This window comes from Lissotriton vulgaris, chromosome 4_1 (assembly GCF_964263255.1).
Source record: "Lissotriton vulgaris chromosome 4_1, aLisVul1.2, whole genome shotgun sequence".
In the NCBI taxonomy this organism is placed as follows: domain Eukaryota; kingdom Metazoa; phylum Chordata; class Amphibia; order Caudata; family Salamandridae; genus Lissotriton; species Lissotriton vulgaris.
Genome location: NC_141691.1, coordinates 2137728602 through 2137870688, shown reverse-complemented (window position 1 = coordinate 2137870688; position 142087 = coordinate 2137728602). Strand labels below are relative to the sequence as shown.

The window sequence follows — 142087 nt, the reverse complement described above, 5'->3', positions numbered from 1 at the left end:
TTATGGGGTCTCTTGGATTTCCAGGGGGTCTCTTGCGTTTCCTGGGGGTCTCTTGTGTTTCCTGGGGGTCTCTTGGGTTTTATGGGGTCTCTTGGATTTCCTGGGGGTCTCTTGGGTTTCCTGGGGTCTCTTGTGTTCCCTGGGGGTCTCTAGGGTTTTATGGGGTCTCTTGGGTTTCCTGGGGGTCTCTTGGGTTTCCTGGGGGTCTCTTGGGTTTCCTGGGGGTCTCTTGGGTTTCCTGGGGTCTCTTGGGTTTCCTGGGGGTCTCTTGGGTTTCCTGGGGGTCTCTTGGGTTTCCTGGGGTCTCTTGGGTTTCCTGGGTTCTCTTGGGTTTCCTGGGGGTCTTTTGTGTTTCCTGGGGGTCTCTTGGGTTTTATGGGGTCTCTTGGGTTTCCTGGGGGTCTCTTGGGTTTCCTGGGGGTCTCTTGGGTTTCCTTGGGGTCTATTGGGTTTCCTGGGGTCTCTTGGGTTTCCTGGGGGTCTCTTGGGCTTCCTGGGGGTCTCTTGGGTTTCCTGGGGGTCTCTTAGGTTTCCTGGGGGTCTCTTGGGTTTCCTGGGGGTCACTTGGGTTTCCTGGGTTCTCTTGGGTTTCCTGGGGGTCTCTTGTGTTTCCTGAGGGTCTCTTGGGTTTTATGGGGTCTCTTGGATTTCCAGGGGGTCTCTTGGATTTCCTGGGGGTCTTTTGGGTTTCCTGGGGGTCTCTTGGGTTTCCTGGGGGTCTCTTGGGTTTCCTCGGGTCTCTTGGGTTTCCTGGGGTCTCTTGGGTTTTCTGGGGTCTCTTGGGTTTCCAGGGGGTCTCTTGGGTTTCCTGGGGGTCTCTTGGGTTTCCTGGGGGTCTCTTGGGTTTTCTGGGGTCTCTTGGGTTTTATGGGGTCTCTTGGGTTTCCCGGGGGTCTCTTGGGCTTCCTGGGGGTCTCTTGGGTTTTATGGGGTCTCTTGGGTTTCCCGGGGGTCTCTTGGGCTTCCTGGGGGTCTCTTGGGTTTCCTGGCGGTCTCTTGGGTTTCCTGGGGGTCTCTTGTGTTTCCTGGGAGTCTCTTGGGTTTTATGGGGTCTCTTAGATTTCCAGGGGGTCTCTTGGGTTTCCTGGGGGTCTCTTGTGTTTCCTGGGGGTCTCTTGTGTTTCCTGGGGGTCTCTTGGGTTTTATGGGGTCTCTTGGTTTTCCTGGGGGTCTCTTGGGTTTCCTGGGGTCTCTTGTGTTTCCTGGGGGTCTCTTGGGTTTTATGGGGTCTCTTGGGTTTCCTGGGGGTCTCTTGGGTTTCCCGGGGGTCTCTTGGGTTTCCTGGGCGTCTCTTGGGTTACCTGGGGGTCTCTTGGGTTTCCCGGGGGTCTCTTGGGTTTCCTGGGGGTCTCTTGGGTTTTCTGGGTTCTCTTGGGTTTCCTGGGGGTCTCTTGTGTTTCCTGGGGGTCTCTTGGGTTTCCTGGGGGTCTCTTGGGTTTCCTGGGGGTCTCTTGAGTTTCCTGGGGGTCTCTTGGGTTTCCTGGGGGTCTCTTGGGTTTCCTGGAGGTCTCTTGGGTTTCCTGGGGGTCCCTTGGGTTTTATGGGGTCTCTTGGGTTTCCCGGGGGTCTCTTGGGCTTCCTGGGGGTCTCTTGGGTTTCCTGGCGGTCTCTTGGGTTTCCTGGGGGTCTCTTGTGTTTCCTGGGGGTCTCTTGGGTTTTATGGGGTCTCTTGGATTTCCAGGGGGTCTCTTGGGTTTCCTGGGGGTCTCTTGTGTTTCCTGGGGGTCTCTTGGGTTTTATGGGGTCTCTTGGATTTCCTGGGGGTCTCTTGGGTTTCCTGGGGTCTCTTGTGTTTCCTGGGGGTCTCTTGGGTTTTATGGGGTCTCTTGGGTTTCCTGGGGGTCTCTTGGGTTTCCTGGGGGTCTCTTGGGTTTCCTGGGGGTGTCTTGGGTTTCCTGGGCGTCTCTTGGGTTTCCTGGGGTCTCTTGGGTTTCCTGGGGGTCTCTTGGGTTTCCTGGGGGTCTCTTGGGTTTCCTGGGGTCTCTTGGGTTTCCTGGGTTCTCTTGGGTTTCCTGGGGGTCTTTTGTGTTTCCTGGGGGTCTCTTGGGTTTTATGGGGTCTCTTGGATTTCCAGGGGGTCTCTTGGGTTTCCTGGGGGTCTCTTGGGTTTCCTGGGGGTCTCTTGGGTTTCCTGGGGGTCTCTTGGGTTTCCTGGGGTCTCTTGGGTTTCCTGGGGGTCTCTTGGGCTTCCTGGGGGTCTCTTGGGTTTCCTGGGGGTCTCTTAGGTTTCCTGGGGGTCTCTTGGGTTTCCTGGGGGTCACTTGGGTTTCCTGGGTTCTCTTGGGTTTCCTGGGGGTCTCTTGTGTTTCCTGAGGGTCTCTTGGGTTTTATGGGGTCTCTTGGATTTCCAGGGGGTCTCTTGGATTTCCTGGGGGTCTTTTGGGTTCCCTGGGGGTCTCTTGGGTTTCCTGGGGGTCTCTTGGGTTTCCTGGGGGTCTCTTGGGTTTTCTGGGGTCTCTTGGGTTTCCAAGGGGGTCTCTTGGGTTTCCTGGGGTCTCTTGGGTTTTCTGGGGTCTCTTGGGTTTCCAGGGGGTCTCTTGGGTTTCCTGGGGGTCTCTTGGGTTTCCTGGGGGTCTCTTGGGTTTTCTGGGGTCTCTTGGGTTTTATGGGGTCTCTTGGGTTTCCCGGGGGTCTCTTGGGCTTCCTGGGGGTCTCTTGGGTTTTATGGGGTCTCTTGGGTTTCCCGGGGGTCTCTTGGGCTTCCTGGGGGTCTCTTGGGTTTCCTGGTGGTCTCTTGGGTTTCCTGGGGGTCTCTTGTGTTTCCTGGGAGTCTCTTGGGTTTTATGGGGTCTCTTGGATTTCCAGGGGGTCTCTTGGGTTTCCTGGGGGTCTCTTGTGTTTCCTGGGGGTCTCTTGGGTTTTATGGGGTCTCTTGGATTTCCTGGGGGTCTCTTGGGTTTCCTGGGGTCTCTTGTGTTTCCTGGGGGTCTCTTGGGTTTTATGGGGTCTCTTGGGTTTCCTGGGGGTCTCTTGGGTTTCCTGGGGGTCTCTTGGGTTTCCTGGGGGTCTCTTGGGTTTCCCGGGGGTCTCTTGGGTTTCCTGGGCGTCTCTTGGGTTTCCTGGGGTCTCTTGGGTTTCCTGGGGGTCTCTTGGGTTTCCTGGGGGTCTCTTGGGTTTCCTGGGGGTCTATTGGGTTTCCTGGGGTCTCTTGGGTTTCCTGGGTTCTCTTGGGTTTCCTGGGGGTCTTTTGTGTTTCCTGGGGGTCTCTTGGGTTTTATGGGGTCTCTTGGATTTCCAGGGGGTCTCTTGGGTTTCCTGGGGGTCTCTTGGGTTTCCTGGGGGTCTCTTGGGTTTCCTGGGGGTCTCTTGGGTTTCCTGGGGTCTCTTGGGTTTCCTGGGGGTCTCTTGGGCTTCCTGGGGGTCTCTTGGGTTTCCTGGGGGTCTCTTGGGTTTCCTGGGGGTCTCTTGGGTTTCCTGGGGGTCACTTGGGTTTCCTGGGTTCTCTTGGGTTTCCTGGGGGTCTCTTGTGTTTCCTGAGGGTCTCTTGGGTTTTATGGGGTCTCTTGGATTTCCAGGGGGTCTCTTGGATTTCCTGGGGGTCTCTTGGGTTTCCTGGGGGTCTCTTGGGTTTTCTGGGGGTCTCCTGGGTTTCCTGGGGGTCTCTTGGGTTTTCTGGGGTCTCTTGGGTTTCCAAGGGGGTCTCTTGGGTTTCCTGGGGTCTCTTGGGTTTTCTGGGGTCTCTTGGGTTTCCAGGGGGTCTCTTGGGTTTCCTGGGGGTCTCTTGGGTTTCCTGGGGGTCTCTTGGGTTTTCTGGGGTCTCTTGGGTTTCCAGGGGGTCTCTTGGGTTTCCTTGGGGTCTCTTGGGTTTTCTGGGGTCTCTTGGGTTTCCTGGGGGTCTCTTGTGTTTCCTGGGGGTCTCTTGGGTTTTATGGGGTTTCTTGGATTTCCAGGGGGTCTCTTGGGTTTCCTGGGGGTCTCTTGGGTTTCCTGGGGGTCTCTTGGGTTTCCTGGGGGTCTTTTGGGTTTCCTGGGGGTCTCTTGGGTTTTCTGGGGTCTCTTGGGTTTCCAAGGGGGTCTCCTGGGTTTCCTGGGGTCTCTTGGGTTTTCTGGGGTCTCTTGGGTTTCCAGGGGGTCTCTTGGGTTTCCTGGGGGTCTCTTGGGTTTCCAGGGGTCTCTTGGGTATCCTGGGGTCTCTTGGGTTTCCTGGGGTCTCTTGGGTATCCTGGGGTCTCTTGTGTTTCCTGAGGGTCTCTTGGGTTTCTAGGGGGTCTCTTGGTTTTCCTGGGGGTCTCTTGGGTTTCCAGGGGTCTATTGGGTATCCTGGGGTCTCTTGGGTTTCCTGGGGTCTCTTGGGTATCCTGGGGTCTCTTGGGTTTCCTGGGGGTCTCTTGGGTTTCCAGGGGTCTCTTGGGTTTCCTGGGGTCTCTTGGGTTTCCTGGGGGTCTCTTGGGTTTCCTGGGGGTCTCCTGGGTTTCCTGGGGTCTCTTGGGTTTCCTGGGGGTCTCTTGTGTTTCCTGGGGGTCTCTTGGGTTTTATGTGGTCTCTTGGATTTCCTGGGGGTCTCTTGAGTTTCCTGGGGTCTCTTGTGTTTCCTGGGGGTCTCTTGGGTTTCCTGGGGGTCTCTTGGGTTTCCTGGGGTCTCTTGGGTTTCCTGGGGGTCTCTTGGGTTTAAGGGGGTCTCTTGGGTTTCCTGGGGGTCTCTTGGGTTTCCTGGGGGTCTCTTGGGTTTCCTGGGGGTCTCTTTGGTTTCCTGGGGGTCTCTTGGGTTTCCTGGGTTCTCTTGGGTTTCCTTGGGGTCTCTTGTGTTTTCTGGGGGGTCTCTTGGGTTTTATGGGGTCTCTTGGATTTCCAGGGGGTCTCTTCGGTTTCCTGGGGGTCTCTTGGGTTTCCTGGGGGTCTCTTGGGTTTCCTGGGGGTCTCTTGGGTTTTATGGGGTCTCTTGGGTTTCCCGGGGGTCTCTTGGGCTTCCTGGGGGTCTCTTGGGTTTCCTGGGGGTCTCTTGGGTTTCCCGGGGGTCTCTTGTGTTTCCTGGGGGTCTCTTGGGTTTTATAGGGTCTCTTGGATTTCCAGGGGGTCTCTTGGGTTTCCTGGGGGTATCTTGTGTTTCCTGGGGGTCTCTTGGGTTTTATGGGGTCTCTTGGATTTCCTGGGGGTCTCTTGGGTTTCCTGGGGTCTCTTGTGTTTCCTGGGGGTCTCTTGGGTTTTATGGGGTCTCTTGGGTTTCCTGGGGGTCTCTTGGGTTTCCTGGGGGTCTCTTGGGTTTCCTGGGGTCTCTTGGGTTTCCTGGGGGTCTCTTGGGTTTCCTGGGGGTTTCTTGGGTTTCCTGGGGGTCTCTTGGGTTTCCTGGGGGTCTCCTGGGTTTCCTGGGGTCTCTTGGGTTTCCTGGGTTCTCTTGGGTTTCCTGGGGGTCTCTTGTGTTTCCTGGGGGTCTCTTGGGTTTTATGGGGTCTCTTGGATTTCCAGGGGGTCTCTTGGGTTTCCTGGGGGTCTCTTGGGTTTCCTGGGGTCTCTTGGGTTTCCTGGGGGTCTCTTGGGTTTCCTGGGGGTCTCTTGGGTTTTATGGGGGCTCTTGGATTTCCAGGGGGTCTCTTGGATTTCCTGGGGGTCTTTTGGGTTTCCTGGGGGTCTCTTGGGTTTCCTGGGGGTCTCTTGGGTTTCCTGGGGGTCTCCTGGGTTTCCTGGGGTCTCTTGGGTTTCCTGGGGGTCTCTTGTGTTTCCTGGGGGTCTCTTGGGTTTTATGTGGTCGCTTGGATTTCCTGGGGGTCTCTTGGGTTTCCTGGGGTCTCTTGTGTTTCCTGGGGGTCTCTTGGGTTTCCTGGGGGTCTCTTGGGTTTCCTGGGGTCTCTTGGGTTTCCTGGGGGTCTCTTGGGTTTACTGGGGGTCTCTTGGGTTTCCTGGGGGTCTTTTGGGTTTCCTGGGGTCTCTTGGGTTTCCTGGGGGTCTCTTGGGTTTCCTGGGGGTCTCTTGGGTTTTATAGGGTCTCTTGGATTTCCAGGGGGTCTCTTCGGTTTCCTGGGGGTCTCTTGGGTTTCCTGGGGGTCTCTTGAGTTTCCTGGGGGTCTCTTGGGTTTCCTGGGGGTCTCTTGGATTTCCTGGGGGTCTCTTGGGTTTTATGGGGTCTCTTGGGTTTCCCGGGGGTCTCTTGGGCTTCCTGGGGGTCTCTTGGGTTTCCTGGGGGTCTCTTGTGTTTCCTGGGGGTCTCTTGGGTTTTATAGGGTCTCTTGGATTTCCAGGGGGTCTCTTGGGTTTCCTGGGGGTCTCTTGTGTTTCCTGGGGGTCTCTTGGGTTTTATGGGGTCTCTTGGATTTCCTGGGGGTCTCTTGGGTTTCCTGGGGTCTCTTGTGTTTCCTGGGGGTCTCTTGGGTTTTATGGGGTCTCTTGGGTTTCCTGGGGGTCTCTTGGGTTTCCTGGGGGTCTCTTGGGTTTCCTGGGGTCTCTTGGGTTTCCTGGGGGTCTCTTGGGTTTCCTGGGGGTCTCTTGGGTTTCCTGGGGGTCTCTTGGGTTTCCTGGGGTCTCTTGGGTTTCCTGGGTTCTCTTGGGGTTCCTGGGGGTCTCTTGTGTTTCCTGGGGGTCTCTTGGGTTTTATGGGGTCTCTTGGATTTCCAGGGGGTCTCTTGGGTTTCCTGGGGGTCTCTTGGGTTTCCTGGGGGTCTCTTGGGTTTCCTGGGGTCTCTTGGGTTTCCTGGGGGTCTCTTGGGCTTCCTGGGGGTCTCTTGGGTTTCCTGGGGGTCTCTTGGGTTTCCTGGGGGTCACTTGGCTTTCCTGGGTTCTCTTGGATTTCCTGGGGGTCTCTTGTGTTTCCTGAGGGTCTCTTGGGTTTTATGGGGTCTCTTGGATTTCCAGGGGGTTTCTTGGGTTTCCTGGGGGTCTTTTGGGTTTCCTGGGGGTCTCTTGGGTTTCCTGGGGGTCTCTTGGGTTTCCTGGGGGTCTCTTGGGGTTTCTGGGGTCTCTTGGGTATCCTGGGGTCTCTTGTGTTTCCTGAGGGTCTCTTGGGTTTCTAGGGGGTCTCTTGGTTTTCCTGGGGGTCTCTTGAGTTTCCAGGGGTCTCTTGGGTATCCTGGGGTCTCTTGGGTTTCCTGGGGTCTCTTGGGTATCCTGGGGTCTCTTAGGTATCCTGGGGTCTCTTGGGTTTCCTGGGGGTCTCTTGGGTTTCCAGGGGTCTCTTGGGTTTCCTGGGGTCTCTTGGGTTTCCTGGGGGTCTCTTGGGTTTCCTGGGGGTCTCCTGGGTTTCCTGGGGTCTCTGGGGTTTCCTGGGGGTCTCTTGTGTTTCCTGGGGGTCTCTTGGGTTTTATGTGGTCTCTTGGATTTCCTGGGGGTCTCTTGAGTTTCCTGGGGTCTCTTGTGTTTCCTGGGGGTCTCTTGGGTTTCCTGGGGGTCTCTTGGGTTTCCTGGGGTCTCTTGGGTTTCCTGGGGGTCTCTTGGGTTTACTGGGGGTCTCTTGGGTTTCCTGGGGGTCTCTTGGGTTTCCTGGGGGTCTCTTGGGTTTCCTGGGGGTCTCTTTGGTTTCCTGGGGGTCTCTTGGGTTTCCTGGGTTCTCTTGGGTTTCCTGGGGGTCTCTTGTGTTTCCTGGGGGGTCTCTTGGGTTTTATGGGGTCTCTTGGATTTCCAGGGGGTCTCTTCGGTTTCCTGGGGGTCTCTTGGGTTTCCTGGGGGTCTCTTGGGTTTCCTGGGGGTCTCTTGGGTTTCCTGGGGGTCTCTTGGGTTTTATGGGGTCTCTTGGGTTTCCCGGGGGTCTCTTGGGCTTCCTGGGGGTCTCTTGGGTTTCCTGGGGGTCTCTTGGGTTTCCCGGGGGTCTCTTGTGTTTCCTGGGGGTCTCTTGGGTTTTATAGGGTCTCTTGGATTTCCAGGGGGTCTCTTGGGTTTCCTGGGGGTATCTTGTGTTTCCTGGGGGTCTCTTGGGTTTTATGGGGTCTCTTGGATTTCCTGGGGGTCTCTTGGGTTTCCTGGGGTCTCTTGTGTTTCCTGGGGGTCTCTTGGGTTTTATGGGGTCTCTTGGGTTTCCTGGGGGTCTCTTGGGTTTCCTGGGGGTCTCTTGGGTTTCCTGGGGTCTCTTGGGTTTCCTGGGGGTCTCTTGGGTTTCCTGGGGGTTTCTTGGGTTTCCTGGGGGTCTCTTGGGTTTCCTGGGGGTCTCCTGGGTTTCCTGGGGTCTCTTGGGTTTCCTGGGTTCTCTTGGGTTTCCTGGGGGTCTCTTGTGTTTCCTGGGGGTCTCTTGGGTTTTATGGGGTCTCTTGGATTTCCAGGGGGTCTCTTGGGTTTCCTGGGGGTCTCTTGGGTTTCCTGGGGTCTCTTGGGTTTCCTGGGGGTCTCTTGGGTTTCCTGGGGGTCTCTTGGGTTTTATGGGGTCTCTTGGATTTCCAGGGGGTCTCTTGGATTTCCTGGGGGTCTTTTGGGTTTCCTGGGGGTCTCTTGGGTTTCCTGGGGGTCTCTTGGGTTTCCTGGGGGTCTCCTGGGTTTCCTGGGGTCTCTTGGGTTTCCTGGGGGTCTCTTGTGTTTCCTGGGGGTCTCTTGGGTTTTATGTGGTCTCTTGGATTTCCTGGGGGTCTCTTGGATTTCCTGGGGTCTCTTGTGTTTCCTGGGGGTCTCTTGGGTTTCCTAGGGGTCTCTTAGGATTCCTGGGGTCTCTTGGGTTTCCTGGGGGTCTCTTGGGTTTACTGGGGGTCTCTTGGGTTTCCTGGGGGTCTCTTGGGTTTCCTGGGGTCGCTTGGGTTTCCTGGGGGTCTCTTGGGTTTCCTGGGGGTCTCTTTGGTTTCCTGGGGGTCTCTTGGGTTTCCTGGGTTCTCTTGGGTTTCCTGGTGGTCTCTTGTGTTTCCTGGGGGGTCTCTTGGGTTTTATGGGGTCTCTTGGATTTCCAGGGGGTCTCTTCGGTTTCCTGGGGGTCTCTTGGGTTTCCTAGGGGTCTCTTGAGTTTCCTGGGGGTCTCTTGGGTTTCCTGGGGGTCTCTTGGGTTTCCTGGGGGTCTCTTGGATTTCCTGGGGGTCTCTTGGGTTTTATGGGGTCTCTTGGGTTTCCCGGGGGTCTCTTGGGCTTCCTGGGGGTCTCTTGGGTTTCCTGGGGTTCTCTTGGATTTCCTGGGGGTCTCTTGGGTTTCCTGGGGTCTCTTGTGTTTCCTGGGGGTCTCTTGGGTTTTATGGGGTCTCTTGGGTTTCCTGGGGGTCTCTTGGGTTTCCTGGGGGTCTCTTGGGTTTCCTGGGGGTCTCTTGGGTTTCCTGGGGTCTCTTGGGTTTCCTGGGGGTCTCTTGGGTTTCCTGGGGGTCTCTTGGGTTTCCTGGGGGTCTCTTGGGTTTCCTGGGGTCTCTTGGGTTTCCTGGGTTCTCTTGGGTTTCCTGGGGGTCTCTTGTGTTTCCTGGGGGTCTCTTGGGTTTTATGGGGTCTCTTGGATTTCCAGGGGGTCTCTTGGGTTTCCTGGGGGTCTCTCGGGTTTCCTGGGGGTCTATTGGGTTTCCTGGGGTCTCTTGGGTTTCCTGGGGGTCTCTTGGGCTTCCTGGGGGTCTCTTGGGTTTCCTGGGGGTCTCTTGGGTTTCCTGGGGGTCACTTGGGTTTCCTGGGTTCTCTTGGGTTTCCTGGGGGTCTCTTGTGTTTCCTGAGGGTCTCTTGGGTTTTATGGGGTCTCTTGGATTTCCAGGGGGTCTCTTGGATTTCCTGGGGGTCTTTTGGGTTTCCTGGGGGTCTCTTGGGTTTCCTGGGGGTCTCTTGGGTTTCCTGGGGGTCTCTTGGGTTTTCTGGGGTCTCTTGGGCTTCCAAGGGGGTCTCTTGGGTTTCCTGGGGTCTCTTGGGTTTTCTGGGGTCTCTTTGGTTTCCAGGGGGTCTCTTGGGTTTCCTGGGGGTCTCTTGGGTTTCCTGGGGGTCTCTTGGGTTTTCTGGGGTCTCTTGGGTTTTATGGGGTCTCTTGGGTTTCCCGGGGGTCTCTTGGGCTTCCTGGGGGTCTCTTGGGTTTTATGGGGGTCTCTTGGGTTTCCTGGGGTCTCTTGGGTTTCCTGGGGGTCTCTTGGGTTTCCCGGGGGTCTCTTGGGTTTCCTAGGGGTCTCTTGGGTTTTCTGGGTTCTCTTGTGTTTCCTGGGGGTCTCTTGTGTTTCCTGGGGGTCTCTTGGGTTTTATGGGGTCTCTTGGATTTCCAGGGGGTCTCTTCGGTTTCCTGGGGGTCTCTTGGGTTTCCTGGGGGTCTCTTGAGTTTCCTGGGGGTCTCTTGGGTTTCCTGGGGGTCTCTTGGGTTTCCTGGAGGTCTTTTGGGTTTCCTGGGGGTCTCTTGGGTTTTATGGGGTCTTTTGGGTTTCCCGGGGGTCTCTTGGGCTTCCTGGGGGTCTCTTGGGTTTCCTGGCGGTCTCTTGGGTTTCCTGGGGGTCTCTTGTGTTTCCTGGGGGTCTCTTGGGTTTTATGGGGTCTCTTGGATTTCCAGGGGGTCTCTTGCGTTTCCTGGGGGTCTCTTGTGTTTCCTGGGGGTCTCTTGGGTTTTATGGGGTCTCTTGGATTTCCTGGGGGTCTCTTGGGTTTCCTGGGGTCTCTTGTGTTCCCTGGGGGTCTCTAGGGTTTTATGGGGTCTCTTGGGTTTCCTGGGGGTCTCTTGGGTTTCCTGGGGGTCTCTTGGGTTTCCTGGGGGTCTCTTGGGTTTCCTGGGGTCTCTTGGGTTTCCTGGGGGTCTCTTGGGTTTCCTGGGGGTCTCTTGGGTTTCCTGGGGTCTCTTGGGTTTCCTGGGTTCTCTTGGGTTTCCTGGGGGTCTTTTGTGTTTCCTGGGGGTCTCTTGGGTTTTATGGGGTCTCTTGGGTTTCCTGGGGGTCTCTTGGGTTTCCTGGGGGTCTCTTGGGTTTCCTTGGGGTCTATTGGGTTTCCTGGGGTCTCTTGGGTTTCCTGGGGGTCTCTTGGGCTTCCTGGGGGTCTCTTGGGTTTCCTGGGGGTCTCTTAGGTTTCCTGGGGGTCTCTTGGGTTTCCTGGGGGTCACTTGGGTTTCCTGGGTTCTCTTGGGTTTCCTGGGGGTCTCTTGTGTTTCCTGAGGGTCTCTTGGGTTTTATGGGGTCTCTTGGATTTCCAGGGGGTCTCTTGGATTTCCTGGGGGTCTTTTGGGTTTCCTGGGGGTCTCTTGGGTTTCCTGGGGGTCTCTTGGGTTTCCTCGGGTCTCTTGGGTTTCCTGGGGTCTCTTGGGTTTTCTGGGGTCTCTTGGGTTTCCAGGGGGTCTCTTGGGTTTCCTGGGGGTCTCTTGGGTTTCCTGGGGGTCTCTTGGGTTTTCTGGGGTCTCTTGGGTTTTATGGGGTCTCTTGGGTTTCCCGGGGGTCTCTTGGGCTTCCTGGGGGTCTCTTGGGTTTTATGGGGTCTCTTGGGTTTCCCGGGGGTCTCTTGGGCTTCCTGGGGGTCTCTTGGGTTTCCTGGCGGTCTCTTGGGTTTCCTGGGGGTCTCTTGTGTTTCCTGGGAGTCTCTTGGGTTTTATGGGGTCTCTTAGATTTCCAGGGGGTCTCTTGGGTTTCCTGGGGGTCTCTTGTGTTTCCTGGGGGTCTCTTGTGTTTCCTGGGGGTCTCTTGGGTTTTATGGGGTCTCTTGGTTTTCCTGGGGGTCTCTTGGGTTTCCTGGGGTCTCTTGTGTTTCCTGGGGGTCTCTTGGGTTTTATGGGGTCTCTTGGGTTTCCTGGGGGTCTCTTGGGTTTCCCGGGGGTCTCTTGGGTTTCCTGGGCGTCTCTTGGGTTACCTGGGGGTCTCTTGGGTTTCCCGGGGGTCTCTTGGGTTTCCTGGGGGTCTCTTGGGTTTTCTGGGTTCTCTTGGGTTTCCTGGGGGTCTCTTGTGTTTCCTGGGGGTCTCTTGGGTTTCCTGGGGGTCTCTTGGGTTTCCTGGGGGTCTCTTGAGTTTCCTGGGGGTCTCTTGGGTTTCCTGGGGGTCTCTTGGGTTTCCTGGAGGTCTCTTGGGTTTCCTGGGGGTCCCTTGGGTTTTATGGGGTCTCTTGGGTTTCCCGGGGGTCTCTTGGGCTTCCTGGGGGTCTCTTGGGTTTCCTGGCGGTCTCTTGGGTTTCCTGGGGGTCTCTTGTGTTTCCTGGGGGTCTCTTGGGTTTTATGGGGTCTCTTGGATTTCCAGGGGGTCTCTTGGGTTTCCTGGGGGTCTCTTGTGTTTCCTGGGGGTCTCTTGGGTTTTATGGGGTCTCTTGGATTTCCTGGGGGTCTCTTGGGTTTCCTGGGGTCTCTTGTGTTTCCTGGGGGTCTCTTGGGTTTTATGGGGTCTCTTGGGTTTCCTGGGGGTCTCTTGGGTTTCCTGGGGGTCTCTTGGGTTTCCTGGGGGTGTCTTGGGTTTCCTGGGCGTCTCTTGGGTTTCCTGGGGTCTCTTGGGTTTCCTGGGGGTCTCTTGGGTTTCCTGGGGGTCTCTTGGGTTTCCTGGGGTCTCTTGGGTTTCCTGGGTTCTCTTGGGTTTCCTGGGGGTCTTTTGTGTTTCCTGGGGGTCTCTTGGGTTTTATGGGGTCTCTTGGATTTCCAGGGGGTCTCTTGGGTTTCCTGGGGGTCTCTTGGGTTTCCTGGGGGTCTCTTGGGTTTCCTGGGGTCTCTTGGGTTTCCTGGGGGTCTCTTGGGCTTCCTGGGGGTCTCTTGGGTTTCCTGGGGGTCTCTTAGGTTTCCTGGGGGTCTCTTGGGTTTCCTGGGGGTCACTTGGGTTTCCTGGGTTCTCTTGGGTTTCCTGGGGGTCTCTTGTGTTTCCTGAGGGTCTCTTGGGTTTTATGGGGTCTCTTGGATTTCCAGGGGGTCTCTTGGATTTCCTGGGGGTCTTTTGGGTTCCCTGGGGGTCTCTTGGGTTTCCTGGGGGTCTCTTGGGTTTCCTGGGGGTCTCTTGGGTTTTCTGGGGTCTCTTGGGTTTCCAAGGGGGTCTCTTGGGTTTCCTGGGGTCTCTTGGGTTTTCTGGGGTCTCTTGGGTTTCCAGGGGGTCTCTTGGGTTTCCTGGGGGTCTCTTGGGTTTCCTGGGGGTCTCTTGGGTTTTCTGGGGTCTCTTGGGTTTTATGGGGTCTCTTGGGTTTCCCGGGGGTCTCTTGGGCTTCCTGGGGGTCTCTTGGGTTTTATGGGGTCTCTTGGGTTTCCCGGGGGTCTCTTGGGCTTCCTGGGGGTCTCTTGGGTTTCCTGGTGGTCTCTTGGGTTTCCTGGGGGTCTCTTGTGTTTCCTGGGAGTCTCTTGGGTTTTATGGGGTCTCTTGGATTTCCAGGGGGTCTCTTGGGTTTCCTGGGGGTCTCTTGTGTTTCCTGGGGGTCTCTTGGGTTTTATGGGGTCTCTTGGATTTCCTGGGGGTCTCTTGGGTTTCCTGGGGTCTCTTGTGTTTCCTGGGGGTCTCTTGGGTTTTATGGGGTCTCTTGGGTTTCCTGGGGGTCTCTTGGGTTTCCTGGGGGTCTCTTGGGTTTCCTGGGGGTCTCTTGGGTTTCCCGGGGGTCTCTTGGGTTTCCTGGGCGTCTCTTGGGTTTCCTGGGGTCTCTTGGGTTTCCTGGGGGTCTCTTGGGTTTCCTGGGGGTCTCTTGGGTTTCCTGGGGGTCTATTGGGTTTCCTGGGGTCTCTTGGGTTTCCTGGGTTCTCTTGGGTTTCCTGGGGGTCTTTTGTGTTTCCTGGGGGTCTCTTGGGTTTTATGGGGTCTCTTGGATTTCCAGGGGGTCTCTTGGGTTTCCTGGGGGTCTCTTGGGTTTCCTGGGGGTCTCTTGGGTTTCCTGGGGGTCTCTTGGGTTTCCTGGGGTCTCTTGGGTTTCCTGGGGGTCTCTTGGGCTTCCTGGGGGTCTCTTGGGTTTCCTGGGGGTCTCTTGGGTTTCCTGGGGGTCTCTTGGGTTTCCTGGGGGTCACTTGGGTTTCCTGGGTTCTCTTGGGTTTCCTGGGGGTCTCTTGTGTTTCCTGAGGGTCTCTTGGGTTTTATGGGGTCTCTTGGATTTCCAGGGGGTCTCTTGGATTTCCTGGGGGTCTCTTGGGTTTCCTGGGGGTCTCTTGGGTTTTCTGGGGGTCTCCTGGGTTTCCTGGGGGTCTCTTGGGTTTTCTGGGGTCTCTTGGGTTTCCAAGGGGGTCTCTTGGGTTTCCTGGGGTCTCTTGGGTTTTCTGGGGTCTCTTGGGTTTCCAGGGGGTCTCTTGGGTTTCCTGGGGGTCTCTTGGGTTTCCTGGGGGTCTCTTGGGTTTTCTGGGGTCTCTTGGGTTTCCAGGGGGTCTCTTGGGTTTCCTTGGGGTCTCTTGGGTTTTCTGGGGTCTCTTGGGTTTCCTGGGGGTCTCTTGTGTTTCCTGGGGGTCTCTTGGGTTTTATGGGGTTTCTTGGATTTCCAGGGGGTCTCTTGGGTTTCCTGGGGGTCTCTTGGGTTTCCTGGGGGTCTCTTGGGTTTCCTGGGGGTCTTTTGGGTTTCCTGGGGGTCTCTTGGGTTTTCTGGGGTCTCTTGGGTTTCCAAGGGGGTCTCCTGGGTTTCCTGGGGTCTCTTGGGTTTTCTGGGGTCTCTTGGGTTTCCAGGGGGTCTCTTGGGTTTCCTGGGGGTCTCTTGGGTTTCCAGGGGTCTCTTGGGTATCCTGGGGTCTCTTGGGTTTCCTGGGGTCTCTTGGGTATCCTGGGGTCTCTTGTGTTTCCTGAGGGTCTCTTGGGTTTCTAGGGGGTCTCTTGGTTTTCCTGGGGGTCTCTTGGGTTTCCAGGGGTCTATTGGGTATCCTGGGGTCTCTTGGGTTTCCTGGGGTCTCTTGGGTATCCTGGGGTCTCTTGGGTTTCCTGGGGGTCTCTTGGGTTTCCAGGGGTCTCTTGGGTTTCCTGGGGTCTCTTGGGTTTCCTGGGGGTCTCTTGGGTTTCCTGGGGGTCTCCTGGGTTTCCTGGGGTCTCTTGGGTTTCCTGGGGGTCTCTTGTGTTTCCTGGGGGTCTCTTGGGTTTTATGTGGTCTCTTGGATTTCCTGGGGGTCTCTTGAGTTTCCTGGGGTCTCTTGTGTTTCCTGGGGGTCTCTTGGGTTTCCTGGGGGTCTCTTGGGTTTCCTGGGGTCTCTTGGGTTTCCTGGGGGTCTCTTGGGTTTAAGGGGGTCTCTTGGGTTTCCTGGGGGTCTCTTGGGTTTCCTGGGGGTCTCTTGGGTTTCCTGGGGGTCTCTTTGGTTTCCTGGGGGTCTCTTGGGTTTCCTGGGTTCTCTTGGGTTTCCTTGGGGTCTCTTGTGTTTTCTGGGGGGTCTCTTGGGTTTTATGGGGTCTCTTGGATTTCCAGGGGGTCTCTTCGGTTTCCTGGGGGTCTCTTGGGTTTCCTGGGGGTCTCTTGGGTTTCCTGGGGGTCTCTTGGGTTTTATGGGGTCTCTTGGGTTTCCCGGGGGTCTCTTGGGCTTCCTGGGGGTCTCTTGGGTTTCCTGGGGGTCTCTTGGGTTTCCCGGGGGTCTCTTGTGTTTCCTGGGGGTCTCTTGGGTTTTATAGGGTCTCTTGGATTTCCAGGGGGTCTCTTGGGTTTCCTGGGGGTATCTTGTGTTTCCTGGGGGTCTCTTGGGTTTTATGGGGTCTCTTGGATTTCCTGGGGGTCTCTTGGGTTTCCTGGGGTCTCTTGTGTTTCCTGGGGGTCTCTTGGGTTTTATGGGGTCTCTTGGGTTTCCTGGGGGTCTCTTGGGTTTCCTGGGGGTCTCTTGGGTTTCCTGGGGTCTCTTGGGTTTCCTGGGGGTCTCTTGGGTTTCCTGGGGGTTTCTTGGGTTTCCTGGGGGTCTCTTGGGTTTCCTGGGGGTCTCCTGGGTTTCCTGGGGTCTCTTGGGTTTCCTGGGTTCTCTTGGGTTTCCTGGGGGTCTCTTGTGTTTCCTGGGGGTCTCTTGGGTTTTATGGGGTCTCTTGGATTTCCAGGGGGTCTCTTGGGTTTCCTGGGGGTCTCTTGGGTTTCCTGGGGTCTCTTGGGTTTCCTGGGGGTCTCTTGGGTTTCCTGGGGGTCTCTTGGGTTTTATGGGGGCTCTTGGATTTCCAGGGGGTCTCTTGGATTTCCTGGGGGTCTTTTGGGTTTCCTGGGGGTCTCTTGGGTTTCCTGGGGGTCTCTTGGGTTTCCTGGGGGTCTCCTGGGTTTCCTGGGGTCTCTTGGGTTTCCTGGGGGTCTCTTGTGTTTCCTGGGGGTCTCTTGGGTTTTATGTGGTCGCTTGGATTTCCTGGGGGTCTCTTGGGTTTCCTGGGGTCTCTTGTGTTTCCTGGGGGTCTCTTGGGTTTCCTGGGGGTCTCTTGGGTTTCCTGGGGTCTCTTGGGTTTCCTGGGGGTCTCTTGGGTTTACTGGGGGTCTCTTGGGTTTCCTGGGGGTCTTTTGGGTTTCCTGGGGTCTCTTGGGTTTCCTGGGGGTCTCTTGGGTTTCCTGGGGGTCTCTTGGGTTTTATAGGGTCTCTTGGATTTCCAGGGGGTCTCTTCGGTTTCCTGGGGGTCTCTTGGGTTTCCTGGGGGTCTCTTGAGTTTCCTGGGGGTCTCTTGGGTTTCCTGGGGGTCTCTTGGATTTCCTGGGGGTCTCTTGGGTTTTATGGGGTCTCTTGGGTTTCCCGGGGGTCTCTTGGGCTTCCTGGGGGTCTCTTGGGTTTCCTGGGGGTCTCTTGTGTTTCCTGGGGGTCTCTTGGGTTTTATAGGGTCTCTTGGATTTCCAGGGGGTCTCTTGGGTTTCCTGGGGGTCTCTTGTGTTTCCTGGGGGTCTCTTGGGTTTTATGGGGTCTCTTGGATTTCCTGGGGGTCTCTTGGGTTTCCTGGGGTCTCTTGTGTTTCCTGGGGGTCTCTTGGGTTTTATGGGGTCTCTTGGGTTTCCTGGGGGTCTCTTGGGTTTCCTGGGGGTCTCTTGGGTTTCCTGGGGTCTCTTGGGTTTCCTGGGGGTCTCTTGGGTTTCCTGGGGGTCTCTTGGGTTTCCTGGGGGTCTCTTGGGTTTCCTGGGGTCTCTTGGGTTTCCTGGGTTCTCTTGGGGTTCCTGGGGGTCTCTTGTGTTTCCTGGGGGTCTCTTGGGTTTTATGGGGTCTCTTGGATTTCCAGGGGGTCTCTTGGGTTTCCTGGGGGTCTCTTGGGTTTCCTGGGGGTCTCTTGGGTTTCCTGGGGTCTCTTGGGTTTCCTGGGGGTCTCTTGGGCTTCCTGGGGGTCTCTTGGGTTTCCTGGGGGTCTCTTGGGTTTCCTGGGGGTCACTTGGCTTTCCTGGGTTCTCTTGGATTTCCTGGGGGTCTCTTGTGTTTCCTGAGGGTCTCTTGGGTTTTATGGGGTCTCTTGGATTTCCAGGGGGTTTCTTGGGTTTCCTGGGGGTCTTTTGGGTTTCCTGGGGGTCTCTTGGGTTTCCTGGGGGTCTCTTGGGTTTCCTGGGGGTCTCTTGGGGTTTCTGGGGTCTCTTGGGTATCCTGGGGTCTCTTGTGTTTCCTGAGGGTCTCTTGGGTTTCTAGGGGGTCTCTTGGTTTTCCTGGGGGTCTCTTGAGTTTCCAGGGGTCTCTTGGGTATCCTGGGGTCTCTTGGGTTTCCTGGGGTCTCTTGGGTATCCTGGGGTCTCTTAGGTATCCTGGGGTCTCTTGGGTTTCCTGGGGGTCTCTTGGGTTTCCAGGGGTCTCTTGGGTTTCCTGGGGTCTCTTGGGTTTCCTGGGGGTCTCTTGGGTTTCCTGGGGGTCTCCTGGGTTTCCTGGGGTCTCTGGGGTTTCCTGGGGGTCTCTTGTGTTTCCTGGGGGTCTCTTGGGTTTTATGTGGTCTCTTGGATTTCCTGGGGGTCTCTTGAGTTTCCTGGGGTCTCTTGTGTTTCCTGGGGGTCTCTTGGGTTTCCTGGGGGTCTCTTGGGTTTCCTGGGGTCTCTTGGGTTTCCTGGGGGTCTCTTGGGTTTACTGGGGGTCTCTTGGGTTTCCTGGGGGTCTCTTGGGTTTCCTGGGGGTCTCTTGGGTTTCCTGGGGGTCTCTTTGGTTTCCTGGGGGTCTCTTGGGTTTCCTGGGTTCTCTTGGGTTTCCTGGGGGTCTCTTGTGTTTCCTGGGGGGTCTCTTGGGTTTTATGGGGTCTCTTGGATTTCCAGGGGGTCTCTTCGGTTTCCTGGGGGTCTCTTGGGTTTCCTGGGGGTCTCTTGGGTTTCCTGGGGGTCTCTTGGGTTTCCTGGGGGTCTCTTGGGTTTTATGGGGTCTCTTGGGTTTCCCGGGGGTCTCTTGGGCTTCCTGGGGGTCTCTTGGGTTTCCTGGGGGTCTCTTGGGTTTCCCGGGGGTCTCTTGTGTTTCCTGGGGGTCTCTTGGGTTTTATAGGGTCTCTTGGATTTCCAGGGGGTCTCTTGGGTTTCCTGGGGGTATCTTGTGTTTCCTGGGGGTCTCTTGGGTTTTATGGGGTCTCTTGGATTTCCTGGGGGTCTCTTGGGTTTCCTGGGGTCTCTTGTGTTTCCTGGGGGTCTCTTGGGTTTTATGGGGTCTCTTGGGTTTCCTGGGGGTCTCTTGGGTTTCCTGGGGGTCTCTTGGGTTTCCTGGGGTCTCTTGGGTTTCCTGGGGGTCTCTTGGGTTTCCTGGGGGTTTCTTGGGTTTCCTGGGGGTCTCTTGGGTTTCCTGGGGGTCTCCTGGGTTTCCTGGGGTCTCTTGGGTTTCCTGGGTTCTCTTGGGTTTCCTGGGGGTCTCTTGTGTTTCCTGGGGGTCTCTTGGGTTTTATGGGGTCTCTTGGATTTCCAGGGGGTCTCTTGGGTTTCCTGGGGGTCTCTTGGGTTTCCTGGGGTCTCTTGGGTTTCCTGGGGGTCTCTTGGGTTTCCTGGGGGTCTCTTGGGTTTTATGGGGTCTCTTGGATTTCCAGGGGGTCTCTTGGATTTCCTGGGGGTCTTTTGGGTTTCCTGGGGGTCTCTTGGGTTTCCTGGGGGTCTCTTGGGTTTCCTGGGGGTCTCCTGGGTTTCCTGGGGTCTCTTGGGTTTCCTGGGGGTCTCTTGTGTTTCCTGGGGGTCTCTTGGGTTTTATGTGGTCTCTTGGATTTCCTGGGGGTCTCTTGGATTTCCTGGGGTCTCTTGTGTTTCCTGGGGGTCTCTTGGGTTTCCTAGGGGTCTCTTAGGATTCCTGGGGTCTCTTGGGTTTCCTGGGGGTCTCTTGGGTTTACTGGGGGTCTCTTGGGTTTCCTGGGGGTCTCTTGGGTTTCCTGGGGTCGCTTGGGTTTCCTGGGGGTCTCTTGGGTTTCCTGGGGGTCTCTTTGGTTTCCTGGGGGTCTCTTGGGTTTCCTGGGTTCTCTTGGGTTTCCTGGTGGTCTCTTGTGTTTCCTGGGGGGTCTCTTGGGTTTTATGGGGTCTCTTGGATTTCCAGGGGGTCTCTTCGGTTTCCTGGGGGTCTCTTGGGTTTCCTAGGGGTCTCTTGAGTTTCCTGGGGGTCTCTTGGGTTTCCTGGGGGTCTCTTGGGTTTCCTGGGGGTCTCTTGGATTTCCTGGGGGTCTCTTGGGTTTTATGGGGTCTCTTGGGTTTCCCGGGGGTCTCTTGGGCTTCCTGGGGGTCTCTTGGGTTTCCTGGGGTTCTCTTGGATTTCCTGGGGGTCTCTTGGGTTTCCTGGGGTCTCTTGTGTTTCCTGGGGGTCTCTTGGGTTTTATGGGGTCTCTTGGGTTTCCTGGGGGTCTCTTGGGTTTCCTGGGGGTCTCTTGGGTTTCCTGGGGGTCTCTTGGGTTTCCTGGGGTCTCTTGGGTTTCCTGGGGGTCTCTTGGGTTTCCTGGGGGTCTCTTGGGTTTCCTGGGGGTCTCTTGGGTTTCCTGGGGTCTCTTGGGTTTCCTGGGTTCTCTTGGGTTTCCTGGGGGTCTCTTGTGTTTCCTGGGGGTCTCTTGGGTTTTATGGGGTCTCTTGGATTTCCAGGGGGTCTCTTGGGTTTCCTGGGGGTCTCTCGGGTTTCCTGGGGGTCTATTGGGTTTCCTGGGGTCTCTTGGGTTTCCTGGGGGTCTCTTGGGCTTCCTGGGGGTCTCTTGGGTTTCCTGGGGGTCTCTTGGGTTTCCTGGGGGTCACTTGGGTTTCCTGGGTTCTCTTGGATTTCCTGGGGGTCTCTTGTGTTTCCTGAGGGTCTCTTGGGTTTTATGGGGTCTCTTGGATTTCCAGGGGGTTTCTTGGGTTTCCTGGGGGGTCTTTTGGGTTTCCTGGGGGTCTCTTGGGTTTCCTGGGGGTCTCTTGGGTTTCCTGGGGGTCTCTTGGGTTTTCTGGGGTCTCTTGGGTTTCCAGGGGGTCTCTTGGGTTTCCTTGGGGTCTCTTGGGTTTTCTGGGGTCTCTTGGGTTTCCAGGGGGTCTCTTGGGTTTCTTGGGGGGCTCTTGGGTTTCCTGGGGGTCTCCTAGGCTTCCTGGGGGGTCTCTTGGGGTCTCTCTAGGTCTTGTGAGTGCACTCGCTCACACCATGGCTGAATCAATAGGATGAATGGATCTCGGAGGAGGGCACCTTGAAGCAAAAGGTAGAGTTTACAAATGAGCAGAGCATTCCAATCCAATCACTGCCCTTACTAATTTTTGTTGAGGCACTGCCAGCGGTGTGTGATCCCTGCCAGAGCTCTTCTTCCTGACAGTGCACAGCTCTGAAAAGGTACCTGGACCGTCTGTGAGTGTCAGATGTCTGTCCTCACCGGAAATTCCTTTCAGGGTCCCAGAGCATGTCTGTTGCCAAGAAGTGACTCCTTGATGTAACAAGCATTTGCAATGCAATAGGTCTCGCAAGTGTGAGATTTGCTATTGGCATTGTACCTTATGTGTTTAAAAAACCTGCACTAATAAAAGGCATTGTCAATTACAATGGGTCAAAGTTTCTAAAACGCGAGACCTATTGCATGCTCCAGTGAAGCCGACTCTTGGCGCTGTAGCGCCCGCCGGCGATGGCCAGTGGCAAAAGATCTGCATTTTGCACTACAGCATCAACAGTCCGCGGTGACCGCCAATGGAAATCTCCAGCAACAGCTGCCTGCGACTCCGGACAGGATCTTTGTGCTACGTTGATGCCGGTCTGCGATGCCCGGCCTGCTCCGATGCCCGGCCTCCTTTGATGCCCGGCATGCTCCGATGCCCGGCCTGCTCCGATGCCCGGCCTCCTTTGATGCCCGGCCTGCTCCGATGCCCGGCCTCCTTTGATGCCCGGCCTGCTCCGATGCCCGGCCTGCTCCGATGCCCGGCCTCCTTTGATGCCCGGCCTGCTCCGATGCCCGGCCTGCTTCGATGCCCGGCCTGCTCCGATGCCCGGCCTCTTCCGATGCCCGGCCTGCTCCGATGCCTGGCCTGCTCACTGTGTTACAGCGATGACCATCCGCGACGCTCTCCCTGCTCCCGTCTCTTCGTGTTTTCAGTGGGGCTAGCCTGGTCTCTGTATTGTGGGCCTTCGTGCCTCGGAGGGTTGAGGTTGTTGTTGCCCATGCAGCACAGCCTCTTTGCCTCCGAGGCTCAGGCCTCCACCTCGCTGAGCAGCATCGACACCCCAGTTTGCAGCCTCAACTCTGGTCTCAGAGTTAGCGGCAGCAGAACTGACGGTGACTGAAGGTGAGGAACAAAACAGCAGAGACCACTTGAACTTCAAATTAAACGGGTCTGGGGCTCAGTGGACTAAGGCATCCCCTGCAGGGGCCTGTGTTCGACCTCATGGTGACAGGTTCAAAACCCGGCGGGTCCACTTAGCCTTTCATCCATCTGAGGACGATAAAATGAGTACCATTGAGTTGGGTAACAACACACATTTGTTATTCAGCGCCAAGAGACATCTGGGTGAACATGCGCTTTAGAAATACACGTTATGTAATAGTTCTGAGTGATCTCTGAGCTACATGCCAATTTATTAATACTCAACTGAATGTAATGTGCTGCTTTGCAGGTTGGTGCAGACACCTGCCCAAAATAACCCAGCGCACCGCGGATGCGCAAGGATTGATCCGCGACTGGAGCCCACTAGGGTTCAACCTCACTAGGCTCCCCCTGGTTAGACAAATTCAAGCCCCAGCTTGATACTTCAGTGGCACAGGAGCCTCTTTCCTCAGACCTGGTAAATCAATGTACATTAAATAAAACAACGGCTGGTTCTTGTGGGTGGCAGCCATTGCCGTCTCCGGGGGCAGCCTGGCACTGCCAGGCACCATGTATTGATGTATTTCACCTGCAGACACACGTGTACGCAAGGACCCCATTTATGGCAGAAGGCATGACTTACAGCAACTCAGGCTGCAAGATTGACAATGACCAGAGAAATAATATATCTGGGGGTTTCTGTCTGGCAATGATGTCAAAACTCTTGCTTTTCAGGAGGAATGAATCTGGGTTTTTATCAGGTGTGTGGCGGCCTCTGGAACCAGTATGAAAATGAGACATCCGAGGCACCCTCAAAGATGATGGGGGGGGGGGTGTCATCTTTAAAGAGATGCAGCTGTTTGTCTCAGTGGGATTGGGGGTTATGTATGAAGAGGAGCACAGGCCTGCACAGCAGCTGTGGCCCTTTGCTGCTGAAGACTGGGGCCCTCCTGCAGTGTGATTCTTCAGCGTAAAGGGCTCAGGAGGCATGATCTGAAGAGACACCAGCGCTTCCGATGCTGCCCTGCCCTGCAGTGGCACTGCCAGTGCCAGCACGCAGAGGGCACGCTGCCTCTCACCCTCAGAACCGGTCTGGCTCTTTCACTGACTCCTGCTGCTCTCTGCAGACACAGCCCCGGGCAGGAGTCTTGCTTAATTATGCAGCTACTCTCAGTTTTTAGGTTTCGCCTGCCGAAGGCTGCGCTCTGCGCAGCTTTTCGGCGCAGGCGAAATCTATTGTTTACAATATGGGCTTCAGGTACGTCCCCCGGCTCCCATTGGCTAGCTCCATAAATGGAGGCTAGCCATTGGCAGCCGGATCTGTCCGTCAAGGTCGGACCAGATTCGGGGGCGTTCCCGCGATTTTTTCGCTCTCCGCCTCTGCGATGTCGTCATCGTGGCAGTGGGCGGAGTTTCGTTGTTTTTTTTTAATTCGTTTGTATTCGTCATTCCATGCCGACCACGGCCGCCGGAGGAAGTCCAGGTCCAGGTGAGTGCTGGCCGTTCCCGCCGCCCCCCCCTCCCGATGTCCTGTGCCCGTTCCCACCCCCTCCCACTGTCCATGTCCCACTGGAAGTCCAGGTGAGTGCCTTGCCGTTCCCGCCCCCCTCCCGCTGTCCGTGTCTTTCCCGTCCCCCCTCCCGCTGTCCGTGTCTTTCACGCCCCCCTCCCGCTGTCCTTGTCTTTCCCGTCCCCCTCCCGCTGTCCGTGCTTTTCCTTGTTGTCTTTTGTAGCTGGTTTCATGCCAAATAGTGTAAGGTGTGTGTGCCGATCACCATATATTGTGGGAGGCGTGCATGTGTTGTGTTGAGTAATGCATTCTGATGAGTTTCTTTGTGTGTAGTTGTTGTTGCACTATCTTTACATTGACGCATTTATCATGAGTTTGTGATCTTTGCTTGTACTGCGCATAAACTGTCCCGTCTATCTGCTCGATTGATGAACTGTGTTATTTTTGGGTTTTTTTTCACCCCTGCGTCCCATAGACTCGTCCAAACAAACATTTTAACCCCTTCCATGCTCATGACAGAATGGTTCCGTCATGATCATAACTGCAAGTGTGCTCATGACAGAATCATCCAGGCATGAGTATACCTGGGGGGTAGCTGGGGGGGGGGATTTAAAGGGTATTTATTTATTTATATTTTTATTTTACTTTGGGAGTTGGGGAAGAGCTTCCCCAACCTCCCAAAGCATGGATTGGGGTTTTATTGTAATAACGATCGCACACATGGAGCGATGTCATTACAATGAAAACGAATCACAGTTTTGGTGCTTGTGGGTCTATATCCGCCCCTGAGCACCGAAAAACATGGGAGAGGTATTGTTAGAAAGGTGAGAATCTCCCCTTTCCAATGGTACCCTTACCTAGAGGATGACTGCTTGGGGATCGCCCTCCTCAGGGATCCACCCCCTAGCCACCAGGGAGGGGGGAGCGGCCCCTTGGGCAAGGGCCTTTGCTCCCCACATAAAATGTTGCCAGACAGTGGCCCCTGATCTGCCCCCCGGCATTTTTCATTTTTCCTATTTTTAGTATCTATAAGAAAACCCTAAAGGATCTACACAAAGGACCCCTTGCTGAATTCAGAATTTTGTCTTCTTTTTAGAAACATATAGCTTTCCAGGTTGAAAGCACAAACAATAGCAAAAATAGGCTATGTCCCAGTAAAATGGCAAAACTGTGTAAAACATTTTGGTTTTCTGACAAAAGTCTGTCAGTCCCTGAAAGCTGGTGATTTCAGCATCAGAAACCCTTTGTGGATACTATTTGCAGGGAAAAAAACATTAATCTGCAGCCATTTTTCCCCATTTTTCCAAAACAAAAAAACATTTAGCTGTATTTTGGCTAATTTCTGGGTCCTTTCCAGGGGAATCAAAAACCCCTGGGTACCTTTAAAATCCCCATTGTGTTGGAAGGAAAGGAAGCAAATATGCTGTGGATACCTTATGTGGTCAAAAATATACAGGGGCCTAAGCGCGAACTGCCCCAAATAGCCAAAAAAAGGATCAGCTCGGGGTGGAGGCCCAGCAGCGAAGGGGTTAACTTTGTAATGCTTGCAGAAGTTGCTCCGACTATTTAGCAATGGATTTCCCTTTCACCCTGGATGCTGTTAATAACAGTGCTGGCACTAAGCAGTGATCCTGTTATAAAGAACCCATGTGCAGTGTCTTTTAAGGGTGAATAGAATTCTTGTGGAGGGGGATTACGTTATGTGCCACTGTTGACTACATTATGCAAACCACAATTTGATCGCGGCGGTGGGCGGGGTTTATTTTTTCTGACGTCGAGGTTTCATTTGGTCATTTCGCCGCCGGAGGAAGTCCAGGTGAGTGCCTTTCTTGCCGTTCCCTCCCCCCTCCCGCTGTCCGTGTGCCTGCCCGACCCCCTCCCTCTGTCCGTGTGCCTGCCCACCCCCCTCCCGCTGTCCCTGTGCCTGCCCGCCCCCTCCCGCTGTCTGTGTGCCTGCCCGCCCCCCTCCCGCTGTCCGTGTGCCTGCCCACCCCCCTCCCGCTGTCCCTGTGCCTGCCCGCCCCCCTCCCGCTGTCCGTGTGCCGTTAACCCGCCCCCCTCCCGCTGTCCGTGTTTAATGCTTGTTTAGAGAGGTTTTCGGCTATAGAAGCACAAAGGGAGCTCTGAAAAGAACTGAATCTTTTTTTTTTGTGCCAAGTGAATTTGGAAAGCTCTTCGTGATGGACTGTGTCCATTTTTGGAGAGCTAAATTAGATGCTGCTGGGGCATTGTTTTGGTTGACGCAGTGTATAGGTTGTGAGGCCGGGCCGCAGTGGGCGAGCAGAGGAAGGAAGAGTTCTGGCCTCCGTTTCCTGGATATGGCATTCGTGCCCTGGGAGCCGTTCTCCTGATAGCGACCATCGGAAGCTGGAGACGGCAGAGTCCCCATGTCTGAAAGGCTCGGTGGTTTCTGAAGCTGTCCAGAAGGCTCTCTCTTCTCAAAGTTTACTGAAAGGTGTACTCACGGTAGGTGGGCAATGCTTCTTAAACTGCCACCGCAGAGGGCGAGCAGTGGAAGGAAGAGTTCTGGCCTCCATTTCCTGGCAGTGCCTTTCACACTCATGCTTCCTCGCAGCATCTCGACAGTACTTAGCAGGGCCGAAAAAATGTTAAAAGTGAATGGGAAAGGGAGAAGTGCTTATTTTGTGTGTGTGATTCCCTTCTTCCCCCCCACCTCCTAAAGTTCAAGGGCTCAAAGATTGTTTGTAATGGCACAACTTCCAAATGCTGTGATTTTCGAAAAACAAGGCTGTGCAAACTCCATTCGACCCCATTCTAACACCCTGCAATTCCTTCATCTCACTTTTGCAGGTTCTGCCTCTTCATCACTGCTGTCTCCTTTTTATCACCATTTTCAGTTTTTCTCTGACCCCCCCCCCCCCCACCCCCTTCTATGTTTCTTTGATGTCTGTTTCTTTCTGTCGTTCAAGGCCGTCAATGAAAAGTAAGTCACAGTCCCTAAAATGACTGCCACTTTGCACGACAGTTTAGGCAATTCTGAATTGGTTTTAAGTAAGGCGATGTCTTTATTTATTTGTATTTTTCTGGAGCTACACCTTTACCGTGGAGTACCCTGGCACTCACTGGTTTTATAGACAATACATCTGCTGAAATCTTTTTAAAAATGGATAGACGAAACATGCTGTTGTAAACAAAAAAGACACCTGTTTAGAGATTTAGTGCAATTTGGGTGAAATGACGTTTGAGTGTTTTGTGGCTAGATAAGAAAAGAAGATCTTTCCAGTCAAGTGACAGAAAGTCGCATTTGAAAAGGTTCTGTGTTAAGTGAGCAGGGAAAGGTGCTTTTGACACATTTTCAATAACTTCACACCCGAGGCCAGGCCTGATATTGGTATTCAGTTGGGCAGAGAGACTCTTTCTGATACGGACCTCTGCAGCTTGAAAATGTTTAGGGAACACATGGTCGCAATAGTGTTGATGGAGATGTGCATGAGGGCTTGCATATGTCAGTTTTAAACTGGTGAATTCAGTAGGGGAGGTATTTGTGCCAAGTGTTGATTATGCCACAAAACAAAATGAAGGTAGGCAGGTACAATGTAGTATAGTTTAAACCACACGAAGAATGGTGGAGGGAGAGGAAGAACTCTTTGTAGATTACTAAGAGTTCTTTGGTCTAGTTATTTATAAAGTTTTGTTGGCCTGTAAGATGTAGTATCTACAAGTTGAAGTCTGATTTGTTAATCAGTTGTGGACATGATTGTATATATGCACAGTAGTGGTTAAAGGTAGCAGTGGGCGTGTGTGTGACTGCTCCAGTGTGTGTGTATGTGACTGCTCCAGTATGTGTGTGTATGACTGCTCCAGTGTGTGTGTGTGTGTGTATTTGGCTGCTCCAGAGTGTGTGCGTGACTGCTCCAGTGTGTGTGACTGCTCCAGTGTGTGTATGTGTGTGTGTATGTGACTGATCCCGAGTGTGTGTGTGTGTGACTGCTTCAGTGTGTGTGTGTATGTGACTGCTCCAGAGTGTGTGCGTGCGTCACTGCTCCAGTGTGTGCGTCACTGCTCCAGTGTGTGTGTGTGCATGTGACTGCTCCAGAGTGTGTGTGTGTGTGTGTGTGTGTGTGTGTGTGTGCGACTGCTCCAGGGTGTGTGTGTATGTGACTGCTCCAGAGTGTGTGTGTATGTGACTTCTCCAGAGTGTGTGTGTATGTGACTGCTCCAGGGTGTGTGTGTATGTGACTGCTCCAGAGTGTGTGTGTATGTGACTGCTCCAGAGTGTGTGTGTGTGACTGCTCCAGTGTGTGTGTGGCTCTGGGTGTGGCTGGCTCTGGGTGTGTGTGGCTGGCTCTGGGTGTGTGTGTGTGGCTCTGGGTGTGTGTGTGTGTGTTTGTTGTTAATAATTGCTGTCTGCTGAGCTCGTCCGTAGGGTACAATAGGTCTCACATTTGCGAGAGATTAAGCTATTGGCAATGTAAATGACAATGCCATTTATTTATCTGTTTTCAAAACCAACACATAAATACAAATTTTGTCATTTACAATGCCTATAGCTCTAACTTTTCCAAAGGCGAAACTGTTGCATTGTAAATGCTTGTTGTGGTTTGGATTCTCTTCTGATAGAGCGGTTCCTGAGCTCTGACACATTCTGGGCTCATCGCCTCCAATACTGCACTTTGGTTTGTGATATTACAACTCTTTATGTGTGATGTAAAGAGTGTGCAGGGGTAAGTGTCATGTGAGGGTTGTGCAGAAGAAAATCTAATGTGAGGGGTGTGGAGTAGTGAGTGTCATGTGAGGGGTATACCTCTACAGTGATACCGTGATACCCCCACAGTGATACCGTGATACCCCCAACAGTGATACCGTGATACCTCCACAGTGATAGAGTGATACCTCCACAGTTATACTGTGATACCTCCACAGTGATAGAGTGATACCCCCACAGTGATACCGTGATACCTCCACAGTGATACCGTGATACCCCCACAGTGATACCGTGATACCTCCACAGTGATACCATGATACCCCCACAGTGATACCATGATACCCCCACAGTGATACCGTGATACCTCCACAGTGATACCGTGATACCTCCATATTGATACTGTGATACCTCCACAGTGATACCGTGATACCTCCACAGTGATACCGTGATACCTCCACAGTGATACCGTGATACCCCCACAGTGATACCGTGATACCTCCACAGTGATACCGTGATACCTCCACAGTTATACTGTGATACCTCCACAGTGATAGAGTGATACCCCCACAGTGATACCGTGATACCCCCACAGTGATACCGTGATACCTCCACAGTGATACCGTGATACCCCACAGTCATACCGTGATACCTCCACAGTGATACCGTGATACCCCCACAGTGATACCGTGATACCCCCACAGTGATACCGTGATACCGCCACAGTGATACTGTGATACCTCCATAGTGATACTGTGATACCTCCACAGTGATACCGTGATACCTCCACAGTGATACCGTGATACCCCCACAGTGATACCGTGATACCTCCACAGTGATACCGTGATACCTCCACAGTGATACCGTGATACCCCCACAGTGATACCGTGATACCGCCACAGTGATACCGTGATACCTCCATAGTGATACTGTGATACCTCCACAGTGATACCGTGATACCTCCACAGTGATACCATGATACCTCCACAGTGATACCGTGATACATCCACAGTGATACCGTGATACATCCACAGTGATACCGTGATACCTCCACAGTGATACCGTGATACCTCCACAGTGCTACTGTGATACCCCCACAGTCATACCGTGATACCTCCACAGTGATACCGTGATACCCCAACAGTGATACCGTGATACCCCCACAGTGATACCGTGATACATCCACAGTGATACCGTGATACCTCCACAGTGATACCGTGATACCTCCACAGTGATACCGTGATACACCCACAGTGATACCGTGATACCTCCATAGTGATACCGTGATACCCCAACAGTGATACCGTGATACCCCCACAGTGATACCGTGATACATCCACAGTGATACCATGATACCCCCACAGTGATACCATGATACCCCCACAGTGATACCGTGATACCTCCACAGTGATACCGTGATACCTCCATATTGATACTGTGATACCTCCACAGTGATACCGTGATACCTCCACAGTGATACCGTGATACCTCCACAGTGATACCGTGATACCCCCACAGTGATACCGTGATACCTCCACAGTGATACCGTGATACCTCCACAGTTATACTGTGATACCTCCACAGTGATAGAGTGATACCCCCACAGTGATACCGTGATACCCCCACAGTGATACCGTGATACCTCCACAGTGATACCGTGATACCCCACAGTCATACCGTGATACCTCCACAGTGATACCGTGATACCCCCACAGTGATACCGTGATACCCCCACAGTGATACCGTGATACCGCCACAGTGATACTGTGATACCTCCATAGTGATACTGTGATACCTCCACAGTGATACCGTGATACCTCCACAGTGATACCGTGATACCCCCACAGTGATACCGTGATACCTCCACAGTGATACCGTGATACCTCCACAGTGATACCGTGATACCCCCACAGTGATACCGTGATACCGCCACAGTGATACCGTGATACCTCCATAGTGATACTGTGATACCTCCACAGTGATACCGTGATACCTCCACAGTGATACCATGATACCTCCACAGTGATACCGTGATACCTCCACAGTGATACCGTGATACCCCCACAGTGATACCGTGATACCTCCACAGTGATACCGTGATACCTCCACAGTGATACCGTGATACCTCCACAGTGATACCGTGATACCTCCATAGTGATACCGTGATACATCCACAGTGATACCGTGATACATCCACAGTGATACCGTGATACCTCCACAGTGATACCATGATACCTCCACAGTGATACCGTGATACCCCCACAGTGATACCGTGATACCTCAACAGTGATACCGTGATACCCCCACAGTGATACCGTGATACCCCCACAGTGATACCGTGATACCTCCACAGTGATACAGTGATACCTCCACAGTGATACCGTGATACCTCCCTAGTGATACCGTGATACATCCACAGTGATACCGTGATACATCCACAGTGATACCGTGATACCTCCACAGTGATACCGTGATACCTCCACAGTGCTACCGTGATACCCCCACAGTCATACCGTGATACCTCCACAGTGATACCGTGATACCCCAACAGTGATACCGTGATACCCCCACAGTGATACCGTGATACATCCACAGTGATACCGTGATACCTCCACAGTGATACCGTGATACCTCCACAGTGATACCGTGATACACCCACAGTGATACCGTGATACCTCCATAGTGATAACGTGATACCTCCACAGTGATACCGTGATGCCTCCACAGTGATACAGTGATACCTCCACAGTGATACCGTGATACCTCCACAGTGATACCGTGATACCTCCACAGTGATACCGTGATACCTCCACAGTGATACCATGATACCTCCACAGTGATACCGTGATACCTCCACAGTGATACCGTGATGCCTCCACAGTGATACCGTGATACCTCCACAGTGATACCGTGATGCCTCCACAGTGATACCGTGATACCTCCACAGCGATACTGTGATACCTCCACAGTGATACCGTGATACCCCCACAGTGATACCGTGATGCCTCCACAGTGATACCGTGATACCTCCACAGTGATACCGTGATGCCTCCACAGTGATACCGTGATACCTCCACAGTGATACCATGATACCTCCACAGTGATACCGTGATACCTCCACAGTGATACCGTGATGCCTCCACAGTGATACCGTGATACCTCCACAGTGATACCGTGATACCTCCACAGTGATACCGTGATACCTCCACAGTGATACCGTGATACCTCCACAGTGATACCGTGATACCCCCACAGTGATACTGTGATGCCTCCACAGTGATACTACAATACCTCCACGGTGATAGAGTGATACCTCCACAGTGATACCGTGATACCTCCACAGTGATACTACAATACCTCCACGGTGATACTGTGATTCCTCCACAGTGATACCACAATACCTCCATGGTGATACCGTGATACCTCCCGAGTGATACCAAGGTACCGCCACAGTGATACTTTGAAACCGCACAGGGGATTACAGGTACAAACAGCTTGTAGAACTTTCGGGCATTATTGCTACTGATTGCAAGGTTTAGCTGTCAGAATGTGGGTTGACTTGCAAAATCGGTGTTACTACACTGTTTTTGGAGTAATTTACCTTTTTCCATCATCTTTTCCCTGATATAACAACCCAGCTAACAAGTAGAAGAATTCATCTGTGAAATTTGCCGGCCATGTGATAATTCTGCACTACCTCAGATGTGACATTCAGCATAAATCACTATGCGCATTCGATAACACAGGTTTCAATAGAGGCCAAAGTGTTTTTATTTGTATTTATCATTTCCTGATCCAGAGGGAAGCTGTGTCCATCTTCAGACATGGATTGCACCATCAGAAGACTTGGGTATCCATCCTTGTCAGCGTGACGTGTTCAGCGCTCCAGAGGGTCCTTTCCCTGGGGTAGGACGAGGCAGATCACACAAGGAGTGTCCTGGGGCTGGACCCTGTCCAGATAGGGACAAAAGAGAACTATATATGTATTAAACATGCTTTAAACTCAAAGAAAAGGCATAAAAACTATAAACAACCTCACAATGTAATAACAGGTCAACGTTGACTAATTTAATGATACTGTTAAGGACCGGAATGACGGTCCATTCATTAGGTTACAGAAAGGAGCAAACATTGACAAAGCCAATCAATCTAGCACTTAGCGTAGCTGCAGTCACCTTAAGTAATTACTAGATGCTGTGTTCAAGTCAGATATCACAGTGTCAAGTCTTGAACAGGTCTGCAGTCCTTCAGGACTTTACAAGTTGTTGCTTTTATGCCTGAAGCAACAGCTTAACAAGTCTATCACAAAGCTGTAATACCTCATGTTCTTACTTAGTTTCCCATGCTAAACATGTCCTCCACAAAGTTGAGTGTGTGGCTTCAACATAAAAATGTACATGTCCACTTTTTCTGCTCTGATAAATTGTTCTTGTTTTCTAAAAGATAAGTACAATATGCCACTGCTGGTGAATGCTTTGAGTCAATATCACAACTTTCAATAACCGTCTTCATTACTATGGAGCACTTTCAAAGACAACTTTGTATACATAGGTACCAGCAATCCCTGGCTAAGTCAAGTGCCTTTCACCGTATAGTAGGGCAGCTGTTTTTTGGAGTGACGCTATAGCTATGTCCCAGTAACGTGGCCGCTGCCGTTTGCTGTAGTCAGAAGCAGGAAATCTTAAAATCTTAAGCCAAATGGATAAAGATATTTGGTGAAGAAGAGTATAAATATATACGATTGTCCCTGGGTAATATTTATACATATTAATAATTCAGCATCTGTCACCACTGTGTAGTTATAGTTAAGTCTGCATATCTGTACGAAAGACCTTTTTTGTTTTACTAAGAACTTTGACTTTGTTTGACAAATAATGCTTGGCAGTTCGGGCTGGACTGTTCCCATGAGGCACAGGGTCAGACTGATTTGCATATGGCCATGTCTGAACTGGGGTGGCAGAGTTGGATAAAGAATGATGATGGATTAAACCCAGATCTGTTGACTGGGTGTGAGTGTTTGATTGGTTCAGATGCTCCGTCCATCACCACCCCCTTTTGTACCGCTTTGTTCGCCATAAGTCGGCAGGGTATGCTTAGATGTGAGTCCCTTGCTCACTTTGCCACTGGATTCAAGCAAGCCTGGCTGAAGACGGCGGAAATGCCAGAAACCGGTCCTCGGAAGCTTGTTTCCGGTCCAGGGAAGGCATGGCTTGGCAGTTCGGGCTGGACTGTTCCCATGATGCACAGGGTCAGACTGATTTGCATCTGGTCATGTCTGAACTGGGGTGGCAGAGTGGGCTAAAGAACGGTGATGGATTAAACCCAGATCTGTTGACTGGGTGTGAGTGTTTGATTGGTTCAGATGCTCCATCCATCACCACCCCCTTTTGCACCGCTTTGTTCGCCATAAGTTGGCAGGGTATGCTCAGATGTGAGTCCCTTGCTCACTTTGCCACTGGATTCAAGCAAGCCTGGCTGAAGACGTCTGTAATGCCAGAAACCGGTCCTAGGAAGCTTGATTCCGGTCCAGGGAAGGCATGGCTTGGCAGTTCGGGCTGGACTGTTCCCATGTTGCACAGGGTCAGACTGATTTGCATCTGGCCATGTCAGAACTGGGGTGGCAGAGTGGGCTAAAGAACGGTGATGGATTAAACCCAGATCTGTTGACTGGGTGTGAGTGTTTGATTGGTTCAGATGCTACGTCCATCACCACCCCCTTTTGTACCGCTTTGTTCGCCATAAGTTGGCAGGGTATGCTCAGACGTGAGTCCCTTGCTCACTTTGCCACTGGATTCAAGCAAGCCGGGCTGAAGACGGTTGAAATGCCAGAAACCGATCCAAGGAAGCTTGTTTCCGGCCCAGGGAAGGCATGGCTTGGCAGTTCGGGCTGGACTGTTCCCATGAGTCAAAGGATCAGACTGATTTGCATATAGCCATGTCTGAACTGGGGTGGCAGAGTGGGCTAAAGAACGGTGATGGATTAAACCCAGATCTGTTGACTGGGTGTGAGTGTTTGATTGGTTCAGATACTCCGTCCATCACCACCCCCTTTTGTACCGCTTTGTTCACCATAAGTTGGCAGGGTATGCTCAGACGTGTGTCCCTTGCTCACTTTGCCACTGGATTCAAGCAAGCCTGGCTGAAGACGGCTGTAATGCCAGAAACCGTCAGATGCTGGATGATTAATATGTATATATTACCCAGTGACAATCATATATATTTATACTCGTCTTCACCAAATATCTTTATCCAACAGTAGTTTCAGGAGCATTATTGCCTCAAGAGATACGCTCAGGTAGAAACGGCCCCATCGCGTTTCTGCTCTGACCAAGCCTTGATCATGGGTAAGTGTCTCTGTATTTAAATTACCACGTGTTTTTAAAGACGCTGGTCAATTTACGTCACAGAGTGCACAATTGAAAACAGGAAGGTAAAAATCTAAGTATATTTAACTTTAAAATCCGATGTCTAAGATGCTGCTCCCCTTTATTTCCCTTCATACTGTTCAATGAGCTGTCGTTAGTTAACAAATCTGTTCTATTATGCTTTTGCAGGCGCTATCAGTATTTCCAGCCAGCCAGTGGAAATCCTCAGTCTCGCTTCCCTTGCCAGCTTTCACATCGGTTTTCATTACGTGAAGTCCTGTCGTTTTTCGGTCAAAGCTGGCGGGTCAGGCTCCTTTAATTATTGCAAAGAACTTTCTCCATGAACCCGGTCTCATACCCTGAAAAGGCGGGTCAGTGTTACGGGAACAAAGCCTCCCGTAAATACATCCAAACACACTCCTTCTCTCTTGGAAAGAGATTCGCTGTCAATTGAAGGAGCCTGACCCGCCTGACAAAGAACATCATCTTACGGGTTCACTTCATGGGCAATATTTTCATGAATAGGAGAGGAAGACTGGCATTTGTCAAAATGTTTGCATCAGAGATCAATGTTAATAACTTCAATCAATCAATAAATCAATAAATCAATCAGTCATTTATATAGTGCAACACTATCAACCCTAAGGGTACCTAGGCACTGAGGTTGCTGTGTCAGCATAAAAAAAGCCAGGTCTGGAGTCACTTTTTGAAGTCTGCCAGGGAGTGTGCTGTTTGGAGGAGGAGGGGGTGGGTATTCTAGGCTTTGGTGGAAATGTAGGAGAAAGCACGGCCCCTGCTGTTGAGGTTCCGTGACGATTCGAACCCGTGTTTTCAATATTGTCGGAAACACAAAATATTGGTATCAGCGAACCGCAAATGATCCATTTAGCACATCCTGGTGTTTTCGCTATGCTACGAGCAAGAGCACTCCTGTTATGAACACATTTCTGATCTACTCATGGCGTCCATCTTAGATCATGGCAGCCATTTTGTGTTTCTTGCCCTCACATACGCAATAACCTCTGAATCATTTCATTTCGATTAAGGACACGTAGCCTTAGCCGGAGATTCACCTCTTTCATGACACGTGCACCTTAAACCAGATCACGCTGTAGCTACATGACTCGACAAAGGCTGCCTCCTCTGCCCGGGGCCAGTCCTGCTAAACTGGTCTTCGCGTCCATTGTCCCGATCATGATTAGGCGGCCGAAGCCGGTAGCCTTGCCCATTTACAACCCACAAACATCTCTTATCCCGCTTTTCTATCTTCCACACCTGGCTCCGTTCCTTTCTTTCTGAATCTTTATTAGGGGGAGGTAACGAAATTTACGATGAGGCGGTCCGGTTCTTGAATGCAATATTGACAAGGGATTGTGATGAACTAGTGGGAACCCCTCTTCGTAATGTTTGGCATCAGATATTATCAACGATTCCTGTGTAACGCCAAATATTTATTGTTTTAGACACAAAGGTTTTGAGAATGTATTACATGTAAAGAATTCGCCCCCAGCTTAAAAATTTGTATATAAGGAGCAACCCTCTTTGTACAAATTGAACAGGCTCCTAGACACTGCCCATGCGTAGTTTCTGTGACTTCTGTGTCCCTGCAGTAATAAACCTTTGGTCCTTGACGCCACCATCGAGAAGCCCGTGTTTCTGTTTATTTGTGCACCAAGACAGGTGGAACTCCGGGGTCTTTGGGTGTTGTTCCCTGACACCTCTGGACGGAACCAAAAAGTCCAGAACTCCAATTGTCGCCCAACGTGGGGCGACGTCATTTCGGTACCGGTCCAAAAGCCTGAAGAGTTCGAGAAGCTTCGTGTGAAGATTCCTGAGGGAGGCGCCCCACTTCATCGATCCCGGCATATCGCAAAAGTGGCCCGAAGTTCTCTTCCACGAGGGTTCCCGTTCAGGACGGCTGCAGTGGGCCGTTGCCTTGACCGTCGCCCTGTCTTGGACCTGAGGTGCAGTCCTTAGTACGGCGAAACGTGACGGGTTTCTCCTTGGTGACGTCTTCAGTGCCTCAGTTAAGTATTTAGTGGTTGCTAGTAGGTTACTTCGTGAGGGTTGTTAAAATCCTTTTTGGTTCTTGGTTTGGTTTGGTTTCGTAAGATTATCATTGGTTGTTCTGGTTACGATAATCTATTTGGTTTAGTTTGGGTATCGATACATCAGTTCGCTTTTGGTAGGCCTAACGTTCTTGGTTCAGGTGCACATATCTGTTTCGTGTTTTGTTTGTTTTGTGTTCCGGACTGAAAAATGGTAAGTCGGAGAAATTGTATGTTGTCGTGCTTTGGTTGCAACAGTGACTCACGATTGGAGGACTCATGTCTGGTTCCTCCGATTGGGACTCCCCTATATGACTTGTACTGTAAACATGGTGTGGGTCCTATATCTTATAATGAGGTGTGGATCCGCTACACTGAGAAAGATGGTGTCCTTAGTTGGCCACTGCATGGTAGTTTTGAACCCGAAATTCTTGACAATTTAGAAGCGAAATTGTTTAGGAAGAAAGCCCGGCCGGCAATGTTTGATTCTTTCCGTTACTGGCGAAAAGAATCCAAACAGAGAGAAATGAAAAGGTTAAAGAAGGAACAGAAAGAGCAAGAAGAGTTGACTCTGGAACAAGCGGCTAAGCAGCTGCAAGATAACGAGTGTGAGAAGGCCATAGAGGTAGCCATTAGAGAGCATAATTTGGCGATCGACAAGTGCTATCCTGCCTTGCCATCGAAAACAGCTAAGATACTAGAGGACCCCGAAAATGATCCTTTGTTGTCTTACTTGTTACGGTCACCTCCACCGTATGCACAGGGTGCTACGGCTCCACCTTTACCGAATGTTCAATTGCCGGTTGCTGGACAACCTGGTATTCCTGCTCCTGCCCCTCAGAATCAAGCTCCTGTACCTCCTGTGGTTAATGTGAATGTTCCTACGGCTCCTCCTCCTCTTGGGTTGCCGACTACTATACCCGTATCTGTCTCGCTTACACCTACTGCTCCACAAACTATTTTTTTCGATACTCCTACTGTTCCGCTATCTGTTCCTACCTCTACTGTGTTCTCTACGTCTGCGAGTGTGTTGACTCCACTTTCTGTTCGTCGAAGAATCACTGATTCTGTGTCTAATATGCTGTCTCCTTTCTATAAAACTTTAATCAAGACTCCTACTTCTGACTCTGTTCAAAGACGTAGTCAGCTTCCGAGTACTGAGGAACGGGGAATTTTAGATTCCACGGCTCTCAGATGGATTTCGAAGAGTAGGAGATATAGTACGAGAGATGTGCTAGATACAATTATGCAGTGGAAGGAACCAACACAACGGTATGTCTTTGATGAGATGTGCTCGCTGTTACGTGAGGAGATAGAAGAAGATGATGTTGAATCGAATCTAGAAGACTTAATTAAGGTTCAGAAAGAGTTTGCCGCAGGTATGATAGTAGGTGAAAATATAGAAGAAGCGATGGAACTGATTTTAAGTTATAGAAATGACCCATCACTTCGTTCACCAAGAGATTTAGAGAAAGGTAAGACGAAGCTAAGTCGCCAATATCCAATGAGGAAGGTTCCTCCGATTTGGCGCGATGCTGTACAAGCTGATAATGTCAATGGTATTGTAGCTGCTCCGGCCCAATTCCAAAGGGTATGGATACACATTCCGTGGAAGCGAGCCGAAGTGCTAGCAGTGAAACAGGCCTTGCCAGACCCGCGTAAGAACCCTGCTGGATACTATAAAGAACTGACGCAAACAGTTGAGGCTTGTATAATGAACTTAGCGGACATCGATATGTTATTTGGTAATGTAGTTCCGCAACCAATTTGGGCTAAAATTTGTAAAGAGAATCATCCAGTTGCCCTAGGTGGTGATTGGGCAGCTATTGTTGCAACGGATGGTCAGCAAACAGGTGGTGCAAAACCCGAACCCCTAATTGCTAATCTTCCAGGGAGGATAATAGACTTAATGAAGACTCTGATGCCCGCATTGCGTGTTAATTGGGACAAGTTGTCCGCATGCAGGCAGAAGAAAGACGAAAGTGTCTCTGACTTCTTCACGAGGTTCGAAGAGACTTTTGTAGATCATAGTGGTCAGGATATGAGTACAGAAGGAGGACAGAGACTGTTTGTCGATAAATTCGTGCATAATTTGTTACCTGAGTTATGCAATAAATTAAAGGATTCAGAGAGTGCGTGGGCTGTTTCTACAACTGCGCAAATACTTGCAACTGCACAGTATTATGAAAATAGGGATAAAGAAGAAAAAGAGAAATCAGACAAGAAAACGAAAGATTTAAAAACTAAAGTTCTTTTGCAACAGGCATATCCGCCTCGCACGAATCAGACTAATACGCAACAGAATTCGTATCAAAGAACAGACTATAGTTCACCGAGGCCTCAATATCAGTGGAACCAGTGTGCGTACTGTAAGAAAGAAGGTCACTACAAGAATGAGTGCCCGATCTTAGCGCAAAATAATGCAGCAGCAGCTCAGAGAGGTCGTGGTGGTTTTGTGCAGAATTCTAGAGGTCGAGGGCGAGGTGCTATGCCTCCACAGACGAATGATCGTCCTTCCAATCACTTTGATCAACGAAATGGCCAGTCTACTCAGCAAAATAGATCTCAACAGTATCTTGTTGAAGACTATTGTGAAGTAGATGAGGGATTTCAGCAAAATGGGTACTAGGACAGCCATGGACAGAGAGAGGGAGTAGTATCAGTTCCAGTGGATCAGAGTGGGCCTTATGTCGCAGTAGCAACATCAGGTGTAGTCGAACCGTTTCTGTTGGATACTGGTGCAGCAAAAAGTTCTATCATTCATGCGAAACTCCCTGGCGCACCTTTGTCCGGCTCAACAAATGTTTCTGTAGGTTTTTCAGGCGCCCCTGTTTACAATCCCATATCTGGTCCTTTGTCTATTTCTGTTGGACCGTGTCAATTGAAAGCACCCCTGATTTTGACAACGGATTGTAATGAAAATCTGCTTGGTTTAGACTTGTTAAAACGACTATATGCGACATTGTACTGTTCTCCGGAAGGAGTACAGCTTACATTGGGTAAAAGAATCACCTCTCCAATGTACTTGTCAATGGATGCACTCCCGCCAGAGCTGCGTTCACTCCCTGATTCTCTTTGGGCGACTGGTCCTAATGATGTAGGCCTCTTAGAAATACCACCCTATGTAGTAACTTTGAAATCAAATGTAAAATTTCCAAGAATTCCTCAATATAAAATATCTAGTGAAGGTGAGTGTGCACTTTTATTGATTGTGCAAGATTTGATTAAGAAAGGTGTGGTTGAGGAAACTAGAGGAAATGTTTGTAACAGTCCTGTATTACCGATTTTGAAACGAACTGATCCTACAAAGCCTCCAGTGTACAGGTTCGTCATCGACCTCAGAGAAGTTAATAAGATTGTGATCCCGCAGTTTCCTGTAGTTCCAGACATTACCGCTTTGTTAACATTGATTCCTGCTACAGCTACTTGGTTTTCAGTCATTGACCTGAAAAATGCCTTTTTCAGCATTCCGATAGCCAAGGAAAGCAGAGATATTTTCGGCTTCTGTCTAGGAGGTCGCAGTTTCAGATTTAAACGCGCTCCACAGGGCTACTGTGAAAGCCCATCTATTTACAGTCAAGCACTAAAAAGTCAGTTAGATTCCTTTGTCCTTCCTCCAGGCTCTGCTCTAGTGCAGTATGTAGACGATCTTTTAGTGGCTGCCGATGACAAGGAAACTTGCAAGGCAGCTACGATCTCGTTATTGCATCATTTGTCTAATTTGAATCACAAGGTATCACCTTCGAAAATGCAATACTGCTGCCAAGAAGTGACCTACCTAGGTCATCTCTTGTCAAAGGAGGGAAGGAAGTTGACCCCAAACTCCACTGTGGGTGCAATGGATGCGCAGGACTTGTTGATGGTTGATGGTTGATGTAGGATGGTCCTTGTTTGTGGAGAGTGTTGTAGTTGTGTGTGAGCATCTTGAACTAGTTTCTTTTCTGTTAAGGGATGTTTCTGAGGTGAGTAGAGAAGTGGGTATGCTTGGGGTGGTCCAGGATGAGTCTGTAAGCCACCTTCTGTATTGTCTTGAGTCTTCTGAGGAGCTGGATGGAGATAACGGTGTAGAGAGCATTGCCATAGTCAAGGTAGCTGGTGACAATGACCTGTGGGACAGTCTTTCTGCTGTTTACTGGAATCCATCTGAAGATTTGGCAGAGCAAGCAGAGGGTGTGTGGGCAGTAGTAGGCGACTATGTTGACTTGTCATTTTATGGTCAGTTGGCTGTACAAGATTATGCAGAGGTTGCGTGTGTGGACAGTCATGGTAGGTGTGGGTTTGAGTTCTTTTGGCCACCGGCTGTGGTCACATTTGGAGGTGTTAATTCCGAAGATCAGTACCTCAGTTTTCTCGGTGTTTAGTTTGAGGCAGCTGCCCCTAATCCAGTTGGCTATGTCAGTCACGGCGTTTCGGAAGTTGGCTCTGGTGTTAGAGGGGTCTTTGGTGAGTGAGAGGACAAGCTGAGTGTTATTGGCATAGAAAAAGATCTTTAGTCTGCGGGATCTGACAGTCAGAGTGGGGATCAGAGTGGATCTGAGGGAATATCCTTGGGCCACGTCACAGATGAGGTCTTTGGGAGCGGAGGTGAAAGGAGGTAGATGGGTGCTCTGGGCGTGTCCTGAGATGAATGAGATAATCCACTTGAGGGCGTGTTGTTGGAATCCCATGTTGTGGAGTCTGTCAATGAAGTTGGGGTAGGCGAGGGTGTGGAATGCTGAAGACAGGTCAACGAGGTTCAAGGCCACTATTTCGTCTTGGTCATGGATGTCGTCTGTTGCGGCGATGAGTGATGTCTCTGTGCCTTGCTTGGCCATGGAGCCTGTTCAGGATGCATCAAGTGGGTGGTATTGTTCCAGGCAGTTGGTGAGCTGTATGTTGATAGTCTTCTCAAGTACTTTGGCTGGGAATGGGAGTATGGATATCGTCAGGAAGTTCTTGAAGTCTCTGGGGTCAGCTGAGGGCTTCTTTAGGAGTTGTCAGATGTCTGCATGCTTCCATCCGTCTGGGAAGGCTGCTGTGAGGAGATTGGTCAGTTCAGGGCTGATTATGTTAGATCCAAGGCTGAAGAGATGATGAGGGCAGGGGTCGGTGGGCTCCCCAGAGTGGATGGAGGCAATAATGGTCCTATAGGTCTTGACGTTGAGTGGAGACCATGTTGTTATGGCTGGGCTGGGTTTCGCTGCTTACAAGAGGTTGTCAAGGGTGAGCAAGGTGGGATGGGGCTAAAGTTGTTGTAGATGTCGGCAAAGTTTCTGTGGAAATAGTCGGATAGGGAGTCACATAGTTGTTGGGAGGGATGTACCTAGTTTTCTGTGGCAGTCGGGTTAGATAATTCCTTGATGCTTTTGAAGAGTTCCTTGGTGCGGTTAACCGCGGCGTCAATGCGATCCATGATGGCTGCTATTTTGGCCTCCTTGATGTGATGGAGGTAGTCGCTGAGTACTGTTTTGTGTGTGACTCTGTCGGAGGGGTCCTTTGTGATGTGACATCGCTTCTCGAGTAGAATACAGTCATGTTTGGTGGTTTTGAGCTCTGGGGTATTCCAGCTGGCTTGTCTTGATGTTCTGTTGGTTTTTGCCATCTCCAGTTGGGCGACTTTGTCGGTGCACATGTTGATCCAAGTGGAGAAGTTGTGGATGGCCTGGTGGAGGTCGGCTGAAGTGTCGGGTGGTATGGTGCTGAGAGTCGGTGTCCATTGGCTCTGAGTTACTTTTCCCCAGCTGCTGTGGGAGGTGCTTTGGTGTTTAGTGATGGTGTGCTGGGCATTGGAGATGGTAAAAGGCAAGACTGTGTGTCTTCGGTTCAGGAGAGCTCAATGGTGTGGGTGAGTTTGATTATTTCACTGGAGGAGACAATGGTTTTGAGGGGGTTTCGGAAATGTGGGAGGGACAGGTGACTAGTTGGGTGAGTTCGATGTTGTTGAGGTTCTCCAGTAGGGATGGGGATTTGGTGTCCTTGGGGTCGTCGATGTGGGAGTTGAGGTCACCGAGCAGAGCGTAGTGGAGGAAGTCATAGGCAAGGGAGGCTATGAAGTTGGTGATGGTGTTGTAGATTACTGGTCGGGGTCCGGGTGTCTGTATGCAAGGGTGCCTCTTATGGTTGTCTTGGCGTAGGAAGTTAAAGTGCTCCAATGGCGTTGGATCATCATTTGTGGCAGAACATTGGATGAACTCCTTGCGTATTGTGGTGCTTCCTCCACCGTGGTTGTTGTGGCGGTCACAGTGTATCATCTTGTATCCATCGGGGGTGGCGATGGCAATGTCTGGATTAGAGGTTGCGTTGAGCCATGTCTCAGAGATGAAGGTGACGTCTGGGGTGAAGGTGGTAATGGCATTCCAAATTTCTGTGTCTTGTTTGCTAAGTGAGCGGGCATTGAGCAGGATGCAGTGCAGTGGTTCTGGGTTGTAGGTGGTCTTTGGGGAGGTAGTGTTGTTGAGTCCTGTGTGAGTAGGCGGTCTTGAGAGGAGGAAGAAGCAACAGTGTTGACAGATGAAGGGTCCTTCCGTGCAGAATAGGGAGGACGTGCAGCAGCTGTAGTCGTGGCATCCAGTTTTAAGGTCCGGAGCTTGTTGCTGGAGTAGCAGCAGATGGTGGGAGGACCAGGAATTCTGGCCCTGGGGATGGTCCAGGTGCAGAAGGGTGCAGATGGGCTTGCCTTTGGCACACCAGTGGCACACCTGTACTGCGACTTTCATTAAATTGGCCTCAGGGAGGACAGAAGGCCACTGAGGAGGCAGGAGTGGGGCAGAGCGGGAGTGTAAAAGCGGGTGCAGCGGAATGTGGGAAGAGGAGTGCAGAGCGAGATCGGCAAGGAGTCTGGGGGCTAGAAGCCTGGGGGAAGTCTGTTGGTTGCAGGCACTGGGCCCTGGAACCAGGGAAAGCGGTTTGCTGGCAGCGGGGCGGGATCCTGTGGCAGGAGCAGTCCAAGGACTGCAGCGGCAGTGGGGAGAGTTGGCAGACCGTCAAATAAACTTGAATTTACATTTCACTAAAAACATCATTAAAATGAAAGAAGAATTTCTAGATATAAAATTGACAGTTAAGGGAGACATACCGACCACCACACTGTATGGGAAACACAGTGCGGCTATTACCACATTAAATGCCATTAGTATTCACCCTACCGCGTTGAATATTTGAGGGCTCTGAGAATATGCAGCACAAAGGAAGATTATGAAAAAACAGAAACGGATATGATGACTAGATCTGAAACTAGAGGCAAGAAAACTTTAGAAGTAGCTAAAAATAAAGTGATGCAAAAGAGCGGAGAGGAAGTTCTTTTACAACTAGAAGGAAGAAAAGCTGTGAAGGAGGTAGTGGCAGATTTATTACCATGTTCAACACAGATCACATGAAAGTGAGAGCCGTTATGGGAAAACATTGGCTGTAAGCCAAGGAAACTTTAATCACATTTTGAAGAGCAAGATGGTTGGGGGACCTACTAGTTAGAAGAGATGTGAGAATGGAGATTCAATGCAGGTTGAAAGCGAAAGATGGATTTATGAACTGCAACAAATGCAAAGCTTGTGAAAATGGAGAAATAATTACAGATCTCAATATTCCAGGGAAAAGTAAACACAGAATTAGAGGACATTTTGAATGCTAGAGTGATTATGTTGTTTGTATATTGCAGTGCCCATATCCAAACACATACTTGGGAAGTAGTACTCTTCCACGGCACAAGTGTGTCTTGCAACATCTGTGAGCTATTAGAACTATGAAAAGAATCATTCATTAGCGAGGCACTTCCATTTCTTGCATGGTGGAGATAACAATGCATCGAGATATGGTGCGATTAATGATGTCTTGAAAAAGACATGAGGGGGAGACAGTGAAAGGTAGTTGAGCTGGCTGGAGTCCAAATACATATTTGCACTAGACAGTAAAGAATCTAGAGGCTTAAATTTAGACAAGGAATTGCATGAGCATGTGTAATTGCTATTCACTTAGTTGGTTATGGAAGAGCTATCATAAATGTAGTCTTCCATTCAGTCTTTTTAAAATAAATTCTGGAGCCAGATTCACAGAATTAATCTGAGACGAAAGTCTAATTTTACGACTTTTAGTATTTACAAAGGGCATTTACGAGTAGTAAAGTTAGACTTTTGGTCTAAGTTAGACTTTTGCCATCCAATGATCCACGGCTCTGAGACAACTGAAAATTGATGAGTTTCCAATGTCTTTGGGGCCTTACGGGGAAGGAGTATTTTCGTGTCATCTACATAGTTAAAGCAGTGAGGTAAAATTCATTGCTCAGTGCCTGTATTGACTTCATGCAGATTATGAAAAGTATGGACGAGATGATAGAGCCTTGAGCGACCCGTGCTTCTGTGAACTACGGTTTAGATGAGAAAGGGTGGTTAAGGATGACATTAGTTCTGTTGCGAAGGTAGGATGTGAACTAATCAAGAGAAGTTCCTTCTACACAAGGTTAATAGATCCTTTGTATCAGACTGTCATGGTCAACCATGTCAAAGAGAGTAGAAAGGTCCAAGAGAAGTAATGCAGCGACCCCATTCCGGTCAACTGTGTTCGTAACTGTTAGAAATGGGTGTTTCTGGTTGGCTAAGGCTTGTGCCAAAGTCAGGCAGAAACCACCATTCTAGTCAGGGCAAGGAATTCACCCGCCAAGATAACCCCGCAAATATTAAGACCATATCCTGGACTTAATATTTGCGGATCCACAATGGGTATCAATAGATGATATTAAGTGCCAGTTCTGGACAGACCACTTTCTGATTACGTTCTCTCTTTGCTCAGAGGATCACACCTCGCGGGAGGCTGGACTACCCCAAGCCAAGTTAAAGAGACCTTGGTCCCGAATTCTCAAAACCTCTCCACTGCCGAATATCTTAGGAAAGGACTTTAAGCTTGGCAACACAGCTGAAGAGAGCTACACTCTCTTCTGCCAGTCCATCTCGAGCTCGCTGGATAAGTTGGCACCCCTCCGGAAGTCACGAGGGAGGGTGAATCGAGCTAGCCCTTGGTATACGAGCGATTTACGCCAGCTTAAACTTGACTGTAAACGCGCAGAAAGGGCGTGGAGGAAACAGTACTTAGACTCGGAGAAAACTGTGTTCCGGACCGCTTTACAAAAATACAAGGCTCAGATCAAGATGGCTAAAGCGACCGATCTTGAATCCACCTTGAATCAGGCCCCAAACAAGGCACAGGCCCTCTTTAAGATCGTCAGGGACCTTGCCCACCCTACGTGTGTGGCCAACTCCGTCCCCACATCGCAAGCTCTTTGTGACTCACTTGCTGATGCCTTCGAGGAGAAAATCTGCAAAATCCTGGAGGGTTTGCAGGACCCAGTCAATTCCACCACTGGTTTGGGAGCTCCGGAGGCGATGGCCAGTCGACCCTTGCAGAGGGTTTCTCACCTCTGTTTGGAAGCTCCGGCCACGCCTTCCAGTCGACCCCGACCAGAGGACCAGGCCCTCAGCCTCGGAGCTCCGGCGATTTAGGCCAGTCGACCCCAGCTGAGTAGTTTTCCCCTTCCCTCTATGGAGAAGTTTGGCAGCCTGGCTCTTACGATCTCATCTGGCTCGCCTCTTGATCCTCTTCCTCCAAAACTTTGGAGGGTGTTTCAGGAGGAAGTCTTCCAGCCTTTGCATTCCATCTGCTGCCAGTCGTTTGAAACAGGGACTGTACCGGGCTGCTGGAAGAAGGCAGTGGTATCTCCGCTCTTAAAAAAACCTACGCTTGACCCCGCTTGCCTCTCCAACTACCGGCCAATTTCCCTGCTTCCTTTTCCAGTCAAAATCATGGAAAAATTGGTCACCCGCACTCTGTCCGGCTTCTTAGAAGGGAACACCTGGTTGGATGAGACACAATTCGGTTTTCGCCCAGCTCATGGGACGGAATCCGCGTTAGTGACCCTGTTAGACAATCTGCGGGCGCGAGTCGACAGTGGTCGGGCAGACTTTCTGGTGCTGCTCCACATGTCGGCCGCGTTCGACACGGTCAGCCATCCTACCTTGATATTGAGGCTGGAAGTGTGCGGGGTCAAAGATAAGGCCAGGGACTGGCTAATTTCCTATCTGGACAACCGTCAGCAACGGGTTTCGCTCCCTCCCTTCAGCTCAGAGGAGCGGAGAGTAGGACAAGGAGTACCTCAGGGCTCAGCCATCAGCCCTATACTCTTTAATATTTACCTCCGCCCTCTAGTCCAGCTCATTAAATCATTTGGGATCTCCGCATTTAATTATGCGGACGATACCCAGCTGGTGTTTTCACTGGAGGGACAGGATGCAGTCCCATTGGAGACCTTCCACCGGTGCATGCAGGCTACAGCGGAATGGCTCCGATTGAACTCGTTGCAGTTCAATGGAACTAAGACAGAGGTCCTGTATTGTTCCAACGACCGAGTTCCCCGAGATCTCCCAGACGACTTCTGGCCCCCGTCATTCCCAGAGACGGTGTCAGCTGCACAATCGGCGCGCAATTTGGGTGTCATTTTTGGGCCCAACTTGCAGCTGGATCTGCACGTAAATAAGACCACCTCAACGTGCATGATGCTGATTCGCATGCTGCGCAAGGTTCTGCCCCTCCTCCCTGAGCAAGCCAGACCCGAAGTATTGCGGAGCACCATCCTAAGTCGACTCGACTATTGTAACGCACTACTTCTGGAGGCCCCGGTAACACTTCTGGGCAAGCTCCAAAGAGTGCAAAACATGGCTGCCAAACTTGCCCTCTCCCGCCCCTACCACAGCTCTTCTACGGCAGCGTTACAGGAACTCCATTGGCTGCCGGTCCATCTACGCGTTCGCTACAAAGCAGCGTGCATTGTGTTCAGGGCTATCCATGGCCTGGGCCCGGTCCCTTTGCGGAGAATGTTCGCCTGGTACCTTCCATCCCGAGCCTTACGCTCCTCTTCATCCAGGCTACTTGTAGTACCGCGTTTCCAGAGAGTGAGGATGGGTGGCCGATCGTTCAGTGTAGCGGCGGCCAAACTCTGGAACTCCCTGCCAATATCCCTAAGGAGTCTTGAGGATCTCTTAGCCTTCAGAAAGGCGTTAAAAACCTACCTTTTCCCCAGGACAGGATAAGTTGCTGAATCTGCTGGTTCATCGTTCAAAGCGCCAGGATGCCCTTGGTGGTGACAGGTTTGCGCTATATAAATATACCACAATACAATACCCTCCTGGTAGCTTGGCACGAGCAGTCAGACTTATCTCAACGGCGTAGTGTAAAGCATTTGTGCACGCACCCCCAGCAACAACATCCCAGGCCCCCCACAAAAGGAACTCCACACAAGGTATATGTAAAAATAGCCTTTGTTTTTACAAAACACATTAGATAGTACACACACACTTTACAATGTGCCAGAGACACGGGCAGAATTCACAGAGATTATGTACATGGGACAGGGCCACATGGACCACTGTCAGGAATAAGCACTTTTAGAACTAGCACTTGGTAGAAATAACACTGTGTAGGCATAGCAAATGTGGCGCACAACCAGTAACCACTGGTAAAAGGTAAGTATCACCTATGCAACCCTAACAATCATAGGAAAATATCACGCAGGGAATCATGAACACACTAGTATGATCCACACTAGATAAAACAACCACTTAAGCATGAAAATACATTTAGGGGTATAGGCCAGAAGCTTCACACATGATGCATAAAAATACATTCAGAGGTTTCAGAACACAGGGTGCGCAAAACATACTACACACAGTACATTTCCTAACACCCAAACATTAGCTCATAATCATAATAGCACATAACTCACATTAAAGTCCAGGTTGCGCCACGGCGCCAGAACCTAAACGTAGCAGCTGCCCTCTACTAGCTGGGCACCTGGGGGACAGAACAGGGCCTAAAAGCTGCAGCTGGCACTAAGTGCTGCGCAGCTGGGGAAGGCCAGGGTAGGGATGAAGGAGTGCGACTCACTCCTAAGTCCAGAAGAACACATGTCCCTAAAAGAAAGAAACCTAAACGGTGCAGCTGCCCACTACTTGCTGGGCAGCTGGAGACTCAGAAAAATTGCGACAGGGTCCTCACTGGCCCTAGGACAAAACTGCGCCAACTGTTGGAGCCCTCTAGGCTCAGTCAGGAAACACTACTGAGGCACAGGTTGGAGCCATCTGGCTCTAGAATAAGGAATACGCATTTTGGGACCCCTCCAGGCTCAGAACACATCAAACTGCGCACATTGGAGCCCTCTGGCTCTAGGAATAAACTGTGGCAAAACACGCTCATCGTTGGAGCCCTCTGGCTCTGGGACTCACGTGCATTTTTGGGAGCCCTCCAGGCTCTAAAAACAGCGTGACCCTCAGGGGCTGAACACGGGCCCATCTGGAGCCTCGGGGGCTCGAAACAAAACTGCCCCAGGACGTTGGAACCTTTGCTGGTTTGTAAAATGGTGGGGCGGCCCACTGCCATCCGGGACTTCCCTACATGCCAACAACATACAGTGCCTCGCACTGGCACTAACACCCGCCTGGAGCCCCCAGCCGTTTCCAATCACCAGGCTGCTGTGCTCCGGCAGGGCTCCTCTGGGCAGGTGGCGCGGGACTTCTCTGCCGGGGTTCCCTCCAGGACATGGGAGTCCCGCAACACCTCTGCTCTTCTCGGCTGGCGGGCCAAGGGCTCTCTCCCCTTCACGGGAGCCCCGGGCCGCGGGAGGATGCCACTTCTTCTCGCTCTGGACTCGAGGAGGCGGTGTGGGCTCCCGACCTCCTCAATTGAGGCAACAACTTCCGGCCACACTTCCTGGTGCCGGCTTCACTTCCGTCTGGCGGCCCCGCCCACAACCAGGTGGGCCGCGGACGGCAGCGGCAATCAGGGCGGCAAATGAGGGGTGGGCACCCTCCGTAGGCAAGTAAATTGTAGACGCGAGGTGGGCACTCGCTAAGGCACGCAAACACGGGGTGGGCACCCGTATTAATAATAAAAAAGGCAATCAAAGATGCAGGGTTGGCACCTGCATACTCGGGGCACACAAAGGGCAGGAGCGCTTCCCTCAGAGGGAAAATGACAGTGCTCTCCCCAGAAATGGAAAATAAAGCGTCCTCAAGGCGCTGGGGGCACAGGCAGCACCAGGCCCCTCAGGAATGACTCCACAAGCAACCAGGGCCCCAGCAACAAGGTCCTCCTGGGTAAAGAAGGAATCCTCGGGCAGGGAAAGGGGAGCAGGCAGCTCCTAGCAAAGAAAAAGTCCTCCAGTCCCCCCAAGCAAGGCAGAAGGGTCCAAAAGAAGTCCATCAGCAATCCAGGGGCTGGGCAGGGCCCAGGGAGGCAATCCTTCCCCTGGGTCCCAGCAGCAGCACGCCACTGGTAGATTCAAGTCAGGAAACAAGAACATTGAAAATGAGGTCACAGCCTCATTTTATACAGAAAATCCCTTTTGTTTCTAGGGGGTAGGGTGGGGGCAAAACCAGACACAGCTGGTTTGGGAGCACTCTGATGGGCTCAGCCCCTCTCACTATTCACTGGCCAGGCTAGGGTCATTAGACACACCAATGGGGGCGGAGCCAGCATTGTGTGGGGAAAGCCCAGCCCTATTCAGGTCCCAGGTGCACTCCTCCCTCACATCAGCATGCTAATCTCTACACTCACCACCGGGGCAGACCCATCCTGACTTCTGGAGCCAGGCTCACCAGCCAGCTCCAGCCAATCACACGCCAGACACAAATTATACAAACATGCCAACTTCTAGAAGTGGCACTTCCACAATAGACACAATCACACCGCATACATCATTGCGCCCATTTAATCACACGAGTCAGCACATACCAAACTCACACCTGCACTCCCCATGCATCAGGAACTACCAGGGACACACACATTCCCCATGCATTCCTATGGGAGGGCAGGCAAATCTCACAGACGCACTCAGAGCGCACGCACTTTACACTGCGCCACAGTGCTAAAGTGCGCCAAGACCAGAAATCATTATAATGAGTCAAATGCAAAAGGTTCAGGGGTGAACCTGCCAGAAGGGCCAAGTCCAACAGTAACGTCATCCCAGATGTCAGGGAGGGCAGATTCTGTGCCTCTTCCGTGATAGAATCCTATTATAAGTCTGAAAGTATATTTATAAAAACAATCATGGCTCACATTCAGCACCAAGGACAGCCGAAGCACATCTGCAGCCAGAATCCCCAGGTTTAGGGAAAATTGTTCTGACTGCTGTGTTCTGGACCTAGGACCTGCACAACCTTAATCCTACAAGGGTTCTACGTAACTCGACCTTGAAGTGGCCTATTGCCACTTGTGGTTTTTTCCACTGATTGCAATGTTATATTTGACAGCTGCTATTTTGCACTGATTTAATATTGCTTCTAAAATCTTTAACCCTGTTATGTATGTACTGTTCCATTTGCTTTTTATGTCTAAATTAATATGAAAATACACTTTGTTTTTATAAATTGGTGTCGGATTTATATAAAGTTGTGTAATTTACTTGTCGTCCATGTTGGTACTCAGAAAAGCTTAGCACATGTTCCTCAAGTAAAGTCTGACTGCTCTTTGCCACACTACCAGTATTGAGCTAAGGTTTTTTTACTGTGAATCCAAGGACCATCTTTGGAATATTGTGATAATATTGCATGGTGAGGACTAACCCCCTCACAACATAATATGCCACTTTCCTACTAAGGGCCTCTTCAGTGGTCGGTGTGCTCTGAAGGTTGGTGCACTGGGAACTAGTTGGCCTTCCTTCTACTGGTAATGACCTTGCCCGCTGCTGCGATTGGCCATCAGGACCATGCTCAATCAGGGCAGGCGATGAGGATATGAGATTGTGGCTGTTTCCTCAGCCTGAGTGGGCCTGGCTGCCTCTCCTGCTTGACCTTCAGTACGGTGATGTAGAGTAGGCCTCTAGCTCTCTTGTACTGCTGAGGTAAGGCAAGTGGGAAACAGCCAACCTACAATTGCCTACCTCTGGTGACAGGTCAGGACTCTGGGCCCAAAGAACGTGCTCCATCGGTAGCGCCAGGAACCAGGGACACTGAAGAACAACATGTGTTGTCCTTGACTGTGAGGGAAGGTGAGAGCTCTTCAGTGACTCCAGTTCTGGATATTTGACTCACATCCCAGACTTATCTCAAGCACTGCTCACCAATGCCAGGCAGAGGGGGACCAGAAGGCACCGGTTGTTGTGACTGCTTAGGATAATACATTAGGTGGGACCCATAATACCTTGCTTCCTCCTCTGACTTTCAGCGATCAATTTATAATCCACTATCCCACCAAGCGTTCTCCCCTCATCCACCAGAATTAAGTTCTCTAAAAAAATGAGACTAACGGGCATTGTATATTGCTTATTAGAGTAGACACTAGTTTTAGACAGTGGATCTGGACATCTCAAAGTAGCTATTCCTCCTTAAAAATAATTTTCATTCATCCCCTAAAATTTGTCACATCTGGTGATGAGAAAGGTGTACTCAAAGATAGGAACCTACCTGGTGGTGGTGATGGGGAGCAGGGGTGGAGGTGGTGGTGGTGGTGGGGGTGGCTCTTACATTCTTTCTCCTCCCACCCATTCTTACATCTGAGGTCTCCACTTGAGCCACGTTGCTGCCATTACAACTCTACAATTAAGGCTGTCAAGATTTATGGATGCACAAGTGTGGATGTTCTGGAAGTGTGCTTGAAAATTTGTGTAAACTAGTCCATTAACTTTCTTTTTAGTCAATGCCGACAGCCAGGTTAGCAGGTTAGTTGGTCAGCTTAAGTTTGTACAAATCTAAGAAGCTGGACACTATAATGTGAATTTAGTGTAGTCTGAGATGAACTAAAAAGATATTTCCCCGTAAGATATAGAAAATGATGACTCAAACTAGTATCACTCAACCGCCATTTAAGGGCGAAACATGTGTCGGCAGAGTCACAATCAAACAAATGAAGATCTTTAGAAGGGCCTCTTACACCTCTTGGGAGTCTCCCTTATTAACTGAAATAAAAAGGGAGAATAACTACTCTAACTCCCAGGAGAGGGAGAAACATTAGTCTGATCTACAGGAAAGGGAAAAGCACTACTCTCAATTTCAAGAGAGAGAGAAAACTATACTCTATATTCCAGGCAACATGTTTGTTGATGAATTCAGAATTAAGTGTGTCTTGGTGTAGGTAATTACAACTGGGGCACTTTAGATAGTTAAGTAGTTTGCTAGCCAGTTGTCGACACACAGGCTCTTACAATACCAAGAGTGGAGGGGAGATGACAGTCTTGATGTCTCATAACCCACATACAAGATCTGTTTTCTACGCACTCCACCAAGCTCACGGTCTGGGTCGTCCTCACAAGGACAGGTCCTGGTGTCACCTCATGATGATGAAGATAAGAAGCATAAAATAGTCCTGTAATTACCAGTCTTCTTTTGGTGAGTAACATTTTTCATCAATTACCTGTGCTATGTGATTAGCCTGTGTATGGATTCCAGTCATTCTAAGTCTTTGAATATTTAATTTTTAGCTGACCTAGATGGATGTTTCCCAATAACCGAAGCTCCCGATGGAGAGCCAGGTACCAAATGCACTTAGTTTCATATTTTCAGGAAAAAGAATACAAATGAATGAGCAGAGGTCAAACTAAGTTGTGATTTTTGTGATTCATATGAATTAATTTGTGGGGATAGAAGTCTGTGCATAAAAGCTCAGCACTTTAGTTTCATGACATTGCTGAGGCCGAAGGAGAGGGAGGAGTGAACGGGTTTAACGGACACAGACTGCTACAATATCTCTTAAATGTTTGGCAGAGAAGGGAACAGAGGAGCAGGAACAAGCCCTTTGTCCCAGAATCACTCCAGTATCATTTGATGTGGCAGCCGGAATCTCTGCTTAAGACTACCAGGTACCAGTTGAAACTTGGACCTCATTTACAATGATGTGGTGTAGGGCAGCGCCGCAAGTGTTTTTGCTGTGCTGCTCTATGTCAAAACGAAAGGGCAGAATTGCACCGTATTTACAAGATACAGTTACATGCCTGTTGTTTTAGCTAACGCACAATATTGTGCCTGGCGCCAATGCAGGCACCCTTGCCCATGATGAAAGGGTGTCTGCTTTGTTGGCAGGATTGTATTTGGCACCTTCCTGCACAAAAACAATCCTGAGAGGCGTTTTCCAATCCTGAGAGGCAGAATGCAGCACACACAGAAAGAGGAAAACATGAGGAGACATAAGGTTTCGATGCATTCCCAGGTTTACAACTGAATCTGGGAATGCGCCAAAATCCATAGGTGTTGCATAGGAACACCCAAAGCAGCGTCCATGGAACGCCCACAGCAACGTCCATGGAACGCCCTTAGCAACGTCCATGGAACGCCCACAGCAACGTCCATGGAACGCCCACAGCAATGTCCATGGAACGCCCACAGCAACGTACAGCATCCCCGATGGAACACCCACAGCAACGTCCATGGAACGCCCACAGCAACGTCCATGGAACGCCCTTAGCAACGTCCATGGAACGCCCACAGCAACGTCCATGGAACGCCCACAGCAACGTCCATGGAACGCCCACAGCAACGTTCATGGAACGCCAACAGCATCGTCCATGGAACGCCTACAGCAACGTCCATGGAACGCCTACAGCAACGCCCATGGAACACCCACCGCAACGCCCATGGAACGCCCACAGCAACGTCCATGGAACGCCCACAGCAACGTCCATGGAACGCCCACAGCAATGTCCATGGAACACCCACAGCAACGTCCATGGAACACCCACAGCAACGTCCATGGAATGCCTACAGCAACGTCCATGGAACGCCCACAGCAACGTCCATGAAAAGCCTACAGCACCGTCGTTGGAACGCCTACAGCACCGTCCATGGAACGCCCACAGCACCGTCCATGGAACGCCCACAGCAACGCCCATGAAAAGCCTACATCACCGTCGTTGGAACGCCTACAGCACCGTCCATGGAACGTCCACAGCATCACCCATGGAACACCCCCAGCAGCACCCATGGATCACCCCCAGCAACGTCCATGGAACGCCTACAGCACCGTCCATGGAACGCCCACAGCAACATCCATGGAACGCCCACAGCAACGTCCATGGAACGCCCACAGCAACGTCCATGGAACGCCAACAGCATCGTCCATGGAACGCCTACAGCAACGTCCATGGACCGCCCACAGCAACGTCCATGGGACGCCCACAGCAACGTCCATGGAACGCCCACAGCAACGTCCATGGAACGCCCACAGCAACGTCCATGGAACACCCACAGCAACGTCCATGGAACACCCACAGCAACGCCCATGGAACGCCCACAGCAACGTCCATGGAACGCCTACAGCAACGTCCATGGAACGCCCACAGCAACGTCCATGAAAAGCCTACAGCACCGTCGTTGGAACGCCTACAGCACCGTCCATGGAACGCCCACAGCACCGTCCATGGAACGCCCACAGCAACGTCCATGGAACACCCACAGCAACGTCCATGGAACGCCCACAGCAACGTCCATGGAACGCCCACAGCAATGTCCATGGAACGCCCACAGCTACGTCCATTGAACACCCACAGCAACGTCCATGGAACGCCTACAGCAACGTCCATGGAACACCCACAGCAAGTCCATGGAACACCCACAGCAACGTCCATGGAACGCCCACAGCAACGTCCATGGAACGCCCACAGCATCGTCCATGGAACGCCCACAGCAACGTCCATGGAACACCAACAGCAACGTCCATGGAACACCCACAGAAACGTCCATGGAATGCCTACAGCAACGTCCATGGAACGCTCACAGCAACGTCCATGGAACGCCCACAGCAACGTCCATGGAACGCCCAGAGCAACGTCCATGGAACGCCCCCAGCAACGTACAGCATCCCCCATGGAACACCCACAGCAGCGTCCATGGAAGGCCTCCATGACACAGAGTAAGGCAATGCAGTGTCTTGTGCTGTGTTGCCTTGGATCATATCTACGAGGCTATGAAAAGCCACTCAGAGTGGCTTCGTGCGACCTTGTAGGGATGGGTCTGCGCAGCCAGAGCATCACAAAAAAGTGAAACACAGGTGGCAAAAGGGGGTTGTAAATAAGCCCTTTAGTGGCTGAAAGGCATATACTCTCAGGGGACCCTGTGGTGGTTGCCTGCCTCGCTAGTTGCAAAAGGTGGGACTTTTGAAAAATGTGCAGAATAAAGGCAACAAGTCGGTGAATATTTTTTATGGTCTGGCAAGAGGCAGCTTTAGCTATTTCAAACAATCACGCTATCCACATGTGGAAGCGTCTCTTTCATGTACTGCCAGGTTCCAAATGGAAATCAAATTTCAATCATTTAATCAAAGATTCAAAATGTGTTCAATTGCTTTCTTCAATGAAATTCATTCTCTTCAATTCAACTTTTCTTCTAGTCACTACTCCAATGGTTTATATCATTTGTCGATGGACACTCCAAATGAATCAATGGTATTCTCAAATCGGATTTGCATGCGTCCCCAATGCATTTCGGGCATGCCTCTTCCCTTCATCAGGGGGTATATTACTACAAGTAATCAAATGAGGTGAATATGAAAAGACTGCTGAGATGTGGAATACAACCTGAGATAAGTATGTGATTCGTGGTATGGCTGAAAATCATGCATGTTAAAAAGATGACCTTGTGTGTTAATCAGTTATCTCAATGATTGAAACCAATGCGGTAGTAACAAACAAATTTGCTCTAGGCAGAAACAGGTTAATTGTGGTTAGCCGATAGCTGGTGTTTCATGCTAGCTCAATTTAATCAGTATCATCAAAATCCAACTCCCAGTAGTGGGACACCCAGGACGAGTCTGGCGGCGGAGTTCTGTATTATCTGGAGTTTGCGGAGTAGGGACTTGTTGATGCCAGCATAGAGTGCGCTTCCATAGTCCAGTCTGCTGGTGATGAGTGCGTGGGTGACTGTCTTCCTTGACTCAGGGCGGATCCATTTGAAGGTCTTGCAGAGGATGCGGAGAGTGTTGAAGCAGCTGGAGGTGACAGCATTTATCATGGTAAGGGATGAGTCGAGTATGATGCCAAGGTTTCTGGCATGGTTTGAGGGGGTCAGTGGCCTTCCGAGGGCGGTCGGCCAGCGGGTGCTGTCCCATGCATAAAGGGTGGTTCTGTTGTCTAGGACTCCTGTTTTCTCGGCGTTGAGCTTTAGGCGGCTGTTGGTCATCCATACTGCGATGTCCTGCATTCCTTTCTGGAAGCTGATCAGCGTGATTCATTGGAGAAGCTCAACCTCAAATGTGTTTTGAACACCACTTACCACTTACTACTGAGCTTACCAATGACAGGGGAAAGCCATGTAACTTCAATTTGGAAGAGACATAACAACCAAGCTGCCCCAGAGGACCCACTCAGATCAAAGGCTGAGGAAGACATTCACACAGAGAACAAAAGAGGAAGATATATGCTGACCAGGGGCGTCATGTGAACGAGGTCACGTTTACAAGAGGAGATTGAGTGCTTGTCAGACAATCCAGAAAATCAAGATCTGATGTTCTTTTTGAGGCTGAAGCCTTTACCATCAGAACACCAATGGATACATGGTGACTGGCCAGCTTCCTGGGATGTTCCTTATTCCAGATTCCTCTCACTTTCGATATGTGACCCATCACTCACCAAACATCGATGCCAATGTCGAGACTGGGTCCGACAGACGGTTGATGACTCTGTGTCTGCTGATGATTTCACCTCACCCGTGTAGATTACTGACACTTCGACTGCCAGTTCCCGGTTTCCAATGACCCGATCAGGACGTGTGATTCAGGTTACATGATTATTAATTGAAGAATTATAATTGCATATGCAATAATTTTCATCTATGTGTTTATTTATGTATTTATTCATGTATGTATTAATTATGAAAAAGTTGTAACTTTTTAATCAACTAAGTGGGAAATGCAGTGTCTTTTAAATAAAATTATGTTGGGACTCTTTTTGTTCCTACTGTACACCGTAGGCTGGTGACATCAGCGTTAGACCACCTGTCCTTCTAGCAGTTAAAGATGAGAAGGTCCGAACAACCCTTCCTTACCTCACAGACAGGCTCAGAGCAAATGGGCGCTGTCACCCTTCGCAAAGGAACACACCCTCAGCCTGTGACATCTGCAGGTGACACCCCAATATCCGTGTGTCCCTCATAGACCACCCATCCTTCCAGCAGCGAGTACGAAGCAGGTCTTAACAACCCTCGTGACCCTCCCTTACCTCACAGCCTGGCTCTGCCAAGGAGGGCGCTCATGCCCGCTGCCAGATCGGGTGCCCTCGGGCTGCGACAGCCGCAGGTGGCACTATAAGATCTGAATGCCCCCAACGGACCACGTAAACAACAATGATCAGGGAGTATGTCGGAACAACAATTCCTTACCTCACAGCCTGCCTCTGGCCAGGAGGGCGCTGACGCCCGCTGCCAGGTAGATGGCCACGTAGCCGGTCCTCAGACTGTGCGCTCCGTCGTTGTTGCAACGGTTACTGGTGCAGCAGTAAAATCTCGTCTTATATTCCTTGTTGGCCTCGTTGTCCTCGTTGTCCTCATTGGCCTCGTTGTCTTCGTTGGCCTCGTTGGCCTCGTTGGCCTCGTTAGTCTTGTTGATTTCAACGCCTGGGCAGGATTCGCTGCAAAACTTGGTGATGTACATGGTCTCTTTGAAGGAAAGAAAGAAGGGCTGGTCAGAAGGTAGTGACGCGCTCTGTTCAGCACCAGCCATGTGAGGTAGCGCCACCCAAAAGTGTCAACAGTAAAGCTACTATCACCAGCTGTGATGTCATTGCATGTGCCCCCATGTCCCCTCTCCTCAGATCTTGAAGTAAAGATCTGAAAATATACCAGGGTTCTCTGTGCCCTCCCTGGCCACAACCCTAATTCTTTCAATTGCAATGTGAGTGCGCAGCATGGCACTCTGGAGGTGCATCTTGTGGAGAGCTTGCTACCATTCCTCCCCCTGGCATGGACCACTTGGCACTCACAGGGGTCAGGGAAGCTTCAGATGCATCTTGAAGCTTGATGTACACGTGTTACCACCCCTAGACTCATGGGGCCCTTTTCTAGGTCTTGCCTACAGATTTCAACCATCGGGCAGTTTTTGAGGGCTTACAACACTTAAGGGGAGATTTACAAGCCCCTTGCGCCACGTTTGCGTCGCTTTTAACATAGGAAAAGTGACGCAAAAGTGGCGCAAGTGACTTGTAAATATGCCCTTTACTGTGGGTTTTGGAAGAGGCTGCTACGCTCACTCTGCCTGCATTTCAGGAAGGTTTACTGAGAGCGCCTGGACTGGAGACCTCTCTTCTCCCACAGGCACACAACTCTACACCCCTCCCCCCCTGAATGCTGCAGAAACCACATGATTTATACAAAAAGTGATGGATGAATGCTTGAATGAATCTCATGCACTGGTGATTACTCAGGGCCGCATCCCAATCCATCGTTCTTTTGCTCACCACGCTGCCTCATCTTGAACCCAGCCATCTACAATGAGACTTGACCCTGCTCCTACTCGGTGACACAGTGTGCAAAGTAACAATAGAGTGGGATGCCGGCAAGTCATTACCCGTGGCTGACATTAATTCTAGCATTCATCCATCACTGATGTATACTTTATCGTGTCACCCCAAGTGGGAGGGGTATGCCCAGACATGGCTCTCATGCTCACGGGACCACTGGAACCAAGCGACCCCGGCTGAAGAGCCCCAGTGAGGGTGAGTCCGGTCTGGGGATGTTTGTGTTCTGGTTCAAGGAGGACCATGGCTTGGTCGTTCCGGCCGGTCTGGGGTTGTTTGTGTTCCGGTTCAAGAAGGACCTGGCTTGGTCGTTCGGGCTGGTCTGGGGTTGTTTGTGTTCCGGTTCAAGGAGGACCTGGCTTTGTCATTCGGGCTGGTCTTGGGTTGTTTGAGTTCCGGTTCAAGGAGGACCATGGCTTGGTCGTTCGGGCTGGTCTGGGGTTGTTTGTGTTCCGGATCAAGGAGGACCTGGCTTGGTCATTCGGGCCGGTCTTGGGTTGTTTGTGTTCCGGTTCAAGGAGGACCATGGCTTGATCGTTCGGGCTGGTCTGGGGTTGTTTGTGTTCCGGTTCAAGGAGGACCATGCCTTGGTCGTTCGGGCTGGTCTGGGGTTGTTTGTGTTCCGGTTCAAGGAGGACCTGGCTTGGTCCTTCTGGCCGGTCTGGGGTTGTTTGTGTTCCGGTTCAGGGAGGACTTGGCTTAGTCGTTCGGCACGGTCTGGGGTTGTTTGTGTTCTGGTTTAAGGAGGACCTGGCTTGGTCGTTCGGGCTGGTCTGGGGTTGTTTGTGTTCCGGTTCAAGGAGGACCATGGCTTGGTCATTCGGGCTGGTCTGGGGTTGTTTGTGTCACCGGTTCAAGGAGGACAATGGCTTGGTCCTTCTGGCCGGTCTGGGGTTGTTTGTGTTTCGGTTCAGGGAGGACCTGGCTTGGTCGTTCGGGCCGGTCTGGGGTTGTTTGTGTTCCGGTTTAAGGAGGACCTGGCTTGGTCGTTCGGGCTGGTCTGGGGTTGTTTGTGTTCCGGTTCAAGGAGGACCTGGCTTGGTCGTTCGGGCTGGTCTGGGGTTGTTTGTTTTCCGGTTCAAAGAGGACCTGGCTTGGTTGTTCGGGCTGGTGTGGGGTTGTTTGTGTTCCGGTTCAGGGAGGACCTGGCTTAGTCGTTCGGGCCGGTCTGGGGTTGTTTGTGTTCCGGTTCAAGGAGGACCATGGCTTGGTCGTTCGGGCTGGTCTGGGGTTGTTTGTGTTCTGGTTCAAGCAGGACCATGGATTGGTCGTTCGGACTGGTCTGGGGTTGTTTGTGTTCCGGTTCGAGGTGGACCTGGCTTGGTCGTTCGGGCCGGTCTGGGGTTGTTTGTCTTCCAGTTCAAGGAGGACCATGGCTTGGTCGTTCGGGCTGGTCTGGGGTTGTTTGTGTTCCAGTTCAGGGAGGACCTGACTTGGCCGTTCGGGCCGGTCTGGGGTTGTTTGTGTTCTGGTTCAAGGAGGACCATGGCCTGGTCATTCGGACTGGTCTGGGGTTGTTTGTGTTCCGGTTCAAGGTGGACCTGGCTTGGTCGTTCGGGCCGGTCTGGGGTTGTTTGTCTTCCGGTTCAAGTAGGACCATGGCTTTGTCGTTCGGGCTGGTCTGGGGTTGTTTGTGTTCCGGTTCAGGGAGGACCTGGCTTGGTCATTCGGGCCGGTCTGGGGTTGTTTGTGTTCCGGTTCAAGGAGGACCTGGCTTGGTCGTTCGGGCTGGTCTGGGGTTGTTTGGGTTCCGGTTCAAGGAGGACCTGGCTTGGTCGTTCGGGCTGGTCTGGAGTTACTTGTGTTCTGGTTCAAGGAGGACCTTGCTTGGTTGTTTGGGCCAGTCTGGGGTTGTTTGTGTTCCGGTTCAAGGAGGACCATGGCTTGGTCGTTCGGGCTGGTCTGGGGTTGTTTGTGTTCCGGTTCAAGGAGGACCTCGCTTGGTCGTTTGGGCCGGTCTGGGGTCGTTTTTGTTCCGGTTCAAGGAGTACCATGGCTTGGTCGTTCGGGCTGGTCTGGGGTTGTTTGTGTTCCGGTTCAAGGAGGACCATGGGTTGGTCGTTCGGCTGGTCTGGGGTTGTTTGTGTTTCGGTTCAAGGAGGACCATGGCTTGGTCGTTCTGGCCTGTCTGGGGTTGTTTGTGTTCCGGTTCAGGGAGGACCTGGCTTGGTCGTTCGGGCTGGTCTGGGGTTGTTTGTGTTCCGGTTCAAGGAGGACCTGGCTCGGTCGTTCGGGCTAGTCTGGGGTTGTTTGTGTTCCGGTTCAAGGAGGACCTGGCTTTTGTCGTTCGGGCTGGTCTGGGGTTGTTTGTGTTCCGGTTCAAGGAGGACCTGGCTTGGTCGTTTGGGCCGGTCTGGGGTTGTTTGTGTTCCGGTTAAAGGAGGACCATGGCTTGGTCGTTCGGGCTGGTCTGGGGTTGTTTGTGGACCGGTTCAAGGAGGACCTGGCTTTGTCGTTCGGGCCGGTCTGGGGTTGTTTGTGTTCCGGTTCAGGGAGGACCTGGCTTGGTCGTTCGGGCCGGTCTGGGGTTGTTTGTGTTCCGGTTCAAGGAGGACCATGGCTTGGTTGTTCGGGCTGGTCTGGGGTTGTTTGTGTTCCGGTTCAGGGAGGACCTGGCTTGGTTGTTCGGGCCGGTCTTGGGTTGTTTGTGTTCTGATTCAAGGAGGACCATGGCTTGGTCGTTCGGACTGGTCTGGGGTGTTTTGTGTTCTTGTTCGAGGTGGACCTGGCTTGGTCGTTCGGGCCGGTCTGGGGTTGTTTGTGCTCTGGTTCAAGGAGGACCATGGCCTGGTCGTTCGGACTGGTCTGGGGTTGTTTGTGTTCCGGTTCAAGGTGGACCTGGCTTGGTCGTTCGGGCCGGTCTGGGGTTGTTTGTGTTCCGGTTCAGGGAGGACCTGGCTTGGTCATTCGGGCCGGTCTGGGGTTGTTTGTGTTCCGGTTCAAGGAGGGCCTGGCTTGGTCGTTCGGGCTGGTCTGGGGTTGTTTGGGTTCCGTTTCAAGGAGGACCTGGCTTGGTCGTTCGGACTGGTCTGGAGTTGTTTGTGTTCTGGTTCAAGGAGGACCTTGCTTGGTTGTTTGGGCCGGTCTGGGGTTGTTTGTGTTCCGGTTCAAGGAGGACCATGGCTTGGTGGTTCGGGCTGGTCTGGGGTTGTTTGTGTTCCGGTTCAAGGAGGACCTGGCTTGGTCGTTTAGGCCGGTCTGGGGTTGTTTGTGTTCCGGTTCAAGGAGGACCATGGCTTGGTCTTTCGGGCTGGTCTGGGGTTGTTTGTGTTCCGGTTGAAGGAGGACCATGGCTTGGTCGTACGGCTGGCCTGGGGTTGTTTGTGTTCTGGTTCAAGGAGGACCATGGCTTGGTCGTTCTGGCCGGTCTGGGGTTGTTTGTGTTCGGGTTCAGGGAGGACCTGGCTTGGTCGTTCGGTCCGGTCTGGGGTTGTTTGTGTTCCGGTTCAAGGAGGACCTGGCTTGGTCGTTCGGGTTGGTCTGTGATTGTTTGTGTTCCGGTTCAAGGAGGACCTGGCTTGGTCGTTCGGGCTGGTCAGGGGTTGTTTGTGTTCCAGTTCAAGGAGGACCTGGCTTGGTCGTTTGGGCCGGTCTGGGGTTGTTTGTGTTCCGGTTCAAGGAGGACCATGGCTTGATCGTTCAGGCTGGTCTGGGGTTGTTTGTGTTCCGGTTCAAGGAGGACCTGGCTTGGTCGTTCGGGTTGGTCTGGGGTTGTTAGTGTTCCGGTTCAGGGAGGACCTGGCTTGGTCGTTCGGGCCGGTCTGGGGTTGTTTGTGTTCCGGTTCAAGGAGGACCATGGCTTGGTTGTTCGGGCTGGTCTGGGGTTGTTTGTTTTCCGGTTCAGGGAGGACCTGGCTTGGTTGTTCGGGCCGGTCTGGGGTTGTTTGTCTTCCGGTTCAAGGAGGACCATGGCTTGGTCATTCGGGCGGGTCTGGGGTTGTTTGTGTTCCGGTTTAGGGAGGACCTGGCTTGGTTGTTTGGGCCGGTATGGGGTTGTTTGTGTTCTGGTTCAATGAGGACCATGGCTTGGTCGTTCGGACTGATCTGGGGTTGTTCGTGTTCCGGTTCAAGGTGGACCTAGCTTGGTCGTTCGGGCCGGTCTGGGGTTGTTTGTCTTCCGGTTCAAGGAGGACCATGGCTTTGTCTTTCGGGCTGGTCTGGGGTTGTTTGTGTTCCGGTTCAGGGAGGACTTGGCTTGGTCGTTCAGGCCAGTCTGGGGTATTTTGTGTTCCAGTTAAAGGAGGACCTGGCTTGGTCGTTCGGGCTGGTCTGGGATTGTTTGTGTTCCGGTTCAAGGAGGACCCTGCTTGGTCATTCGGGCTGGTCTGGAGTTGTTTGTGTTCCGGTTCAAGGAGGACCTGGCTTGGTTGTTTGGGCCGGTCTAGGGTTGTTTGTGTTCCGGTTCAAGGAGGACCTGGCTTGGTCGTTCGGACTGATCTGGGGTTGTTTGTGTTCCGGTTCAAGGAGGACCTGGCTTCCTCGTTCGGGCCGGTCTGCGGTTGTTTGTGTTCCGGTTCAAGGAGGACCTGGCTTGGTCGTTTGGGCCGGTCTGGGGTTGTTTGTTTTCCGGTTCAAGGAGGACCATGGCTTGGTCGTTTGAGCTGGTCTGGGGTTGTTTGTGTTCCGGTTCAAGGAGGACCTGGCTTGGTCGTTTGGGCCGGTCTGGGGTTGTTTGTTTTCCGGTTCAAGGAGGACCATGGCTTGGTCGTTTGAGCTGGTCTGGGGTTGTTTGTGTTCCGGTTCAAGGAGGACCTGGCTTGGTCGTTCAGGCCGGTCTGGGGTTGTTTGTGTTCCGGTTCAGGGAGGACCTGGCTTAGCCGTTCGGGCCGGTCTGGAGTTGTTTGTGTTCCGGTTCATGGAGGACCTGGCTTGGTCGTTCGGGCCGGTCTGGGGTTGTTTGTGTTCCGGTTCAAGGAGGACCTGGCTTGGTAGTTTGGGCCGTTCTGGGGTTGTTTGTGTTCCGGTTCATGGAGGACCATGGCTTGGTCGTTCGGGCCGGTATGGGGTTGTTTGTGTTCCGGTTCAGGGAGGACCTGGCTTGGTCGTTTGGTCCGGTCTGGGGTTGTTTGTGTTCCGGTTCAAGGAGGACCATGGCTTGGTCTTTCGGGCTGATCTGGGGTTGTTTGCGTTCCGGTTCAAGGAGGACCTGTCTTGGTCGTTTGGGCCGGTCTGTGGTTGTTTGTGTCCTGTTTCATGGAGGACCATGGCTTGGTCGTTCGGGCTGGTCTGGGGTTGTTTGCGTTCCGGTTCAAGTAGGACCTGGCTTGATCGTTCATGCCGGTCTGGGGTTGTTTGTGTTCCGGTTCAGGGAGGACCTGGCTTGTCGTTCTGGCCGGTCTAGGGTTGTTTGTGTTACGGTTCAAGGAGGACCATGGCTTGGTCGTTCGGGCTGGTCTGGGGTTGTTTGTGTTCCGGTTCAAGGAGGACCATGGCTTGGTCGTTCGGCTGGTCTGGGGTTGTTTGTTTTAGGGTTCAAGGAGGACCATGGCTTGGTCGTTCTGGCCTGTCAGGGGTTGTTTGTGTTCCGGTTCAAGGAGGACCTGGCTCGGTCGTTCGGGCTGGTCTGGGGTTGTTTGTGTTCCGGTTCAAGGAGGACCTGGCTTGGTCGTTCGGGCTGGTCTGGCGTTGTTTGTGTTCCGGTTCAAGGAGGACCTGGCTTGGTCGTTTAGGCCGGTCTGGGGTTGTTTGTGTTCCGGTTCAAGGAGGACCATGGCTTGGTCGTTCGGGCTGGTCTGGGGTTGTTTGTGGTCCGGTTCAAGGAGGACCTGGCTTTGTCGTTCGGGCCGGTCTGGGGTTGTTTGTGTTCCGGTTCAGGGAGGACCTGGCTTGGTCGTTCGGGCCGGTCTGGGGTTGTTTGTGTTCCGGTTCAAGGAGGACCTGGCTTTGTCGTTCGGGCCGGTCTGGGGTTGTTTGTGTTCCGGTTCAAGGAGAACCATGGCTTGGTTGTTCGGGCTGGTCTGGGGTTGTTTGTGTTCCGGTTCAGGGAGGACCTGGCTTGGTTGTTCGGGCCGGTCTTGGGTTGTTTGTGTTCTGATTCAAGGAGGACCATGGCTTGGTCGTTCGGACTGGTCTGGGGTTGTTTGTGTTCTGGTTCGAGGTGGACCTGGCTTGGTCGTTCGGGCCGGTCTGGGGTTGTTTGTGTTCTGGTTCAAGGAGGACCATGGCCTGGTCGTTCGGACTGGTCTGGGGTTGGTTGTGTTCCGGTTCAAGGTGGACCTGGCTTGGTCGTTCGGGCCGGTCTGGGGTTGTTTGTCTTCCGGTTCAAGGAGGACCATGGCTTTGTTGTTCGGGCTGGTCTGGGGTTGTTTGTGTTCCGGTTCAGGGAGGACCTGGCTTGGTCATTCGGGCCGGTCTGGGGTTGTTTGTGTTCCGGTTCAAGGAGGGCCTGGCTTGGTCGTTCGGGCTGGTCTGGGGTTGTTTGGGTTCCGTTTCAAGGAGGACCTGGCTTGGTCGTTCGGGCTGGTCTGGAGTTGTTTGTGTTCTGGTTCAAGGAGGACCTTGCTTGGTTGTTTGGGCCGGTCTGGGGTTGTTTGTGTTCCGGTTCAAGGAGGACCATGGCCTGGTCGTTCAGACTGGTCCGGGGTTGTTTGTGTTCCGGTTCAAGGTGGACCTGGCTTGGTCGTTCGGGCCGGTCTGGGGTTGTTTGTCTTCCGGTTCAAGGAGGACCATGGCTTTGTCGTTCGGGCTGGTCTGGGGTTGTTTGTGTTCCGGTTCAGGGAGGACCTGGCTTGGTCATTCGGGCCGGTCTGGGGTTGTTTGTGTTCCGGTTCAAGGAGGGCCTGGCTTGGTCGTTCGGGCTGGTCTGGGGTTGTTTGGGTTCCGTTTCAAGGAGGACCTGGCTTGGTCGTTCGGGCTGGTCTGGAGTTGTTTGTGTTCTGGTTCAAGGAGGACCTTGCTTGGTTGTTTGGGCCGGTCTGGGGTTGTTTGTGTTCCGGTTCAAGGAGGACCATGCCTTGGTCATTCGGGCTGGTCTGGGGTTGTTTGTGTTCCGGTTGAAGGAGGACCATGGCTTGGTCGTACGGCTGGCCTGGGGTTGTTTGTGTTCCGGTTCAAGGAGGACCATGGCTTGGTCGTTCTGGCCGGTCTGGGGTTGTTTGTGTTCGGGTTCAGGGAGGACCTGGCTTGGTCGTTCGGGCCGGTCTGGGGTTGTTTGTGTTCCGGTTCAAGGAGGACCTGGCTTGGTCATTCGGGTTGGTCTGTTGTTGTTTGTGTTCTGGTTCAAGGAGGACCTGGCTTGGTCATTCGGGCTGGTCTGGCATTGTTTGGGTTCCGTTTCAAGGAGGACCTGGCTTGGTCGTTCGGACTGGTCTGGAGTTGTTTGTGTTCTGGTTCAAGGAGGACCTTGCTTGGTTGTTTGGGCCGGTCTGGGGTTGTTTGTGTTCCGGTTCAAGGTGGACCTGGCTTGGTCGTTCGGGCCGGTCTGGGGTTGTTTGTGTTCCGGTTCAGGGAGGACCTGGCTTGGTCATTCGGGCCGGTCTGGGGTTGTTTGTGTTCCGGTTCAAGGAGGGCCTGGCTTGGTCGTTCGGGCTGGTCTGGGGTTGTTTGGGTTCCGTTTCAAGGAGGACCTGGCTTGGTCGTTCGGACTGGTCTGGAGTTGTTTGTGTTCTGGTTCAAGGAGGACCTTGCTTGGTTGTTTGGGCCGGTCTGGGGTTGTTTGTGTTCCGGTTCAAGGAGGACCATGGCTTGGTGGTTCGGGCTGGTCTGGGGTTGTTTGTGTTCCGGTTCAAGGAGGACCTGGCTTGGTCGTTTAGGCCGGTCTGGGGTTGTTTGTGTTCCGGTTCAAGGAGGACCATGGCTTGGTCTTTCGGGCTGGTCTGGGGTTGTTTGTGTTCCGGTTGAAGGAGGACCATGGCTTGGTCGTACGGCTGGCCTGGGGTTGTTTGTGTTCTGGTTCAAGGAGGACCATGGCTTGGTCGTTCTGGCCGGTCTGGGGTTGTTTGTGTTCGGGTTCAGGGAGGACCTGGCTTGGTCGTTCGGTCCGGTCTGGGGTTGTTTGTGTTCCGGTTCAAGGAGGACCTGGCTTGGTCGTTCGGGTTGGTCTGTGATTGTTTGTGTTCCGGTTCAAGGAGGACCTGGCTTGGTCGTTCGGGCTGGTCAGGGGTTGTTTGTGTTCCAGTTCAAGGAGGACCTGGCTTGGTCGTTTGGGCCGGTCTGGGGTTGTTTGTGTTCCGGTTCAAGGAGGACCATGGCTTGATCGTTCAGGCTGGTCTGGGGTTGTTTGTGTTCCGGTTCAAGGAGGACCTGGCTTGGTCGTTCGGGCGGGTTTGGGGTTGTTTGTGTTCCGGTTTAGGGAGGACCTGGCTTGGTTGTTTGGGCCGGTATGGGGTTGTTTGTGTTCTGGTTCAATGAGGACCATGGCTTGGTCGTTCGGACTGATCTGGGGTTGTTCGTGTTCCGGTTCAAGGTGGACCTAGCTTGGTCGTTCGGGCCGGTCTGGGGTTGTTTGTCTTCCGGTTCAAGGAGGACCATGGCTTTGTCTTTCGGGCTGGTCTGGGGTTGTTTGTGTTCCGGTTCAGGGAGGACTTGGCTTGGTCGTTCAGGCCGGTCTGGGGTATTTTGTGTTCCAGTTAAAGGAGGACCTGGCTTGGTCGTTCGGGCTGGTCTGGGATTGTTTGTGTTCCGGTTCAAGGAGGACCCTGCTTGGTCATTCGGGCTGGTCTGGAGTTGTTTGTGTTCCGGTTCAAGGAGGACCTGGCTTGGTTGTTTGGGCCGGTCTAGGGTTGTTTGTGTTCCGGTTCAAGGAGGACCTGGCTTGGTCGTTCGGACTGATCTGGGGTTGTTTGTGTTCCGGTTCAAGGAGGACCTGGCTTCGTCGTTCAGGCTGGTCTAGGGTTGTTTGTGTTCCGGTTCAAGGAGGACCTGGCTTGGTCGTTTGGGCCGGTCTGGGGTTGTTTGTTTTCCGGTTCAAGGAGGACCATGGCTTGGTCGTTTGAGCTGGTCTGGGGTTGTTTGTGTTCCGGTTCAAGGAGGACCTGGCTTGGTAGTTCGGGCCGTTCTGGGGTTGTTTGTGTTCCGGTTCAAGGAGGACCTGGCTTGGTCGTTCAGGCCGGTCTGGGGTTGTTTGTGTTCCGGTTCAGGGAGGACCTGGCTTAGCCGTTCGGGCCGGTCTGGAGTTGTTTGTGTTCCGGTTCATGGAGGACCTGGCTTGATCGTTCGGGCCGGTCTGGGGTTGTTTGTGTTCCGGTTCATGGAGGACCATGGCTTGGTCGTTCGGGTCGGTATGGGGTTGTTTGTGTTCCGGTTCAGGGAGGACCTGGCTTGGTCGTTTGGTCCGGTCTGGGGTTGTTTGTGTTCCGGTTCAAGGAGGACCATGGCTTGGTCTTTCGGGCTGATCTGGGGTTGTTTGTGTTCCGGTTCAAGGAGGACCTGTCTTGGTCGTTTGGGCCGGTCTGTGGTTGTTTGTGTCCTGTTTCATGGAGGACCATGGCTTGGTCGTTCGGGCTGGTCTGGGGTTGTTTGCGTTCCGGTTCAAGTAGGACCTGGCTTGATCGTTCGTGCCGGTCTGGGGTTGTTTGTGTTCCGGTTCAGGGAGGACCTGGCTTGTCGTTCTGGCCGGTCTAGGGTTGTTTGTGTTACGGTTCAAGGAGGACCATGGCTTGGTCGTTCGGGCTGGTCTGGGGTTGTTTGTGTTCCGGTTCAAGGAGGACCATGGCTTGGTCGTTCGGCTGGTCTGGGGTTGTTTGTTTTCCGGTTCAAGGAGGACCATGGCTTGGTCGTTCTGGCCTGTCAGGGGTTGTTTGTGTTCCGGTTCAAGGAGGACCTGGCTCGGTCGTTCGGGCTGGTCTGGGGTTGTTTGTGTTCCGGTTCAAGGAGGACCTGGCTTGATCGTTCGGGCTGGTCTGGGGTTGTTTGTGTTCCGGTTCAAGGAGGACCTGGCTTGGTCGTTTAGGCCGGTCTGGGGTTGTTTGTGTTCCGGTTCAAGGAGGACCATAGCTTGGTCGTTCGGGCTGGTCTGGGGTTGTTTGTGGTCCGGTTCAAGGAGGACCTGGCTTTGTCGTTCGGGCCGGTCTGGGGTTGTTTGTGTTCCGGTTCATGGAGGACCTGGCTTGTTCGTTCGGGCCGGTCTGGGGTTGTTTGTGTTCCGGTTCAAGGAGGACCTGGCTTTGTCGTTCGGGCCGGTCTGGGGTTGTTTGTGTTCCGGTTCAAGGAGAACCATGGCTTGGTTGTTCGGGCTGGTCTGGGGTTGTTTGTGTTCCGGTTCAGGGAGGACCTGGCTTGGTTGTTCGGGCTGGTCTTGGGTTGTTTGTGTTCTGATTCAAGGAGGACCATGGCTTGGTCGTTCGGACTGGTCTGGGGTTGTTTGTGTTCTGGTTCGAGGTGGACCTGGCTTGGTCGTTCGGGCCGGTCTGGGGTTGTTTGTGTTCTGGTTCAAGGAGGACCATGGCCTGGTCGTTCGGACTGGTCTGGGGTTGGTTGTGTTCCGGTTCAAGGTGGACCTGGCTTGGTCGTTCGGGCCGGTCTGGGGTTGTTTGTCTTCCGGTTCAAGGAGGACCATGGCTTTGTCGTTCGGGCTGGTCTGGGGTTGTTTGTGTTCCGGTTCAGGGAGGACCTGGCTTGGTCATTCGGGCCGGTCTGGGGTTGTTTGTGTTCGGTTCAAGGAGGGCCTGGCTTGGTCGTTCGGGCTGGTCTGGGGTTGTTTGGGTTCCGTTTCAAGGAGGACCTGGCTTGGTCGTTCGGGCTGGTCTGGAGTTGTTTGTGTTCTGGTTCAAGGAGGACCTTGCTTGGTTGTTTGGGCCGGTCTGGGGTTGTTTGTGTTCCGGTTCAAGGAGGACCATGGCCTGGTCGTTCGGACTGGTCTGGGGTTGTTTGTGTTCCGGTTCAAGGTGGACCTGGCTTGGTCGTTCGGGCCGGTCTGGGGTTGTTTGTCTTCCGGTTCAAGGAGGACCATGGCTTTGTCGTTCGGGCTGGTCTGGGGTTGTTTGTGTTCCGGTTCAGGGAGGACCTGGCTTGGTCATTCGGGCCGGTCTGGGGTTGTTTGTGTTCCGGTTCAAGGAGGGCCTGGCTTGGTCGTTCGGGCTGGTCTGGGGTTGTTTGGGTTCCGTTTCAAGGAGGACCTGGCTTGGTCGTTCGGGCTGGTCTGGAGTTGTTTGTGTTCTGGTTCAAGGAGGACCTTGCTTGGTTGTTTGGGCCGGTCTGGGGTTGTTTGTGTTCCGGTTCAAGGAGGACCATGCCTTGGTCATTCGGGCTGGTCTGGGGTTGTTTGTGTTCCGGTTGAAGGAGGACCATGGCTTGGTCGTACGGCTGGCCTGGGGTTGTTTGTGTTCCGGTTCAAGGAGGACCATGGCTTGGTCGTTCTGGCCGGTCTGGGGTTGTTTGTGTTCGGGTTCAGGGAGGACCTGGCTTGGTCGTTCGGGCCGGTCTGGGGTTGTTTGTGTTCCGGTTCAAGGAGGACCTGGCTTGGTCATTCGGGTTGGTCTGTTGTTGTTTGTGTTCTGGTTCAAGGAGGACCTGGCTTGGTCATTCGGGCTGGTCAGGGGTTGTTTGTGTTCCGGTTCAAGGAGGACCTGGCTTGGTCGTTTGGGCCGGTCTGGGGTTGTTGGTGTTCCGGTTCAAGGAGGACCATGGCTTGGTAGTTCGGGCTGGTCTGGGGTTGTTTGTGTTCCGGTTCAAGGAGGACCTGGCTTGGTCGTTCGGGCCGGTCTGGGGTTGTTTGTGTTCCGGTTCAGGGAGGACCTGGCTTGGTCGTTCGGGCCGGTCTGGGGTTGTTTGTGTTCCGGTTCAAGGAGGACCATGGCTTAATTGTTCGGGCTGGTCTGGGGTTGTTTGTTTTCCGGTTCAGGGAGGACCTGGCTTGGTTGTTCGGGCCGGTCTGGGGTTGTTTGTCTTCCGGTTCAAGGAGGACCATGGCTTGGTCGTTCGGGCTGGTCTGGGGTTGTTTGTGTTCCGGTTCAGGGAGGACCTGGCTTGGTCGTTCGGGCCGGTCTGGGGTTGTTTGTGTTCCAGTTCAAGGAGGACCTGGCTTGGTCGTTCGGGCTGGTCTGGGGTTGTTTGTGTTCCGGTTCAAGGAGGACCTGGCTTGGTCATTCGGGCTGGTCTGGAGTTGTTTGTGTTCCGGTTCAAGGAGGACCTGGCTTGGTTGTTTGGGCCGGTCTGGGGTTGTTTGTGTTCCGGTTCAAGGAGGACCTGGCTTGGTCGTTCGGACTGGTCTGGGGTTGTTTGTCTTCCGGTTCAAGGAGGACCATGGCTTTATCGTTCGGGCTGGTCTGGGGTTGTTTGTGTTCCGGTTCAGGGAGGACCTGGCTTGGTCATTCGGGCCGGTCTGGGGTTGTTTGTGTTCCGGTTCAAGGAGGGCCTGGCTTGGTCGTTCGGGCTGGTCTGGGGTTGTTTGGGTTCCGTTTCAAGGAGGACCTGGCTTGGTCGTTCGGGCTGGTCTGGAGTTGTTTGTGTTCTGGTTCAAGGAGGACCTTGCTTGGTCGTTCGGGCCGGTCTGGGGTTGTTTGTGTTCCGGTTCAGGGAGGACCTGGCTTGGTCGTTCGGGCCGGTCTGGGGTTGTTTGTGTTCCGGTTCAAGGAGGACCATGGCTTGGTTGTTCGGGCTGGTCTGGGGTTGTTTGTTTTCCGGTTCAGGGAGGACCTGGCTTGGTTGTTCGGGCCGGTCTGGGGTTGTTTGTCTTCCGGTTCAAGGAGGACCATGGCTTGGTCGTTCGGGCTGGTCTGGGGTTGTTTGTGTTCCGGTTCAGGGAGGACCTGGCTTGGTCGTTCGGGCCGGTCTGGGGTTGTTTGTGTTCCAGTTCAAGGAGGACCTGGCTTGGTCGTTCGGGCTGGTCTGGGGTTGTTTGTGTTCCGGTTCAAGGAGGACCTGGCTTGGTCATTCGGGCTGGTCTGGAGTTGTTTGTGTTCCGGTTCAAGGAGGACCTGGCTTGGTTGTTTGGGCCGGTCTGGGGTTGTTTGTGTTCCGGTTCAAGGAGGACCTGGCTTGGTCGTTCGGACTGGTCTGGGGTTGTTTGTGTTCCGGTTCAAGGAGGACCTGGCTTGGTCGTTTGGGCCGGTCTGGGGTTGTTTGTGTTCCGGTTCAAGGAGGACCATGGCTTGGTCGTTTGAGCTGGTCTGGGGTGTTTGTGTTCCGGTTCAAGGAGGACCTGGCTTGGTAGTTCGGGCCGTTCTGGGGTTGTTTGTGTTCCGGTTCAAGGAGGACCTGGCTTGGTCGTTCAGGCCGGTCTGGGGTTGTTTCTGTTCCGGTTCAGGGAGGACCTGGCTTGGTCGTTCGGGCCGGTCTGGAGTTGTTTGTGTTCCGGTTCATGGAGGACCTGGCTTGGTCGTTCAAGCCGGTCTGGGGTTGTTTGTGTTCCGGTTCATGGAGGACCATGGCTTGGTCGTTCGGGCCGGTCTGGGGTTGATTGTGTTCCGGTTCAAGGAGGACCATGGCTTGGTCTTTCGGGCTGATCTGGGGTTGTTTGTGTTCCGGTTCAAGGAGGACCTGTCTTGGTCCTTTGGGCCGGTCTGGGGTTGTTTGTGTCCTGTTTCATGAAGGACCATGGCTTTGTCGTTCGGGCTGGTCTGGGGTTGTTTGTGTTCCGGTTCAAGGAGGACCTGGCTTGATCAATCGGGCCGGTCTGGGGTTGTTTGTGTTCCGGTTCAGGGAGGACCTGGTTTGTCGTTCTGGCCGGTCTAGGGTTGTTTGTGTTACGGTTCAGGGAGGGCCTGGCTTGGTCGTTCGGGCCGGTCTGTTTCCATTGAAGCAGGGTCAAGACTAATTTGCATATAGTTGGGTCTAAACTGAGGTGGCATGATGGGCAAAAAATGATGGACTGGAATTGCGTCCGGGTAATTACCAGCAGCTGAGATTATTCAAGCATCTTTCCATCATTTTTGCAGACCAAATGGCGAGAGCTGTTTTGCAGATCCTGACAGGTGGCAAATAAAGGGCAGGTGCTTTTCTTTCATTTCTGTCCCTTCCCCTGAAAGCTGGCATTTTTAAGTTGGATTACTTTGTTAAATTCTATCAAGAAATCGCAAACAGCTATGTATAACAGGGTTTTTTTCACAATTCCTTTGGGATGCAATTGGCTTACCTCATTAATATTCATGAGATAGGTCACAATTTGCAACCCATTGGGAATCACTAAGAAGACACCCGCATGTCTGCGTTTCTTTTGCTGTTCAATGAAGCATTGGTTTCTTTCGGAAATGGAGCCTGATTTCCTGTAAGGGAAACGGGGTTCATTCCAAGAAGAAAAATGAAGAGTTATCTTTTCATTTTTTAATACTAGTGAGAGAGCGCAAACTGAACAAAATGTATGAGTGCATCATAAGTGCCAGTTAGACGCACAGACCATAATAGAAATACTATAAGTGCTGAAAATATATTCACCTATACTTAGAATTGTGTGGTTAATCTAGAGATTTCATATAGAAGCGGAACTAATGCAGAAATGTGGGGAGAATGTATAACCTTATTAGATGTGATTAATCCTGATCCATGTTATGTAGCTGCTAATGGAAGAACGTCATGCTGCAAAGCACAGAACGGAATAGGCCCCATGGCCAGAGCTGAAAGGGTTGGGAAAGGTATTCATTTGCATAACATGGATTGCACTAATGTTATTTAGTAATTCTGGTTTCGATAGGTTTATATTCTATAGATGTGTTTTATATAATCATAGAACAGAGTATTAGCATGCTATTTTGATTTACGAAAGAATTTGAAGAGAATAAACCTCTGCGAGAAATGTTGTAGGCCTGAAGTGATCAAAAGGTTTCTGATTTGCACGTACTGGTACAGGCCGAGCTGTGTTGAGAAATAAGTTGCAAACTTCTGTTAGAAGTTTATGAGAATTGGGATCCTAGATGCGGATGTCTGTCTGCAGGTGCGAGGGGGTTTTGATTAAAAGTTTGATGAATAGAGCTTTGTTCCAGTAGACTGGTACAGACATGGAGGAGGATTCAGGAATGTTTAGGGGGTATCAGCGGGCCGGAGAAGAGCCTGAGAAGCAAGGTCAACGCGAAGCACGAGGCCCAGAGGAAGATCATCATGGAAAAAGCCAGAATCGACACCACGTGAGGGGCGTCTCTCGAGGGGCGTCTCAAATGATTATGGTGTTTTTGTATTAGGGGCAGCACACCTGGGTGGAGTTAGAGCAGATGCCTGAGGACCCTTCAGAGAGCGGATGGGTAGGCAGAGAAGGGTCATGGTTGGAGATCATAGGTTTTCACCTAGAGACTAAGAGTGGGTGATCTTCTTAGGAAGACATTCACAGCTGACACCTTCGATAGGTTGAGATTCTGTTAAGTAGGGATACCATCCAGAGCAGGGTAGGGACAGCCTAACCTGAACCTTCCTTCCTGCTGTAAATGACGGAGAGATCACAATTCGTGTCAATGCTTGCAGCCCTTTTGATTTTGGAACTAGTCCTAGTAGTGTTCTTTGCTCGCCTGAGGGCTTTTAGAGAGCACATGTATGTAGTGGTGCCCGTGTATCTTTTGAATCTCATTTTGAGATGTCTGTACTTGCAGTTATCATTGACTCTGTAATAAACCTCTAAAACTTAGAAGTAGTCTGTGGTTTTTCAGAGTCAAGCCCATTATTGATTGAACTAACCTGGTAAGAGATGCACTTTCTTTCCTCAATGACAGGCAATAAAGATTCAGTCGACCAGAACGGGGTTTAGATCTAGAGTGATAAGATAGAGATCAAAATCCCGCCCCCGCAGTTGGTAGCAGAGGATGGTTGCCTTCTTGAGGAAGGTGATCTAGGCCAGGTTAGATTACCCCAAGGCCCCTAGAGATCGATGATCGGAAGAACCGCCCGCCGAAGAGGGCCCGGATGACGTGAGACAGAAAAGCAGCAGTATCGGTCGAGAGTGAGTATAAAGGGTCATGCGTGTTAGATTGCGGTGCTTTTGTGTTGTATCTATGTTGTAATGTCTGGCGGAGTTGAATGCCTGTAGAGTGACTGTGGAACAGGTTGTGAGCGCGCGCAACCGGTGCAAATCTTAAGTTCAAAGAGAGCTTAAGTGGTTCGGGTGTATCGAACATCCAGAGTAATTCTCAACCAGTGTGAAGGGGGTCATGAGGTACCATTGATCGCCCGCAGGACCGAGATAGGGGGAACGTAAGAGTGAGTGCATGAGTAACTGACGCTGGTCGGAAGCTACTGTGTGTGTAAGCAACCTATCAGAGAGACGATAGACATTTCGTCAGTTGTGGTGACAATTACAGATAGACTGTGGACGTACAGTCGAGAGAAGTGACCGCTTGGTCGGAAGTAGTCATTTTTCGGTGTATGAATGGGACGCATGCGTGACCGGGAGACGAGCTGAGAAAGGAGGGGAGCTGCTGCGAAGGGGAGACGAGTGACGTCAGAAAGTGCCGCGCTGGGATTGGCCGGCCGGAGTGAGACCGCGCTGTGATAGGCCAGCTAGCAAAGCCGCGCTGGGATTGGCGGATCGTCATCAGGAAGTAAACAGAATAGCGAGGCTGGAAATTGTGCGTTTAATCATGAAATGTTTTAAATGGTTAAGAGCGGCGTTTAAGAGAGAGAGGCGGAGATCTTTTGATGGGGAAGAAGCCCCGCCGGAGGGTACGCCGGCTAATTATATGGGGACAAATGTTGGGTTGCACACTATATTGTGGATTTCAGAGTGGAGTAAGATTACAGAAGGAAATGAGGAACTGACGTTTCCAAAGTACGGGATGTTCAGATTAGAGGTGCTACACCGATTAAAAGCAGTTATGACCTCAATGAGACCCATGCCTAGACCGACCCAGTTTGAAGCTCTCAATGCATGGATTAGGGCGGCGCACGATAGGAACCAGCATAGGCGTCAAGAAAGGGTGAAACGATCGGTAAGAGCAGTGCAGGATGCCAAATGGGATGCGGATGCTAAAAGATGGAGAGTGCATAACCTTGAAGTAAACAAACTGAACCCAGTAATAAGAGGTGGCAGGAAACAAAAGCCCATTAGAAGAAGATGAGGAGAGCGAGACAGAGGAAAGCCTGATAAATAGGTTACTGACAGATAGGCCACCCCCGTACAACAAAGAGACAGGAAATGTTGAGCCCAGCAGAGAAGGGGGGGCCTGGAATAGGGGAGTATGGACCGCTTCCCATTACAGATTGGGATCCCACAGCAAGCAAAGAATTGTCTCAACCTAGTCCGGTGCAGCAGGTAGTCGGAAGGTTCGTGGTACAAAGGGCGCCAGAAACGGAGCGTGCCACCTCCTACGCACTGCCAGATGCCCTGCAAGTACCTGTTACTATAGGCCCTATAGTATCAATTTATGACCCAGAGAGAGCCCGAGGGGAGGAACAGGTACGGATGGACAGAGAGAGAGCAGAAATGGCAAGGAGGAATGATACAATCAATTCCCCAACTCAGCCGCCAAGACCAAGAGATTGGAGCACCCCAGTACATACAGCAGTAGATCCAACAGGAGATCCGGGAGGCCCTAGATGGCCGATGGATCTGAGGGGATCAGGACGGAAATCCTTCCAGGAGTTAAGCGAGTACATGAAGAAATGGGATGAGGCAGTGGAGGCTCACAAGAGCATCATAGCAGCGGAAGCTGGAAGGGAAAGCCAGGATAGTAGGACCCGGACTCACTGCGGGGCTGATGAAAGCAGTCCGGAGTGGGACGAGAAGGGTCAAGACGGCAGCGGAGACACTCGCCATACCAGGAGTGGAGGTAGAGCAGACCTGGAAAACAGGAGCCCTGAGTGTGGGGGGGTGTCCCGCCCAATTCACAGCGAAGGGGATAGGAGAACACAAGAGTACAGAAACAGTTTTAAGTGCACCCACTATGCGTCCGGCAATAGTGGACAGAACGAGAGTTGCGAGAGGTCTCGCCATAACCCCTGTGAATACGGACAAGAACGCAGTTCTAGGGAGATGGGGACCAGAGGGGGAACTTACCGAATACTGAGTGACACTAGACAACGAGAGAATAGCGACAGGAGGGAGAACAGCAGGGAATCCTACCACGGAGAGAGGAAGGACAGAGAGAATGGACAAAATGAGATTGGGGGAAACAGGCCCGTGTTTCATCACCTTCCAAGAGAGGATGGTCGAGCATGGGACTTAGAGAGATGGGAACAAGGGAGGACTCTCCATAACTCCCCTGAGCCTAAGCGTAGGACTCGGAGCTGGGACGGGAGAGAGACCAGTGAACCCCCTATGAAGGACATCCTGCGAGCCGAGATAAAAGCTAAGAGACTTGATGTCGCCAGCTTAAAATCAGATCTGGATGACATGGTAGATGGTACTTTGCCTCTAGAGAGAATGGACATGTACGAGCAGGATGAAATACTGTTCATGGCAAAGGACATCACTCGAAAGGCGAGGGCAGCGCATGAGAAATTAGTCGAACTGGCGGGAAAATATATGGTAGACCTGTCGAGGACCAAAGCATTACAGGGTAACCATAGGCTACATTATTCAGACCGGGACCTAGATGAGAGAAGAACAATAGGATTGAAAACACACATAAGGGAACTGATCACTGGAATAAGGACATGGAGGGCACTGGATAAATGGGAAGAAAGGTGGTCCAAGAAGGGGACCGTTAGGAGAAGCATGCTTGGGATGTCCCCAGAGGGAGGACTGCAGAGAATAGAGGCATACCCTTTGCGTGAGGTTGCAAACGGGAACTATGTACATGTGCCATGGAGTAGGGGGGACTTAGCAGCCTTTACCAACTCCTTCCCTAAATTGAGGGAGAATCCAGTAGAATGGTACAAGCAGGTGGAGAGGTTTGTAAAAATATCCAAAGTACTATGGATAGACCTGAACACCCTGTTTGACATTGTGGTACCAGGAGACTTGTGGACAGCATGTAAGGTTAGTGCTGAGTGGCCCACATCAGAACCAGAGAGAGATGCACGGACTAATGGACCGTCCGAGACAGTAATGGCAAAATATGAGAGAGTGATGACTTGGCTGAAAGAAAAGGTGCCAATGCAGACATAGATTGGGTCAAAATAGATCGAACTAGACAGGAACCCAAAGAGACAGTTCATGAATATTATGAGAGATTGCTAAAGGCGTTTAAACAGTATAGCGGGTTGGATGTAATGGATCCTAAAGACATAGGGCAGTTTGTGTCTAAATTTGTTTTGGGCTTGAGACCGGATATTAGTTTAATGATTCAGCAACACTTGATTTGTTGGCAAAATAAACCTTTGGATGAAATTCTGAGATATGCCAGGTACTGCTGTGATGAGATAGACTCAAAGGCAAAGAAGCTAAAAGAAAAACTGATGGTGGTGCAGATGCAGTCAACCGGTAAGGGTGGACAACAGCAACAGCAACAGGGAACAGGGACCGGGGGCAGGAAACAGAATAACCAGAACAAGGGCAACAAGGAGAACTCCAACTTTAGACCTAGGGTAGACATAGCAGCATTGAAAAAAACGACCCGGTGCCACCAGTGTAACGAGGTGGGGCATTGGAAATGCGAGTGTCCCTACAACTTAGAAATCGGAGAACAAGAAGTAGAGGAGGAAGAGGTTCAAAGCACTCCAGGAAGAGGGGTAACGCCATACCAAGGAAAGGAGGTCAAAGGGGGGACCCCAGCTCCACGAGCCCAGTTCCCTCAACCACCCAGAATAGGGACAACGGGAAAAACCTATAGACAGATGCCTCTTTTTGTGGGAGGAGAGGAGTGTTACTATGTTGATCCTCTAACAGGACAGAGAGTGGAGAGAGAAGACTGTACCCTCGGGGCAGCCTTAGATGTGGATCAAAGGGGACCCTACGTTGAGGCCGAAGTGGCAGGGTGTCCCACGACATTCCTAGTAGACACAGGAGCCACTCGATCCACGATAAGATCAGCTGCAGTTCCAGGCCTGCCAATGTCAGGGGAGACAATTCAAGTGGTGGGGGTCGCAAACAGGAGAATAACCAGCCCATTGACAGAACCCGTGCAAGTGAAAATAGGGAAATACAGCGATGAGCATCAGTTTGTGGTTTGCGATTCTAGTCCTGTATGTCTATTGGGAAGAGACCTTTTGTGCAAGTTAAATTGTACAATATATTGCACCCCGCAGGGAGTGGAGGTATTGACTAATGATGATGACGCTGACTTCAAAGTCGCAAACTCGAGAATATGTGTGGAGCTGTATCCCACTTTGACAGTGGATGAGCTCCCATGGGATCTAAGAGAGACCGTGGCACAGGAAGTGTGGGATTTCACTGGGGAAGAGATTGGACTAGTCAAGGGAGTGGACCCAGTGAAAATCATAGTGAAACCGCATGCTGAGTTTCCAAGAACACCCCAATATAAATTGACTCCAGAAACGATTGCAGGTATAAAACCCGTGATAGAGTCCATGATCAAGCAGGGAATACTGAAAGAAATCGTGGGTAGTCCGTGTAACTCCCCGATTATGGGTTTGCAGAAACCAAATGGGAAATTCAGAATAGTGCAGGACCTTCGAAAAATTAATAACATAGTTGTCTCATGTTGTCCAGTGGTACCGAATCCATCAGTGATATTGTTTCAGATACCGTTCCAAGCTGAATGGTTCACTGTGATAGACCTTTGCCAGGCTTTCTTTTCGATCCCTTTGGACGAGGAGAGCCATTTTCTTTTCGCATTTAAGCTGGAAGGTCGCGTATTAACATGGTGTCGTATCCCACAAGGGTATACAGAGAGCCCATCGATCTTTAATCAGCTGCTGAAGAAAAATCTTGAAAGTCTAGTGCTGCCCCAGAAGTCAGTTCTGGTCCAGTAGACGACCTACTTGTGGCGTCAGAAACTGAGGAAGCTTGCAGGGAGGACTCCATTGCTTTGCTAAATCACTTAGCTGCAAATGGGCACAAGGTGTCCCCGGGCAAATTGCAGTACTGCCTGACAGAAGTACAGTACTTGGGGCACAGAATTGAAAAAGGGAAACGAAAGGTGTCACCAGACAGAATAGAGGCGATCATGAAGATGAATGCGCCCAAAACACAGAGAGAGGTCAGGATGTTCCTAGGGATGGTGGGTTATTGCCGACAGTGGATAGCAAACTTTTCACTGAAAGCAAAACTGACGCACAAGGAGGTGAGTGATCCGGTACCATGGGACAAAGACTGTTTGATGGCGTTCCTGCAGCTGAGAGAGGACCTGTGTCGTGCTCCTGCTCTGGGAATGCCAGATTACGATAAAATATTCTTGCTTTACTGTTGTGAAAGAGAGGGTTGTGCTTTGTCTGTCTTCCAAATCCATGGGAATGCCCGTAGACCAGTCGCCTACTTTTCGGCTACCTTAGACCCAGTAGCCGCAGCGTTGCCCGGATGTCTCAAATCCGTTGCTGCAACGGGTGTCAGCATCGAACGTTGTGAAAATATAGTTATGGGGCACCAGTTAGAGGTATATGTGCCACATTCTGTTGAACTGTTAATGACCAGGACCAAAACACAGCATCTGACCAATAGCAGGCTCACGCGCTATGAGCAAGTCATCCTTGCTGCATAGAACGTGACCCTCAAGAGATGCTCTGTTTTGAACCCTGCTACCCTGATGCCACTCCCAGGTGACATTGATGATGATGTATGTACAGATCATGATTGCCTTGATGTGCACCAAACCGAGACCCGACATCGTGGATGAGCCACTGACTGACCCCGATGAAGTTTTCTTTGTCGATGGCTCATGTGTAAGAGATGAAGTTGGGCAGTTGAGAGCAGCTTACGCTGTTTGTACAATTACTGGAGTCGTGGAAGCCGCATGCCTGGAAGGAATACACTCCGCTCAGGTAGCTGAAATTATTGCATTGACGCGTGCCTGCCTGGCAAGCAACCAAATTCGAGTCACCATATACACCGACAGCCAATACGGTTACGGGGTAGTTCATGATTACGGGCAATTATGGCCTCAAAGAGGTTACATGACTTCTTCAGGTTCACCCATTCGTAATGGAGAGTTTGTCCGTCTACTGTTAGAAGCTTTGCAATGTCCGGCAGCTATTGCCGTTGTAAAATGTACCGCCCACGCAAGGAACATGGACTTCGTGTCACGAGGCAATAGATATGCCGACGAAGTTGCAAGATACTGTGCAGAACAAGGGTACTCTTTCACCGAGGTGGAAGTGGGTGGAATAAATGTCAGGACTGAATTAGCTATGATATTGGAAACTGTAGACACTTGGGACGAGTTAAAATGCATGCAGGAAAATGCACCCGATTGCGAAAAGCAAACATGGGAAACTGCAGGATGTGTGATAGGCGAGGCGCATTTCTGGGTTTCAGCAGATGGAAGGGCAGTGTTACCAAATGAGATGGTGAGCCCAATGGCTAGACAAATCCATGGTCCAGTATACCTAGGGAGAGACGCTATGCTGAGAGTATTCAGACAAACCTGGTACAACCCTAAGTTCAGAGTAGCAGCAGAAGCAGTGTGCCAGCGTTGTGTGACCTGTCAGCAGCTGAACATAGGAAAAAGAACACCAGTTGCATTGAGTCACATAGGGAGGTCCGGAGGTCCATTCAATAGAATGCAAATTGATTTCATCGAAATGCCAAGATGCAACCGCCTTCGTTATGTCCTGGTGGTTGTTTGCATATTTTCCAGATGGGTCGAGGCATACCCTACACGCAGGTGTGACACCCTCACAGTAGCCAAGTTATTGCTTAGGGAACTCATTCCGCGCTTCGGGGTACCGGCCTCTTTGGAATCAGATAGGGGAACACATTTCAACAGCGAGCTTGTGAAGATGATTTGTGCGGTCCTGAACATAGACCAGAAATTGCATTGTAGTTACCGACCAGAAGCTTCGGGAATTGTAGAGCAGATAAACAGCACCATCAAATCTCGAATTGCCAAAATGTGTTCATCAATGTCTCTGAGTTGGCCTGATGCTCTGCCATTGGTCCTTATGAGCATCCGTAGTACCCCAGACAGAAGAACGGGACTATCACCACACGAGGTGTTAATGGGGAGGGCAATGAGATTGCCATCAGTACCAACTGCTGCACTGTTGAATATCACAGATGATATGATCCTGGACTATTGTAAGGGTCTGTCTGATGCCATTCATTCTGTGTCCCTTCAGGTGCAGGCTGCCGAGGTCCCGTCGTGCCAGGACTTGTGTCATGACCTGTGCCCTGGTGATTGGGTGCTTGTCAAGAAGCACGTAAGAAGAAGCTGCCTAGATGTCCGTTGGCGTGGGCCCTACCAGATCATTCTGATCACGAACACTGCTGTGAAAGTGGGAGGCCTGCCCAACTGGATCCACGTGTCTCATACGCGGAGAGTTCCAGCACCTCTGGAAGAAACAGCTCCTCTCTCGGATGTAGGTCCAGCTGCGGACAGATAAGCCATAGAGGGGGCCAGCCAAGCTGTAGAGGTGCCAGAAGAAGCTGGGAACGTGTCTGACCAGGCTGAGGACGGTCAGTACAACAGCGAAATGGACGACGCTACAGAAGGAGGAAGTAGCTGGGAGTACGAATCAGACACTGACCAAGCTGAAAGAGAGCGAGAGCAAAGCAGAAAGACAAGGAGCAGAAGGGTAAGGCGTGGAGAAGCCAGCTGGCCGCAAAGAAGGAGTTCAAGTCTGAGGTCAACTCCAGAGAGAACCCTTACTCCAATATCTGAAGACTCAGACCCGGAAGAAGGTGCTCAGGGCTCTGAAGCACCAGATCTAAGAAGGTCAAGAAGAGTACGTGTGCCTAGCAGAAGATACGCCACTCTTGAGTGGACATATCTGGCGACAGATGTCTTGGGAACAAACGACAGGGAGAATAAGGGCGGTGCTAGTGATTGAGGTTGAACCCATCATCACAGTAGAAGTACAACTGTTGGTGCCTGGAGTCGAAACCGAAGGGTCACTAACGTTCAAAGTCCCCAACCCTCCCTACCTGAGTAAGTTAAAGCACATGCTCTTTACCGAATTGCAATTCCCCGACTTTGGAACGACGATAACAAGTCATGAAGACTACATTCTTCGTTTGGAGCTATTGAACTATGCTATCCAAGCCGCAGGCCCAAGCCTCATTGTAGATGCTTAAAGACTTTGTAGATAAACGAGAAAAAGAAGATTACCTAGCGCCTAGGAAGCAGAGAAACTTAGGGACCTTTCCTATAAGTTGACGGAGAAGGGCTAGGGTTGTCTGTGTTAAAGCTCAAAAAGACTTTGCAAAAGGAGATTGCCAGCTTCCAATTGTGTGGTTCTAAAGACTGAAGGATCAAGAGAGACTGTAGAGGAACAAAGAGAAAAGAACTTTGTGTTGAAATAGAAGGAAAGAATCATACTGTCTGAAGAAATGGAGGCCGGTAGTCTGAACCGTAGAGCAAAATGTATTATTGGCACACTAATAGTAGGAGTGATACTTCTTATAGCTTTAGTAGTTACTGTATCATATGTAATGGGACATGAGAGTGAGGCAAGGGTACCAGACGAAAAATCTGTAGTGACACCAAAACCCACTGTTGCTGGTAAGAAGGGGGAAACCATACAGGAGAAAGCGTTATTAGCAGCAGAAGCCCGTAGGTTACACATGGATGAGTCCCAAGGCGACTATAGGTCAAATGCTTATGCCAAACTTTTGTATGAATACGTGGATGCCATGGAGGTCAAGGATTGCTATGTGTGCATGCAACTGCCAGCGTCCGTAGATGAAGGCAATAGATATCATCACCTCCCGCTGACATATGGCATTACATGTAGCTTATTGCTTAGCATATTTTATGGAAGAGATAGTTTTGAGTATTACTTCTCTAACTATGACTCAGTGTTACCAGAAGTCCCAAATTATAAGCAAATGAATAAGTGGGACTATTGGAAGAGTGAAGACAGATTGGCAAAGTTCTTCATTCCTTGAGATACTTTAGATACTTCACATGCCCGCAGAAATAACCTGACATGCAAGGTGTCAGAAGTCGAGAAGAAGTTTATAGAGCAAGTGGATGATCGATACAGAAGGCAAAAGATTTTGAAAAAATCAGGACAGTGGAAAACAGATTGGACCGAGGAAGAGAAGGCACACAAGAGGAAGGGTAGTAGTAGTCCAATAGCTTTGGATCGCACACAGAGAGGGAAGTTATGCCTTCACAGAAGCAAAACGTACTACGAAAATGTATTCGTAGGGGAAGTCAGTTGTGAACATGCTTTTAGATTAGAATATTACACTAAGGATTTCTTGAGAGGAATGCAAGTGATTACAAATGTATATTTTGTATGTGGAAGAAATGCCTACGTGAGACTACCTGACAACTGGTATGGATCATGTTACTTGGCAATTGTCTTCCCCAAAATATACCATGCCCAAGACTTAGAGATCATAGAGGGCAAGGCCTCAGCAAGAGGGAGAAGAGACCTAGGAGATGCAGAAATAGTTGGAGATGTTTTTGGAGCTGCATTTCCTCTTTTAGGACTGATCCTCAATGATGCCAAAATTAGGAGACTGGCAACAGTCGTAGACAGGTTGTCTGCCAGCACTGCTAGATCCTTAATGCTGGTGGAAGGAGAGATGCAATTGATAAGGGCCATGGTGCTTCAGAACCGTCTTGCATTAGACGTCCTGCTAGCAAAAGAGGGCGGAGTCTGTAAGGCTTTGAAGGTCCAGGAATGTTGCACTTACATTCCAGACAATTCAAAACCTCTTGAGAAAGTTATCATGAACATAACTAACATTCACAAAGAGATCGAAGACCTGACTAAAGTAAATGTTTGGGAAAAAGTGGGCCATGGAATGGGCGAAGTTGGATGTTGGTTCGCCAACTTAGGGAGGAGCTTTGTATGGTATGTGCTGAAACCTATCATCATAATAGTGATCTGTGTGATCATGTTGTGGGGATTGGTGAGGTCATACCAATGGTACAGATCAAATTGGTTGGAGAGATCCAGGAGAGAACAGCTACAGAGATTAGCTGCAATACAGGACAATCAGTACAGGAGCCTAAGAGGGCTCTAGAAACGCAGAAGCGAGGGGCGATCGCCATTAGTTCAGTTTAAATCTTAGTGATGACCCCGAGAGGTAATCAAAGGGGGGAACTGAGAGAGCGCAAACTGAACAAAATGTATAAGTGCCAGTAGTATGCACAGACCATAATAGAAATACTATAAGTGCTGAAAATATATTCACCTATACTTAAGAATTGTGTGTTTAATCTAGAGATTTCATATAGAAGTGGAACTAATGCAGAAATGTGGGGAGAATGTATAACCTTATTAGATGTGATTAATCCTGATCCATGTTATGTAGCTGCGAATGGAAGAACGTCATGCTGCAAAGCACAGAACGGAATAGGCCCCATGGCCAGAACTGAAAGGGTTGGGAAAGGTATTCATTTGCATAACATGGATTGCACTAATGTTATTTAGTAATTCTGGTTTCGATAGGTTTATATTCTATAGATGTGTTTTATATAATCATAGAACAGAGTATTAGCATGCTATTTTGATTTACGAAAGAATTTGAAGAGAATAAACCTCTGCGAGAAATGTTGTAGGCCTGAAGTGATCAAAAGGTTTCTGATTTGCACGTACTGGTACAGGCCGAGCTGTGTTGAGAAATAAGTTGCAAACTTCTGTTAGAAGTTTATGAGAATTGGGATCCTAGATGCGGATGTCTGTCTGCAGGTGCGAGGGGGTTTTGATTAAAAGTTTGATGAATAGAGCTTTGTTCGAGTAGACTGGTACAGACATGAAGGAGGATTCAGGAATGTTTAGGGGGTATCAGCGGGCCGGAGAAGAGCCTGAGAAGCAAGGTCAACGCGAAGCACGAGGCCCAGAGGAAGATCATCATGGAAAAAGCCAGAATCGACACCACGTGAGGGGCGTCTCTCGAGGGGCGTCTCAAATGATTATGGTGTTTTTGTATTAGGGGCAGCACACCTGGGTGGAGTTAGAGCAGATGCCTGAGGACCCTTCAGAGAGCGGATGGGTAGGCAGAGAGGGGTCATGGTTGGAGATCATAGGTTTTCACCTAGAGACCAAGAGTGGGTGATCTTCTTAGGAAGACATTCACAGCTGACACCTTCGATAGGTTGAGATTCTGTTAAGTAGGGATACCATCCAGAGCAGGGTAGGGACAGCCTAACCTGAACCTTCCTTCCTGCTGTAAATGGCGGAGAGATCACAATTCGTGTCAATGCTTGCAGCCCTTTTGATTTTGGAACTAGTCCTAGTAGTGTTCTTTGCTCGCCTGAGGGCTTTTAGAGAGCACATGTATGTAGTGGTGCCCGTGTATCTTTTGAATCTCATTTTGAGATGTCTGTACTTGCAGTTATCATTGACTCTGTAATAAACCTCTAAAACTTAGAAGTAGTCTGTGGTTTTTCAGAGTCGAGCCCATTATTGATTGAACTAACCTGGTAAGAGATGCACTTTCTTTCCTCAATGACAGGCAATAAAGATTCAGTCGACCAGAACGGGGTTTAGATCTAGAGTGATAAGATAGAGATCAAAATCCCGCCCCCGCACTAGGGAGGTAGTGCTCTGTGGGAGCACTGCCTGCCCTTAAAACAAGCCTGCGGTGCCATTCACAAAGGGCAAGGGGTCCACTTGAAGGAGGTGATAAAATGCAATTCATTTGCGACTACCTTTTGGTGCAAAACATTCACACATACCATTGCAACTCGGTATTAGGAAAGAAGGCCCAGCATTGGCTTGGTACTTGTAAAAAGGATTTTGGGGGCTACAAACAAAACCTACGTACATTTGGCCCCTAGTTTTTGGCCCCATATAGAACTGCACCCTGAACATCGCTAGGTAAAAAAATATTATAATGCCAATAACTCCACCAAACGCATGACCTATTGCGGTTATGGCCCCGCCCCCTTCCTTCTGATGGGCCTGCACTGATGACGTCACAGATATTCTAACCAAATCTATCAGGACAGTTTAGGTTCTCTGTAGATGGAGGCCTTTAAAACATGTGTATGTACCTGCAGAGGGAAAGGAAGACATACCTGTCATGACGTCACGAGTGGCGCGCACCTGAGCTCCTTACCTTTTGATTTGGTGACGTTGGTGACGCAGTAGTCGGCCCCCGTGGCATCTGTGCACCTCACCTCTTTGCGACAATTGCGATTAATGGACGAACATTGAAAGCAAAGCAAGGAATGTGCTGCAAAGAAATAGAGGAAAAATCAGAGACATGCCCATGGGAGCAAACACCTCTCGAGCAAGACCTCTCTCTGTGCTAGAACCCTGCAGGGCCTGACCAGCTGTGCAGACCAACTCTCTCCCCCAGCCCTGCTCTCCCCCAGCCCAGCTCCCCCCAGCCCTGCTTCTGTGGGAGCTCCCTGCAAGGCCTGTCCACCTGTGCAGACCAGCTCTCCCCAGCCCTGCTCTCCCCAGCCCTGCTCTCCCCCAGCCCTGCTTCTGTGGGAGCTCCCAGCAAGGCCTGTCCACCTGTGCAGACCAGTTCTCCCCCAGCCCTGCTTCTGGGGAGCTCCCTGCAAGGCCTGTCCACCTGTGCAGACCAGTTCTCCCCCAGCCCTGCTTCTGGGGAGCTCCCTGCAAGGCCTGTCCACCTGTGCAGACCAACTCTCCCCAGCCCTGCTACTGGGGAGCTCCCTGCAAGGCCTGTCCACCTGTGCAGACCAGTTCTCCCCCAGCCCTGCTTCAGTGGAAGTTCCTTGCAAGGCCTGTCCACCTATGAAGACCAGCTCTCCCCGTCCCTGCATCTGTGGGTGCTCCTTGCAAGGCCTGTCCACCTATGAAGACCAGCTCTCCCCGTCCCTGCATCTGTGTGAGCTCCCTGCAAGGCCTGTCCACCTGTGCAGACCAACTCTCCCCAGCCCTGCTCTCCTCAGCACTGCTTCTGTGGTAGTTCCTTGCAAGGCCTGTCCACCTGTGCAGACCAACTCTCCCCAGCCCTGCTTCTGTGAGAGCTCCCTGCAAGGCCTGTCCGACTGTGGAGACCAACTCTCCCCCCCCAGACCTGCTCTCCCCCAGCCCTGCTTCTGTGGTAGCTCCTTGCAAGGCCTGTCCACCTGTGGAGACAAACTCTCTCCCCAGCCCTGCTCTCCCCAGCCCTGCTTCTGTGGGAGCTCCCAGCAAGGCCTGTCCACCTGTGCAGACCAACTCTCCCCAGCCCTGCTCTTCCCAGCCCTGCTTCTGTGGGAGCTCCTTGAAGTGTCTGCACACTTAGGCAGACCACCTCTCTCCCTGGTCCTATCACCTCAGTAGCACCCAGTAAGGGCTTAGCGTGGCTATTTATCCTGCCGCTATCCGAACTGTACAGAATTGCTATTTTCCCAGCAGCCTGCCACACAGTACATAATCTCTGCTATGTACCCCGCAGTGGCAACGTATTTGAAACTTTAGTACTTCTCCGGCCACATATTCAACACCAGAGAATGACCAGCGATGGGATAAATAGTCTGAAGGATGTCTTTATTTATCTGCACATGAATAAAAGGGACTCCAGACAACAGTGGGGGAGTGCTTGAAAGGGGTGCTCGAAAGTGTGTGAAGCATTTGAAAGTAAATGCATATACAAATGTACTAAAATATGTACACATGTAAGTGAATGAATTAAACTAAGATGTTTACAGACAAGAAGCAGTAAATATTATAGCCTTAGAACCAACCTTAGCAAGCTCTACGTCCCCTAAAGACCCTCTCCAGTGTTAAAGGCCTGGGCTGAAGGAGAGGGCCTTTAACAACGGAGTGGGCCTTTAATGACCTGTATAGTCCAGCTACAGAGAACTATAAGGCTATTCAACATTCCACCTCTAGAGGGCAGAATGTTGTAATTTGTAAAAGAAAGACCTCATTGAGCCTGAGGGGGTAGAAATCTCCTCAGGCTTTGTGAGGCCTTTTGTTCCCAGCAGCAGCTGTGAACAAACATTGGAATATTGATTCTCCGGGCCTCTACCAGCCATTAGAAGCCCGGAGCAATCCATTGTTTTCAATGGAGCGCCCAACATTCCATTGTTATAATGCAATTTTATTCTGATATAGCTTTGGAAGATGATGGAGAAATGAAGCTTATTTGCAAGATTTAGGTTATGGGACATAGTTATCTGGTGCTGCAGAGTGGGAGTTGTGGGCTATCTACAGATGGCTGTTGGAAATTATTCTGCAAGGAATAATGAATGTGTTAACAATCTTTACATACATGTTTCCTTAGCTCCTTAGAATACAATGTTTTCAAAGGTTCATGACCCTCCTTTTGATCATTATTTAGGGTTGTACTCATTTGGGACTTTATATGTAAAGTTCTGTGCATGTTTCGACTTCTCTTTAATGGGGGTGTGTTCTTTAAAGGAGGGGGGGTTAACGCCTGATAACACAACAGCAGTCAATAAGCATCAGCATCAGGGGGTGCAGGGTGACAGCTGCTGTCTAGGCTACATAGGGAGGGGACACTTACATAAGGCATTTGATGACAGTGGGCACAGTGGGTTCAGGCACCTGCGGCAGGTAAACCAGGAGACACCGTAGAGGGGCTTCAGTGGGACAGGGCAGGTGAAAGGAGGGGACAGCTAAGGAAAGCATCTGGCTGTTACACAAGTGAACTGTCTAGACATCCAGACTGTTTGCACTGTTCACCCAGCAGGGTGAGCTCCAGGAACAGATGCTTAGGGCTCTGAAGAGAAGAGCTGGCTGATGCTGCCGAGGTTTGGAGACATTAAATTGAATGGTCTATCTCAGTGTCTGAATCAAAAGACAACCAACACATCAGGAGCAGACCTTTGTGTCTGGGAGTTGTAGTTTTGATCTTAACATGCTCAGCAGTGTTTTGCTGCCCCTAAGTACCTGCTGATGGGGAAAGAACTCCCCTTCCTGAGGCCCACCGGAGGAACATACTTTTACCACAATATCTGTTTTAGCGTTAAAGGTAAAATAACTTACTTACTTTCACTGTTTGTATCTCCCTCCAACACATATAAGAGGTTTTTGCAAAATCCCCAAGTGATATCAACCATTGGCAATGCCAATAGGTGGGAATGAATGAAGGTGTCTTTTATGTCTTACCCTCAGTAAGTCTTTGCATTCATACATCTATTCATCATTCCACTGACTCATCCTTCCAGTAAAACTTAGTAGAAAAAATAAAACATACTGCCTTCTAATCATGGAGGCCAAAGGTTTGCAATCACACAACAGAACATAGCAGTGGATGTTAATTTTGCAAATGTATTGTAAACAAGTCTAGCATTGTCTTAAACTTCAAACATGGCCGCCGCATTTAGGACCAATGTGTTGGTGGCCATCTTGGAATTGTAAAGCAGAGATACATTGTGAAAAAGAGCATTTCATAAGGAACTCCTGCTTTAGAGGAAGTGCCCACCTGGAATGTGGTACGGTACAGATGAAATGGACGTCAAGCTAGGAACCCAATAGCACTTTCTAAAAGAAAAGCTGTAGTATCCTCTTAAGAAACATAAAATAAATGCAGAGGAAGCAAAGCAATGAAAGAAAACTATAAAAGGAGACAATTCAGAACTAAAAGACTGGCCAAGCAGCAGATATACTGAAGAATACTTCTTTTTCAGGTGGTTGTGCACACATGAACAGATATGCATCATTCAAAAGCCAATGACTGACCCAGACTGGACCGTTACCCCTTTGCGTTCGCTGTAATGGGTGATAGTATAAATGACACTCAGACAGACCAATATCAGAACTGAGTGGACACAAAGGCCCTCTGTGTATCTATATAGATATATATTTATGTGATTATAGTCAAATTGTACGAATGTGTTCTGCGAGGACCTCACAGGGCTGGTGCGGAACCCAAGAGGCTTCAATCAGTCAAACAGCACTTGTAAAGCATGGCTACTCCCCATGAGGTGTCCAGTGACTGAGAACCCTGCAGCTGAGGGAGGGTTCACATGAACAGCCTGGCCTTCAGTCCTTTCCTAAACTCGGACAGAGAGGACGAGGTCGGGAGGTGAAGGCGGCGGTCATTTCCAGGACTTCACAGCAAGGGGGGAGAAGGAGCGTCCTTTGCTGTTGCTTTGGTGGATGCAGGGGGAGGGTGAACGAGGGAGAGGGAGGTGGAAATCAGATGTTTGGTGGGTTGGTGGAAGTTCAGTTGATGGCTGATGTATGCTAGTCCTTGGTTGTGTAGGAATTTGTAGGTGTGGATCAGCATCTCGAATTGGCATCTCTTGTGAACGGGGAGCCAATGAAGCTTCCAGGGGTTGGGAGTGATATGAGTTCGCTTTGGGAGGTTGAGGATGAGTCTGCAGCTGACTTCTGTATGGTCTGTAGTCTCTTCAGGAGGTGCGAGGGGTTTCCTACTAGGAGTGCAAAGCCATAGTCTAGCCAGCTGGTGACCAGGGCTTGAGTAACGATTCATCTGGTGTGGACGGTGAGCCATTTGAGGATCTCACGGAGAAGAAAAAAGGGAGGAAGCAACTTGTGGGGGAAACTGTGTTGATCTGGCTTTTCATGCTGAGCTTGCAGTTCAGGATGATGCTAATGTTGCGGGCATGATCTGTCAGAGTGGGTGAGGGTCACCACGCTTCATTTCCACATACTCTGTTGATAACTTTCAACATCAGGTGCAGCACAACAGCTACTGATGTTCAATCCATTTTTCTTTCAACAATCACGGTACAACTAAGTCAGTGTGTTTCGGCATTACAGTCTTTATTTCATTATTTTATTTTTTAATACAAGATTGTTGCAGATATCTAAGAAAAGATTCTAGCAAGATCTATTACAGTGTGAATCTCTCCCCAGGGATCGTCAGAGGCAGTAACTGTTTGATTTGGGGAGGGTCTCTGGTTGGCACAGGTAGGTATTTGTGACAAGCAGGGACCCTCTCCTCTAGTAAGGAAAGGGGATTACCCTCTTAAAATAACCCCTGCTCACCCTCTAGGTAGCTTGGCGCGAGCAGACAAATCTTATTTTAGAGACGTTGTAGGGTAAGCATTAGTGAACACATACAGTAACGCAGTGTCAACACCACAAATCGTCACCAGACTAGGATTATATAAAAAAAGAGTTATTTTTATATAGAGACTTAGCACAAGTCCAAATAACGACAAAAATGAGCCACAATACTATTAGCAATAAAGAGTTCTTGTTGAAATGCGTATTTTAGAGTTCTGTGTGCTTCATACCCTTTGTCCGACTCTCACGGTGATGAAAATGCCCAGAAAGAGTCAAACAGGCGCAGCGGATGCTCTGGTCCAGTGCTTACACAAATGCAGTGCGAGTCGTTCACAGTACCTTAGCTTTGGTGAGTTTGTCACGGATGAAGCATTGAATAAGAAAGTGTTGTACTCGGCGATGTCCTGCTTTCGCGGTGCGAGCTACGGCTCGTTGACGGCACCTGTGCGGGTCGTTGAACGCAGAGTCGCGGTTCTTGAGGGGATGGTGTTTTGTGCGGTGCGAACTACTCCATTGCAGCGTATGAGCCATACCTTGGGAGCTGGAGTCGTACAATCCTTGAAAGCGGAGTGAGTCGGGCAGTGCGATGCGAACCCAACTCTGTGCGATCCTCAGACTCTACCTCAGCAGTAGTGTGCGTGTCGTCTTGTCGTCGCGTCGATGCGTGAAGCGTTGTACGCAGCGGAGCTTACCAGTCACAGTGCGAGCGGCGGCTCGTTGACGGCGCTTGTGCGGGTCGGTTAACAAAGAGCTTGTGTTGGGTGATGCTTTGTACGGTACGGTCAGGCTGCGATTCGATTGTATGAGGCACACACAGCTCCCAGCCTCGGCGGAGACTGAAGGTAGTGTTTCCAGCGGCGGTTTGCGAGGCAGATGAAGTCCACTGGTCCAGGGGGCAAGCTCGCTTCCAAGCCCTTGGAGATCTTTAAGCACAAGTTGAAAGCAAAGTCTTTTGAAGTCTTTCTCATCTCCTTCAGCAGCAAGGCAAAAACTGCAGGCCAGTCCCCCAGGTCAGGGACAGTACTCCTCCTTCAGCTTTCCCAGTTCCTTCTCGTCGGGCAGAGGTTTCTTCTTGTCAAAGCAGGATCTAATTTCTTGGGAGCAGGGTCCCAATACTTATACCCCTGATTTCTTTGTTCCTCTGGGGTTGAGGGGTCTTTGCCCAGCCAGAACCAGTTCCTGAGCACTTTGTTGACATGTCTCTGATTTTTCATTCAGGGAGCAGGCTAGAGACATCAGATGCTCCACAGGAGGTGGAGCCAGCATTGTGGTGGCAGAGCACAGTCCTATTCAGAGTCCAGGTGCACTCTTCCCACCCACCTGGATGTAAATCTTTCAATTCACCACCAGGCTACCTATCCCTGCCCTCTGGAATCCCCCAGCCCTGTCACTCACAGAACCAAAGACAGCAGATAAACATCCTCGCAGTGGTGGTCTGAAATGATTAGGCGAGCAAATACCAACTTTCTAAAAGTGGTATTTGCAAACACAGAATCTTAAAACAAACTTTACTAAAAGATGTATTTTATTATTCTGAGTTCAGGCATACTAAACTCGGATCTCTACTGTGTTCTCTGAGTCTGTTAGGATCTGCTGCGGGATACAAAACCTGTTGCCGCCATTTCCAGGCCACGCCCACTACCTCAGGCCACGCCCCCCGCCGAAGGTATTTAAAGACGCACTGATTACAAGTGCTAGTCAGAAGACACTCATCTCCTGAGGCGGAAGCCGGGAGACCGTTCGTTTGAACTTTTTAACAATTTAATGTGATACTGTGATTTTACTCACCCAATTCCTCTCCCTGGGCACCTACTCTTTGCCATCACGAAGTAGGCATCCCTGCACAGCGGATTTTAGCGCTGCCGTGGGATACAAAACTTGTTGCCGTCATTTCCAGAGAGCCCTCAGGCCACACCCACTACCTCAGGCCACGCCCCCGCCGAAGGTATTTAAAGACGTGCTGATTACAAGTGCTAGCCAGAAGACACTCATCTCCTGAGGCGGAAGCCGGGAGACCGTTGGTTTTTACTTTTTAACAATTTAATGTGATACTGTGATTTTACTCACCCAATTCCTCTCCCTGGGCACCTACTCTTTGCCATCACGAAGTAGGCATCCCCGCGCAGCGGATTTTAGCGCTGCCGCGGGATACAAAACTTGTTGCCGCCATTTCCAGAGAGCCCTCAGGCCACGCCCACTACCTCAGGCCATGCCCACTACCTCAGGTCACGCCCCCTCCCCACGCTCCTTCTCTCCTATAAACTATGTGCATGACCAGGACGCGCAGCGGACGAGCGCAGCGGGCGAGCCTAAGGCAAGCCCGTCTGCACCGAGACCGGGCCCAGGGCCATACCCCTGTCCAGAACCATACTGATAGAAGAAATCTGACCTATACCAGCCAGGAACTCCTATCACTAAGACCTTGCATCACATGTACTCCGATTGATCTTCATAAGGAAGGTAAAAATTGTCCATCTTGCTCACATGTTTTCGCTTTCTCACGGATTAGAGCTTTTATTATGCCCCAAAGCCAATCTAAGATACCAAGCTATAGAAACTCTTCTATTAAAGCAGGTCTAATTAATGTCAGGTCTATGGTCAAACACAATGTCCACACAGCTGAGTAAATTGAAAGCCAAAATATCGATCTTCTATTTGTCACTGAGACGTGGGCAGATGAAGCATCTGACGCTAATCTGACCCTTGCGATCCCCGAGGGCTTTTCCATCTTTAGAGCCGACAGAAAAATGAAACGCGGGGGAGGATTAGCAATCATAGCTAAAGAAGAATTCAATATCAAAAGTTCAGATAAAGGAAGCAACCCGGACTGTGAAACATTGACCTTTCAAATTAAGATTACGAACAATTTTTTTTAGACAACTTGAAGGGTTCATTGAGTCCTCTCACGCGCTCCATCCTGCCCAATCGGGGTTTAGAGCGGCCTACAGCACCGAAACGGCATTAATCGAGGTTTCGGAGGCTATTCAGGAGTGCCTGGACGGAGGTGGCAAGGCGGTTCTGATTTTGCTAGACCTCTCTGCCGCCTTCGATACGGTGCCCCATTCGATGCTTCTGGCCAGATTGGCTGCCATCGGTATTTCAGGCCGGGCTCTGGACTGGGTGACCTCATTTTTGAAAGATATATCACAGCAAGTGTGGATGCCCTCCTATGCATCCAAGGCTAAGGAACTAACCACAGGAGTCCCGCAGGGGTCTACCTTAAGCCCTCTACTTTTCAATGTTTATGTGACCCCCCTGGTCTATCTAGCTGAGCAGCTGGGTGCCAAAATAATGGCATATGCTGACGATACCCAGCTGCTCTTCACTTGGCCAAAAAACCACTTAGACCCCTTGACCGTCCAGAGCTGCTTGTCGCGAGTTTTCCGTTGGCTGGCATTGGCCCAACTTAAATGTAACGAGGAGAAGACAGAGATCCTCCTCTACGGGTCTTTCCCGGATAATTTCAGGGAGCAAATCTGGCCCTCTGATCTATCCTGTCCGTACTCAATAGGAGGCCCTGTAAAGAACTTGGGTGTCTGGTTCGGGCAGGACTTAAAGTTCGGGGAGCATATTAAGAAATTAACTGGTACTTGCTATGCCACTCTAAAGACCCTCAGAAGGTTTTTCCCCCTCATTCCTGGTGAGTCTAGAGAGACTGTGCTAAGAGCGCTGATCTTGTCCCGCTTGGATTACGCAAATGCACTCTTTAGCGGCCTACCAGACTATATGGTCCATCGACTCCAGGTGATTCAAGACTCAGCAGTCAGACTGATGTTTCAATTACCTAGGAGATCCAGTGTTCGTGGACATCTGCGCAGTCTCCATTGGTTACCTGTTGCCAACCGAATTCTGTTTAAAATTCTGGTCCTGGCCTATCGTGCTATCCACCAGTTGGGTCCAGTATATCTGCGGAATACATTTTCTTTTTATGCTCCTAAACGGGCTCTCCGCTCCGCCAACCTGTGTCAGATGGTTCAGCCCAAATTCAAGCTTTCAAGAACAGGAGGCAAATCCATTTCTGTCAAGGCAGCCAGAGCATGGAACACATAATCTAAACTTTCGACTCAATCGCCTTACACAGCAGATGAGGCCAGTCAAATATACAAACTCATTAAGGAAGCAAAGACTTTTGATACACAAGGAGGATCAGTGGCACAACAATTAAAACAACTTGAATATTTAACCAGACGGGAGTTGAATCAACGATTGCATGCAACAACCCTAATCCAATACCATCGGGTAAGAAGGATCCCTAGAGGTCTCAGATTAGCCATTCGACCCATGTTGTACAGACTTAACAACAATCCAAAATTCATGGAAAAATGGTTCGAGATCTTAAACAAGTGCTCTTTGGACCTAATCTTGTTATTAGTTGAAGAACTTGCCAAAACTATACGGGATCTAGAGGAAGAAATCTTCAATATAAAACGTGAATTGTCTGAAAGATTGGAAGAAGACCAATGGGCAAAAATTTTGGAAGACACCAATATACGTCTAGACAGATATGGAAAAGAGTTACAAGAAACTAAGCTACGCAAGTTTAAGCGTGATACCATCGATTATAAGCTCAATGAAACATACACGTGGGCAGAAGTCTATGCAAAAAGGAGGTTCACTGGCAAGAAACAACAGCCAGCTTCTTCAGATGAGAGTGTGGTGTCTGACAGCGAGTTAAGCACTACAAGACAACCAATCACATCCCAACAACTGCAAAAAACAGGACAGATTTCTGATTCAACTGAGACTACACCTGGGACATCGTAGAATGCTTTTTTAGAGAAGGATCCACCATCCAACAGACCACCGGATCTACCATCGACACAACAAGGAGACAAAAGACGAGAAGATGACAAGGAAAAAGAAAGAGAGAAAAATCAAGAGAAAGAGAAAGAACAGTTAAAGAAGATGGGACTGCGGAGTCAGACCAAAAACTTGTAATAAACATTTCAAATTATCCACTGTCCAATTTTGAGGAAAAACATTTGAACAAGGGAATTTCTTTTGTTAGAACATATCAGTCAAATGAATTGGAAACAGAAATATCTTTCTTTAAATTTATGAGAGTTTTGAGATTGAAACATTTCTTTACAGTTTGGAATCCAATGGAAACATCGGATGAAACGGATAGACCATTTAAACCCAAAAGCAGTTTCATGGCACCGACATCTCACAAAAGTTTGGATACCTTTGAAATCTTGGTAAAAGCAGATCTAAGTAAAAGTCACTACAAAAGAAAACTAAACAATTTGACAAGGGCAGAGCAAAGCGCCCTTCAGTGACTGGCAAGAAATGACAGCATAATGATACAAAAAGCAGACAAGGGAGGAGGACTTGTGATAATGGACTCAGCCTTTTACAGACAAAAAGGTGATGAACATGTGCAGAACACAAACACGTATGCTCAGCTAGAACAAGATCCAACGACTAGCATTTCCCAAAATCTGGAAGAGATACTTAATAATGCTTAAGAATTAAATTGGATTGACAACACCACTAAGCGGTATCTCAAGCAAATCTACCCAAGGAGACCAAGAATCTATTTTTTGCCCAAGGTGCATAAAAATATCAATAACCCTCCCTTCAGGCCAATAGTATCAGGTTGTTCATCTATTTTTGAAAATCTAGACATCTTCATCGACGCACACATGCAGTCGTTCATTCAAAATTGGCCAACCTACTTACAAGACACATCAGACTTCCTTAGAAGTCTTGCAAACATCAATACAACAGGATGTATGGAATGGACACTTTGCACCATAGACGTCACTGCCTTGTATACGTCTATTCCGCATAAGCAAGGGATAGAGGCCATGGAGTGGGCTCTCCTCAAAACAGACAAACCGCATGAGCTAAAGATACTGCTATTGCAATTATTGGAATTTTGTCTCCTCAACAGCTATTTCCTTTGGCAAGACAAGTACTACAATCAATTAACAGGCACAGCAATGGGCTTTCCAGGGGCATGTATATATGCCAACATCTACATGGCAAAGTTTGAGCTGGATTACATCTTAGAAGACCCAACTTGGCAACAAGGCCTAATCTATTACAAACGCTTTATAGATGATATTTTCATCATATGGAAGCGTCCAAAATCTGAACTACTAAACAACATCAACAGTCTGAATCTAGTGGATCCTAGGATCCAGTTCACCTATAATGCAAGCAATACATCGCTACCATTCTTGGATGTTCTTGTAGAAATCAAGAATGATTCTATTCAGACAAAACTATACAAAAAGGAAACAGACAAAAACACGGCTTTATTGTATAGTAGTTTTCACCCAGCGAACTTGATAAACAATTTGCCTGTATCACAGTTCATGAGGATTAAACGAATATCTTCAAATGCAGAACAATGTGACAAGAGTTTAAATGATCAAAAGCAGAGATATCTTGATAGAGGTTACCCAAAAAAAGTACTTGAGGCACACCTAGAAAAAATCAAAGTAATACCGAGAGTAGAACTCTTAAAAAAGAAATCAAAAACTCCAAACACAAGAATGGTCTTCGTGTCTAAATATTCGACTGCATCTAGGGACATAAAGAGAACAATCTTAAAGAGATGGGAGATTCTACTGGCCGAAAAAGATTTTGAAACATTATTTGATGAGCGACCACTATTCGCATATAAAAGAGCCCGAAATCTGAAAGAACTTCTCAGTAAACCTACAAGAGATTCATTGCCACAAGAATTGGCCCACAAAGGAACAATGAGGTGCTTTAATTGTAAAAACTGCAATAATGTAATTCCAGGGAACATTTTATTGCATCCACGCACTGGAGAAAGAATAATGCTCAGACATTCCACAAATTGTGACTCAGAACATGTGGTTTACTCGATTAAATGCCCGTGTGGGCTATTATATATCGGAAAAACTGATAGAAAGATAAAACTAAGACTTTCTGAACACAAGAGTCGCATACGTAACAAAAACTTGACGTCGCCGTTGGCTCAGCATTGGATTGAGAAAAACCACAACATAGCTCAGCTTCGTTTTCAAATCATTGAACTAGTACCTCAGAGACTAGGTATGGACAATGCTAAGATACTTCTGCAAAGAGAAGCTTTCTGGATCCGGAAATTACAGACATTGGTTCCTCATGGATTAAATGATAAGATGGAAATGGTATCCTTTCTTTAAAGTCCAATCATAATAATAGGGATCTTGATGTACAGTAAAACACACACTGAACAACACGTGATTACACAAAGACACTATAATTCAAATGAATGTACTCTAAGGCAATGAGATGCATAGAATGTTATACAGGCAATTGTAATTATATCACTTATCTGGTAAGATATATCTATAGACTGGAAATAGGCAGGGTTAATATGGAATTGTGACTGAAATCAAACAAATTGGTTTGTCTAGATAATAGATCGTGCTTGTAGCTACAATAATAGTTAATGATAATACTGTTATATTCAGTGTAAAGTTTGTCACCATTTACCTGAAAGTATGCACACATAGATTGAAAATAGACAGGATAGTTGTTGAATTGCTTCTGGCATCATGGAAGAGACATATAAATGAGTTTGTTGAGATAACAGATTACTTTTGTAGCCACATAAATAGGTTATATGTCAACAGAATTTAGACCCATTCTCTTGAATTGAACACATAATACAAATTCCCAAATCTATACGCGTTATAAATAATTCTAAAAAATTTCCAATGCTATCTATGCATATCGCTAAGGAAAGTTCGCTTTTTTGACTCCTTTTTTTCATACAATGATTTCACGTTTTTTAAGAAATGGCTATTGACAAATTAACAATAGTTTTGAAGGGCGCCTCACGGTTCTAATATTCGCTGTCTACGTCTTGTACGTTTTAGACACATAAAGTTGCTTACTTCAAATTAGAAAGCCGTTTGATTGCGTAGTTCGCCTCAAGTCTGTTGTCTTTGTTTATTATCTTGACAACATGATAGTTGAAATAGAAGAAGGACTCCCGACTTCACTATAGTTTCCGGCCGGTGAGCAGGGTGACGGTTATTTTCTTTGGAGGAGAACACTAAAAGTCGGACGGTAAGCTGAACCAAAGAATCCCTAGATATATTTAGTGACGTATCGTGTCGAAATAGGAAGCGAACAGCCTTCATTTCTTTGTTCCAATAGTATCGTGAACGGAAACAGCAGCGAGACCGAATTCTAAATCTCAAGGCTCGCAGGTAAAAGACATCGTTTGTCTTTCTCTTAGACTTCATCAACATCTAATGTATAGAATGACACATTGATGGAAGTTATTTGTTCTTTTTAGGTCTCCTTCACGTATTATTATTATTATTATTTTTTAATTTTATAGAGCGCGTAGTCACCCGTAAGTATCCCAGCGCTAAAATCAGTACAACTAGGAGTCAGCAAGGGAAGGGGAGAGACAGTTTAAGGGAAGAGGTGGGTTTTCAATTGCTTCCTGAACCGTAGGTAGTTGGATTCGGTTCTCAGGTAGTGCGGTAAGGCGTTCCAGAGACATGCGGTGTGAACCGAGAAACGTCTTCCTCCTGTTCGGGCCTTCTTAATTCTGGGGGTGACAATGAGGTGTTCCTGGTCGGAGCGGAGGGATCTAGGGGCTTTGTATGGTTTGATAAATTTTTTTAGGCTTGGGGGACCATTGTTTTGGAGCAGTCTGTGTGCTAGGCAGAGGGCCTTGAACATCATTCGTTCTCTAACCGGAAGCCAATGGAGACACTTCAGTGCTGGTTTGGCTGAGGCTCTGGCCGGGGTGTTAGTAAGGATCCGGGCAGCTGCATTTTGGACCCTTTGTAGTTTATTCAGGGTTGCCTCTGGGGCCCCTAAGTTGATGGAATTACTAAAGTCGAGCCTAGAAAGAATCAGTCCTTGGATCAGCAGTTTTTGAGAGTTGTGTAGCAGTAGGGGCAGGATCTTTCGAATTGACCTGAGCAGTCCAAAACACGTACCGGCTACCTTTTTTGCCTGTGTTGCAAAAGATAATTCCTTATCTAGCCAGACACCCAGACTTTTTACCTCTGGTTTCGGATCTGGGATCGGGCCTAAACAGGGTGGCCAGATGTTATGAAGTGAAGTGGGTCCCTTCTGGCCAAGGAGGAGAATGTCAGTCTTTGAGCCGTGGAGTTTCAGAGACGATCTATTCATCCATCCTTGTATCTGCGTCAGACAGTTGTAAAGGTCCGCAGGTTGTTGTTTCGGATGAGAAAGGGACACCACTAACTGAGTGTCGTCGGCATAGCTGACGATGCTCACTCCGAACGGGATAACAACCTCCTCCAATGGGGACATGTAGATGTTAAATAATGTGGGGCTCAGGGAGGAGCACTGAGGCACGCCACATTAGAGGGGAGTGTCGGAGGAGCAGGTGTTGTTCTCCCAGATTTGAAAGGAGCGTTGACTCAAAAAGGACGATATCCAGGACAAAGCAGTTCCTTCCACACCGACTCTCATGAGTCGTTGGATGAGGAGCTGATGGTTGACGGTGTCGAAGGCCGCACTGAGGTCGAGGAGGATCACTGCCACTGATACTCCTTCGTCTAAGAGTGCTCTGGCCTCCTCCACCGCCATGAGAAGGGCAATGTCGGTGCCCTGCCCGGGGCGGAAACCCGTCTGCGATTTTTTTAGACGGTTGTTGTTCTCCAAAAATTGTGACAGCTTTCTGTTCACCATTTTTTCCGCGATCTTGCTGGTTCCCGGGAGGAGGGAGATTGGTCTATAGTTTGCCACTTCGACAGGGTCAAGGGAGGGTTTTTTTTAGAAGTGCCTTGACGACTGCCACCTTCCAGCTAGGGGGGACGACTCCTTGTTGAAGGGAGGCGTTGATGAGGTGAGTGAGAGAAGGGGCGATCGAGGGTGCTACCTTTTTGAGAATACGTAAAGGGGCAGGGTCCCTGGGAGATCCGCTTTTAATAACTTGCAGCGTATCTTCGACTTCTTCTACTGTCACTTGTCCCCAGGAAGTGATGCATGGGAGGGTAGGAGAGTTGCTGGCTTCTCTCTCCTCGCTCGAACTAGTAGGTGGAATAGAGTCGAGGATTTTTGGGATTTTCTCCTTGAAGAAATTAGCCAGCTTGCGGCACTTTTCCTCATCAGCTTTGGGGTCTGGTGGGTCTCTCGGTCCCGAGTCAGGGACTTTGAGGAGTTCTTTTAAAATGGTAAAAGATTCTTTACTGGAGCTACGGAGTGTTCTATTCTCTCTTGGAAGAATAGACTTTTGGTTTTGCGGAGGGCGGTTTTGTAAATTTGTGAGGCGGTGTGATAGGCTTCCTTATTTTTGTTAGATTTGTCCTTCCTCCAAAAGTGTTCTGATCTCTTGCATTCCTGTCTCAGAGCTTTGAGCGCCGGAGTGTACCAGGGAGCGGGAGCCACTCTTTTTATGTGTTTAAGAGTGGTGGTTTTCGGGAGGAGTTGGACTAGTGAAGATGTGAGCCAGGAATTGAATTGTTCGTCGGCCGTGACCGGATCCATGGAGAGGGCAGGTGTCGAATCTGAGAGTAAGCTGGCCCACTCTGCCGGTTCAAGCTTGTGCCAACGTCGGTCCGTCACTCAGATTTTGGGGGGTTGGGGGAGTGCTGTGACAAGGTCCCAGGAGAAGGGAACAAGAAAGTGGTCTGACCATGGAAGGGGGATGGGGGGATCTGAGGTGATATCCCCAATATTGGTCAGGACGGGGTCCAGAAGGTGTCCTTTGTCGTGGGTGGGTTCGTTGTTGACAATTCGGATGTTAAATGACCTAAGGTCCTGCAGGAGATCCAAAGCTAAGGGATCGGTGGGGTCGTTAAGGTGAAGGTTGAGATCGCCCACGAGGAGGAAGTTCGAGGCAGAGGAGGCTGATTGTGATACCATGTCAATGAGGGCGTTGAGGAAATTCCCTAGTGTCCCCGGAGGGCGATAAATCAACAGTCCTGAGATGGAGTGTGTCGGGGAGATTTGAAGGGCGAAATGGCAGCTTTCGCAGTCTGCAATGTTGTCGTTGCTAGTCCTACAGGCAAGATGTTTTCTGTGGATAATTGCCAGCCCCCCTCCTCTCCCTTTAGGTCTATGTAAAGTTTGAATGAGGTAGCCTGGGGGAAGGGCAATGACAATATCCGAGTCCGTGCTAGCAGAGAGCCAAGTTTCTGTGAGAAACAGCGCGTCCAGGCCATGATCCTGTATCAACAAGTTGATTTTGTGTGCATGCTTAGGGAGGGAGCGGCAGTTAAGGAGGCCAATCTGTAGCCCCGGCTTTCCCAAGCCTTGTTCGGCTGGGTTACATCGTACACAGTTGGCGAAGGGTTTACCTTCAGCGTGGACGTAGTGACAGTCCTGCTTTTTTTCCTTGCGAAGGGCTCGAAGCATGTCACTTGTATACACCACACGTTTCTGCAGTGGATCCGGCAGAGTTCCTGGGCCTGGGGCCGGCTGGGCCCGGACGGGCCCAGACGGGCTTGCCTGCGCGTCCGGGTGTTACACATAGTTTTATCCAGAGAAAAGGACGTAGGGAGGTGTGGCCTGGAGAAGTGGGCGTGGCCTGTGAGCAGGCTCGCTCGCTGATGGCGGTGCTTGCAATTTCCTACCCCGTGGCAGCGTTCAGATCGGCTGCACGGGTAATTAGTAACAGGATGAGTGCCCCAACCAGCCTGGCAGGTGAGGGAAAGAAGCGTACATTTTTAAAATCAATTCACACACAATATTTTTAAAAATGACACAATTTCAAACAGAGCTCCCGGCTGTGCCTCAGGAGTACAGATTCTGGGAAGGGCTGGGCGTCGGCGCTTTATATAATCAAAGGGGGCATGGCCTGGAGAAGTGGGCGTGGCTTGTGGGCAGGCTCGCTTTATATAAGCAAAGGGGGCGTGGCCTGGAGAAGTGGGCGTGGCCTGTGAGCAGGCTCGCTCGCTGATGGCGGTGCTTGCAATTTCCTACCCCGTGGCAGCGTTCAGATCGGCTGCACGGGTAATTAGTAACAGGATGAGTGCCCCAACAAGCCTGGCAGGTGAGGGAAAGAAGCATAAATTTTTAAAATCAATTCACACACAATATTTTTAAAAATGACACAATTTCAAACAGAGCTCCCGGCTGTGCCTCAGGAGTACAGATTCTGGGAAGGGCTGGGCGTCGGCGCTTTATATAATCAAAGGGGGCATAGCCTGGAGAAGTGGGCGTGGCCTGTGGGCAGGCTCGCTTTATATAAGCAAAGGGGGCGTGGCCTGGAGAAGTGGGCGTGGCCTGTGAGCAGGCTCGCTCGCTGATGGCGGTGCTTGCAATTTCCTACCCGTGGCAGCGTTCAGATCGGCTGCACGGGTAATTAGTAACAGGATGAGTGCCCCAACCAGCCTGGCAGGTGAGGGAAAGAAGCGTAAATTTTTAAAATCAATTCACACACAATATTTTTAAAAATGACACAATTTCAAACAGAGCTCCCGGCTGTGCCTCAGGAGTACAGATTCTGGGAAGGGCTGGGCGTCGGCGCTTTATATAATCAAAGTGGGCGTGGCCTGGAGACGTGTGCGTGGCCTGTGGGCAGGCTCGCTTTATATAATCAAAGGGGGCGTGGCCTGGATAAGTGGGCGTGGCCTGTGAGCAGGCTCGCTCGCTGATGGCGGTGCTTGCAATTTCCTACCCCGTGGCAGCGTTCAGATCGGCTGCACGGGTAATTAGTAACAGGATGAGTGCCCCAACCAGCCTGGCAGGTGACGGAAAGAAGTGTAAATTTTTAAAATCAATTCACACACACTATTTTTTAAAAATGACACAATTTCAAACAGAGCTCCCGGCTGTGCCTCATGAGTACAGATTCTGGGAAGGGCTGGGCGTCGGCGCTTTATACAATCAAAGGGGGCGTGGTCTGGAGAAGTGGGCGTGGCCTGTGGGCAGGCTCGCTTTATATAATCAAAGGGGGCATGGCCTGGAGAAGTGGGCGTGGCCTGTGAGCAGGCTCGCTCGCTGATGGCGGTGCTTGCAATTTCCTACCCCGTGGCAGCGTTCAGATCGGCTGCACGGGTGATTAGTAACAGGATGAGTGCCCCAACCAGCCTGGCAGGTGAGAGAAAGAAGCGTAAATTTTTAAAATCAATTCACACACAATATTTTTAAAAATGACACAATTTCAAACAGAGCTCCCGGCTGTGCCTCATGAGTACAGATTCTGGGAAGGGCTGGGCGTCGGCGCTTTATACAATCAAAGGGGGCGTGGTCTGGAGAAGTGGGCGTGGCCTGTGGGCAGGCTCGCTTTATATAATCAAAGGGGGCATGGCCTGGAGAAGTGGGCGTGGCCTGTGAGCAGGCTCGCTCGCTGATGGCGGTGCTTGCAATTTCCTACCCCGTGGCAGCGTTCAGATCGGCTGCACGGGTGATTAGTAACAGGATGAGTGCCCCAACCAGCCTGGCAGGTGAGAGAAAGAAGCGTAAATTTTTAAAATCAATTCACACACAATATTTTTAAAAATGACACAATTTCAAACAGAGCTCCCGGCTGTGCCTCAGGAGTACAGATTCTCCGAGACTCTAACAATATGCAGGTGAGCCCCTATTTTCTAGTCCTAAACACGCATATGAGCCATCTCTGTTTTTTTCTGGCTACATGTTTCCCTAAAAATTCATTTTTGTCCTCCATTATAGATGCAATATTGATTGAACAACAGGTAATTCATTTCTTCATTTCCCATTAATAGTAATTTAGGATAGGTGTTTATGAGACAAACTTCACATGACCGTTGAAACTTTGGTTTTTCCAGAAAACTGTCCAAAAAGTAAAACAAGCAATACACAGGCTCCGTGTTATTCCACGTAATTTTGGTAAGCATCAGTTGAAACAACTTTCGAGGATTAAATTTCAAATATTCCAAGAAGCAAATAAGTAATATTCTCCTTGTTTGTATCTTTTTTTTCAGACCCCCGACAAAGGGGCAAATTGGGTTTTTTCTTTCTTTTTTTTGTAATCCTGTGTTTTGAAAATTGTTTCGTTTGTATATGTAATGTTATCTTTATGAAACTTTCTACTGATCTCACAAGTGAAAATTGATGATGAGCAATATGTAAATGTAATATGTTTGCGATACTGAGACACTGATGAAAATAAACACAACGGTATAAAGGAGAAATAAACTTTGATTTAGAACAAAAAGTACATTTAAATGCACACTGTGGCGGCCATACCTTAGATGGTATCTTTACATAATTTCAGAACCTAAATAACATTGATACGCTCATGATCCCGTGGTCAGATCACAAAATGGTCTCCTTTTCATTAGAAAACACACAAGATACAGGAAGACCTATCGAAGCCATAAAAAAAAAACATATCCGGACTGGTCCAAGGTTCAGCCCCAAGCTTTTATTGACACCCTCTGCTCATCCTATCCAACTCTCGATGCCGACAGCGACAAAGCCTGTAAACAATTCAACGAGTGGTTGGAGGGTGCAGTCGACTTACAGTCCCACAAAAGAAAGTCACATTTAAAAGAAAGACCCCCTCACAACCATGGTTCTCAGAAGTTCTGAAGGAACAAAAACAGTCGTGTAGAAGAGCAGAAAAAAAGTGGAGATCCAATTACGACGCCCGGCAAAAAAAAGATTATAAAGCAGCTCTAACCAGCTATATAAAATTAATAAAAACAGAGAAAAGCAAATACTTCATCCAAAAAATTAACGAGTCAAAAAACTCCAGTAAAACCCTCTTCTCTACTGTTAAAAAACTTTCAAAAATTGAAAACAGTACTTTAGAAGAAATGTCATCAGATTTCTGTAACACACTCGGTGAATTCTTTGTAAACAAAGTATCTTCAGTTTATGAATCTTTCAAAAGCCATAACATAGACATGACAGATCAGGCTGATCAGGCTACCTCACAACTTAAAAAATCAGGGGAACAATCAGCTCAACCTACATTGTTCCAATTTAGTAATCCAACAGTAGATCAAATCCAGAAGGAACTACTCTCCTCTAACTCAGGTACCCCATTGGACCCTTGTCCACCCAAAATAATGCAAATCTGCGCAGAACAATTGAGCCCGGTATTAGAAAAATTATTCGCTCAAATACTTGGAACTAATACCTTTCCAGACGACTGGAAAAAGATATCAATCAGACCACTTTTAAAAAAATCTAATCTGGACTGTGAAGAACCAAGTAATTATAGACCTATAGCTAGGATACCTTTTTCTGCAAAGATTTTAGAGAAACTTTTAAACAAACAGCTATCCCGTTATCTGATGGATGGAAACTGGTTAGACCACTCTCTGTTTGGTTTCCGTGAAGGACATGGAACAGAAACTGCCTTAATCACAGCTGTGGAAGAGCTTAGGAAACTGCTAGATAACGGAACGAAGGCCGCCTTGATATTACTCGACCTATCGGCGGCCTTCCACACGGTTAGTCACAAGATTCTCCTAACTTGTTTGAAAAATGCAGAAATACATGATTCAGCATGCACTCTCATCTCATCCTACCTAGTAAACAGAACTTTTTCAGTAGAAGTAGGAGGAGCGAAATCTAAATCCTTTAATTCACTATGCGGGGTCCCACAGGGGTCCTCGCTGAGTCCCACCCTTTTTAACTTGTACGTGGCCCCCCTTGCAGAAATCATAAGAAGCTGTGGTTTCACTCCAATATCCCATGCTGACGACACCCAAATTGTGGTGTCCATCAGCAAGGATGTGGAGGACACAGCAGAAAAATTTCAATTATGTATGATACAGGTGAGCCAATGGATGGAAAGAAATTGTCTGAAGCTTAATGGAGACAAAAGTGAGGTGATGATATTAGGGGATGACACAAACATCTGGTCGCCCGCTTGATGGCCTAATGACTTGGGTAGTTGCCCAGGTTCATCAGAAAAAGTGAAGAATCTGGGCGTCACCCTAGACACCAATCTATCTTTTGAAGCCCAAGCCAGCAAGCTGTCATCAACACTCTGGTATATTTTAAAAATGATAAAAAAGATATTGCCTTATCTACCACAGGATTCGCGTAAGACAGTAGTGACAGCCTTAGCTCTGTCAAGACTGGATTACGGAAATGGTCTATATGCCGGAGCTAAGAAAAAAATCATAGCTAAATTACAACGCCTGCAAAATGCAGCAGCCAGATTGGTTTTAGGCATACCTAAGTTTGAACCAATCAGTCACACGCTAAAAACCCTACAATGGCTGCCAATTGAAAAAAGGGTGAAATTTAAATCATCCTGCCTGACCTACAAGGCACTTCAGGGAACAGGATCACAATTTTTAAGATCTCATTTAAAAATATATGAGCCAACGAGACATCTCAGATCCGGCCAATTAAAGCTAATTAGTGTCCCCAGATTCAGGCGAGCTAACTGGGGTGGAAGAAGCTTCCTTGGACATGCTGCATGAACTTGGAATCAGCTGCCTCTTGCCATAAAAACTTGCCCATCTCTGAAATTCTTCAGAAAGGAAGTAAAAACTTGGCTATTCTCTGCATAACTCTAGAAACCGTTCCTAGGAGATGAGGATCTGTCATAGCGCCAAGACGCCCACGGGCATTCGCGCGCTCTACAAGTTGACAAATCAAATCAAATCATAGAATGTAACAATTGTAACAGCCTATTCTGGCCTATGAGAACAGGTAGCCTTTCAATAGAGAAAAACGAAAATGGCTGTAATTTACTATTAGGACATGCCACACACATCAGGGCCTGTCCGACCTTATACTTACAATGCACCCTGCCCTTGGGCCTACTATTGGGGTGACTGATATGAAGAAAAGGGAAGGTTTAGGGACTGGCAAGTGGGTGCACTTGTCCAGTCAGCATGACAGAGCGAGGCTGCACGCAGGTTCTGCAATGGAATTTTACCGGGCCGCTTCTGTGGTTGGCAAAACCAGTGCTTCAAGCCCACTAGCAGCATTTTGATTTACAAGCCCTAGCACTTCTGGTGCACTGTACTGGGGTCTGACAGTAAACCAAATAAGCCATTCAGGGAATCCAAACGATATACACATTTTAGACAGGGAGCACTTGCACTGTGGCACTGATTGGCAGTGGCACAGAGCTCTGAACAGCTAACACCAGCAAAACACATGAGGCACAGTAACAAAAAGTGGAAGGGAGACCCATGCCAAGGTGCCAGATCTAAGAGTAACCAACACTAAAATCATGCTCTACAAAACACCTATCTGCAGTCCTTGATGAGGAGAAATACCAGTACTTCCTTAAATGACTGTCGTTTTTATTAATATAGACCAGTTTTATCGATTTGAAATTGAGCAGCCACAAAAACAAAAATAAAGGAATTGCTTTCCGATCTGGCTCCCACTATTGCAGCCGCCCCAATCTCCACCGGTTTTAAAGGATCCGTAGCCCCTTCGAGTACCACCTCCTGTCTAGAAGACAAACCATATCAGCCCCACCATTTGCCCGACATCTAATAAAGTTTCAGAGGACAACCTCTGGCAACATAGAGTGGTTCTTCCTGTTTAGTGCATCAGTCCAATCCATATGTCGACAGAGAAGCTAGGTGTCTGAGTAAGTTCCAGTTCCTTGCATTATCCCTTTCAGCTATTAGTGTTGCTAGGCCAACTAGCCTTCAGTAACCCCTCATGCCCCAAAATTCATCAAGAAGCCCCAGGACATCAACTTTGCAGTGTCAGCATAAGAGGTCTATCCAGGATTCCAGTGCCGGGTGATGAATGGACATAGTCACACCATATGAGATAAGTCTGCCCTGGGAGAGGAGCATCTCGAGCATCCAATGTCGGGCAGGAGACCAGCGTGCCAGAGCTTTTGAGTGTCATATACACAAGGTGCAGATATTGCTGATGAATTAGTCTAAGATGCGCAGAGATGACAATCTGCCGAGGGTCCGTGTATGCTACTCGCCATGCCACATCATCTAAATTGCCAACCTATCCCTCCACCGGAGCTGGCCCAGCCTCTCAGGGGCATTGCAAACCAGGGAGCGGTAAAGCTGGTGGATCCCCCCCCTCTGCCCAGGGTGCCCATCAATAATCCAGCCTCCAAAGGACTATATTCAGGAAAGCCCATCAGATGTGTCCCAATCAATCAATCAATCAGTATTTTGTGTCATGTGGTTATGACGGGGATGTAATGAGTGAGACAGGAGAGAGGGAAATAATACAAAAGAGGTTATCCAAGCTCACAGAGATGCTGCGGTCACTGGGTATATAGTTCCTCATAGTAACCTGCAAATACATTCACAATTTCCTCTGGGGTGGTAACCCGAGAAACCAGTTGAGTTGTTGATTGAGGGAATTAACCTAGATACAACTCTATAGAGGAGAGTACCACTCTTATCTCCTTGCTTGTAAATGCACTGGATGGATGCACACCGGCATTGTCAGGCCTCTTGAAAGGCTCACATTTGCATGGAGACCTGATCTATTTATAGCTGATGGCTTAAGGTTTTATTGGCGTTGGCCGCCATTGCTGTTTCCAGAGAAAGTATGTGAGACTCAAGTTCTATCAACTGTCAGTTGAGGTGGCTATATGAGTGTTTGAGCAATGTTTTATCCACCCCATAATGTATGGCTTTCCCTGACGTCCATAGAGTACTCGCCTTCTAGACCATACCGTTGTTAACATCGAAGTTGGGATGCAGATTTTCTGACAGGTGGTCGAGAAATCTATCATTTCCGTAGAACCAGATGTTAAGATACGTCCACACTGCATGGGCACCTCAAGCCGGAGCAATAGGGGAGAGTTCTCTGAGATTCCTCATGGCAATATTCCAATAGCTGAGGTAAAAGTTATGTCTGAGGCAGGGAGGAATATGTAGTCAATTCATGACAGGGCTTTCATAGAGGCAGAAGAGTGGGTGTACGTCAGTTCCGGAGGATACCAGATTCAACAAATGTTGCACAGACACAGGAAGTCCATCCAAGAGACTAGTGGCCTGCACAGCTCATGGCAGCCAAGTGAGGGAGTACGGAAATGTCTATATCAGGGTCTGAGGAAGCATTAAAGACCCTCCCAACAAACAATGTCCCATATGCAGCGCAGACATTACCTCAGTGAGGTCTTGAAATGTCTCTCTATGTAGCTGTGGTGGAATGTATACACTTAGAATATTATAAGGCCTCCCCCCAAGGGTCCCAACCATCCCATTGTTTCTGCCGTGGGCATCATGAATAATCTGGGTGACCATCAGGGGGAAGTGTTAGTGAAGTAATATCGCCACCCCTCTAGATCCCCAACCCAAACTGAAGTGATAACCAAACCTACTCAAAGTAGGACACTGAGTGCCAGGAGGTGCACCAGAGAAGGACTGAGGTGACCATCTCCACTGAAAACATCTACGTTTATATTTGGGTCAGTGACACGGCTGGGAACGGGCATTAGCCCGGACAAACAAGCCCCGACCCAGCTCTGCATCCTGATCAGGAGGAGCACAATATCAAAAAGATTTCTGTTCTGTGGTCCATGCCCATGGCTCTTCAGGGCTGTCAAAGAAATGGCAGCAGGACCCCTGGAGGACTTTCAGCTGTGCCAGGAAGAGCAGCATGCATTGGAGAGATATTGCAGTCATTTTACCTTGACTACATTCCTGTTGAAGAATGGCATCTAATTCTCGAAAGTTCAGAGTTGTGGCAAATACAGGATGCATGGTGCTCCAGAAGGAGGACTCTGTGATAAGACTCAGTGTGCCTGCTGAACGACAAACCAGGGCAACAACTTCCCCTCAGGGATCCAGGATCTAATACAAGTCTCAATGAAAATCTCTGGCTGAGGGCTTTCAACTCCGTCAGGGAAGCCCACGAACCGCAGATTACTACATCAAGAGTGGTTCTCTGCATCTTCTGCTCTGGACTCAAGGGTGCGAACAGTGGACAGGAGTGAGTTTACTTTAGCCTTAAGGTCTGATGAGTAATCCTTGAGAGTGGACACCCACCCTCCACCTCATTGACCCTCCCAGCAACGTTGTGAAGCTCTTGAAGGAGGAGCAGAGCATCATATTGTCCTCAAGGGCCTCCTCTCCGACTCAGGAATCTCTTGGGAGATTTGCATGTCTTGTTGAATTTGGGACATGTTTGTGGTTGCAGGGGGTTTGGTACCTTGGCCATCTGCCATTTGCTGTTTTGTCTTTCCCTATTGTTGCCACTTGTGGAACGGTGTGGGATCACCCTTTGTCGCCGAAATGCAAAGAGAGAGCCAGTGATAGTAAGTGGGCCAATGGGCAGCCGGGGAACCCCCAATAGTTGTGTCCCACCCCAAGGAGGCAGCTGAGGCACCAATGAATCTCGAGTCCAGAAGATGCTAGATACTCGGAAGCTGCAACCCTCAGGTCTCTCCGAAGCAAGCCATTAGATCAGGGCAGAGACTGTTCCCAGGAGAAGTGTTGGGCCTTTTGGAGATCCTGCCACCTCTCAACCTAGGGAGGCAATTAGGGAGGGGGAAGCAGAGGTCCAGGCTGCTATAGCAGAGCAAAAAGTCAGGCTGTAGGCCTTGCCTCACTCGACAGGCACTGAAGGAGGTTGGTGCAGCCCCAGAAGCAGAATTGGGCAGCAGATCATGGCCTCGGACACACCATTCCCCACATTCTGTGCCCCCTGTAGCCCCTCTGGCCAGCGCCAGACCAGGGGCGGCCCCATTGACAGCTCTGGCTGGGAATCGCTGCAAGCCAATGTCGGGGAATAGGTGCCACACTATCAGTGCAGGCAGAGCACAGATCAGTCTCCAGGTTGAAACTCAATCACTGGGGATATGAAGCCTGCAACCACGGGACAGGTCTCCACAGAGTCCAAGACAGAGTCCCTGTGTCCGTAAGAGGGCCCAGGAAGGTAGATGTAGCCGGACACAGGTTTCTAAATGCCAGTTTGTTTTAAAAGATGTTTTTCACAATCAATATGCCAACCCTTATATATTTTTTATTTTTTTCCATAATAAACACAACAGACTTTGGAATCTGACATATTTTTCATAGTCAACCAATCAGTCCTGGAGCAGTTAGAAATGGCTTATCCCCGTAATGAACTGAGGCCTCCTGTACTGAGCATAAGCTTTACCAAAAGACAACCATCAATCCATCATAAAACTACATAGTTCATAAAACTACAGTTGCCAAAGTAAAATGCTGACTCTCTTAAGATGTGAATCTTCTATACACCAACACTGCTTTCCTACTGCAGTGATCTGTGAGATTCCATGGAACAAAATTCCTATCTGTAATCTTTAATATAGTGTAATAAGAAGGTACCCTTGAATAGATATTGTCCTAATCATAACTTTTCACTATAAAGAACAAGCCTTTAACCGTTACGACCCGCGTGTCACCATAAGCACCTCAGACCTCTTGTGTTGGTTCTGAATCCTTCCCTCCCAGCTATGGTCAGGCATACTGTAATAAAATTACAAATATGTACAATTCAAAGTAGTGAAAATAATCCAGTACCCAGTTCTCATAGCACCTAACGAGGATTACCTTAGTGCAATTTGTTGTGGTTTGCTCACGTAAGTCTCCGGCATAGAAACCCATGGCGACTATGGTAACCTGCGATATTCTATTTAACAAACTACCTGCCTGCAGGCTTTGGCACAGTGTGATAACAATCCCCTCTTAAAAGAACAAACCAGACCCGTCAGTCCTTAAACGTGATGAATTTTTAGTCTGTGCCTGCAGAGACCACCAAGGCATCATCACTCATTCAAAGCCTCTCCAGGTCAGGCAAAGATGATCAGTGCATGCACAGCTCCACAGTATGATCAGTCCCAGGAAAGCTGCTCGAGGTCAAGCGTATATTATCAATGCCTGACAGCCACACAGCATGCTCAGTCCCAGTAAAGCCATCATGGACACAGGGTTTATTCTTGGTATGTCGCCTGCTGGACATCTCACCTGTGCCAACAAGGAGGGCAGCAGTCAGAAGAGACCCCAAAGCATTCCTCATGTCTTCAGAGTGGTGGAGTCTAAGACATGCAAGAATAGCCGTGTGTGGCGGTGCTGAGGTGTACTGCTTTTGTGTGTTTTCAGTGACACACGTTGCCACCAATCAGACAGTGCTGGCCACACAGACTAGTACTGAGGTTGTGATGAGTGACTACTGGCCAAGGTGTGGTGCCTTCAACTCTCAACGGCACCCACATTTTTAAGAACTACGTAAATTCAAGTGTTATCTTTTTAATTTATCAATTTTGCTCATGAGAAGCACTCTAATACCTGCTTGGATGAAGTGTGCGCTACAGCAGAATCTGCGTAAGTAAATAAATATTTCACTGGATTATAAAAGAGGCTGGAGTCATCATCACATGCACAAACAAGTGCAGGACAATCAGAGATTCACGTGGCTAATCCAAGGTTCAGGAGGTAATGATGTGTATTTGAAGAGAACGCTTTACTGACGAGTCTCGCAGGTACCAGCTCAGCCACTTATCCCTTCTGTTTAAAAAGGCTTCCTTGAGGCAATGAGCTGACAAGCTTGTCGAGATGCACCTGTGCGCCAGGGAGAGGTACTGAGACCTTAGAGGATTGTGGCAGCTTTCTCAGTAACCCCAGATGAACTTCATGTTTTTATCTCTACCGAGAAGGATAATATCCAGATGCATATGTGTGTAGAGATTCACATCACTAACCTACACCAACTTTGATGAAACACTTCAACAAAAATTCAAGTAAGCATTTAAAGTGAACTGCATTTACCATAATACTAAGGGGTGGTCTGTGCTGGCAGGTGAATCAGTGTGTGCCCAACCCCCTTTCTGTTCAAAAGGCTCCCTTGAGCCAGCAAGCTGACAAGCTTGTGGAGCTGAGACTTGAAAGGATTGTGGCAGCTTTCTCAGCAACCCCAGATTTTGTTTTTTATTTTTTGCATCCCGATCAGGAGGAGCATAATATCAAAGAGATTTCTGTACGGTGGTCCATGCCAATGGCTCTTCAGGACTGTCAAAGAAATGGGAGGACTAGAGGACTTTCAGCTGTTCCAGGAAGAGTAGCATGAATTGGATAGAAATTGCAGTGATTTTACCTTGACTACATTCCAGTTGAAGAATGGTATCTCATTCTCGAAAGTTCAGAGTTGTGGCAATTACAGGATGCATGGTGCTCCAGGAGGGTGTCTCTGTGCTAAGACTCAGTGGGCCCGATTCACAGAATTAACTTACGACAAAATCCTAAACTTACAGCTTTTGGTATTCACAGAATTCACTTACTACTTTTGGTATTCTCAGAATGGATTTACGACTACTAACTTTACGTCCACACTCAGGCTGGAAATTCCGGCACGCAGGCGATGCTTCCAGCTTGGAGGCGGGGCTTGTGGCCTGGAGCCAGAGATTCTGGTCCGGAGGCGGAGTTTCTGGCCCGGAGGCGGAGCTTCAGGCACAGAGGTGGAGATTTCAGCCATGGCTAAATCTCCACCTCTGGGCCGGAAACTCTGCCTCCGGGCCGCAAGGTCCGCCTCCAAGCTGGAGGCTCCAGGTCCGGGCCAGAAGCTCCGGGCAGGAATTTCCGGCCCGAGTGCGGACGTAAAGTTAGTAGTCGTAAATCCATTCTGAGAATACCAAAAGTAGTAAGTGCATTCTGTGAATACCAAACGTAGTAAGTGCATTCTGTGAATACCAAAAGTAGTAAGTTTAGGATTTTGTCTTAAGTTAATTCTGTGAATCAGGCCCAGTGTGCCCGCTAAACGACAAACCAGGGCAACGACTTCCCCCTCAGGGTTCCAGGATCTGATGCAAGTCTCAACGAAAATCTCTGGCTGAGGGTTTTCAACTCCTTCAGGGAAGCCCACGAACCGCCGATTACTACACTAAGAGTGGTTCTACACATCTTCTGCCCTGGACTCAAGGGTACGAACAGTGGACAGGAGTGAGTGTACTTTTGCTTAAGGTCTTAAGATTCGTCCTACAAAGTGCACACCCAGCCCTCCACCTCAGTGACCCTCCCAGCACCATTGTGAAGCTCTTTATGGAGGAGCAGAGCATCCTATTGTACTCAAAGATCCCCTCTCCAGACTCAAGGACCTCTTGGGAGGTGTGCATGTCTTGTTGAATATGCGTCATGTTTGTGGTTGCAGGGGGTTTGGTGCCTTGGCCTTCATCCATTTGCTGTTTGGTCTTTCCCTATTGTCTCTACTTGTGGAACGGTGTGGGAGCCCCCTTTGTCGCCGGAATGCAAAGAGAGAGCCGGTGATAGTAATTGAGGCAAGGGCAGCCAGGGAACCCCCAATAGTTGTGTCCCAGTCCCAAGGAGGCAGCTTAGGCATCAATAGATCTCAAGTCCAGAGGAGGCTAAACACTCGGAAGCTGCAACTCTCTTGTCTCTATGAAGCCAGCCATAAGATCAGGGTAGAGACCGTTCCCAGCACACGTGTCGGGCCTTCTGAAGATCCTGCCACCTTTCAGCCTAGGGTAGCAATTAGGGAGGGGGAAGCAGAGGTCCAGGTGGCCATAGCAGAGGAAATAGGCAGGCTGTAGGCCTTGCCGCACTCAACAGGCCGTGAAGGCAGTCCAAGACAGAGGCGCTGTGTCGGTAAGAGGGCCCAGGATGGTAGATGTAGCCGGATACAGGTTTCTAAATGCCAGTTGGTTTTAAAATATGTTTTTCACAATCAAAATGCCCACCCTAATATATGTATTACATTTTTTCATAATAAACAAAACAGACTTTGGAATCAGACATATTTTTCATAGTCAACCAATCAGCCCTGGAGCAGTTGGAAATGGCTTATCCCCGTAATGAACTGAGGCCTCCTGTACCGACCAGAAGCTTTTCCATCAAGCCATCATAAAATGACATAGTTCATAAAACTACAGTTGCCAAAGTCAAATACTGAGTACCTCATTTTTGAAAAGTGACGCATCATTGCGTGAAAACAGCGATGTGTCACTTTACAATGCGCCCTCCTTGCAACATGCTAAATGCGTCAAATTTACATTATGACGCATCACGTCTCAAGGAGTTACAGATACGTCAGTATTTCTGACGTATCTTTAGGTGCAAAAATGACCCGTTGCTGAAGGCTGTCACAAAAGTGACGCAACTTCAGCAATGGGTCATTTAACATGGGCAAGTCCCATGCAAAATCTGCCTGCGTCAGTCTTAAGCCTGCTGTGAGGCAGGCGAAAGATATTGACGCATTTGCGTCCTAGGAGTGACACATGGAAATCTCATAGATTTCACTGCGTCTCCTCTATGAGGCTTACTAGCGTCGGAACGCCCCCCCCTGCATACATTATACCTGGCGCAGGAATAATGTGGTGCAAGGGTTTGCAAAGTGACGCATCTCCCTAGATGCGTCACTTTGTAAATATGATGCAACATGGCGCAAAGTGACGCACTGGCTCATGAATAAGCCCCTGACTCTCTTAAGATGGCTCAACAAGTTTACTGAGAATATGAATCTTCTATCCACCAGCAGTGCTTTCCGACTGCAGTGATCTGTGAGATTCCATGGAACAAAATACCTATCCGTAATCTTTAAAATAGTGTAATAAGAAGGTACCCTTGAATAGATATTGTCCTAATCATAACCTTTCACTATAAAAAACAAGCCTTTAACCGTTACCACCGCGTGTCTCCATAAGCACCTCAGACCTGCTCTGTTGGTTCCGAATCCTTCCCTCCAGACGACAGTCAGGTATACTGTAATAAAATGCATATATGTACAATGCGCAGCAGAACCCCTTCTTATAGCACCTAACGAGGATTACCTTAGTGCAAATCGCTGTGGTTTGCTCACGTAAGGCTCCGGCACAGTAACCCTTGCCGACTACAGTAACCTGTGATATTCAATTTAACAAACTACCTGCCTACAGGCTTTGGCACAGTGTGATAACAATCTCCTCTTAACAGCACACACCAGACCCGTCAGTGCTAAAACATGATGAATTATCAATCTGTGCCTGCAGAGACCCCCAAGGCATCATCACTCATTCAAAGCCTCTCCAGGTCAGGCATAGATGATCAGTGCATGCACAGCTCCACTGTATGATCAGTCCCAGTAAAGCCACTCTAGGTCAGGCGTATATTATCAATGCTTGCACAGCCACACAGCATGCTCAGTCCCAGTAAAGCCATCATGGACACAGGGTTTATCCATGGTATATCGCCTGCTGGAAATCTCACCTGTGCCAACAAGGAGGGCAGCAGTCATAAGAGACCCCAAAGCAGTCCTCATGTCTTCAGATTGGTGGAGTCTCAGACATGCAAGAATAGCCGTGTGTGGCGGTGCTGAGGTGTACTGCTTTTGTTTGTTTTCATGACACACTTTGCCACCAATCAGACAGTGCTGGCCAGACAGACTAGTTTTGAGGGTGTGATGAGTGACTCCTGGCCAAGGTGTGATGCCTTCAACTTTCAGCAGCAACCACATTCTTAAGAACTACGTAAATTCAGGTGTTATCTTTTTAATTTATCAATTTTGCTCATGAGAAGCTCCTAATATCTGCTTGGATGAAGTGTGCGCTACAGCACAATCTGCGTAAGTAATCAAATATTCCACTGGACTCAATAAAGAGACAGGAGTCATCATTACATGCACAGATATGTGCAGGACAGTCAGAGATTCACGTGACTAATACAAGGTTTAGGAGGTAATGATGTGTAATTGAAGAGAACGCTTCACTGACGAGTCTCGCAGGTATCAGCTCAGCCACTTATCCCTTCTGTTTAAAAAGGCTTTCTTGAGGCACTAAGCTGACAAGCTTGTTGATATGCACCTGTGCACAAGGGAGAGCTACTGAGACCTGAGAGGATTGTGGCAGCTTTCTGAGTAACCCATTTAAAGTGAACTGCAATTACCATAATGCTAAGGGGTGGACTGTGCTGGGAGGTGAATCAGTGTGCGCATAACTCCCTTTCTGCTCAAAAGGCTCCCTTATCCAGCAAGCTAATGAGCTTGTGGAGCTGCAATAGTGCCCCAGAGAGAGGTACTGCAAAATGAAAGGATTGTAAATGTAAATTGATAATTTTGGCAGCTTTCTCAGCAACCCCAGATTTTGTTTTTTATTTTTTGCATCCCGATCAGGAGGAGCATAATATCAAAGAGAATTCTGTACGGTGGTCCATGCCAATGGCTCTTCGAGGCTGTCAAAGTAATGGGAGCAGGACCCCTAGAGGACCTTCAGCTGTGCCTGGAAGAGCAGCATGCATTGGAGAGATATTGCAGTGATTTAACCATGACTACATTCCTGTTGAAGAATGGCATCTCATTCTCGAAAGTTCAGAGTTGTGCCTATTACAGGATGCATGGCGCTCCTGGAGGGTGACTCTGTGATCAGACTCAGTGTGCGTGCTGAACGACAAACCAGGGCAACGACTTCCCCTCAGGGATCTAGGATCTGATGCAAGTCTCAATGAAAATATCTGGCTGCAGGATTTTCAACTCCTTCAGGGAAGCCTATGAACTGCAGATTACTACATCAAGAGTGGTTCTCCACATCTTCTGTTCTGGACTCAAGGGTACGAACAGTGGACAGGAATTAGTTTACTTTTGCCTTAAAGTCTGATGAGTCATTCTCGAAAGAGGACACCCAGCCCTCCACCTCAGTGACCCTCCCAGCAACGTTGTGAAGGTCTTGACAGAGGAGAAGAGCATCATATTGTCCTCAAGGACCCCCCTCTCCCGACTCAATGACCTCAGGGGAGATTAGGATGTCTTGTTGAATTTGGGCCATGTTTGTGGTTGCAGGGGGTTTGGTGCCTTGGCCTTCAGCCATTTGCTGTTTGGTCTTTCCCTATTGTCGCCACTTGTGGAACAGTGTGGGATCACCTTTTGTCGCCAGAAAGCAAAGAGAGAGACGGGGATAGTAAGTGGGCCAATGGACAGCCGGGGAACCCCCAATAGTTGTGTCCCAGCCCCAAGGAGGCAGCTGAGGCACCAATGGATCTCAAGTCCAGAGGAGGTAGATACTCGGAAGCTGCAAACCTCTGGTCTCTCTGAAGGCAGCCACTAGATCATGGCAGAGGCCATTCCCAGCACAAGGGTTGGGCTTTCTTGAGATCCTGGCACCTATCAACCTGCGGCGGCAATTAGGGAGGGGGAAGCAGAGGTCCAGGCTGCCATAGCAGAGCAAAAAGGCAGGCTGCAGGCCTAGCCCCACTCAACAGGCCATGAAGGAGTTCCAAGACAGAGTCAATGTGCCAGGAAGAGGGCCCAGGATGGTAGATGTAGCCGGACACAGGTTTCTAAATGCCAGTTTGTTTTAAAATATGTTTTTCACAATCTATATTCCAACCCTAATACATGTGTTACATTTTTTCATAATAAACACAACAGACTTTGGAATCAGACATGTTTTTCATAGTCAAACAATCAGTCCTAGAGCACTTAGAAATGGCTTATCACCGTAATGAACTGAGGCCTCCTGTACCGACCACAAGCTTTTCCATCAAGCCATCATAAAATGACATAGTTCATAAAACCACAGTTGCCAAAGTAAAATACTGAGGACCTCATTTATGAAAAGTGACGCTTCGCTGCGTGAAAACAGCGATGCGTCACTTTTCATTGCGCCCTCCTCGCAACATGCTCGATGCATCATTTTTACATTATGACGCATCATGTCACAAGGAGTTAAAGATACATCAGTATTTCTGATGTATCTTTAGGCGCAAAAATTACACTTTGCAGGAGTGTGTCACAAAAGTAACGAAACTCCAGGATTGGGTCATTTAACATCGGCAAGTCCCATGTGAAATCTGCCTGTGTCATTCTTTTGCCTGCTGTGAGGCAGGCGTAAGATATTGATGCATCTGCATCCTAGAAGGGACACAGTGAAATCTCATAGATTTCACTGCGTCACTTCTATGAGGCTTACTAGCGTCGGAAGACCCCCCCCCCCTGCATATATTATACCTGGCGCAGGAATAATGTGGCGCAGGGGTTTGCAAAGTGACACATCTCCCTAGATGCGTCACTTTGTAAATATGACGCAACATGGTGCAAAGTGACGAATGGGCTCATAAATTAGCTCCTGACTCTCTTAAGATGGCTCAACAAGTTTACTGAGAGTATGAATCTTCTATCCACCAACACTGCTTTCCGACTGCAGTGATCTGTGAGATTCCATGGAACAAAATACCTATCTGTAATCTTTAATATAGTGTAATAACAAGGTACCCTTGAATACCTATTGTCCTAATTATAACTTTTCACTATAAAGAACAAGCCTTTAACCGTTACCACCGGCGTGTCACCATAAGCACCTCAGACCAGCTGTGTTAGTACCCAATCCTTCCCTCCAGACAACAGTCAGGTATACTGTAATAAAATGCATATATGTACAAGGCGCAGCAGAACCCCTTCTTATAGCACCTAAGGAGAATTGCCTTAGTGCAAATCGCTGTGGTTTGCTCACGTAAGGCCCCGTCACAGAAACCCTTGCCAACTACAGTAACTTGTGATATTCAATTTTACAAACTACCTGCCTACAGGCTTTGGCACGGTGTGATAACAAACTCCTTTTAACAGCACACACCAGAACCGTCAGTCCTTAAACGTGATGAATTATCAATCTGTGCCTGCAGAGACCCCCAAGGCATCATCACTCATTCAAAGCCTCTCCAGGTCAGGCATAGATGATCAGTGCATGCACAGCTCCTCAGTATGATCAGTCCCAGTAAAGCCACTCTAGGTCAGGCGCATATTATCAATGCTTGCACAGCCACACAGCATGCTCAGTCCCAGTAAAGCCATCATGGACATAGGGATTATTCTTGGTTTGTCACCTGCTGGACATCTCACCTGTGCCAACAAGGAGGGCAGCAGTCATAAGAGACCCCAAAGCAGTCCTCATGTCTTCAGAGTGGTGGAGTCTCAGACATGCAGGAATAGCCGTGTGTGGCGATGCTGAGGTGTACTGCTTTTGTGTGTTTTCATGACACACTTTGCCACCAATCAGACAGTGCTGGCCAGACAGACTAGTTTTGAGGGTGTGTTGAGCGACTCCTGGCTAAGGTGTGATGCCTTCAACTTTCAACGGCACCCACATTCTTAAGAACTACGTATATTCAAGTGTTATGTTTTTAATTTATCCATTTTGCTCATGAGAAGCACCCTAACACCTGCTTGGAAGAAGTGTGCGTAACTGCACACTCTGCGTAAGTAATTAAATATTCCACTGGACTCATTAAAGAGGCCGGAGTCATCATCACATGCACAAATATGTGCAGGACAGTCAGAGATTCCTGTGGCTAATACAAGGTTGAGGAGGTAATGATGCGTAATTGAAGAGAACGCTTCACTGACGAGTCTCGCAGGTACCAGCTCTGCCACGTATCCCTTCTGTTTAAAAAGGCTTCCTTGAGGCACTAAGCCGACAAGCTTGTTGATATGCACCTGTGCACCGGGAGAGCTACTGAGACCTGAGTGGATTGTGGCAGATTTTTTAGTAACCCCTGATGAACTTCATGTTTTTATCTCTACCGAGAAGGATAATATCCAGAAAAACAAGTGTCTAGAGATTCACATCAGTGATTCGCACCAACTTTGATGAAACACTTCAACAACAATTCAAGTAAGCATTTAAAGTGAACTGCATTTACCATAATGCTAAGGGGTGGACTGTGCTGGGACGTGAATCAGTGTGCGCACAACTCCCTTTCTGCTCAAAAGGCTCCCTGAGCCAGCAAGCTAACGAGCTTGTGGAGCTGCAACTGTGCTCCTGAGAGAGGTACTGAAAAATGAAAGGATTGTGGAAACTTTCTTTTTTAAAAAAATATTTTTATTGATAAATTTTTTCCCCACAATTTTATTCCCCCCCCCTCCCCCATTACATGGACAAGGCACAATAAGTTTCATAAGGCAGCCACATACTCAACTACATATTCAAAAGAAAAAGGGAAAGTGAAATATTACAATATACATACTACATACAGATCCTATCATAATATATACGGATACAAATAATATATGTTAACATTCCATAATACATACATTCCACAAAATACCTTATTCAGTTCCAGCCTTCCATTGAATCAGAGGACCCCAGATTTGTATACCCAGCTTTTTACCCTTTCTCCCTTTCCTAGAGTAAATAGCTGTTTCCAATTTTTGTATTGACAAAGTTTTTCCTAGCCATTGATGATACGTGGGAGGATTTGGATCTAACCAAGTTGAGGCCACAAGCAGTCTAAAAATCGACATTGCTACAAACAGAAAATATTTACAATTAATTTGTCTGTTGGGGGATATTCCCAACAAAATAGTTGCTGAGTCCAACTATATTGTTGTGTCTAAGGCATTCCGGAAAAAATTCCCGATATCTTGTTTTATCTTATCTAAGTGTGGACAAGTAGAAAAAATGTGTAACAAATTGCCCTCCATACTGCCACATCTAAAACACGAGATGCCCGACACAGCCCCCCATTGAGCAATTTTCCATGGCGTATAATACAGGTGATACAGGCTCTTGTAGTGCTGGGCCCGAAGAGACGCTGAGCATAGTAATTTACATCCCATCTCAAGTGATTCAGAGAGAATATCTCTTTCTCTAGCTATATCTAAATCTGAGGACCATTTAATTATCCATTTGTCAAGATCATCCTTTTTTAACTTTGTCATTTCTAAATAAAATCTTTTTATAGTACAGTCAGTACCTTTTTGTATGAGATCCATCATTATACTCCTCCCAAAGCCTAGAGCTCCCCCTTTTTTATTTAATATACAACTCCTTATTTGAAGGTATTTAAAGAAATGATTTGTGTTTAACATATACTTGTTTTTCAAATCTATAAATTGTAAGATGAAATTATCATCCCATATATCACCAATCATTCTTATACCTCGACTCTCCCATTCCTCATATACCATTCCTGAGAACACAGCCCTAGGTAATGAGGGATTATTTTTGAATCTAGTATACACACTATATTTCCCTATTCCAACTTTTTGGGAAAATCCTTTCCATATGCTGTAGGCCGCCATAATTATCTTGAAACGTGTTCTTTTAAAGTAACTTCCATCAGTAAATCTTAAAAAAATATTTTCAGCATTTGTACCCAGAGCTAAACCATATATAGCCAGCAAGCCTGTCTTATCCCATCCATCCATCTCAGCCCCCCCAATTAATCCAACCATTCCTTGTATTGCTGCAGCCCAATAATACACCTTTAGATCCGGCAGTGACCACCCCCCTCTCTCCCTGGGAAGGGACATATACCTCAATGCCCTCCGGGTTTTACCTCTAGCCCAAATAAAACGATTTACCATACTTTCGCAAATTTTAAACCACTTATTTTCAATTAGAAGAGGGATTGCCCTAAAAAGATACAACAGTTTGGGTAAGATCAGCATTTTAATAATATAAACTCGCCCAACTAATGATAAATGTAGGTTCTCATAACGATCCAAATCTTTTCTTGCCTTTTCGATTACTGGGGCAATATTATTATCCACCAAACTATCTGAATTAGACATAATATTAATTCCGAGGTATTTCCCTGCCGGCACTACTCTTCTATTTTCACAAGGTGTAAAAGAGTTTTTAATAATCTGGGTTTTAGACGCGTTCAATGAGTACCCTGAGACTTGTCCAAATCTTAAGGCCTCGGCCTCTACAAATGTAGTTGCTTCCATAGGGCAAGCTGTTATCACCGCAACGTCGTCAGCATAGGCTAATATCTTGCATGGCCCAAGAGCTGTATTGACTGGGGTGATCTCTGGTGCTGATTCTATCTTCCGTATTAAGGGATCCATATAGATGGCAAATAGCAGGGGAGAGAAAGGACATCCCTGGCGAGTTCCTCTTTTGATTTTAAATTGACCAGTTATACCCCCGTTTATCCTTAATGCTGCACCCGGATCCATATATAGAGTCTGAATTGCTTTCAAATAGCCTCCTCTAATCCCAACTCTAGCTAGGGTCTGACACAAATACTGCCAGGAGACCCGATCAAATGCTTTTTCCGCATCCAAAAGCATAACTGCCATCGGGTCTCCTGCTACTTCCGCCACATCAAATAAAGTTATAACTTTTCTAATATGGTGAGTTGTCCCTCTACCAGGAATAAACCCATGTTGGTTATCACTAACCAGGTTACTTATAATTCTTGCAAATCTTGCAGCCAGTGCCTTCGAATAAATGTTGGTGTCATTATTCATCAATGTTATTGGGCGGTACGACCCTGGTTCATTCGGAGGCTTTTCTTTTTTTTAAATTAATACTATATCTGCCCCGCTCCAGGATTTGGGAATGGATACCCCACTTTGTGCAGCTTGAAACATTTGAGTTAAATTATTACCTAAACATCCCCAGAAAGTTTTATAAAACTCAATCGGTAGCTGATCAGGTCCAGCAGCCTTCCCCGAGGGTAGAGCAGTCATTGCTTCTTTAATCTCAGTTTCGTCCAACACTGTCTCTAATTCCTCTGCATCTTCAGGGGATATAGTTTTTACCTCAATGTTCTGGAGATATTCTTTTATTCTATCAATACTACTGGGATCTTTCTCATCATATAAAGATTGGTAAAACTTCCTAAAGACCTCCCGAATTTCTTCTGGATCTGAATGTAGTTGTCCCTTTTCATCCTTTATTTCCTTAATCGTCCCTGCCGCTGCTATCTGTCTGGTTCGTATAGCAAGGACTCGCCCTATTTTCTCACTGAACTCGTAACATCTCTCCCTTCTGATTGTATATTGCTTTGCGGCTCTATTAGCAAGTTCTTCCTCTGCCTCACTTTTCACCTTCAGTAATTCTATTACGAATTGTTCAGTCGGCTCTCCCCTTATTACACAGTTATTAAGTTGCTCTTCTGCCTCCAGTACTTTTCCCTCTTTCTCCTTATATCGCAGTCTTTCTGTTTTCCTCTTGAAGGCGCTATAACTACACGTTTCACCGCGTGCTCCTGCCTTAAAGGCATCCCATACTATGCCAACTGCAGCAGTTCCTCTATTATATTCAAAGAATTCAGTAATCCATTTAGACATATGTTTTATATAGTCATCATCTAATAGCAATCCCCTTTCGAATTGTTGTTCCCCCACTCTGCTTTATCGTTAGGATTAGGGGATTGTGGTCACTAAGTATCCGAGGAAGTCTATCAATTTCCACTATACTAATTAAATCATTGGAAACCAGGAAGTAATACAGCCTAACGCATATCTGATGCGGTGCTGAATAATATGTATAACCGAGTTGTTTCGATCTGATTGACCCCCAGACATCTCTAAAAGATAAGTAAGGGCCTTGTAGACCTTTTTTTTCCTCCCCTTATACTGTCTTATTGAGCCTGATCCTAGACCCTCCGCTCCGTCAATATTTAAGTCTCCACCTATAATAACTCGAGGGGCCCAGTCTGCCAACTCAGAATCTAAAAATTGCAGAATTTCTGGATCGTCCTGTGTAGAACCATATGCTGCAACTAATGTTGTCCACACCCCCCCTAATAGTACCTCAACCATCGCCCATCTCCCCCAATTATCTCTTAACTTTCTCCTTGTTACTACATTTTTATCCCTCGATAGAATCGCTACCCCTCTCTGTTTAACTCCTTGTTTAGAAGCAACTATTAATTGAAACCCCAGCTGATTAAGATATATCTCATGGGTACTCATTACATGTGTCTCCTGAAGAAACACAAAATCTACGTTCATTTGCCGTAGCCGTATTCCTATCTTCTGCCTTTTCGTTACATCATTTAGGCCGCATACATTCCATGTCACTAATCTAATAGACATTTTTCATTTTATTTTTTTTCCCCAGCCAGTTCTCTTCAGACCCTATCTGCTTGCTTTTATTTAATATTCTAGAAACGATATACAATACTAGGCCTAGCACACTGCATAAATAGACTTCCCTGTTAATTTCAATATTGTCTTCCACATCTTCAGTGTCACTACCCATATCATACAGTTGATACAAATTACTTTTGTCAAATCCTCTTAAGTGTCTTGTACCTTTGTGCCCTGTCCATTTCCCTGCCCATCCCCAACCCCACCCCAGACTGCCCACCCTCAGAGTCCCACCCCCCCTACAGGCAAATAGGTCCAATGGACCTATGTCTGGCCGACTTTCGCCTCCTGGATGTCAAACCCGTAAACCCCCCTAACTTTCCCTTCATCTTACTGTGCTCAGTGTATGTCCAACAAATACCACCCCTATTCGTGCTCAACCTCTACCCCAATTCTTCTTATATTAATACCAATCTTTACTTATTGAAGCAGAAAAAGCTACAACTCAAGAAAACCATCCGATAAAGAGGAGTAAAACATCAAATAAATTTTTCATAGACCTTGAGCAAACAGTTTCCTCTATTATTTTAAATAAGTCCTCATATGTAGCTTTCGTCCCCAAAAATTACTTTACACAGTCTCTATTTTCCATATTATATTTATCTTCGTTTCTTTTGGGGAATATTCCTAAGAGCTACTGCATGATCATTATTCTCAACATTCTCCTTGTGCCTTGTTTTCCGTTGGTCTTGCAGAAGTTAAGATATTCTTGTGCAAGTATCTCAGAGTAGAACATTTTAAAGTTCCCATTTACTCCAATCTTCAAACGAGCGGGATACAGAAAGTAAGCCTCACAACCTATGTTTTGAAATGGGGTAATGAGCTGCCTCATCCTCCACCTTCTTTCCACATTGGTGTGGCAAAAGTCAGGACGTGCAAAGAACTCTACGCCGTTGTATTTGCATTTAGCTTGGGGCTTTGCTTTGTTAATTATCTCTTCTCGCAGAAGAAAATTCCCCACGTATAGAAGTATTGCGCGAGGCTTACTCTGCGCTGCTTTCTGGATCAGAGGAAAACGATGCGCCCTTTGTATTTCATGGTCAAGATCCCATGTAGACAACTCTGGGAGGGCACCCTTTAATAAGTCAACAACATACCCCCGAACATCACTTCCTTCTTTCCCTTCCTGTATTCCAATCAGGCGAACATTGTTGCGTCTTTGTCTGTTCTCAAATTCCTCGAGTTTCCATAACATGTCGGCCGTAGTCTTATCTTGTTCTTTTCTGTCATCCTTCACTTTGACCATATCATCTTCTAATTTCCCGGTTCTAGTCTCTACTTCAGAAACTCTCTCAGCCATCTCCTCATACAACCTGCTGACCTTACGCAAGGAGGATTGTATTTTCCTATTCGCCTGTTTAGCCCTGCGCTTTGCTTTTTGGCTCTCAATGCGAGCCTCACTCTGCATTTGTTTTAATGTTGTAAATAAAACTTCAAAATTAGACATACCACCATCCGCTCCACGGTCCGCAGAGTCCAGAGTTTCACCATTTACAAACTCATCTGCCGGTATTCCAGAGTTCTCTGCCATCTTATCCAAATTTTTACTACTGTTTTCATATTGCCTCTGCGTTCCTTTGACAATCTCTGTTGTCTAGATTTCCCTTTTCGTTTGCTTGACTTCTTTTTTTTGCTCTTAGTTTTAATTTTTTCCACCGATCTGATACTGCCCTGAGGATTTGTCTTTGATCTAGAAGAGACGTATTTTTGCAATGTTTTTTTAACTGAATCCTTATATTCTTTATCAATAGGTTCTATCTCATTACTGATAGGAGTTGAGGAGTTTTCAAAGTCAGTCCCTGATACAGTCTCATTACTTCCCGTGTCAGTATTCACTGTTTCATCATCTGAACTCTCCGTCTCTGACTCCGTGTCTGTCGTTGATCCCAGACTTCCATTCATACTTTGCTCATCATCCGCCTCGTCATTACCAGTGAAAAAAACCTCATCACTGGGAGAGGCAGGAAGTGCATCAGGTAATTTGCGTGTGCTTGCATCCCTCTTATTAATTGAATCCAAGTTAATATCATTATCAACCCTTAGCTCTGTTTCAATTAAGTTAGTTGCAGCCTCAGAATTACTTTTTTCTACAACAGTATCCTCCACCAGGCTTTGTTCTGCGCCTGGCCCTTTAACTCCAGATACCACTGGTGCCAAATGAATTGTGGCTTTCTCCTTTAAGAGCTTGGGTCCGCCCACTTCCACAGCAGTAGAAAAGTCTCCGCCTTCTGCTGCCTCTGTAACTTCAGTTAGAGGCTGTACCTCGAGCGTGCAGGTACCATCCCCATCTGCTCCTGCCTGTTCAAACGGTTCCCTCTCCACAGCAGGCTGCAACATCCTGCACAGGCTCACCAACGTGGGGACTCTCACTCCCTGTGACAGATTCGACTGCAAAGTTGTTTGGTCAGTCGTTACTGGTGTTGCTGCGGGCAAAAAAGTCTCAACTATGGTCATCTGGCGGAGTGCAGTTTCCTTTCCAAGTACCTCCCCAGCGGTGAGTTTTGCTTCCTCTCTTCTCCTTACAATAGCTGACGCTGGGACAGTCACATTCTTTTTTTTCCCTCCTTCCTCTTTTTCACGTATTTTCTTTAATTTATTTTCCTTTGCCGCTTCTCGCCTTTGCTGCGCTTTAGATCGTGCTTTCCCTCTTAAATTAAGTGCTGGGGCCCCGAGGTTATCCATATCCTCCTCCGCCTCGGAGTCACGGCTCCAATCGTCTCGGTCACGATTCTTCCTCGAGTAAAGTGCAGGTTTTGTAGCCATAGATTTTGAAGCAACTTTCCAATAGCGACTTCCAGGTAGGGGCGAACGGGAAATCAAAGCTGAACAGTGTTTGTGCAGATATTTCTGCAGAGCCCACTTTTTCTCTTGTGGAAAGTCACATATCAAAAAAAGCAAGCCAGTGAGTTCTCTCAGCATCGCTTTTTATCAGTATCGAGTGCTCTTTTCTCCCAGTAAGAAAGGCAAATTTTCCACAGCAGATTAGATTAAATCAACTTAGCTTGGTAGTAGATCGGTGAATCTGCAAATCTGTAAGTCTGCAATCTAAGCATATGAGCACGAAGTACACCTCATCTTCCCAGTCAGGAGGGTTACAGGGTGCGACCATCCACTACGGCATCTCAGCGGCCAACTTGCCCCCAGTCGGATTGTGGAAACTTTCTTAGCAACCCCAGATTTCGTTTTTTATTTTTTGCATCCCGATCAGGAGGAGCATAATATCAAAGAGATTTCCGTATGGTGGTCCATGCCAATGGCTCTTCAGGGCAGTCAAAGTAATGGGAGCAGGACCCCTAGAGGAACTTCAGCTGTGCCTGGAAGAGCAGCATGCATGGAGAGATATTGCAGTGATTTTACCTTGACTACATTCCTGTTGAAGAATGGCAGCCCATTCTCGAAAGTTCAAAGTTGTGCCTGTTACAGGATGCGTGGCGCTCCTAGAGGGTGACTCTGTGCTAAGACTCAGTGTGCGTGCTGAACGACAAACCAGGGCAACGACTTCCCCTCAGGGATCTAGGATCTGATGCAAGTCTCGATGAAAATCTCTGGCTGCAGGGTTTTCAACTCCTTCAGGGAAGCCTATGAACCGCTAATTACTACATCAAGAGTGGTTCTTCACATCTTCTACTCTGGACTCAAGGGTGCGAACAGTGGACAGGAGTAAGTTTACTTTTGCCTTAAGGTCTGTTGAGTCATCCTCGAGAGTGGACACCCAGCCTTCCACCTCAGTGACCCTCCCAGCAACATTGTGAAGGTCTTGACAGAGGAGCACAGCATCATATTGTCCTCAAGGGCCCCCTCTCCCGACTCAAGGACCTCTTGGGAGATTAGGATGTGTTGTTGAATTTGGGCCATGTTTGTGGTTGCAGGGGGTTTGGTGCCTTGGCCTTCAGCCATTTGCTGTTTGGTCTTTCCCTATTGTCGCCACTTGTGGAACAGTGTGGGATCACCCTTTGTCGCCGGAATGCAAAGAGAGAGACAGGGATAGTAAGTGGGCCAATGGGCAGCCGGGGAACCCCCAATAGTTGTGTCCCAGCCCCAAGGAGGCAGCTTAGGCCCCAATGGATCTCGAGTCCAGAGGAGGCTAGATACTCGGAAGCTGCAAACCTCTGGTCTCTCTGAAGGCAGCCACTAAATCATGGCAGAGGCCATTCCCAGCACAGGGGTTGGGCTTTCTTGAGATCCTGGCACCTCTCAACCTGCGGCGGCAATTAGGGAGGGGGAAGCAGATGTCCAGGCTGCCATAGCAGAGCAAAAAGGCAGGCTGTAGGCCTCGCCTCACTCGACAGGCCATGAAGGAGTTCCAAGACAGAGTCAATGTGCCACGAAGAGGGCCCAGGATGGTAGATGTAGCCGGACACAGGTTTCTAAATGCCAGTTTGTTTTAAAATATGTTTTTCACAATCTATATTCCAACCCTGATATATATTTTACAATTTTTAAGAATAAACACAACAGACTTTGGAATCAGACATGTTTTTCATAGTCATCCAATCAGTCCTGGAGCAGTTAGAAATGGCTTATCAACGTAATGAACTGAGGCCTCCTGTACCGACCACAAGCTTTTCCATCAAGCCATCATAAAATGACATAGTTCATAAAACCACAGTTGCCAAAGTAAAATACTGAGGACCTCATTTATGAAAAGTGACGCTTCGCTGCGTGAAAACAGCGATGCGTCACTTTTCATTGCGCCCTCCTCGCAACATGCTCGATGCATCATTTTTACATTATGACGCATCATGTCACAAGGAGTTAAAGATACATCAGAATTTCTGATGTATCTTTAGGCGCAAAAATTACACTTTGCAGGAGTGTGTCACAAAAGTAACGAAACTCCAGGATTGGGTCATTTAACATCGGCAAGTCCCATGTGAAATCTGCCTGTGTCATTCTTATGCCTGCTGTGAGGCAGGCGTAAGATATTGATGCATCTGCATCGTAGAAGGGACACAGTGAAATCTCATAGATTTCACTGCGTCACTTCTATGAGGCTTACTAGCGTCGGAACGCCCCCCCCCTGCATATATTATACCTGGCGCAGGAATAATGTGGCGCAGGGGTTTGCAAAGTGACGCATCTCCCTCGATGCGTCACTTTGTAAATATGACGCAACATGGTGCAAAGTGACGCATGGGCTCATAAATTAGCCCCTGACTTTCTTAAGACGGCTCAACAAGTTTACTGAGAGTATGAATCTTCTATCCACCAGCGCTGCTTTCCTACTGCAGTGATCTGCGAGATTCCATGGAACAAAATACCTATCTGTAATCTTTAATATAGTGTAATACCAAGGTACCCTTGAATACTTAGTGTCCTAATTTTAACTTTTCACTTTAAAGAACAAGCCTTTAACCTTTACCACTGGCGTGTCTCCATAAGCACCTCAGACCTGCTGTGTTGGTTCCCAATCCTTCCCTCCAGATGACAGTCAGGTATACTGTAATAAAATTACAAATATGTACAAGGCGCAGCAGAACCCCTTCTTATAGCACCTAACGAGAATTACCTCGGTGCAAATCGCTGTGGTTTGCTCACGTAAGGCTCCGGCACAGAAACCCTTGCCGACCACAGTAACTTGTGATATTCAATTTAACAAACTACCTGCCTACAGGCTTTGGCACAGTGTGATAACAATCTCCTCTTAACAGCACACACCAGACCCGTCAGTCCTGAAACATGATGAATTATCAATCTGTGCCTGCAGACCCCCAAGGCATCATCACTCATTCAAAGCCTCTCCAGGTCAGGCATAGATGATCAGTGCATGCACAGCTCCACAGTATGATCAGTCCCAGTAAAGCCACTCTAGGTCAGGTGCATATTATCAATGCTTGCACAGCCACACAGCATGCTCAGTCCCAGTAAAGCCATCATGGACACAGGGTTTATCTATGGTATGTTGCCTGCTGGAAATCTCACCTGTGCCAACAAGGAGGGCAGCAGTCAGAAGAGACCCCAAAGCAGTCCTCATGTCTTCAGAGTGGTGGAGTCTCAGACATGCAAGAATAACCGTGTGTGACGGTGCTGAGGTGTACTGCTTTTGTGTGTTTTCATGACACACTTTGCCACCAATCAGACAGTGCTGGCCAGACAGACTAGTTTTGAAGGTGTGATGAGTGACTCCTGGCCAAGGTGTGATGTCTTCTACTCTCAGCGGCACCCACATTCTTAAGAACTACGTAAATTCAAGTGTTATCTTTTTAATTTATCAATTTTGCTCATGAGAAGCACCCTATTACCTGCTTGGATGAAGTGTTCGCTACAGCACCAACTGCGTAAGTAATTAAATATTCCACTGGACTCAATAAAGAGACAGGAGTCATCATTACATGCACAGATATGTGCAGGACAGTCAGAGATTCACGTGGCTAATACAAGGTTTAGGAGGTAATGATATGTAATTGAAGAGAATGTTTCACTGACGAGTCTTGCAGGTATCAGTTCAGGCACTGATCCCTTCTGTTTAAAAAGGCTTCCTTGAGGCATTAAGCTGACAAGCTTGTTGATATGCACCTTTGCACAAGGGAGAGCTACTGAGACAGGAGAGGATTGTGGCATCTTTCTCAGTAATCCCTGATGAACTTCATGTTTTTATCTCTACCGAGAAGGATAATATCCAGAAACACAAGTGTCTAGAGATTCACATCATTAACTTGCACCAACTTTGATGAAACACTTACAAAAATTCAAGTAAGCATTTAAAGTGAACTGCATTTACCATAATGCTAAGGGGTGGACTGTGCTGGGAGGTGAATCAGTGTGTGCACAACTCCCTTTCTGTTCAAAAGGCTCCCTGAGCCAGCAAGCTAACAAGCTTGTGGAGCTGTAACTGTGCCCCAGAGAGAGGTACTGAAAAATGAAAGGATTGTGGCAGCTTTCTCAGCAACCCCAGATTTCGTTTTTTTTTATTGCATCCAGATCAGGAGGAGCATAATATCAAAGAGATTTCTGTACGGTGGTCCATGCCGATGGCTCTTCGGGGCTGTCAAAGTAATGGGAGCAGGACCCCTAGAGGACCTTCAGCTGTGCCTGGAAGAGCAGCATGCATTGGAGAGATATTGCAGTGATTTTACCTTGACTACATTCCTGTTGAAGAATGGCATCTCATTCTCGAATGTTCAGAGTTGTGCCTGTTACAGGATGCATGGTTCTCCTGGAGGGGGACTCTGTGCTAAAACTCAGTGTGCCTGCAAACCAGGGCAACGACTTTCCCTCAGGGATCTAGGATCTGATGCAAGTCTCAATGAAGATCTCTAGCTGCAGGGTTTTCAACTCCTTCAGGGAAGCCTATGAACCGCAGATTACTACATCAAAAGTGGTTCTCCACATCTTCTGCTCTGGACTTAAGGGTGCGAACAGTGGACAGGAGTGAGTTTACTTTTGCCTTAAGTCTGATGAGTCATCCTCGAGAGTGGACACCCAGCCCTCCACCTCAGTGACCCTCCCAGCAACGTTGTGAAGGTCTTGACAGAGGAGAAGAGCATCATATTGTCCTCAAGGACCCCCCTCTCCCGAATCAAGGACCTCAGGGGAGATTAGGATGTCTTGTTGAATTTGGGCCATGTTTGTGGTTCCAGGGGGTTTGGTGCCTTGGCCTTCAGCCATTTGCTGTTTGGTCTTTCCCTATTGTCGCCACTTGTGGAACAGTGTGGGATCACCTTTTGTCGCCGGAAAGCAAAGAGAGAGACGGGGATAGTAAGTGGGCCAATGGGCAGCCGGGGAACCCCCAATAGTTGTGTCCCAGCCCCAAGGAGGCAGCTGAGGCACCAATGGATCTCGAGTCCAGAGGAGGCTAGATACTCAGAAGCTGCAAACCTCTGGTATCTCTGAAGGCAGCTACTAGATCATGGCAGAGGCCATTCCCAGCTCAAGTGTTGGGCTTTCTTAAGATCCTGCCACCTCTCAACCTGCGGCGGCAATTATTGAGGGGGAAGCAGAGGTCCAGGCTGCCATAGCAGAGCAAAAAAGAAGGCTGTTGTCCTTGCCTCACTCGACAGGCCATGAAGGAGTTCCAAGACAGAGTCAATGTGCCAGGAAGAGGGCCCAGGATGGTAGATGTAGCCGGACACATGTTTCTAAATACCAGTTTGCTTTAAAATATGTTTTTCACAATCAATATGCCAACCCTAATATATGTATTACATTTTTTCATAATAAACACAACAGACTTTGGTATCAGACATGTTTTTCATAGTCAACCAATCAGTCCTGCAGCAGTTAGAAATGGCTTATCACCGTAATGAACTGAGGCCTCCTGTACCGACCATAAGCTTTTCCATCAAGCATCATAAAATGACATAGTTCATAAAACTACAGTTGCCAAAGTAAAATACTGAGGACCTCATTTATGAAAAGTGACGCATCGCTGCGAGAAAACAGCGAAGCGTCACTTTTTATTGCGCCCTCCTTGCAACATGCTGGATGCATCATTTTTACATTATGACACATCATATCGCAAGGAGTTAAAGATACGTCAGTATTTCTACTGTATCTTTAGGCGCAAAAATGACACTTTGCAGGAGTGTGTCACAAAAGTAATGCACCTCCAGCAATGGGTCATTTAACATCGGCAAGTCCCATGTGAAATCTGCCTGTGTCATTCGTATGCCTGCTGTGAGGCAGGCGTAAGATATTGACGCATCTGCATCCTAGAAGTGACATAGTGAAATCTCATAGATTTCACTGCGTCACTTCTATGAGGCTTACTAGCGTCGGAACGCCCACCGCCCCTGCATACATTATACCTGGCGCAGGAATAATGTGGTGCAAGGGTTTGCAGAGTGGCACATCTCCCTAGATGCGTCCCATTGTAAATATGACGCAACATGGTGCAAAGTGACGCATGGGCTCATAAATCAGCCCCTGACTCTCTTAAGATGGCTCAACAAGTTTACTGAGAATATGAATCCTCTATCCACCAAAACTGCTTTCCACTGCAGTGATCTGTGAGATTCCATGGAACAAAATACCTATCTGAAATCTTTAACCACTTCCATGCTAGTGACAAGGTCAACTCGTCATGGGCTTTACATGCCCTGTGCTTATGACGAGTTGACCTTGTCACAAACAATGGTAAATGTGGGAATCCAGCACCCAGCGGGAAAACCCTTAGCAGCCAAGGTGTTAATATAGTGTAATACCAAGGTACCCTTGAATACCTGTTGCCCTAATTATAACTTTTCACTGTAAAGAACAAGCCTTTAACCTTTCCCACCGGTGTGTCTCTATAAGCACCTCAGACCTGCTGTGTTGGTTCCTAATCCTTCCCTCCAGACGATAGTCAGGTATACTGTAATAAAATTACAAATATGTACAACGCGCAGTTGTGAAAACAATCCAGAACCCCTTCTTATAGCACCTACCGAGAATTACCTTAGTGCAAAACGTTGTGGTTTGCTCACGTAAGGCTCCGACTACAGTAACCTGTGATATTCAATTTAACAAAGTACCTGCCTACAGGCTTTGGCACAGTGTGATAACAATCTCCTCTTAACAGCACACACCAGACCCGTCAGTCCTTAAACGTGATGAATTTTCAGTCTGTACCTGCAGAGCCCCACAGCATCATCACTCATTCAAAGCCTCTCCAGGTCAGGCAGAGATGATCAGTGCATGCACAGCTCCACAGTATGATCAGTCCCAGTAAAGCCACTCTAGGTCAGGCGTATATTATCAATGCTTGCACAGCCACACATCGTGCTCAGTCCCAGTAAAGCCATCATGGACACAGGGTTTATCCATGGTAGGTCGCCTGCTGGAAATCTCACCTGTGCCAACAAGGAGGGCAGCAGTCAGAAGAGACCCCAAGGCAGTCCTCATGTCTTCAGAGTGGTGGAGTCTCAGACTTGCAAGAATAGCCGTGTGTGGCAATGCTAAGGTGTACTGCTTTTGTGTGTTTTCATGACACACTTTGCCACCAATCAGACAGTGCTGGCCAGACAGACTAGTTTTGAGGGTGTGATGAGTGACTCCTGGCCAAGATGTGATGCCTTCAACTCTCAACAGCACCCACATTCTTAAGAACTACGTAAATACAAGTGTTATCTTTTTAATTTATCAATTTTGCTCTTGAGAAGCTCATAATACCGGCTTGGATGAAGTGTGCGCTACAGCACAATCTGCTTAAATAATTAAATATTCCACTGAACTCATTAAAGGGGCAGGAGTCATCATCACATGCACAAATATGTGCAGGACAGTCAGAGATTCACGTGGCTAATACAAGCTTTAGGAGGTAATGATGTGTAATTGAAGAGAACGCTTCACTGACGGGTCTCGCAGGTATCAACTCAGCAATGTATCCCTTCTGTTTAAAAAGGCTTCCTTGAGGCACTAAGCTGACAAGCTTGTTGATATGCACCTGTGCACAAGGGAGAGCTACTGAGACCTGAGAGGATTGTGGCAGCTTTATGAGTAAGCCCAGAAGAACTTCATGTTTTTATCTCTACCGAGAAGGATAATATCCAGAAACACAAGAGTCTAGAGATTCACATCAGAATCTTGCACCAAGTTTGAAGAAACACTTCAACAAAAATTCAAGTAAGCATTTAAAGTGAACTGCATTTACCATAATGATAAGCGGTGGACTGTGCTGGGAGGTGAATCAGTGTGTGCACAACTCCCTTTCTGTTCAAAAGGCTCCCTGAGCCAGCAAGCTAACAAGCTTGTGGAGCTGCAACTGTGCCCCAGAGAGAGGTACTGAAAAATGAAAGGATTGTTTCAGCTTTCTCACCAACCCCAGATTTAGTTTTTTATTTTTTGCATCCCGATCACAAGGAGCATAATATCAAAGAGATTTATGTACGGTGGTCCATGCCAATGGCTCTTCGGGGCTGTCAACGTAGGGGAGCAGGACCCCTAGAGGACCTTCAGCTGTGCCTGGAAGAGCAGCATGCATTGGAGAGATATTGCAGTGATTTTACATTGACTACATTCCTGTTGAAGAATGGCATCCCATTCTCGAAAGTTCAGAGTTGTGCCTATTACAGGATGCATGGTGCTCCTGGAGGGTGACTCTGTGCTAAGACTCAGTGTGCGTGCTGAACGACAAACCAGGGCAACGACTTCCCCTCAGGGATCTAGGATCTGATGCAAGTCTCGATGAAAATCTCTGGCTGCAGGGTTTTCAACTCCTTCAGGGAAGCCTATGAACCGCTAATTACTACATCAAGAGTGGTTCTTCACATCTTCTACTCTGGACTCAAGGGTGCGAACAGTGGACAGGAGTGAGTTTACTTTTGCCTTAAGGTCTGTTGAGTCATCCTCGAGAGTGGACACCCAGCCCTCCACCTCAGTGACCCTCCCAGCAACGTTGTGAAGGTCTTGACAGAGGAGCACAGCATCATATTGTCCTCAAGGACCCCCTCTCCCGACTCAAGGACCTCTTGGGAGATTAGGATGTGTTGTTGAATTTGGGCCATGTTTGTGGTTGCAGGGGGTTTGGTGCCTTGGCCTTCAGCCATTTGCTGTTTGGTCTTTCCCTATTGTCGCCACTTGTGGAACAGTGTGGGATCACCCTTTGTCGCCGGAATGCAAAGAGGGAGACAGGGATAGTAAGTGGGCCAATGGGCAGCCGGGGAACCCCCAATAGTTGTGTCCCAGCCCCAAGGAGGCAGCTTAGGCACCAATGGATCTCGAGTCCAGAGGAGGCTAGATACTCGGAAGCTGCAAACCTCTGGTCTCTCTGAAGGCAGCCACTAAATCATGGCAGAGGCCATTCCCAGCACAAGGGTTGGGCTTTCTTGAGATCCTGGCACCTCTCAACCTGCGGCGGCAATTAGGGAGGGGGAAGCAGATGTCCAGGCTGCCATAGCAGAGCAAAAAGGCAGGCTGTAGGCCTCGCCTCACTCGACAGGCCATGAAGGAGTTCCAAGACAGAGTCAATGTGCCACGAAGAGGGCCCAGGATGGTAGATGTAGCCGGACACAGGTTTCTAAATGCCAGTTTGTTTTAAAATATGTTTTTCACAATCTATATTCCAACCCTGATATATATTTTACAATTTTTAAGAATAAACACAACAGACTTTGGAATCAGACATGTTTTTCATAGTCATCCAATCAGTCCTGGAGCAGTTAGAAATGGCTTATCAACGTAATGAACTGAGGCCTCCTGTACCGACCACAAGCTTTTCCATCAAGCCATCATAAAATGACATAGTTCATAAAACCACAGTTGCCAAAGTAAAATACTGAGGACCTCATTTATGAAAAGTGACGCTTCGCTGCGTGAAAACAGCGATGCGTCACTTTTCATTGCGCCCTCCTCGCAACATGCTCGATGCATCATTTTTACATTATGACGCATCATGTCACAAGGAGTTAAAGATACATCAGTATTTCTGATGTATCTTTAGGCGCAAAAATTACACTTTGCAGGAGTGTGTCACAAAAGTAACAAAACTCCAGGATTGGGTCATTTAACATCGGCAAGTCCCATGTGAAATCTGCCTGTGTCATTCTTATGCCTGCTGTGAGGCAGGCGTAAGATATTGATGCATCTGCATCGTAGAAGGGACACAGTGAAATCTCATAGATTTCACTGCGTCACTTCTATGAGGCTTACTAGCGTCGGAACGCCCCCCCCTGCATATATTATACCTGGCGCAGGAATAATGTGGCGCAGGGGTTTGCAAAGTGACGCATCTCCCTCGATGCGTCACTTTGTAAATATGACGCAACATGGTGCAAAGTGACGCATGGGCTCATAAATTAGCCCCTGATTTTCTTAAGACGGCTCAACAAGTTTACTGAGAGTATGAATCTTCTATCCACCAGCGCTGCTTTCCTACTGCAGTGATCTGCGAGATTCCATGGAACAAAATACCTATCTGTAATCTTTAATATAGTGTAATACCAAGGTACCCTTGAATACTTAGTGTCCTAATTTTAACTTTTCACTTTAAAGAACAAGCCTTTAACCTTTACCACTGGCGTGTCTCCATAAGCACCTCAGACCTGCTGTGTTGGTTCCCAATCCTTCCCTCCAGATGACAGTCAGGTATACTGTAATAAAATTACAAATATGTACAAGGCGCAGCAGAACCCCTTCTTATAGCACCTAACGAGAATTACCTCGGTGCAAATCGCTGTGGTTTGCTCACGTAAGGCTCCGGCACAGAAACCCTTGCCGACCACAGTAACTTGTGATATTCAATTTAACAAACTACCTGCCTACAGGCTTTGGCACAGTGTGATAACAATCTCCTCTTAACAGCACACACCAGACCCGTCAGTCCTGAAACATGATGAATTATCAATCTGTGCCTGCAGACCCCCAAGGCATCATCACTCATTCAAAGCCTCTCCAGGTCAGGCATAGATGATCAGTGCATGCACAGCTCCACAGTATGATCAGTCCCAGTAAAGCCACTCTAGGTCAGGTGCATATTATCAATGCTTGCACAGCCACACAGCATGCTCAGTCCCAGTAAAGCCATCATGGACACAGGGTTTATCTATGGTATGTTGCCTGCTGGAAATCTCACCTGTGCCAACAAGGAGGGCAGCAGTCAGAAGAGACCCCAAAGCAGTCCTCATGTCTTCAGAGTGGTGGAGTCTCAGACATGCAAGAATAACCGTGTGTGACGGTGCTGAGGTGTACTGCTTTTGTGTGTTTTCATGACACACTTTGCCACCAATCAGACAGTGCTGGCCAGACAGACTAGTTTTGAAGGTGTGATGAGTGACTCCTGGCCAAGGTGTGATGTCTTCTACTCTCAGCGGCACCCACATTCTTAAGAACTACGTAAATTCAAGTGTTATCTTTTTAATTTATCAATTTTGCTCATGAGAAGCACCCTATTACCTGCTTGGATGAAGTGTTCGCTACAGCACCAACTGCGTAAGTAATTAAATATTCCACTGGACTCAATAAAGAGACAGGAGTCATCATTACATGCACAGATATGTGCAGGACAGTCAGAGATTCACGTGGCTAATACAAGGTTTAGGAGGTAATGATATGTAATTGAAGAGAATGTTTCACTGACGAGTCTTGCAGGTATCAGTTCAGGCACTGATCCCTTCTGTTTAAAAAGGCTTCCTTGAGGCATTAAGCTGACAAGCTTGTTGATATGCACCTTTGCACAAGGGAGAGCTACTGAGACAGGAGAGGATTGTGGCATCTTTCTCAGTGACCCCTGATGAACTTCATGTTTTTATCTCTACCGAGAAGGATAATATCCAGAAACACAAGTGTCTAGAGATTCACATCATTAACTTGCACCAACTTTGATGAAACACTTACAAAAATTCAAGTAAGCATTTAAAGTGAACTGCATTTACCATAATGCTAAGGGGTGGACTGTGCTGGGAGGTGAATCAGTGTGCGCACAACTCCCTTTCTGTTCAAAAGGCTCCCTGAGCCAGCAAGCTAACAAGCTTGTGGAGCTGTAACTGTGCCCCAGAGAGAGGTACTGAAAAATGAAAGGATTGTGGCAGCTTTCTCAGCAACCCCAGATTTCGTTTTTTTTTATTGCATCCAGATCAGGAGGAGCATAATATCAAAGAGATTTCTGTACGGTGGTCCATGCCGATGGCTCTTCGGGGCTGTCAAAGTAATGGGAGCAGGACCCCTAGAGGACCTTCAGCTGTGCCTGGAAGAGCAGCATGCATTGGAGAGATATTGCAGTGATTTTACCTTGACTACATTCCTGTTGAAGAATGGCATCTCATTCTCGAATGTTCAGAGTTGTGCCTGTTACAGGATGCATGGTTCTCCTGGAGGGGGACTCTGTGCTAAAACTCAGTGTGCCTGCAAACCAGGGCAACGACTTTCCCTCAGGGATCTAGGATCTGATGCAAGTCTCAATGAAGATCTCTGGCTGCAGGGTTTTCAACTCCTTCAGGGAAGCCTATGAACCGCAGATTACTACATCAAAAGTGGTTCTCCACATCTTCTGCTCTGGACTTAAGGGTGCGAACAGTGGACAGGAGTGAGTTTACTTTTGCCTTAAGTCTGATGAGTCATCCTCGAGAGTGGACACCCAGCATTCCACCTCAGTGACCCTCCCAGCAACGTTGTGAAGGTCTTGACAGAGGAGAAGAGCATCATATTGTCCTCAAGGACCCCCCTCTCCCGAATCAAGGACCTCAGGGGAGATTAGGATGTCTTGTTGAATTTGGGCCATGTTTGTGGTTCCAGGGGGTTTGGTGCCTTGGCCTTCAGCCATTTGCTGTTTGGTCTTTCCCTATTGTCGCCACTTGTGGAACAGTGTGGGATCACCTTTTGTCGCCGGAAAGCAAAGAGAGAGACGGGGATAGTAAGTGTGCCAATGGGCAGCCGGGGAACCCCCAATAGTTGTGTCCCAGCCCCAAGGAGGCAGCTGAGGCACCAATGGATCTTGAGTCCAGAGGAGGCTAGATACTCAGAAGCTGCAAACCTCTGGTATCTCTGAAGGCAGCTACTAGATCATGGCAAAGGCCATTCCCAGCTCAAGTGTTGGGCTTTCTTAAGATCCTGCCACCTCTCAACCTGCGGCGGCAATTATTGAGGGGGAAGCAGAGGTCCAGGCTGCCATAGCAGAGCAAAAAGGAAGGCTGTTGTCCTTGCCTCACTCGACAGGCCATGAAGGAGTTCCAAGACAGAGTCAATGTGCCAGGAAGAGGGCCCAGGATGGTAGATGTAGCCGGACACATGTTTCTAAATACCAGTTTGCTTTAAAATATGTTTTTCACAATCAATATGCCAACCCTAATATATGTATTACATTTTTTCATAATAAACACAACAGACTTTGGTATCAGACATGTTTTTCATAGTCAACCAATCAGTCCTGGAGCAGTTAGAAATGGCTTATCACCGTAATGAACTGAGGCCTCCTGTACCGACCATAAGCTTTTCCATCAAGCATCATAAAATGACATAGTTCATAAAACTACAGTTGCCAAAGTAAAATACTGAGGACCTCATTTATGAAAAGTGACGCATCGCTGCGAGAAAACAGCGAAGCGTCACTTTTTATTGCGCCCTCCTTGCAACATGCTGGATGCATCATTTTTACATTATGACACATCATATCGCAAGGAGTTAAAGATACGTCAGTATTTCTACTGTATCTTTAGGCGCAAAAATGACACTTTGCAGGAGTGTGTCACAAAAGTAATGCACCTCCAGCAATGGGTCATTTAACATCGGCAAGTCCCATGTGAAATCTGCCTGTGTCATTCGTATGCCTGCTGTGAGGCAGGCGTAAGATATTGACGCATCTGCATCCTAGAAGTGACATAGTGAAATCTCATAGATTTCACTGCGTCACTTCTATGAGGCTTACTAGCGTCGGAACGCCCACCGCCCCTGCATACATTATACCTGGCGCAGGAATAATGTGGTGCAAGGGTTTGCAGAGTGGCACATCTCCCTAGATGCGTCCCATTGTAAATATGACGCAACATGGTGCAAAGTGACGCATGGGCTCATAAATCAGCCCCTGACTCTCTTAAGATG

At 49.2% G+C, this 142087-nt stretch overlaps 1 protein-coding gene across 5 annotated transcripts; it reads right to left on the bottom strand.

Annotated features, from left to right (window-relative positions):
* Positions 1-31202: 31202 nt before the first annotated feature.
* Positions 31203-135486, bottom strand: LOC147725239 (lymphocyte antigen 6E-like). 5 transcript variants are annotated; one of them, XM_086967144.1, is made up of 4 exons: positions 135409-135486; positions 86190-86306; positions 57186-57461; positions 31203-31405 (listed from the first exon to the last, which is right to left on the bottom strand). In XM_086967144.1, the coding sequence occupies exons 1-3, from the start codon at positions 135458-135460 to the stop codon at positions 57187-57189; spliced, it is 444 nt and encodes a 147-aa protein (XP_086823270.1). In that variant the 5' UTR covers positions 135461-135486; the 3' UTR covers positions 31203-31405; position 57186. The 5 variants fall into 5 exon arrangements, with proteins under 5 accessions (XP_086823270.1, XP_086823268.1, XP_086823269.1 ...); XM_086967142.1 differs by lacking the exon at positions 135409-135486 and adding an exon at positions 131561-131639; XM_086967143.1 differs by lacking the exon at positions 135409-135486 and adding an exon at positions 117034-117113.
* Between the last annotated feature and the right edge of the window lie 6601 nt (positions 135487-142087).

Coding starts and splice junctions, on each gene's coding strand:
- LOC147725239 (XM_086967144.1), bottom strand. CDS start 135,460: ATGAGGACTGCCTTGGGGTCTCTTCTGACTGCTGCCCTCCTTGTTGGC. Junction 86,307..135,408: donor TGCCCTCCTTGTTGGCACAG/GTGAGATTTCCA, acceptor ATTTCTTTGCAG/CACATTCCTTGCTTTGCTTT. Junction 57,462..86,189: donor CAACGTCACCAAATCAAAAG/GTAAGGAGCTCA, acceptor TTTCCTTCAAAG/AGACCATGTACATCACCAAG.